Here is a 127,039-nt window from a genome sequence, read left to right as displayed (position 1 = left end):
TATTGCCAAATAAGGTTTTGTAATTGTTCTAATATCCAAATTACCCTGATGAAATAGTTTTTTTTTATTTTTTTATTGCCATGCAATCAACTTGTCAGTCAATTGTTGGAATTCAGTATTTTATGCTCTAGGCAAGGAGTCGGCCATAGACGGCGACCCTGAAATTAGGAGTTCAGTGCCTTGCTCAGGGGCATTTCGACACATGGCCATCCGTGATTCAAACGGCCGCAAGCTGCCGACTTTTGCAATTATTAGACACCGGCTCTACCGGCTGAGCTACGCAGCCGCCCAGAATAGTATTCGTAATAGTATTGTCCCAGAATAATGGACTGTACATAAATGTTTTTAGAATCTCTGGTACCAGTCTACTCAGCAACTCACCTGACTGGTCTAAAGTGTTTTACCTAATGTTGCTAGCATTTTACTGGGTCAAGCAGCTCAGAGAACTGAACTGCATAGGGCACCTATAATGGTTATTACAAGGCAAGGCAAGTTTATTTCTATAGCACACAACAGGGGCAATTCAAAGTGAAATACAGCAAGAGGAGAATAGTAAGAAAATAAAAAAATAGATTTAATAAGATAATAGATCCTGGATAAAAAGACAGAAGTGGTGTTCAATCATAACTACTGTAAAACATGAAGGGCCGGTTTCAGAGACAAGGCTTAAGCCTAGTCCTGGACTAAATCACACTTTCAATGTAAAATCTCCATTGAAGATGTTTTTTAGTCTAGAATTAGGCTTAAGCCTTGTCTGTGAAACCGGCCCGAAGGGTTTTAGCTTTTTTAGTTTAAAATATTTTTAGGGTTTGGGCCTCGCTGCGTTTCGGTGGCTTTGGTCTGGCCCCGAGCTTGTAAAACCTTTGTCCAAAACGTATCTGTCCACTGTATTTTGGAGCTGGCGGCTGTGTTCTCGTTGGTTTTGGAAAGTGTAAATCATATTCCAGGTCCTCCACGCAAGTTAGCTTGCGTGGGTGGAGTCGAGCCTTCTCTAGACCCACCAGCGCAACGATTCTCCAGAGCAATACGTCTTGTGTGTAGGCTGTTCTCCAATAAATCAATTATCTGTGAAAGGTCCACACAGTTCGGACATGTATAGCAACTAGACGATTTTGCAGGATCCATCTGAATCAGCGTCTCCGTGTGGGTCAGGGCAACTGTAGTTAGGTAGGTAAATCTATTTGTTGGGAATAACTGTTTACTATTCAGAGAAACTGCTTTCTATAAAAGCAAACATAAATGTTTACAGTATAATGAGTTGAATTAATCTAAATATATTTCTGTACAGTCCATTATAGGTGCCCTATGCAGTTCAGATAGGGCACTCTGAGCTGGTTGACCCAGTAAAATTCTAGCAACATTAGCTGTATGGCCCCCAAAAACCATCAACATTATGTATGACACTGCTCATGGTTAAACTCACTTGATCCATATTTTTGTTGTTGTTTGTATTGGCGCTTTTCCACTACAGGGCCGACCCGGGTCGGCCTGGTTTGGCCCTGTTCTTTCTTTCTTTTGTTTGTGTTGTTGACAAAGTAGAAAAGTAGAACAAATACACACTCCAGTGTATACAAATGAATGAATGGTCTTTATTGTCATTAATATAGTACAGGTACCATACAACGAAATTTGGGAGGGGGGGCTCCCCTGGTGCTAGGAAAAAAATACTAAAAACAAGAAGGGAAAAGAGCTGGTTTACATAAATAAAGGCTATATACACTATCCACTATACTATACTATACAAATAAAACACTGTGCTGTACTCTATGCTATACTATAAATATCCTAACATTTCCTATCTCTGAACCTTATGTGCACGAGGGTTGTCATATTGCACATAGTGTTATTGCACATTCATTTAATGTGTCGCAGTTTGCAGGTTTGAAATGTTCACAGTTGTGTTTCAGTATTGCACTTGATTACAATCTAGTAGCTGCCATCAAATTGTCTAGATTGTCGGCCTTTGCTGTGTTCAGGGCCTGAATGGCCCTAGGGTAGAAGCTGAGCTTCAGTCTATTTGTCCTTGCGGACATGGTCCTGAACCGCCTGCCCGAGGGCAGCCGAACAAAGTGTTCGTTCCCAGGGTAGGATGGGTCTCTGGAGATCTTGGAGGCCTTCCTGAGGCAGCGTGTGTTGTACAGCTCTTCCAGAGAGGGGAGGGGGGCGCCAATGATCTTCTGGGCCGATCTCACGACTCTCTGTAGCGCTTTCCTCTCTGCAGCTGGAGAACCACACGCAGATGCAGTAGGTGAGGATGCTCTCCACTGTGCAGCGGTAGAAGGTCACAAGCAGCTCCTGTTTGATGTGGTATTTCCTGAGGACTCTCAGGAAGTAGAGCCGCTGTTGTGCTTTCTTGATGATGGCTGCTGTGTTGGTCTTCCAGGACAGGTCATCCTGTATGTGCACCCCCAGGAATCGGAGGGTTGAGACTCTCTCCACGCTCCCTCCATCGACGAGCAGGGGCTGGACCTCCGATTTTTTCCTCCTGAAGTCCACGATGATTTCCTGGGTCTTTGACTGGTTCAGCAGCAGGTTGTTAACCTTGCACAGCTTGCCCAGCTGCTCCACCTCATCCCTGTACGCCGCCTCGTCCCCCCCCCGAGATGCAGCCCACCACGGTGGTGTCGTCTGCAAACTTTATGATGGAGTTGCTGGGGTGGACGGGGGTGAAGTCGTAGGTGTAGAGGTTGTAGAGGATGGGGCTTAGCACGCAGCCCTGGGGGGACCCAGTGCTGAGTCTGAGGGCTGTGGAGGTGTGGGAGCCCACCCGCACCCTCTGGGGGCGGTCAGACAGGAAGTCCTTGATCCATGCACAGATGGAGTGTAATAGACATGTAAAATTACATGTAATTGCACCAATATGGAAATGATACAGATCTAAATCACTATTTCGAAATTGTATATACGTTCTGTTCGGTAATTTGTCTTAATTTCTGAACAAATAAAATACAATATTGTGATCCCATCACTTTCCATTCATCTCCTACCTCGCGCTTTTATTTTGAAGTCGAGAAAACGGCGAAAAAACTAACCGGAAATCTTCATGTTAGAAGATGTTGATTATTGGTGCTCACGAAACATAGCTATCCTTTCACACGTCGACAGAAACCTTGCCAAAATCAATGACGCAAGGGCTTCCGGGATTGTAGTTTTAAAAACAAAAATGGATGGTAGAAGCAGAATGAGCTCACTTAAGTGTTCTCCACTTCCGGATCGTGGAAAGACTGATTCCTAATTGTTCGGAGATCTTTTAAAATCCCTTTCAAGACTCATACACATCTACAGCCTTCTTTCTGAAGGCTTTAGAGAGTTCTTTTGATCTCGCCATGGTGATACCACTCTCTTCAACAATCAAGAGCAAACGAAAAATAAATGCCTCAGGTTTAAATAAACAGGTGGTGCAGTTGATTCTAATTTTAGCCATTTTAAGTAGTAAATGTGTTCTGTGTCCTAACCTTTTACTCAAAAGAAAATAACAATTATATTAATTACATTTTACAAATCATTGCTTCAGTTTTATTTGTTTAGTTATATTACCCCCATCTCTCAATATTGTTAAAATGAAGACCAAATATCCAAAGGTTCAAATGTGTTGGAAAAAGACAAGGGTTTTTATGGGGCGTCCTATTTCTTTCACATGACTGTATATCCCACCTCTTGACAGGTGCCGTTGGAACAAGATAATCAATGTTAGTCACCTCACCTGTTGCCAATTAATTGCATTATTCATAATTAGGGAATAGTCTATAGGTCAGGACATCTCATCCCTTTCACAAGCTCTAAAATGAAGTCAAAACAACAATACATTTGATAAAAGAAACTTTTATATTTACAATATGCTTTTTATCACCATACACAAGTTATCAAATTCCCCACAGAAAGTAAAACAAATAAGAATACCTTTTGTCCCTTATTTAAGCTAAATAGTTAATAGATCTTTATTCTGGAAAGGCCGTACAAAGATAAGACCAGTTTTATTTAAAAATAATAATAATAATAATGATACATGTCTTGACAGTAATAAATTCATTAATGTAAAGTGCATGCAGAATCTAGCTGAAAATATTCAGTGAAATCATAACATTACCCAGAGTAGGTTGGGATGGAATAAAATCCCTATTCAATAGATCTTGCACTGGATGAATCATTTAAGGCACACACCCCCCGAAAAAAACACAGGTTGTGAATCAAACACGTTAGAAAATCAACATTGCATGATCCTCTCCCTCCCACACCCTGAAAGACTGACTGACATACCAACAAACAAAAAGTGACAAACAGAACGGGAAGCGCTAGATAGTAATGTCACAAGCATAGCGTACATGGAGCTACTCCCTCTTGTTATGTCATAGTGCCCTGTGTAAGTACCTGTGTACAGAATGCTGCTTGCTCTCAGCAGTTTCTCTTTTAGAGTGTAGAGCCAAAAGAAGAAAAGCTTCACTGTCCCATTACGTACACAAGGCACTATACCTCTTCTTGGAAAATACCACCCAGTGATAAATACAATTTACAATCGATTAGCACCAGGCAAGACCGGTCCAATCTACCAACCTTGGAATGTGCTCTACACTCACTGATGCTCTCCACTACAAGGCCAAGAAAATCTAGGTCTGCCGGAGATGCATTAAAATCCTATACTTTATTTCAAATAAAAGAGACAAACCAGAATTAGTCAAAGTGACCCTTGGATAGAAGTGCCACAAACAGTACAAACATCGCCTTTGTAATATCATAAAATCAAATCAATAAAAGGCATTGTACTGAATCTGTGACATAAGTCAATCTGATGCATAAAGTCATAATCAAAAAGCTCTTTGAAGAATAATTTTCATATCACCTTATGGACCTTATGGACTGGCGTTTTGTCACAAGGTCTCACCTGTAAAATCCCACCAAACAGACCAATAGGAAGTGGTTCTGGGTTTGAACTTGGTAAAGACTAAATCAAACAGTCAATAACTTCAAATAAATCATTAAAAGTACAATTAATTCAATCAATATGCAACTGGACTATACTGAGAGACAACTCAGATAGTGGTATTGCATTGAAAAAAAGAATTGCCATGTTAAAATGACATGCATAGGTCAAGCTCTGGTTTCCTATGAATAATCTCATACCCACAGTTCTGGTTTCATTTGCTTCCAAACCACAGGAGACATCTTTGAATGTAATTGATTGTGGCGCAAGTCCCATTAGCTAAGCTCTGGTGCACGGGTCAGCGTGCTCTTCATGTCCGGGGGTCCTGTTGGTTTCGGGAGTCGCCTTCGAAGGCCAGGTTGTCGTAATGGGGCTGGATCTCCAACTGAATTGACGCAGGGTCAGGCTGATGAGGAGCTGCAAAACAACCATACTTATCAATCATACATTTTTGGACTTTGAAAATAAATGATATATAGCCATTGATTATTGAAGAATATAACTTATATAAATGCACCATGAGCTTCGAAAGTTGTTTTAGTCCATTGTTGGGGAAAAAGTGCAGTTCTAAACAAACACTACATGGCTTAAAAAAAAAAAAGTTAAAACTATCATTTTGATCTCATGGATGGTCGGCGCATCCGTCTCTGAAATAGAGAGTGGTTACATTTCTCCAGACCCATTACTTATTAGATGGCCACTTTGAGCTACAGCGATAGTCACAGACACTGTCATCATCAGTTTTCATTTAGTTTTATTTTACAGTAAAGAAACAAGCTTTTAGCTTGCATTAACTGCCTAACCGCACAAGTAATTACTCATACGGAGGTCAATGGAAATAGGAAAGTTAAACAGAAAAAAAGAAAGATTGAAAGGACATGCTGCAGCACCTGTTAGTAGTGATAATGGTTATACGAGTAGACCTCAAATCAAGTAACCAAATAAGCCAAGTAAAAAAAAACATCTGAAGAAATGAGTAACAATATCTAGCCACTAGGCCTACATTTCAGACAGGGATGCCTTGTACAGGAGTTGCAGTTAGTACCAAGCATATTATCAAGCAAATGTGAAAGCCAGGATCTTCCCACATACCTGCAAAAGAGGCAGCCAGATTGAGCTGAAGTAGTCTATGTTTATTATGTGAAAGAGCTGTCAGCTGTGAGCGTGTGTTTAAACTGGTAGAATTTTCAACAGGCCCTAAAGGCACCATATTCAGGATTGCACACTCTTTCACTGCAATGGGAATTGCAATGATAATTCAGAACAGAGTCTCCTCTTGCTCAATGCAAACTACTTCTAAAAGTAAAAATGAATAATTGTATAATTTATCTATTTATTTATTTATCATATAACTATGTGGTTGAAATGTAGTTGTTATTTAAGCCCTTCTGCGTCGAATTTACGCGCGGCTACACCGTAGCCTACGCAAGGGCTCTCCCAATTTATACTTCTGCGTCACGTTGATCCGCTCCGTTGGAACGGTGTACTCATAGTGGCATAATCACGATTTTTCTTGTTATGCTTGTTGTAAAGAAAATGTCCATAATGCATTGAAATGACATTAAACTAAGATAATACGATGGTTATCATACAAAATAAAATCTTTATTAATAAGTAATTACAGAAAGGGTAAATGACATTTCTGTCATGGCTTCCGCATTCCTACGAGATACTCGGAATGTGACGCAACTAAGCGGACCAATCATAGTTCTTATAGATAACTTTACATTAAATATGTCTATCATAAATATAATTTAAACCCAACGAACAGCCATGGGGCTCCCTGTAACTAATCATTTATTTCTAAATAAACAGGATTGTACATCTCGTAAATATGAATCGCGCTCCTTATAGGAAGGCTGTGCCTGACGCTTCCATAGGGCGCTCCGTTGGAACGGTGTACTCAAAGCGGCATAATAGCGCTTTTTTTTTTATGCTTGTTGTAAATAAAAGTTCTATGATGCATTGAAATTACATTAAACTAAGATAATACGATGGTTATCATAATTTTTCGAATCTTTATTATTAAGTAATTACAGAAAAAGTAAATGACATTTCTGTCATGGCTTCCGCATTTTGGCCTACGAGAGAGTCGGAGTCATGTGCTACCAAGCGGACCAATCACAGTGCTTACGGTTGCGTAGGCACTGCCGCGTAGTTACATTTTTGGAGAGGTGCGCGTCAACCTACGCCGTAGCCTATGGCGTAGGCTGTGGGCCTACGCAAGCTACGGCGTAGGCTACGCCGTCGATTTTACGCAGAAGTATTGCAGAAACGTGAACCAGACAGCACACACACACACATGAAACAAGTGCTTTACCAACAGGTGGGCATTCACTGTGACAGACAACCCTGTCACCGATACTCCACTAGGCCATTACCAAGCCCCATTATCTCCCTAAACGACCTGCCAGCTCCGCCTTGTGAAGCCGTCTGTCACCAAGGGCGAAGGTACACACGGTTGCATACGCTGCTAAACGCTAAACCCACCTGTAACCAAGTTACAACCAAGGTTGACAAGGTCGTGAAACAGGACATTTACTCTGAAAAATCATCAGAATAAACAAAAAGGTTGGCCCCCAGCACTGACAAATGATTGCTCTGAAAATCTAGCTTCAGGCAGAAGTGCAGTTTGGGGTTTTGGCAGGTGCACACACTGACACAGACTGTCAACGCACAGTTAAGTGTTATTTAGTGACATTTCAAGGGGAAAAAGCGACATATTGTACCTTTAAATATGAAATGACCAAAAATGATGTTTTAAGTGAGAAGTTATGGCTTGTCAAAAGCAGCAAAATACAAGATTTTCCAGCACACATTTGTTTTTAACATGTGCTGTAGTACTGTATGTCGGTCTACTGTACTTCAAACAACATGTTCACCACTGGGCAGGTTTCTTAGGATTCAAAGCTTCTCTCAAACAGCAAAATTCAGTCTTGGGGACGGTTTCACAGACAAGGCATAAGTTTAGCCCTGGACTAAAATCACACTTTCAATGTAAAATCTCCATTGAAGATGCTTTTTAGTCTAGGATTAGGCTTAAGCCTTGTCTGTGAAATAGGCCGTTAGAGTCGTATGTTTTCTTCAAAGACAGTGATTTATATTCTGCATGTCAATAATATATTTTTATTTATACACAAACCCAGATTGGAATTTGTTTACAAGTTCTATCATATACAAAAACATTGTGTATAGTAAACCACCAAACATATAACTGCATCAGTATTTCCCTCAGCTTGTTTTGGTTTGAAGCATTAGTGTGGAAGCCACCAAATCAGCATCCAGGAATGACTTTCAGGACCGACAGGTTTTAGGTGCGGTACAACAGATCTACACCAATGGAACACTGACCTGAATACAAGCCTGGATCTAGGCATAGGCATTCTAGGCACATGCCTAGGGCCTCCTCACCACTAGGGGGCCTAGACAGAGAGGGGTAAAGAACATCAACTGCCTAAATAATGTTAAACATATATATTTAAAATCCCAAGTCAAATCAATGGACATTGGAGAAATGCGTGCAGCGACAGACAACCTAAAGGAAATATACCCACATGATCTTGGAGGACTTTACAGCAGAGTGTTTGCCAATTCATCATGCTGAAAAATGAACAGTCAGTCATGGACATGTATAACACACTCAGAGACCTCGGCCTGACCGTCGGATGCCTTCCCTAACGTGAACATTTGCCTTCGTAGGTATCCGACATTACCGATTGCATATTGTTCAGGAGAAAGGTGGTTTTCTTTGTTGAAACGTGTGAAAACGTACCTGAGATCAACAGTGAGGTACGTAAGGTAAAACAACTGAACGCCTTCGCCCTGTTGGCTATTGAGAATGGATTTACTACCTCCAATGATGATTTACAACCTTACGATGATGTCATGAAGACATCAAGGACTTCAGCTCAGGAGAAGGCATCTGTAAATGTACGTTTTCCATTTAAATATCTCAATCTGAATAACTAAAGACACATTAAAATCTAATGTAAAATGCATATAAATGAAATGTATAATATGGGGCTATACTTTCCACTATAAATACCAACAAAGAACAAACAAATTGCGTATGAATACCGAAATATACATAGATAAGCTCAAATATATATTCCATATATATATTTTGCGTTAACAAGCAGTTGAAAAAGTGTACCTAATGAAGTGGCCGGTCACAAATATCGAATCAGCCAGTCACGTGGATTCAATGCATTTAGGTATGTAGTCATTGTCAAGACGATCTGCTGAAATTCAAACCAAGCATCAGAATGCGGAAGAAAGGTGATTTAAGTGACTTTGAACGTGGCATGGTTGTTGGTGCCAGGTTTGAGTATTTCAGAGAGTGCTGATCTACTGGGATTTCCCGCACAACCATCTCTAAGGTTTACAGAGGATAGTCAGAAAAAGAGAACATATCCAGTGAGTGACAGTTCTCGCCAGTCGGTCACCAGTCAGACCAGACACTTTGGGCCCCTTAGTACCAATTGAGCATCGTTTAAATGCCACAGCCTTCCTGAGTGTTGTTGCTGAGCATGTCCATCCCTTTATGACCACAGTGTACCCGTCTTCTAATGGCTACTTCCAGCAGGATAAAGCACCATGTCACAAAGCTCACATCATCTCAAACTAGTTTCTTGAACATGACAACGCATGTGAATGAGCGTCTTGTCCCACCCTTTTAACCTCCATAGTTGCCTATAAATGGTCAGTGAACCACCCCAAACTAATCCATACTGACTGCATGACCTCAATGACGGCAAAACCCGACAGAAAGGCGTGAAAGAAATATTTCACCCAGTGAAATTCTGTGCAACAGTTTAGCACAACGAACATGTGATTGCATTTTAAATGCACTCATATCTGCCCTACTGAGGCATCGAAAACAGAATCAGTTTAAATATAATTTGACCTACTGTTCACCTTATTATTTATGAGAATACATTTCATAGAATGCAAGTATTGTTTAGTAATTATAGATCTGATTAAACATGATTCCTGATTAAACTATAACAAATATGTATGGGGTTGTTTTGCTAAAACAGATATATCCGTTTGTATTTATTATCCAAACTCATTTTTTTTTAGATTAGATTAGATTGAACTTTGTCATGGCAGAGTACAAGTACTAAGACAACGACATGCAGTTCAGCATCCAACCAGATAATGCATAGTGCAAAAGCCATGAATGTATGGACATTGCATGGTGGGACAGGATATTCTATGGTATTATACAGTCAGTGAGAATAAGAAAATTAAGTCAGTATACGTGCAATGAATATGAATGTAAAAAGTCAATATATTTTATGAATATCAATGATATGTACAGTGTGACATGTACAGGACAAGGGCGGAAAAAGTAAGTGAACCCTTTGGAATTACCTGCATTTATGTATACATTTGTCTTAAGATATGGTCTGATCTTCATCTAAGTTACAATAATGAACAAACACAATCTCTTTTACTAATAACACACACATTATTGTATTGTTCTTGACCCCATTGAATAGGCCTACTACACCATTCAAACATTCAAAGTGTAGGTTGGAAAAAGTATGTGAACCCCTACGCTAAAGACTTAGCCTAAGGAGTTAGCAAACCTGGAGTCCAATCAATGAAACGAGATTGGAGGTGGGGGGTTAGAGATACTTTGACGTGATAAAAAAAACACTCAAACATTTTGAGTTTGCTATTCACAAGGAGCATCGGCTGATGTGAACCATGCCTCGCAAAAAAAAGATCACAGAAGACCTACGATCAAGCATTGTTGATTTGCATGAAGCTGGAAAGGGTTACAAAGCAATCTCAAAGAGTTTAGATATTCACCAGCCCACAGTTAGACACATTGTCTATAAATGGAGACGATTTAGTACTCTCCCTAGAAGTGGGCGCCCAGCCAAGATGACTCCATAGACACAACGCTGAATGCTCAAAGAGGTAAATAAAAAAAGACCCTAGTAACTAGCTAAAGGCTTGAAGGAATCATTGGAACTGGCTAACATATCTGTTCATGAGTCTTTTTGAGTGTCCATATGCAGTAGAATGTGTGGAATCAACTGAGAAACATCCAAATGGAAACAACAAACAAAGAGCTCCTCTTCAAATCATTAAAATCAAGCGGCAATGTTTGTCAACACACTGTAAACATATCCACCATGCTCAACTCTGCCTCCTGGTGGTGGTTTTGACCAGGTGAATGACCTGAGGGAAAAAAACTAAAAACAGCAGCAGCCCGTGGCCTTGACTCTCCACTTTGACCTGCTGTACCTTATCAGAAGGACAGGTGGACCTTGTCACAGTCTCCTCATTACTCCCTGTGTTTACAAAGCACTACTGTAGAAACTCCAGGCTTACCTAACCTTGTTATTAAAATATCAGAACATACATTTGTTCTCAGAGTCAGTTAACTCTTGAGGTTCCTCGGGTTTTCTTAATCGGGTGAATCCGCTTTTTAGTTGTGGTGCAGCTCACTGCAGAAGCGACCTACACAAGACATGACAGTTGGTTGTTCTGGTGCCCCCTGGGCATTGACATGTTTATGTATATATAACATAAAGTTATGGTTTTATAGGATGTATTGATTTTGTACTTTATATTTAATGTGTTGTTTTGAGATTGTGTTTTGTATTTTGGACAGGGTGCACCTGCAAATGAGGCCTTGGTCTCAATGTGTGTCCCCTGTAGAAATAAAGGTTCAATGCAATTCAACAGCAGCCAGCCACAGCACTTGCAGCAGCTTGGAACGTTCATTAGCATTCATCCAAAACATTTAGCCTTTTTAGTATTCACTGATATTGTAAGAATGAGTGCATGAACACAATGCAAGATACTAACGCCATATGGTCAGCGTGTACTTGAAACTCAGAACTACACAGATAAGTTTGTAGAGCGTCTTTGGTTTGTCTAGAAAAGCGCTATACAAGTCTAATGTATTATTATTATTATTATTATTACTTTGTGGAGTGGGAGAGTAGGGAAAGGTATGGGGGGGTCAGGGTCCTGAGCCAGATGTGAGCTGGGACTGGAGGGCTGCTGGTATCATATCTAAGGTGCCCACGATGTGCCCTTGAGCAAGGCACTTGACCCCTAACTGCTCCTGACCCTGTGCCGAGAGCAAAGAAAACATACATTTTGTTGTACTCTGTACAATGACAAAAGGTTGAATCTAATCTAATCTAATGGCCATGGCGCAATACCTCAATGACGGGCCCGGCCACTCAACTGATTGTTTTGGTCTGTATTTATTCACAACAGTTTTAGTGAGACCCAACCCCTTATAAGTGACTCCCGTCGGATGCGAGCTTAATAAAATCTTTACACCCGGACCACAGCCTCCCCCTCCACACATGTTAAATAACTAATCAAATGTATTGCATAAAGACGTGTTTGCAATAAACTAAATTCTGCCCGGCTTTTTAACAGATTATAACAGAATATATTATAATTTAGAATAGGCCACTGTAAGACAATGTTTCACATTTACATTTTTGACATTTAGCAGACACCATTATCCAAAGCAACTTACAACAAATACATTTGTCTATGTTAGGATGTCAATGGAAGGACAGTAACAATGACTTGTCTAATACTCCAGCTGTGTGGTCTGATCCAAGAAGTGAGTTCTCCATCAGCTCTTGTAGTGTGTTTCCCTGTGATCCATCTCCCAGCCTGAAGCAGTTTAGCAAGCATTTACATCTTCCTGTCACACCAACCTGTTGGTTTGATGGTTCTTGTCACACTTAACTTGATCACTAGGTGTGGTGAAAACCAGTTTCAAATGGTGGGCCCATTTCTCAGTCTAAATCATACACCACATTGTTCCCCGTTTAATTCTTGCATTATAATAATAATTAATAATCAAATAATATAAAATATAATAATAATAAAATAATAACAATTTTCATTTAGATTTTTTAGAAACTGCAAATAAAAGGCTACAAAGCATTACCAAAACACTTAAGTACAAATATTTCTGTTTATTTCATTCAATATCTGTGTTTCCATTCTTTGTAGCCTAATTGCTGTGTTTTCCAGACATCTACATGTTGTCTGTTTCAAAAGGAGAAGTCATTCTTTAGACTATATTGGATAACATTGTGGCTTGTTCCTTCTAGTAGCCTATGTACTTTGTGAGTTTTTGCAGTTGAAAATGATAGTAACACTCCTACCACACTGCTCTGGAAAACGTGTTGGTGACTCATACAGAATATGGATGATAAGTACAGAGCCTGGACTCTTTTAAGACAGGCCTGAAAACCTTTTTTATTCAAAAAGGCCTTTGACTGTTTTTAACTTATTATGTTTTTAGGTTGCTTTGTTTTTAACTTGTGTTTTTACAGTTGTTGTTGTTTTTTCTCTCTGTAGCACTCTGAGATTCTTTTGAATGAAAAGTGCAATACAAATAAAATGCATTATTATTATTATTATTATTGATAAATCCACTAGAGTCGATAGGGGTAGGTCTTCTGTATGACTAATAATAGCGTTAATTTATATCGGCATAGATGAATATGGCATAACACAGATCCAATCAAACAATCAATTAGAAAGGGACAGTTGTGGACCTTTCTGCGTTTTAGGTTTAAATATGGTTAGAGCCTTACCTTTCAATGAGGAAAGATTTAGAGATATTAAGATTAATAGAGCTACTGTACATGTCGCCTCTATTGTGTGGTTTGTAACCGGCTCCCCGCTGGTGGAAAGAGCTTCCCACGGCTGTCAGAACTGCAGAGTCACTCCCCATCTTCTGTCAGAGACTGAAGACCCATCTCTTCAGGCTACACCTTAACTACCTTATCTCCAGAGACACCTACTTCCCCCTATACTGTGTCTCCTAAGATCTCTACTTCCCCCTTGTACTGTTTCTCCAGTGTCTATTTAAAAAAATAAAAATAATAATAACAATAACAATAATAATAATAATTCTTTCTTCTTCTATCACGACAACTGCCAATGGCCCCTGGCCTGAGCTGGATTACTCTTCCTGCTACAACTGGTGAATTGATGATTCACTTGCTTAGTCAAATGTATCGATTGTAAGTCGCTTGGGAATAAGGCGTCTGCTAAATGCCAAAAATGTCAAATGTAAATGTAAGGAATACTCAACAACACCATGGAGAAAGGGCCAGTTGGGGGGTTCAGGGGGCTCCATGCTACAGTCATACAGCCCAGCCAGGGTACATCACTAGTACATAGTCAACTTACGGTTCAAACATGGAACCAATTAAAACATTTAGTGGGCTATGAGAAAACCTGCCAAACGCTAGGAATGTGAAGCCATAATGCTCTGGACATTCTAGAAACCCCCAGAATTCCCTCTATGGAATGGGTCTGGAATGGGCAGCGCTCTAGCCTACAACATGGGGGAATGGTGTGTGTGTGTGTGTGGGGGGGGGGGGGGGGGGGGTTGAAAACAGTTGAAGAACCTTCTTTCTTTTTTACCATAAATGTCTGACGCAGTATTTACTTTGAGCTGTGTGGAATATTATCTTACAAGATAAGCGTAGATATAAAGCATATTTGTAGAAGATGTTACAAGGCCACGCAGTCAAAGGGAGGCAACATGTCAACTTTAGCCAAGCATCTTTTCCGATAGGTATCCTGACCTCTTCAAAGCCTAACCTTTATATGAGTTGGTAGTAGTCAATATCATATCATTGATTCTTGATATCATTCATAAATAGGTGTTATGCAAACATTTATTTTCGTTTTTGTGGGGAGGAGTGCCTTGGAAAATCACTGCGCCTGGTTTATAAATGTTTGGTAACCGCTGTATGACTCAATAATACAACACGTTCAGGGATGAAATTAAGTTGAGCATGTCCTCGAATATTCATTCAAGCAAGGGAGTGAGTTTTAGGTCATGTTCTCACATGAAAGTCCCAATCATGAGCCGGAGCAAGTGGATGAGTTCGCAACATTGTTGCATAAATTATTTCTCTGATTTGCGTTCTCATAACGTAACATATGCAATCGAAGCAACAGATGTGGTAATTGATTGGTCAGAAAATTTTAAAATTGCCCGTTCGTCCCGCTCTTATCCAGATCAACACGCATGCGCTGTTGTTTTCCTATGGACAGCCTCGATGCGTCGTTTCTAATCGGAGCAAAACCACCCTTTTCAAGCGGACCATGCGTTGGTTGTTTGCTCCGGGAGCGACTTCGAAGGCGCGTTCTCACAGCTCCAAACGACGCAGAGCAAAGCGAATTTTATCCTAAACTCCGATTCCAAGTTAAGCAAATGTTCTAGTGAGAACACACCCTTAGAGAGTAGAAAATGTAGTGTCTGCTCCTCTCCTGGTGAACTATATGCACCTTTGCCATTGAATGTTCCATCTATTGTCTCTATTCTTCTTCTTGAGTTTGAAATCTCAAGATCATGCGACATTCCAAACATGGATACCTTTGCCTCCACTTAGTGGTGGATTTCGGCAGCCCTTCCGACGTCCTCACGATGACTATCTGCCTCAGCATTGGGGGGGGGGGGGGTAGCCCACCGCTGCCATGACAACATGCATGTTTTGAATAGTGACCCTACGGCCCTATAAAGCAGAAGTAGAGGTCTTACTCTGGTACGTGGGGGTCTCCTCTGCCGGGCTGCTGTGCTCCTCGGTGCCCTGGACGGAGGCGTACCCCGAGGAGGCCGTCTCACTGTGGGAGTCGTCTGGGAGGCTGGGGTACGACCCAAAGTCTGGAGGGATGGGCACCTGGTGGCTAGGCTCCTCTAGGTCAGGCTGCTGATCAGAGGGATACGGGGGTGGGGGGGGTTAGGTAGTTAGAGAGTGTGTGTGTGTGTGTGTGTGTGTGTGTGTGTGTGTGGTTAGGGGCCTTCAGATGGCCCACATCTCCAAGAGAAAGGCTAAACAGTTAGCAAGGTACTGCTCCATATGTGCTATTATCGGTAGCCGCTCAATATGGAGAAGGCGTTGCTTTTTGTACCCTTAGAGTAGATAGTGTTTTACAGTAATGCTGTTGTATCTGTTAACCCACATTTGAAACATCCTCAGTGTTAATATCGTATGTGTACGATGGTTGCTGTACAGTCACAAACGTAAATGAATGTCTCCCAATTAACTGATTGCACTGATAGTGTTTAAGTCCTTAATGCACTTTGTATTTATGTGGACATAAATAAAGCATTTCAAATGTGTGTGTGTGTGTGTGTGACGGCAGGTAAAAGCATTTGTTGAGTGCATTTACGCAAGGTATCTGTACCTCTACTCCCAGGGCTTTAAGGATGTCACATTTACACATGGGACAGGTCCTGTGCTCCAGAAGCCAGGGCTCAATACAGGTTTTGTGGAAGAAATGACTGGAAAGTAAAAAAAAAAAAAAAAACGAGTGTTAAGACACTACTAAATCAAATTAAACTAGAACTATACAAGCTGTGTGTGTGTGGGGGGGGACGACGCACTTGCAGGTGAGAATGGACAACACGTCCCCAGGTTTGTAAGCATCGATACACACTGCACAGGTGTCTGCATCAGGCCCGGTCTCCTGTTTCAAAAAACAAACACTGTTGAGACCCTGGTATATACATGTAGTCAAGCCTCTGGTCCGAAGTACAACAACCAAATCCTTTTAATCTGGGCAATAAATTGATAACAGTAGCTGGCAATACTCTGCTTATTTGAAACCATCCTGATTCCAACTTTCCTTTGTTGTTTTTGGATTTGATCCACAGAGCATTGGTTTCCCCTTCCTACCAATCTCTTTTGCTCTATTAAAAATTCAGGAGGTTGGTTGTTGTTGTAGCCCGGGGGAACCAAATCTCAGTCTGGTGCCAAGCTATGGATTTTATTCACTGACATCATGCACATTTTTAATGTCACGAATCTAAACAAAAGGCCTATGTGGTGGTACAATGACTATTAACACATCCATACATGATGAGGTGAACATTTAGTTTACCTCGTCCCCTTGTTTCACCGTCCGAACCTGCAACTGACGAATGGCTTTCTTGGCCTCTGCTTTCAGCTGTTTCTGTTTGAGGAGAGAGAATGTGTTTATGATTTTCGGGGGCAGAGGAAGTAAACACTGGGAGAGGAAGTTGTTAGCAGGCCGCACACACAAAACTGTACATGGAGTCAGCCCAATAGATTTTCAACGCCATCTTTTCACAGACGAGCGGTGTGCATTCAATTCCCTTTGGTAAAAGCTGTGGCGCAGGAGGTAGAGCCGGCGTCTACCGATCGCAAAGTTGGCAGATCGGCAGTTTGAGATAGGATAGGATCAGTGGTCAAATTGACTGGACACATCCACCGCCCCCCCCCCCCCCCCCCCTCGCATTTAATGTGGCCGTGTCTCGATTGTCAGAAACTCCATTCCTTGCGTCCTCTCCTCCGTCCTCTCACATCCTACTCAAAATGCGTCGGAAGAGAATATTGTAGGTTTTATATCATGGTATACTGAGAAATGTAAGTCTCTCTACAGTTTGGCGAATCTAGCACTCAAGGAAGGCCCATTTCCTTTTAAGGGATGGGCCAAGATCTGTGGCGCAGTGAATAATTCTGACTATGGACAGGGCCCATAACTTGTGTAATCACAGATTTGTATAATATGATTGGTTCCCAAGAATGGTGACCTCATGACCAAGGACAGTTCTATAAATATGAGTCGCAACCATCGTTGGCGGCTGCTTCTTGCTTTGGGCTATTGCTTCTTGCTTATTGGTCTGCTCATTTCTCTCTGCGCTCATGTAACTTGGCTTAATAAAAGGCCTCTTTGGAGACAATTGATCTAAGCTCTTTGTAAGTTCTACTAAATCTATTAAGAATCAATTATATCCACAACAATATCCTGGTGGAGGACGGAGAAGAGGACTTGAGGATATTCAGTTTCTAAACATGGAGAAATACGGAGAAAAGTTTAAGACCTATTCCCTGTGAAGACATCGGTGATCTGGGAGAAGAGACTGTGTTCAGTAGAGCAGCCCTCATGTGTGTAATTAAGCCTCTCCTCTGAGAACATGTGTGGAAACACTACATCACCGTATACAGGATGTCAAAACAGCACATTTGCATTAGGGACTTTGGGGTTGAGCATGATCCTGTGGGACAGTGCTAGCTCTATTCTACAACTACAAGTTAAGATAATAATAAAAAAATAAAAATCATGTTTTGGACATGCACCCAACATTAAATCCTTCTCACACTGGAACATAGAAGATACAACATTTGATGCTGCTCCTCAGAAACTCTCCCATGGCAACATTACAAAATACTATGCACAAAGGCACACAGGAAGACAGATTACACAATAGGATTCAGGATGCACACAGGGAGACAACGTTTGCTATAGGGACTCTCTGCAGAATAGTGTTTTCTGAGAGATACTGAAAGAGTTTAATATATATATATCAAATACTATACTGCATATTGCATAAGTTGTTGGCTACAGACATCTCAACTACAGTTGTTGACTGCCTGACCAGGAGAACAATGAGGTCTTCATGTCCCTGAAAGGGGCAGTTGGGCAGTTGAGGGTGAAAGCTGTTTTGATGCAGATTTGTGGGAGAAAGTGGCTGTCATTCAAATGAACAGGGGGGAGCAGAGAGTGAGTTTTGCATGTGATTACAGCTAGAACAACAGGACCCTGTGCCCCAGGGCAGAAGGTCCTAACTCAGTGGGCGAAGTCAACTCTACTGCTATCACTGCTGCACTGCCCACTCAAAAAACACTTCTCTGTGTCTGTATGCCATGCTTCTAAATGGACTGACTTATATAGCGCCTTATTCCAAAGCGCTTTACAATGATGCTTTTACATTCACCCATTCACACACCGATGGCGGCCAAGCTACCATGCAAGGCGCCGGCCCGCTCGTTGGGAGCAATTTGGGGTTCAGTGTCTTGCCCAAGGAGACGTCACGACATGTGGCCAGCCGGGGCTCGAACCGCCGATCTGCCAACCTTGCGATGATTAGACGCCGACTCTACCTCCTACGCCGCAGACACTTCTCTACAGCAAGCCTTGAAGAACCAGCCACCCGTGACCAGGCCCTTTAACTGACACCACAAAGCTTCACTACTTCAGTAATAATGGAGCTCAGTAGAGGAGGACAACATTGGGTTCATTGTTAATAAGTTAACAGAGCATGCCCATGAGCACTTCTCAGATGATTGCCTGTAGTCAAGGTTTTCCCCATTGTGGTAATAAACAGTGAAAACATACTGTAAACTATCATGGTTAAACCCATGTGGCAAACATCATTCCAGCATAAAGGCTAATAGTTAAGTTTCTTACTCTTAAAAGGAATAAATATACTTTTTTATTTTTTACAGAAAGGGGATAACTTTTTTAACAACGTGTTTGAAAGACAGAATACCATGGCAAAAGTGTGCAATCTGTCTCCATCTGACAGAATTCCATCACAAGTCAGGACTTCTACCGGTAACAACCTAAAACCCCAAAGGGCAACAGCATATGGTACATAGGAAAGCTATGCAACATGCACTGGCTACCTGTTAGTTGTAGAATTGATTTTAAGATTATTTTATTGGTTTACAAAGCACCAAATGGTTTTGTGTCTGACATGGTTTTAAGATATGTACCCACTAGATCCCTTAGGTCCTCTGGTATTTTTTTTTGAAAGGCGCTATATAAATTAAAGTTATTATTATTATTATATTTATTACTGGTCTTTTGTTCCAGGGGTCTAGTCTGAAGGGCTCTGCACACAGCGTGCGATTTCTGTTGCGCGTCAACGTTCCATTTTGAAGTTTGAATGGAAGTCTATGAGAACATCGCATTTACCCACACACGGCCCCGATTTTAATCGCACGGCGAACATTCGATTCCATTCATTTGACAGTGCGACAAAACTCGCACGCCGTGTGCTTTGTCCCATTCAAAATGAATGGAATCGAATGTTCGCCGTGCGATTAAAATCGGGGCCGTGTGTGGGTAAATGCGATGTTCTCATAGACTTCCATTCAAACTTCAAAATGGAACGTTGACGCGCAACAGAAATCGCACGCTGTGTGCAGAGCCCTTAAGACCCATGGTGAAGCCGCTTTTAGCCACTATGGCTATTATGGATTGATTGATTGAATATCAACACTTTGCTGACCAGGGAATCAGGGATGATGTTTGGTTGGCTGTGTCGATAGCCCTATTCGCAGAGGACTAGTAATACCTGGGGACCTCTAGTAATTTGTAATAATTGCGAAGGTCATCTGTGATTTTAATACTGTGCGAAATCTGCCATGTACGTAATTTGTAAAGTAAAAATTCCACTGCATATTACGTACCGTATTTCACCAAAAACAGGTCTTGTGATAATAAGCAAATAGGGCTTATGCCACACCACGGAATAGCATCTCAGAATAATCACTTACGCCTTGATGAGTAGTCACCATCAACACTACGACGGGGAAGGTTTGTTTAGTTTTCATCTGACTACCTCTGTGTAAAACTCACGGAACTTGACACACATCCAAAACACTTTCTTCAGTGTTCCTTAATGTTGCTAATTTGTGAGAACACACATGGAAGGTATGGTTATGTACATGACATTGTGCTCTACTATGGGACAAACCGTATTTGGAGTTTACCAAGTCATTGTTCTACTGACCACAGAACGGCATAGCATTCAGTTCCTGATCAAAAGACACAAGAACTGGTGTCACTGCCAAACAAGTCTTACTAGAATGTCTTGAGACGAAACTGTGTGGTTGTTTTGGTTTACCAGAAATCAAACCAAATTGAGTCATGACAACCATATCTTATCATGAACTGGATTTCCCCCTCACCGCAGCTCTCTCTTTGTTCTTGAACCTCAAGGAAGTTGGCCCTCTACTGAAAACGGCAGAAGAATTCTGCTACAGGAATGCGTGCGACAACTGGTTTGACGAGTACTGCTTTACAGTAGAGACGGTAAACAATTGTCATCTTTGTTCCACAGTGCGGAGGCTGACCTGTTTGCGATTTTGGAGGCGGACGCTGTTGAGGCGACGGGCCGAGTAGAAGATGAAGTAGCCCACTGTCGCGGCTGTGACCACGAAGAAGGAGATGGACACGAAGAAGACAGAGTAGTGGCTCATCCAGGGGCCGTGCTGCTGGCCCACTTCGATGGTCATGGTGACAGAAACACCTTGCTTGATCAGGTGAACTATCTCCATGCCCCGGATGTGACCGATCATGATGGCCACCGTCTCGCCTGTTCCTGTTAACAGCAGGGGGGGAAAGCATGAGGAGAGACACTGAATCACACAAAATGTGTGTACAAGTTAGGCCTTAAATTGTTTACAACTTAGGCCTTAATGACCCTCTCAAAATGACTAAATCAATCAATCAATGTATATATCCAATGGGAGAAGGAGTATTAGGCTGTATCGTGATACTGTTTTCTGGTATAGCAATGCAAAAGGTGTATAGCACATGTACACTAATAGTAAACACTACTCGATTGAAATACTCCATGACACATTGTCTTCTACAGGGTGCAATGCCCTTTCTACTCCCCTTGATATATTCACAACCACTTCCCTTGTGTTTAATCAAACTAGAAATGATTCATTTGCAACGGGAGCCAAATGATTGTGTACTCTGCAGCTCTCTAAAGGGCAACATATGACAGGTTGAGTTGCAGTTAAACACGAAGCTCAATTCAGCAATTTCACTGATGGGTAAATACTGTAGCTACTGCTAGTTTGAGGTAATTGCTATTGATCATCACCATCAAAATAATTATGTAATGTCTGATTTAAATAGGCAAGAGGGGAAGACTAGTAGAACACAGCCTACCTTTGAGATAACTGATACTAATATCCAATATATGGAGATAACTAGAAATATATAATGGTTGTGATGTATGTAGGCTACTACTGGAGATCAAAAACTGTTCGAGCAGTGGCCTAAGAAGATATTAAATATGTCTTACTTTAATGAAAGTCATAGGCTACCATCTGAATAACTGAAATCTACTGATTCAAGTCAGTGTTCCACACAGGATAGTTACATTCAAATAAATTATCTTGACCACCATGAAGCTTCAAGCACAAACGCAACCAACATTACATTCATTGGTTGAAACACACATGATGTTGAGCAAGACGCTATGTTGGCCCATTGCTCTCTGGAGCGGAGAGTTATTTGTAGTTCCAAATACAGTACCTGGGTGAGACATTTGGATGAATCTATTTTCTGTACCGAGATCGTTAAAGATCACGACAGCAACAGCCCCATTGCTGGTCGCAACGTTGATCTTGTCGGAAAAAGTACATCCATGGCCTCGTTGAATCAAGGCGATCCAGCCCGTTGACTCGCTGGGCACGTCATACAAAGTGTCGCTTTCGCAACTATAAAGAGGCTCAGGTAAATGAACTATCCCCTTCACCCGAACTTTAGGCGAGTCTTGTCCATACAATCCGATTTCCTCTTGCCTCCATACAGTTTCGTTGTTGTCGGGATCAACAAACGAGACATTCACGTAAGCGGTGCAGATATACGTCGCTTGCGCAAAATGTAAACTCGATACCTGAACACTTGAGACAACAAACAGCCATGAGAACAAACAGCGCTTCACCAGAGCTGCCATAGTCCCGCTAACGACGCAGCCGGGGGACCTCCGCGTCTGGAAACCGATACGGATATTCGATCGTGAGACTAAACTAATTAAAAAGTTGTAGCCTACTACTATATCAACTTTATAAGGTTGATGTCGCTGACAGGTGAACTAGTTGGGACAGATTCTCTTCTTCAATTAGGTCATGGAGTTAAAGTACCCTCCCACCTCGTCCTTAAAGGAGACGCGCATCATTATGTTCCATGTCAACAAAAGCCCCGACGCAGAGGAATGGTTTGTTTTCGCATAGCCTATGAGGAAATTCAACACCCAAAAGTTTAACAACAAACACGCTTGACAGCCTATATCAAAGCCTCCTTAAAAGGCATATACAATCTCTGCTCATATGCTTACAATCCGTGTCCTGCTTTTGTGTTCAAGTCTACAGGCCAAGAAGCCTATGGCTATGGACTACTAGGACACAGATTGGCATCAGTCGTGCAGACAAAGAATTAGATGATGCAAATCTGCTTTGTCAACAAAAACAAACAGTAGCTCTGTCATGCCAGAATGAGTCCGGGCCCAAAAAGTGTCCGGGTTAGGATATGATGTAATGTTATATTTCGATGCTCGATTACCACAGATGAATGTGTGGATCTTTAATTGGGAAGACAAATGTAATCTCCTTGCACTTGAATAGCATTAAGGTTGATGCAGGCTCACTAGTCAGCTGTAGCTTTTATGTTGGCATGTCCATTTTATATGAAAACACCTGCTAGCATGCTAATTTCACACAGTAGTATAGCTAGCTAGCTTACTTACTTAGCTAGCTTACTTACTTGTCAAATGTACATTTGTGATATAGAGGTATTAAGCAAAGGGTTCACAATAGCCAGCTGCAGGGTTTACTCAGTGCGCACCAGTGGCATTTCCAGTCACTTCCTCGCATCAACTGTGCTTACTCAGGCCTGATCGGTGAATAAAACTGGCTTTTATAGAGGCATTAAGCAAAGTGTTCGCAAAGTGTTTAACAGTAGTGGAAGTGGACCTAAAATCATCCCGCTGTCCGTCCAATACAATTTGGGCAAAAAAACTAAACATTAATAGCTCCAAGCAGAGATGACCCTGGGGGATGTTATGAGATATCTCGTTTTTGTAATAACTAGCGGAGTTGGAGACCGAACAAGTGTGCTCATAGAAACACACCCCTTGTTGACAGCGAAGACAGTACGTTGTTAAGCAGTGTGTGCGAGGAAGAGAGGTACAGCACTTACTGACAAAAGTCAACATGAATACAATTTGTGTTCAAATAGTTGTTGCGTGTTTATTACAATTCATTCACCGCCCTCACGATTATCCTCTGGCGTTTAGACTATGAGCGTCAGGATCATATTTAATCAAACAACAAACACACTGTTCAACAGAGTCCAAACAGAAGCATGATATTCTCATCTGCAGGGGAAGGTGTTCCCTACCATGATTGGTTCTCTTGGGAGTAGCTGGTGGAGACTTGTGTTGGATGCTTTATAGTAGGGGTCACCAATTACATTTGTCCAAGGGCCAGAATTCTTCTAAGCACACTGTGGGGGCCGGACTTTTAAAAATATATAGGCTATAGACTGAACAGAAATACATACGCAACACTTTTGTTTTTGCTCCAATTTTTTCAAAGATCTAAGACTTTTTCTATGTACAGAAAAGGCCTATTTCTCTTCAATGTCAACACACGCATTTCAACCCGTTCACACGCTCACACGCCACACCTTGTCTCATGCCCAATGCGTGAGACTTGAGCCCTGATGTTTAAACAAATTTGTTTAAATCTTTGTTAGCCAGCAGTTCTCCTTTGCCGAGATAATTCATCCACCCAACAGGTGAGGCATATCAAGATGCTGATTAGACAGCATGATTATTGCACAGGTGTGCTTTCAACTCTTATGGTTTCACTTATGGTTTCAGCACTTTGGACTTGAACCCCTAGTAATGAATACCGTTTACCATTCAGAGTTTGAAGTACATAACAGAGAAAAAAACATCTCTCCCATAAGCAGTACATTCCTGACTCAATGAATGACAACAACAACCACAACAACTCTGCCACTCATCCTTAGTGACTTCACTATCCAGGATGCACACATTAGTTGTGATTAGGCTTATTTTGTGAAGAATAACAATAAGGTAAAACCACTCCTAAATAAGAAATTACATTGTGTTACTTCTGCTATAATAAAAAGCAGAATCTGTTCCATTACATTTGGTGCCCGCACGACGCGACTTCAACTTTGCATTCCATGTAAATAAAAACAAAAATTTCACTCAGCTGGCCGGTGTAGTGTTTTCGTAAAGTAGTGTAGTGTAGCAGTATATACTATAGTGTATTGTAGTGTAGTAGTAAAACAATGTTTAATAAAAATAGTTACCATGGTGACCCATGGGAGTCACATCATTGCCTGTGCCAGGAAGGTTGTAAATGACCACACCAGAAGCTCCACTTTCAGCAGCAGCCATGATCTTGTCATAAAAGGTGCAGTTCCCCCTTTGAATAAGGGCTATCCATGGCTTTTCTGAACTGTTAAACCAAGTCTGGGGACCACAGGCCAGGGGATCCACCATCGGAAGAATAACCTCACCTGAGGTCCAGGTGACAGGCGAGTGGAGCCCATATAATCCACAATCACACATCTGCGTAACTGGTCGGTTTTCACTCATGTTCCAGTAACTTGTTTCAACAGTCGCCGTCCAAAATAGCATGTTTGCCCCAGCAGGCTGAGCAATTACCAGGCACAGAAATGTAAGAAAGCCGACGGCATGTGTCCTTATATTTCCCATGTTCCTCTTAAAACTCACTCGTAAAGGTTGTAGTTTGGTACTGCCACCAGTCTTCCTGGTTGAGAGCAGCCTAGAGAGCTCTGCTGCTGGTAGTAAACTGACACCTCCCTTCTCAGTAATCTAAACCAAGTCTACGTCAGGGCAGCCAGTCACTGTTATCTTAGTGGACCTTGCTCACTAGCTCAGAGGATGTTTAACAGGTTTTCCTGAATGAGCCAGCCTTGAAACCGATTAGACACACTATTGTTGATGTTGACATAGTAGGATCAATGATGTTAGAGATATTGATGATGTATCTTTGTCAGCTAAGCCCAGTGCTGTTAAAGGTGCCTTGAGGAACAGTTCTACGAGGAAGTGCCATAAAGGGTACAATATATAATACAGTATTATAGCTCTCGGTAATCGTCAGAAATAATAAAGGTTATATAAGGCGATAAACATTACACTCAAGCAAACATTTGGGACTCTGGGATACAATACACGCCTGTGGAAACAGAAGATATTGTAGTGAACAAGAGCGAATGTGTGTCTACTTGTCTCACTGCCCTCTGTCCTGCCAATCTCATTCAACTCTACAGTGTAATACTTTCCTCCCTTCTCTGAAATTTTGTATTGGACATGCAGAGGAGCAATCCTGCCACATGTAGAGGACCAATTCTGTCACTTTAAATACAGATACTTTTTCAAAAGGAGATGACCTATATGGTGGTTGGGTTGAATAGTTTGATGGAAGCCAGGAGGAAGAAAAGTAGGCTGCACTGTTTAGGCCTAACAGCGAGAAATACACCGCAAGCGCCAACCTCAGCAGCGTGTGTGCGACGTCCACACTGGCTGCGTGTCTTCTGTGGCTCTAACTGCAGAGCTGCTACTGCCACCCCTGTCTTTGTACATTGAGTTTCTGTGTGTCTCACGCAGAACAAATAGGCGAGAGTCCTAATCTCTAGAAGGCGTGCCGCGGCAGCCAGCGTGAGGCACGCTTGAGATCTGCGCCTCACGCACGCTGTACGGCTGCTCTAACCCATTAACATAGGCGCTGAAATGAAACGCGCACACGCTGCTGAGGTTAACGCTTGCGGTGTATTTTTGGCCGCAAGAGAAAATTGTTGGGGAGGCTTTCAAATGATGTGTGCCATCAGCTGAATGCTTTATGCTTAAGAGAATCACTCTTATGTTATGGCCATTCTGGATGATATACTTAAATGCTTCACGTGGTATGGGTGATTAATCTTGTGTCCACCGTTTCCATAATACTGTAACCTGGATTTATGCATTACACTCACTATGAGGGGTAGAAGTTAAAATGTACTTCCAACTGATGACCATGCATGGCAAACAGTACGGTTCAATATAAAACCGAGAACTGTTGCACCCCTAGTAGCATGTAGTATATATACATTAATTTAAATTGCATTTAATGGACAGTACCTTCCATGTCAGTGCTTCACTGTAAGTCCTCTGAGAAAGGCTGAATAAGATGGCTGTGTAATTGGTCTTTTCAAACACACACCCTTTAAACATCAATTAGCTGTTGTGCTTTGGCGTGTGTTCAATTAAATCAATCATGCCCAAGGCCTATAAACTCTATGTTCACTACACCAAAGAGGTGGAACCATGGATTCAAAAGGACCTAATTTCACTGTTGAATAAACCCACGCACTGTTGGAGGGTGTTAGGTGCCATTATGCCACTATAGTAGGAAGTTTTAATTCTGCTAAGGGTGGAGAAGTGACTAACAAAAAGAAAAAAGACATTTGGGTTGAAATCACCATGGGGTCTGGCCGGAAGAGTACCATTTGAGGACATTTGAGGACCAAATTAAGATTGAAGAATCGGATGGCCAAGGCAACAAAGTATAATTTGTATAAGTACTTATAAAGACAATAAAGTTTAATCTAATCTAATCTAATCTAAGGTGGATCACTGGTAGTACCAGAAGTTATTGCCACAGGAGTTCAGATAAGAGACTGGAAGCGTTCTTTTCCAAACAAAGATGATGATGATGGTGACACCCAGGTCAGTTTGTGAATATCTTTGTGTTCAGGGTGGATGATATTCCATCAAGGATTTAGCAACTTTCTTCTGAGAATAATAGCAACACTCCTGATGTTTGTACATTTTGGAATGATAGTAGGATGCTTTAGCAGCTGATGCAGAAGAGGCGTAGTTGGAGAGGAGAGAGTGGTAAAGGTTTAGGTCATCTGGGAGGCCGGTTTTTCATTTCCTCTCAGCTGCCCTGAGTTCTATTCTACAAGCACGTAGGGTTTCAGGGAGCCAGGGAGCACATGGAGAGGATTGTGCTGGCTTCAAGTTTAGTGGACAGAGGGCGTTGAAGGATGAGGTGAGAGCGGACATGCTGAATCAGTGGATAGAACGGAGAAGGATAAGACAGAGGAAGAGAGGGTAGTGGGGGAAAGGGGACGTAGGTTGCGACGAGAGGATACAAGGTGGTTAGAGACTGAAAGGGAAGAGGTGGATTTGAGGGGTAGGGAGAAGGATACAAAGAGGTGATCGGAAACTGGAAGGGGGATAACAGTAAGGTTGGAGGTATGGGAGGATGCCTTATGAGTCGGGCGAGCGGGTCAGGGTAAGGTCGAAGGTCAAGTACTCCAGATGAGAGAAGCTCCTCTGACTGGATGTTGAAGTCACCCAGTAGTACGAGCGGAGTGCCATCATCAGGGAAGGACATCCATCTCTTCTGAGAAGTGACAGGAGCTGACCTGGGGGGCGATAGATAACAACAATGTGAAGTTTGATTGGGGAGGAGACAGAAACAGCATGGAATTCGAAGAAGGATATGGATAGGTGATCCTTCCGGTATGTGACCACTTAGGCGAGATGAGTCCTGTGCCTCCCCCTCGACCAGAGAGCCTAGGGGAATGAAAAAAGGTGTAGGCATCAGAAAGGGCTGCTGGTGTAGGTGTATTTTCAGGTGAGATCCAGGGCTCGGTGAGAGCGAGGAAGTTGAGGGACATGAACAAGCATACACTGAGATAGCCTCAGCTTTCCGGACCGCTGACTGGCAGTTCCAAAGACCTCCCGCGGCAATGAAGTCATGGTCAGTAGAAGAAGGTGGATAAATGATATTGGAAGGGTTGCGAGGGGGGATGTAGTGTCTGTGTCCTCCTGAGGGACAGAAGAACAGGAATAGAGAAAGCACATTGTGATATTAGTCCGTAGAGGGGAAGAGGGTTAATGGACAAACAGAAGTTGGAGTTGTTGAAGTGAAAAATGTTACTTAGTGTCCTGGCCTTCCTTGATGGACTCCCCCGTCTTGTTGTCACAAGTCTTTGTGTCAGGAGGCTGTCGCTCTCTGACCGTCCAGATATAAATGGAGATTTCAGTAGATGCTGAAGACTGGCAGGCTCCTCCCCAATAACGAGCACTAACGACCGGGCAGGTGTACTCACTAGTCACAATGTATGAGCCAAGTGCCCCCTGGTCTAGACTATAACTGGAGACATAAGGCTCCTCCCAGTTGCAAACTAACACCTACTTCCTCAGAAACTAGTGCTTTCACTGGAAAGTACTTTTAAAAAACAAGACAGCTATCACACTATGAGTAACCCAAGATTAAAAACTAGATACTCTTAACTTACACTTTGCTGGAAAGAGGTGAGTTCTCTTGCCACAAATGTAATTTGTTATTTAGAAATAATTGAACTCAACAACTACAGAATGAATATCCAAGCAGTTTCAGAATGTAAACTTGTTTTTATTAATTCCTTTTAAACAATTTCAACAATATGTTAAAGCTTATTTTTGATGGTATATACAGAGAAGAAAAAACAAGCCATACAATATCATTGACTGTGCAACACCAACCTGCTGAACTCCGAAAAAGAAAAGCTTCACCTCCCCCAATAAGACACTTCAATAATCTGTTACAAAATACTTCTGTTTGTTTAACTTTAAAAGCATCATATATATATATATCTATATATATCTATATATATATATATATATATATATATATATATATATATATATCTATATAGATATATATCTATATAGATATATATCATATCTATATAACCATATCATATATATAATCTATTTACCATTTTATAAAATAAACAACTATATAATCTAAAAGTTTTTTTACATTCTATAATACAATATTTTCAATGAGTTTTCTGCAATGCAATGGCAGAAATGGCTGTCATGTACCAGGTGTAGCTTTCGTTCATACTATACTGCAGCAAAGGCTGCACAGTATTCATTGATTGTCCACCCAATATACTGCAAAGACACACACAAACCTTTAAAGATCATAAATGCAGAAATGTCACATGATGCTTTCAAAAAGAAATTACACGATGGACAGTCCATACTCATTAAAATAAAATAAAAAGTGCATCATCTACTGCTGGGGCGACAGATCCAAGAGAGAAACAGTACCATTTGATCTAGCGTAGCAACCACAATTAACAAACACAACACACCAAGAAAGAACAACATTTGTAAAACTGAAGCAATACACAGCAAACACGCAATGGCTCTCCTCATGATCTCAAAATATTTGTCAAAAATATCTGTGGATTAAGGACAATTGAGTTAGCACCTCTGATTTAACGTGGGCGTAGGCTTGTCTGCAATAACATATTTATATATGTGGGGACTAAACCACAGTCAGAGTTTTGATAACATGGATTAAAGTAACTCAATGAGCTTGAGAATTACATTTATACATGTTCCAATGTGCTCAATGCCCAATCACACAACTGTACTACACAATCTAAAATGGCCCCTTTTGTAATGCCAGCCTTTAGAGTGGACGAATCATTCTAACAAAGTCTTTAGGAGATGTACCTCAGTAAAGATACTGCTGATATTTATGGTTGAAGGAATGTTAAAGATATTTCCATACAAAAATATTTCTATTGAATTCACATAGTACATTGGCTTAAACAACTCTCTCTTCTGTACACGAGTACGTATCTGTCTAAAGACATCATTTAAACAGTATAAATTAACATTCTTATTTTTCAAAACTGACATTGCACATAGTAAAGGGTGAAACGGCATATACTGTAAATATCAGAGAACTTCAAAGCATCTCTTCAACCAACATGAACAGCACCAATCTTCATGAGAGACAGATGAAGTAGTTGAGACTTAATGTCCCCTGCAGTACTGTATTGCTGCTGTAGGACGTAAGAAACCGTTTTAATAAACTCTTTACAACTCAAGTTTATAATCACTGCACATATATTGCAACATACATTTCATGTCATTGGGCTCACTTACGTTTTTTTTGTATTAGATTCGGAACGTCTCGTTCCATTTTGTATGGTTAGAGTCTACGAGTCATGGCGTGTATAGGGACATTAGACAAACTAAGGCCTGGTTGTTGGAAACTGACATAATGTGTGTTACACAGTAGCAATTCAAATATATTACAATGGCCAACGGTCTTCAAATGGACGACTTAGGTGACTAAGTTGGAAAAAAAATTCTACTGTAGTTATTTTGGGAAAGCAAGTATAAGAATGGATAGAGGAAAATATGACATACTACTTGAAATGGTCAGTTTGATTGTCATTGACATTACATTTGTCAAGTCATTTGTCTCTGGTTAGTATTTTGTTCATACACAGCATTCCTGAAGTCACTAGAGTGTAAGAGAACAATAACAGACACATGAATGCACTACCCCAGAACAGAACAAGACGTGCTGACCGGCTAGATTAATACCTGCCTACTAAACAACTAAACTGGAACCAGAAAATTATGAACAACATGTTTTTAGTGTAATACTGAGATTGTTGCCACAAATAACCTGAGATTTTTATTTTATTTTATGAATGTATGACAATATATTAGTCTTTAAATTATGTCTTCTTATTCATTGCAGCATCTGTTATACTTGATTTTTAAAAAAGTGTGCCATTAGCAGTTTATGCACTGTTTTGTCTGTAAATGCCTGGATAAAAACATACGTACCCAATACAACATCAAGACAAAACAAATGACCACTACACTTAGTTTGACATATATGGTAAACCAACCACATGCTAATATGGTCCTAAAAAGGTTTGTTCCAAGGACAAGATACATTGTCCTATGAGACACCATTACAGTGTAGGTAACCAACATGTGATTTGTGCAGATTTGTGAAGTTAACCCAATACAATCATTAAAAGTGCTTTGAATAATCAAACGGTCATGTTTCTGCTAATTAATCACCTTCAGGCCTACCTAGAAAGAAGAAGAAAGAAAAAAAGACCTATACAAAAATAATAGTATAGTATGAGAACATGATCCAACTGCTCTGTGACAGGCCTGTCTGTGTAGGAGTAATTATACTGTAGTGTTCAACGGAATGAACTGGCTATGGAGATGACGACACTTTAATTATGTTTGATGACAATAACTTCTGACCCATCTTGGTTTACAGGTTGGTCTATAGGACTACGGTTAGTATGTTTCTATGTTTCAAAAAGGGAATTGTACGGTTTAGTGCAAAATCGAAACCATAATTCAGACATCAGTATTCTCATGTGAAGTTTAAGTGACACGACGACGGCATGACTTCAAGGAAGTCAAAGCACACTGCATTCTTGACTCTCTGGAAACAGGACAGACGGTAAGAATACTTTGCAGTCAGCGACGCGTACAAGGACACTCGCCTGACGAGAATAACCCATTTCTGTTGTTGAAACGCATCTGCATGTAAACACATAAAAGCACTTGCTCTGCTTCGTCGGTTATTCAGATAAGTTCTTGATCCAGCAGTCGTGATGATGTGATGAGTGCGGCCCGGGTGCATTAAGCAGGGGAACTGACGCGAGAACCCAGCAGCACCAGCAGTCCAGCAGCACTTCAGAACACCGACTCCTCTTCCGTTTCTGGGAGGGCTGTCAGCTCGGAGGGCTGCCTCTGCCTTGTGGTTCACTCTTGCATGGAGTACAAAAAAAACCTGTCTGGAAAAAATGGCTCCTTATCAAAAGTAAGGTCTCAGCAGGCATATTCTCATTTCCAACGATTTTTTTCCCTGCTGTGGAGACAAAGCCACTTTGGCTTCTTATACAGCGAAGGATGCAGCTACGACACCCGTGTCAAACACGTCTCTCTGTCTCTGCTGCATCTCTTTTGGAAAAATCGCCACCAGCCACTCTCACTCTCTTTTCTTCTGCAGTCTTCAGAGGCTACCGAGTCAGCATATTTTGGAAGTCTGAAAGGCTGCCAGTCTGATTTTGGGAATGGTGGTGTTGTCGTTGTTGTTGTTGTTGTTGTTGTTGTTGTTGTGGCTGCTGCTGCGTTTGCGGTTGCTGTTGGATATATCCCACGGTGCTCTGATGGGGGACGTTTGTGGTGTGGAAGAAAGCTTGAGTGGGTCCGCTGTGTAACAGTCCTTGGGGCTGCATCTAGGACACAAAGAGAGATTACAGCATGAGTGATACAGAGTGATACAGAGTGAGACAAAAACAAACCCCTGAGCCCAAGGACAAACCATAACAGTCCTTTACCATGACCATGACCATTACTATGACCATGACAGTCCATTACCATGACCATAACCATTACTATGACCATGACCATGCCTGTCCATTACCATGACCATGACCATTACTATGACCATGACCATGCCAGTCCATTACCATGACCATGACCATTACTTTGACCATGACAGTCCATTACCATGACCATTACTATGACCATGACCATGCCAGTCCATGACCATGACCATTACTATGACCATGACCATGCCAGTCCATGACCATGACCATGCTAGTCCATTACTATGACCATGACCATGCCAGTCCATTACCATGACCATTACTATGACCATGACCATGCTAGTCCATTACCATGACCATGCCAGTCCATTACCATGACCATGCCAGTCCATGACCATGACCAGTATTGACCATACTGTGACCATGACCATGCTAGTCCATTACCATGACCATGACCATGCCAGTCCTTTACCATGACCATGACCATGACAGTCCATGACCATGACCATGCCAGTCCATGACCATGACCATGACCCCGCCAGTCCATGACCATGACCATGACCACGCCAGTCAATGACCATGACCATGACCATGACCATGCCAGTCCATGACCATGACCATGACCCCGCCAGTCCATGACCATGACCATGACCACGCCAGTCAATGACCATGACCATGACCATGACCACGCCAGTCAATGACCATGACCATGACCATGACCATGACCATGCCAGTCCATGTCCATGACCATGACCACGCCAGTCCATGACCATGACCACGCCAGTCCATGACCATGACCATGACCACGCCAGTCCATGACCATGACCACGCCAGTCCATGACCATGACCATGACCACGCCAGTCCATGACCATGACCATGACCATGACCATGCCAGTCCATGACCATGACCATGACCACGCCAGTCCATGACCATGACCATGACCACGCCAGTCCATGACCATGACCATGACCACGCCAGTCCATGACCATGACCATGACCACGCCAGTCCATGACCATGACCATGACCACGCCAGTCCATGACCATGACCATGACCACGCCTGCTCTGAGCACCTGAAAGTACCTGAAAGAACTGCTGTGGCTGCTGCAGCTGCAGGGCGTGCTGGGGGGTCTGCTGCTGGGGATGGTAGGCGGGCCCGGCCTGGTGGGTGATGAAGCTGCTGTGGGGGATCATGATGGGGGAGGTGAAGACGGGGGAGGGGACCAGGACGGCGTTGCAGTTGACCTGCTGCATGGGGAAGGAGGGGGTCATCATCTGCTGCGTGTCCAGGGTGTATCTGTGAAAACGTGGACAGAAAACGGAACAGGTCAAGTACGCGGAAACCTTTCCCTTCCCCGCTTCTGGGACAGTGTCCAATATTTGGGACGGGTGTGAAGATGTGATTTGTGACAAAGAGTATGATGTGTGCAAGTCAATAAGTTCACAACAATGATGAACGCAATCCAAGCTGTTCCTGTGTTTCACGTACTATAGAAGGAAATAATAAGTAGAGAAGAAACAGTGTGGGACGACATCAAATGCACAAAATCAGGCACTGACTCACCCACACACACCCACACCCACCCACACACCCACCCACACACACACACACACCCACACACACACACACACACACACACACACACACACACACACACACACACACACACACACACACACCCCCACCCACACACCCACACTCACACTTACTTGGTTTGCTGGATGCCTGTGCTGCATTGGGAGGCCTGTGAGTTCCCACTGCTGTCTGGTACGATGGTGTGCATGGGCTGGTTGAGCAGCATGCTGCCAGAAGAGAGAAGAAGGTCTCTGTCACTCTCAGAGCTACAAACTCACACTTCTAAAAATGGTTTCTGGGCCACAGGCTGAGATTGCAGCTGGTATTTTCCACCAATGACATCGTCCTCTCCATGTCCCAAACACATTGGGATACGATGGACAGGGCAGATTCTTTCAGGACTATGATGTCACCCCTAACCCTTTTTCTACTTAAAATCTTGCTGTCTATGATTTCGTGAGCTTAGAATTATAAGGTTCTATCTCAGTTTAGGGTAGTTCAGAGATATTGAACTACTGTGCCCATGCTGGATGCAGAACGATGCAGATATAACACTAAATTTATGGACAGTGTGTACGCCGATAATATGCAAGGAACATTTCCTGGAAACATGGTGTACAGGTTTTTCGCCCTTGCTTGCTTGCTTTGCGCCGGTGGTCCTTGGGCCTCCCCTTGGGGGCCCCCGGCTGCCCCGTGTGCCTGGTCTGTTCCGCCGCCGGGGCACCTGCTTGGCCGTCCTTGTGCGGGGCCTTTTATGGTCTGTGCTTGCTTGGCTGGGCCGGGTGTGCTGGTGGTGGGGCGGGCTGGGTGTGTGGGGCGGCGGGGGCTCCCCGGGGGGGGGTGTGGGGGTCCACCGCTGGGTGCTGGTAGGCAAACTGGCTAGTAGTCGCTCTATGTGTAGAGGGCTGCAAGGGAATTTTCCTGGCTACATAGTGTACAGGTTTTTACTTTTGCCTGCTTGCGGCTCTGTCAGTATTGATTGATTGATTGATTGATTGATTGACTGAGAATGTTTATTATGTGAAGCGCATTGAGTTGCATCTTGTAAGAAATGCGCTATACAAATAACATTTGATTTGAATTTGATTTGATTGAGCGTCAAAGTTTTTACATTCCATTATGTTTTGTGAGATGGAACCTTTGTATTTTATTAATTACTAACTAAAAAATTTAAACATTTTAAAAATACAGGCATTAATAAACACCTTATGGATCAGATTATGTAAAAAACTCAATTTTGACAAAAATGGAGATAGAACCTTATAATTCTAACTTCACGATTTCCCTCTTTACATTTTTAATGCATTCCCAAATGTATTGCTTCCAATCAGGCAAAACGTACAAAACTTAAAGTTGTATTTGACAGCTCAACATTAAGCACTCAGTATTAAGGTACTGACTGAGGTAAAAGTGTTCTTATCTCATAATGCATATTTATTATACCATTTTGTGCCATTTTAGTACCGGATAAATTCAGCACCGCATTTCGTCTTCTTTTAGCTCTATACTCCAACAGTTTGGATTTGAAATCAAACCATTACTAGTCGAGATTCTCATCTAACCTGATCTTCAGAATGGGTTCATAGAGAAAGTACAACATTCTTAAACATACTCCATTTCCGGGTTATTGTAAATCCTTATTCTCAAAAAACGATTCTGGAACTAAACATGGCCACCGAAGATCAAAGCGAGTGGGTCTCCCCCCGAGGTCTCACCGCAGCTGGCCCTCCTGGTTGAACTCTGCGTCCGAGTGTCTTTGGTTTGCGTCCTGCAGCGGCCGTGCGTTGGTCTGAGAGAACATCATGGGGTTGCTATAGAAGGGCATGGTCAGGCTGGTGTGGGTCTGCACCGGCAGGCTGACCGCCTGCATCTGACCACTCCGGATCAGCCTCTGCTGGACCTGAAGAAACAGGAAACACTATAGATATAACACTATACAAGGTACAGATCAGCCTCTGCTGGACCTGAAGAAACAGGAAACACTATAGATATACTATAACACTATAGATATAACACTATACACAGGAAACACTATAGATATAACAGGTCGCCCATAAACAACAATACTGAGTGTGAACTCCACCGGTCTCCACTGTGTAGTGTTGTGTACCTGAGGGGTGGTGTGTAGTGTTGTGTACCTGAGGGGAGGTGTGTAGTGTTGTGTACCTGAGGGGAGGTGTGTAGTGTTGTGTACCTGAGGGGTGGTGTGTAGTGTTGTGTACCTGAGGGGTGGTGTGTAGTGTTGTGTACCTGAGGGGTGGTGTGTAGTGTTGTGTACCTGAGGGGAGGTGTGTAGTGTTGTGTACCTGAGGTGTGTAGTGTTGTGTACCTGAGGGGTGGTGTGTAGTGTTGTGTACCTGAGGGGTGGTGTGTAGTGTTGTGTACCTGAGAGGTGGTGTGTAGTGTTGTGTACCTGAGGGGAGGTGTGTAGTGTTGTGTACCTGAGGTGTGTAGTGTTGTGTACCTGAGGGGTGGTGTGTAGTGTTGTGTACCTGAGAGGAGGTGTGTAGTGTTGTGTACCTGAGGGGTGGTGTGTAGTGTTGTGTACCTGAGGGGAGGTGTGTAGTGTTGTGTACCTGAGGGGTGGTGTGTAGTGTTGTGTACCTGAGGGGTGGTGTGTAGTGTTGTGTACCTGAGGGGTGGTGTGTAGTGTTGTGTACCTGAGGGGTGGTGTGTAGTGTTGTGTACCTGAGGGGTGGTGTGTAGTGTTGTGTACCTGAGGGGAGGTGTGTAGTGTTGTGTACCTGAGGGGTGGTGTGTAGTGTTGTGTACCTGAGGGGTGGTGTGTAGTGTTGTGTACCTGAGGGGTGGTGTGTAGTGTTGTGTATCTGAGGGGTGGTGTGTAGTGTTGTGTACCTGAGGGGTGGTGTGTAGTGTTGTGTACCTGAGGGGTGGTGTGTAGTGTTGTGTACCTGAGGGGTGGTGTGTAGTGTTGTGTACCTGAGGTGTGTAGTGTTGTGTACCTGAGGGGTGGTGTGTAGTGTTGTGTACCTGAGGGGAGGTGTGTAGTGTTGTGTACCTGAGGGGTGGTGTGTAGTGTTGTGTACCTGAGGTGTGTAGTGTTGTGTACCTGAGGTGTGTAGTGTTGTGTACCTGAGGGGTGGTGTGTAGTGTTGTGTACCTGAGGGGAGGTGTGTAGTGTTGTGTACCTGAGGGGAGGTGTGTAGTGTTGTGTACCTGAGGTGTGTAGTGTTGTGTATCTGAGGGGTGGTGTGTAGTGTTGTGTACCTGAGGGGTGGTGTGTAGTGTTGTGTACCTGAGGTGTGTAGTGTTGTGTACCTGAGGGGAGGTGTGTAGTGTTGTGTACCTGAGGGGAGGTGTGTAGTGTTGTGTACCTGAGGGGTGGTGTGTAGTGTTGTGTACCTGAGGGGTGGTGTGTAGTGGTGTGTACCTGAGGGGTGGTGTGTAGTGTTGTGTACCTGAGGGGAGGTGTGTAGTGTTGTGTACCTGAGGTGTGTAGTGTTGTGTATCTGAGGGGTGGTGTGTAGTGTTGTGTACCTGAGGGGTGGTGTGTAGTGTTGTGTACCTGAGGGGTGGTGTGTAGTGTTGTGTAGTGTTGTGTACCTGAGGGGTGGTGTGTAGTGTTGTGTACCTGAGGGGTGGTGTGTAGTGGTGTGTAGTGTTGTGTACCTGAGGGGTGGTGTGTAGTGTTGTGTACCTGAGGGGTGGTGTGTAGTGTTGTGTACCTGAGGGGTGGTGTGTAGTGTTGTGTACCTGAGGGGAGGTGTGTAGTGTTGTGTACCTGAGGGGAGGTGTGTAGTGTTGTGTACCTGAGGGGTGGTGTGTAGTGTTGTGTAGTGTTGTGTACCTGAGGGGTGGTGTGTAGTGTTGTGTACCTGAGGGGTGGTGTGTAGTGGTGTGTAGTGTTGTGTACCTGAGGGGTGGTGTGTAGTGTTGTGTACCTGAGGGGTGGTGTGTGTGTAGTGTTGTGTACCTGAGGGGAGGAGGTGTGTAGTGTTGTGTACCTGAGGTGTGTAGTGTTGTGTACCTGAGGGGTGGTGTGTAGTGTTGTGTACCTGAGGGGTGGTGTGTAGTGTTGTGTACCTGAGGGGAGGTGTGTAGTGTTGTGTACCTGAGGTGTGTAGTGTTGTGTACCTGAGGGTGGTGTGTAGTGTTGTGTACCTGAGGGGAGGTGTGTAGTGTTGTGTACCTGAGGGGTGGTGTGTAGTGTGTGTACCTGAGGGGTGGTGTGTAGTGTTGTGTACCTGAGGGGTGGTGTGTAGTGTTGTGTACCTGAGGGGTGGTGTGTAGTGTTGTGTACCTGAGGGGAGGTGTGTAGTGTTGTGTACCTGAGGTGTGTAGTGTTGTGTACCTGAGGGGTGGTGTGTAGTGTTGTGTACCTGAGGGGTGGTGTGTAGTGTTGTGTACCTGAGGGGTGGTGTGTAGTGTTGTGTACCTGAGGTGTGTAGTGTTGTGTACCTGAGGGGAGGTGTGTAGTGTTGTGTAGAGGTGTGTAGTGTTGTGTACCTGAGGGGAGGTGTGTAGTGTTGTGTACCTGAGGGGAGGTGTGTAGTGTTGTGTACCTGAGGGGTGGTGTGTAGTGTTGTGTACCTGAGGGGTGGTGTGTAGTGTTGTGTACCTGAGGGGTGGTGTGTAGTGTTGTGTACCTGAGGGGAGGTGTGTAGTGTTGTGTACCTGAGGTGTGTAGTGTTGTGTACCTGAGGGGAGGTGTGTAGTGTTGTGTACCTGAGGGGTGGTGTGTAGTGTTGTGTATCTGAGGGGTGGTGTGTAGTGTTGTGTACCTGAGGGGTGGTGTGTAGTGTTGTGTACCTGAGGGGTGGTGTGTAGTGTTGTGTACCTGAGGGGTGGTGTGTAGTGTTGTGTACCTGAGGGGTGGTGTGTGTAGTGTTGTGTACCTGAGAGGAGGTGTGTAGTGTTGTGTACCTGAGGTGTGTAGTGTTGTGTACCTGAGGGGTGGTGTGTAGTGTTGTGTACCTGAGGTGTGTAGTGTTGTGTACCTGAGGGGTGGTGTGTAGTGTTGAGGCTGTGCTGTGCTGAGAATGCGTTGAGGAGCCGTGGGGCTGTTGTGAGCAGAGGGGCTGCTGCTGTTTGGAGTGAACCACCGAGGTCTGCCTGATCACCCCAGACTGGCCCAGCTGCCCCGGCCTGCCAGGCCCCTGCTGCTGCCCCTGGACCTGGACCTGGACCTGGGGGGGCTGGACCTGCCCAAAATCACTGTGGATGGGCTGCTGTAACAACATCTACACACACACACACACACACACACACACACACACACACACACACACAGAAGTATGAGGCTCTATAACAGGGTATATACAGGAATCTTCATTTCAAGACCTTTCTAAGACCTTGTCAATATTTTTCCAGACCTCACCGCCACTTCGAGCTGTAACCGTTTACATCAGTGACACCTTTAACTTTTTAGTTTGCAATAGACTAGGCCACTATCATACAACAGAATTTCCGGTTCATCTTTTTTATTATTATATAAAACTAATAAATTCACGAACTTTTTACTAAACGTTTTTAGGACTCAAACTCTTTGGACAGAGTCTGATTCTGAAAAATACCTACAAAATTCAAGACCTCATAAAATACGTGATAAGACTTTTTAATACTTATTAAGGGTCTTTGGGATTTCCCCAAAATTGATTGATCAACTTTTAATACTTTTCAAGACACCGCGGATACCCTGTATAAGCTCTGTTCTCGGGGGTCAGGCTCAGGTGTGTGTGTGTGTGTGGGGGGGGGGGGCGTCTTTTCAGGGCGTCTGGTACCTGGAGGTTGGCCAGCTGCAGCTTCTCTTTGATATCGTGCAGCTCCTGCTGCTGCGTCTTGATGTCGGCCTGCAGCATGCGTGTCCTCTCCTCCAGCTGCTCCTTCAGCTGAGTCATCACGCCCAGCTGCGGCTGCGGGATCTGGTACATGGACGGCTGCTGCTGCTGTGGCGGTTGTTGTTGTTGTTGTTGCTGTTGTTGTTGTTGTTGTTGTTGCTGCTGTTGCTGCTAGGAGCACAGGATCCAGAATTATCATTTGAGAGGTAGTTCACATTAACATGGGATTGTGGTCTGGAACAAACCAACACAACACACACACACAACAACACCAACACACAGCCCCGTCCCTCTGGAACGCCCTCACCAACCACATCAGACAGGCCAACACCCTCCCAACATTTAAACAGGCCCTCAAAACCCACCTCTTCAAGCTTGCCTTCACCAGTTAACCCTCTCCCCCTCCCCTTCCCATATGTCCCCAGCACTACCTTAATTAGGCCCCTATACTTTCTTCTATTTACCTTTTGTTTCTTTTTATTATTACTACTCGATCTTTTCAGTTTGTAAAGCGTCTTTGAGTGTCTAGAAAAGCGCAATATAAGTCTAACGTATTATTATTATTATTATTATTATTATTACAACCACACACAATCCCCAGTGCCAAGGATGTGCTCTAGACGTGTTTAATACAAAGGCCAGAGGTCTTCTAGAAATGACGGGTTAGGTACTTGAACAGGTCTGAAGCTGTGAGCAAGACACAGTACAGCAGCACACAATTCATTACAATCATTCGAGCTAGATATCAAGCATATCAAGCTTCTTGTTTCCATGACGAGAAGATGAAGGAGGTACTTTCAGTGGGCCATGTTAGGGGAACCAAAATGATTGAGGTTTGTATATTTGGCTGTAAAACGCATAATAATATAGATAGGCAACGACAGCAATGCATGGATGGATCAAAGTTAAGGATAGGCCTAAAGCCGTTGCCCAAGTGATTCGATCGAGATCCTGGTGTACTTCTTTGTCCAATTTCTTTCAGTAAACTATATGCATCCAAAATAGGATCAACTCCACTTCCACTGCTATGATGTGTGATGTGTCATCGGGTGGGATGGCATTCAAACAGATAAAGGAAGAAGCAATCAGGCGAGAGCAAGCCGTCATGGTAACTGGAGACTAGACAAAACACTGAGAAGGAAGGCCGCAAGGAGAAGAGGGAGAGTAAAACACCCACCATTGCGGAGTGCTGGCTGCAGGTAGGAGAAAGGGGGAGGCTCAGTTGGGGAGGGAGGTCAAAAGACTTTTGCCTCCGTACCAAAGTCTACAAGGAAAAGGGAAAAAACACAACACAAAAACAGATTAGTGATACCATCAAGCTTTGGTGTTTCTAAACATAATGTTTTTTTGTTTTCTTTTAAGTGGCTGGTTCAAAACTGTCATGAGGTGTCAATCACTGACCTTTGAACTACTGGGTTTGAGTCTGGCTGAATTCTTCTCCGTCCCGATGGACGCTGAGTGCCGTGATGGCGTGCAAGCCTCTGAGTACCTAACAGAGGAGTTTGCTGGGGCGGGAGGAAGGGGGGGGGGAAGAGTTGAACGGTTATTCAAAAGTTGGAATCGGATTGATAAAAGTTAGTGTTGAGGTCAGCCCTGCGAGAGTGGGTGGTGGGTTTGTGTTAGGGAGACAATAATATATAACATATGATGTCATTAGAGGGTTAAGGCCTGAGTGTATTAAGCCCCTTTCACACATACGAGCCTTCTCAGTAGATTCCATACAATTTCCAGGGTCGAAGTGAGAATGGGAATGACCAGGGAAATCCGCTCGGGCAATTTCCCTGGTCGAGACCATGTATAATTCCATGCAATTTACAGGGTCGCTGTATGTCTGAATAGACCCTGATTATTGCCTGGTCAGTCTCCTTTCACAGCTGTCCTGCATCGCGCAACCAGCAGGGCAGAGCGCATAAGAACTGCCCCAGACTCCGAATATCGCTACTGCTAAATATAATTCCACAACTGGACACTACTTAATTTCCAATCATAGCGGAGGTATGATATATGGCATATATATACAGTATATATATATATATATATATATATATATATATATATATATATATATATATATATATATATATATATACGTACAGGTGGAAAGGCTTTTTTTTAAGGCATTTTTAACGAACTCAAAACACAAAATTCTGTGCTCACTACCTTTTCCAGTTGAACATAAACGTAACTATTTAAATGCTGCTATTGTTTGCGAAGTTACAAGATTCTTACCTCCCACCATTTTTTTCAAAGGATGCGAAGTTCTAATGTGCTTATGGACTAGTATAGTATGTTTATATCAACGGTAATTAAGTGCTTTAATTGGCGACTGCCACGCTCCACACATCAGCCATATCATACCTCCGTCCCTCATGTATTTATCATCATATTTTCCAATATAAAACAGAGGTATTATATATGGCAGATATATGGCAGTCTCACGCGCCTGAATGCGTAATTTAAGACCCGGGTCGGAGCCATGTGTGAAAGGGAGCAACCAGGTAATTATCGGGCAATTGGCTCTTGTGTGAACGGTGAAAAACCCCTGGCAGACCCGGGTTGGGATTCCATGCGATTTACAGGGAACTATGTGTGAAAGGGCCTTTAGATTGGGTCAATGAGGTGTCTGGGTTAACAGGAGACTCACATGCAGAGTCGGACAGGGCGGTGTGGGAGGACTTCAGGGAGCTGTGGGAGGAGACTGAGTGGGCCCCGCTGATCCGGTCCTGCGGGGGGTCTAGGGTGGGACAGATGTCCAGGTACACCGCCTGGGCCTGGAGGAGAGCAGGAGAGCAGTCAGACCAGGAACGGCACAGTCAGCGGATCAGATCGACTTTTACTACTCAAGAGAACAACACTCAAATGCCTCGACACCGACTGCGAAAACATCAAGGCATCGTCTGCATAGCTCTCATCTCACTGAAGTGAAAATCAAAAGGAGCCGATTCATCCTACATGACTCATCGTTTGGTTGTTACTCCACATTCTAACTCGACCTCCCGGTCTCCTTCTCCTACCTTTATGGAGGACGAGGCCATCTCGTGTGACGTCTCTGCCAAGCCGAACTCTCTCCTCCTCTCTGCTCGCACCTCAGCATAACTACAGGTCAGAGAGACAGAACGAGAAGAGAAAAGAAAGAGAATTGTCAAATGATATCACCGAAAGGTCAACCTTTATTTTATCCATCCTCCATCTACGATATGAACTCACAGAGAGGGGATAATGAACTGACTTGGTGAGCATAATGTGGCAGCACCAAATGTTCAGACTTTTATTCTGAAAAATGTCAATACATTGGAAAATGTAAGGTCTCATATAAGGTTCAACAGAGCCACACTTGACTCGAATGAGCCCCATGAATGTGGAGGGGTGTAAAAGTAAACCCTTCTCACCAGTAGGGGGCGTCAGTATATAACCAAGCGCATTAGAAGAGGCTTACCTGACAACTGTGTGTGTGCAGACAATGAACTCAGGCTTGGAGTTCCACTGGTGGTACGTAATGTAATAGTGTGTCTGCAGCCAGATCCACTGCTGACCCTTGGTGAGGAAGCGGTAGTAGCAGGATTTACCCTTCCCAAACTGCATCACTGTGAAGGAAACACAGGAGGAAAGTGTTCAACAGTGCCCTAGTTCACGTGACATGGCTATGAGATGTTCATGACTTCTTCAAATATCAAGGCAGAGGGGTAACAGGCTTCCTGCAGAGTCCCAGATCAAGGCTTTCTTATGCACGCTGAAGTGGAAATAGAAATGGAACGACTGGATGGTGGGGATGACCTATTTTTCCTGAAATGGCTGCCTGTAGCTTGTGGTAGTAGCAAGAGAGGGGTTGAGAGAGAGAGAGAGAGACAGAGTTCCCACACCTTCTGAAACATCAAATTCAAGCACCTTTCAAGGACTTTCAAGACTCAACACAAAGGACCCAACATGGCATAGATTGAGACAGATCTAGATGAGAATTGATATAATAGGAACTATCTGCTCACAGACAACAATTAAAAAGAGAGGCTTGAATGTGTGAACACTAGATGGTCTCTTGCCTTCTCTACCACAGCACAGCAAAACAATATATTGTGTAATATGTATAAAGTTAAGCAATATAGAGACTTATTTACTCGTTGACGATCTAAGTAAAACATTTTTGAATAGAGAGAGAACGAGAGAGGGGAATTCAAGCACTTTCAATGACCCATGTCTATTTTCAAAAACTTTTAAGACCTTGATTTTTTTTCTTCTCAAATTCACAAACTTTCAAGGATTTCAAGGACCCGGGGGAATCCTGGAGAGAAAGAGCGGAAAGTAGACAGAGTTGCTTACATTGCTTATGACACTGCGCTATAAGCTCCAAGTCATCCACGTGATAGTAATCGTAGCCAGACGTGCCCAGAACCTCGAAGGGCAGGTAGCCTATGATGGGGGACGCCCTGGAGGGGAAGGAACGATCAACACATTAGACAACACTGCTTTAAAGTCAAACACTGCTTCAAATGGGACATACTGAGATTTTCAAAGCCCCATTGAATGTGTGAATGAAAAAATATATAACCATCATTAAATGAACCTGGCCACAAGGCCTCAACCTCACACTGACACGGAGTCTCATACAAGTGCATCTCCAAAAATTGGAATTGGAATTTCCATTAAATTTCATTATTTTTCCGTCATTTAATTCAAAAAGTGAAACTTTCATGTATTCTAGGTTCGTTACACAAAGTGAAATATTTCAAGCCTTTTTTTGTTTGAATGTTGATGATTACAGCTCTTTTTATTTTTTTGTTTTTTTTAATCCAGTATCTCAAAACATTCAAATTACATTAGGCCTACATAACACCAATCCCCCAAAAAATCACATTACTGCATCAATGTGGCGTGGCATGGAGGCAAGCAGCCTGTGGCAAATGTTGCATTTCATTTGGAAATCAAGACCCAGAGTCTGGAGGAAGAGTGGAGAGGCACAGAATCCAAGTTGTTTGAAGTCCAGTGTGAAGTTTCCACAGTCAGTGATGATTTGGGGTGCCATGTCATCTGCTGGTGTTGGTCCACTGTGTTTTATCAAGCCCAGAGTCACCGCAGCCAACCAGGAGATTTTAGAGCACTTCATGCTTCCGTCTGCTGACAAGCTTTATGGAGATGCTGATTTCATTTTCCAGGAGGACTTGGCACCTGCTCACAGTTGGCCGTTATCAAAGCAAGCTGGGCTTCCAGAACACCTCAGCAGTGCTACAGGCTGATTGCCTCCATGCCACGCTGCATTGACGCAGTAATTTGTGCAAAATGAGCCCAGACCAAGTATTGGGTACATAAATGAACATACTTTTCAGAAGGTCGACATTTCTGTATTATAAATAATTGTTTTGATAGGTCTTATGTAATTTTCGAATATTTTGAGATTGTGGGTTTTTGTGAGCAGTAAGCCGTGATCGTCAACATTCAAACAGAAAAGGCTTGAAATGTTTCACTTCGTGTAATGAATCTAGAATATACCGAAGTGTCACTTTTTGAATTAAATGACGGAAAATATTGAACTTTTCCATGACGTTCACATTTTTGGAGATGCACCTGGATGTATCCATACAGACAAACAGACATACGATAGAACATCATCATGAGATGAAACAGCACCTCATTAAATGGAGCGACGCTAAGGCAGAGGAGGTGTTGCTCATGCCTTACAATTGTGAAAACGTGGCTATGAAAGGACCACTTGTATAATTATGATTAGCACATGGATTTGGCTCACTTGATACATGTTCATTCATATGCCCTGTTAAATCCACTGAGCCTAGACCCCTCCATAAGCCCAGGTCAGACCTAGGTCAGACCTAGACCCTCCATAAGCCCAGGTCAGACCTAGGTCAGACCTATGGGGCTTTTCCACTACGGTGCTGACCCGGTGCTGACCCGGGTCAGCCCGCTTCGGTCTGCTTCTTGTCCCCTTTTCCATTAGTCGTCCCAGGTCGGTTCGGTTCGCTTTGGCTCGCTTCTTTAGCTCCACATCGACCCCAGGGTCTACAATTTCATATCCGGGTCTCTTTGCCAGGCTGCGTGTGACGTGTGACGCTGCACACCGTTGATTGGTCAATGGAAATCGTCATCCCATGTCCCATCCCATATATTTCTTCACTAACCGCCATCTTGAAATACCACATTCGCTCTAAAAAAATGTCACTACAGTTTCTGTAATAGCTTATTAATAAAGATTCGAAAAATTATGCTGACCATCGTATTATCTTAGTTTAATGTCATTTCAATGAATCATAGAACTTTTATTTACAACAAGCACAACACAAAAATCGCTATTATGCACCGTGTTTGTCCGTGAATAACACCGGCTGTGGAGGTGGTACAAACACAATACTCCTTTGCTAACTTCACCATCTGTCTACGGTCATTTTGAGCCCTTAACCACCGCGCTGACACCCCGAGAAGTTATGCTTTTAACCGTAAACTCGATGAACCGGGAGTTCACCCGGCCGCTGCTGCTGTGCTGTCCAGCCATTTTCGCCGTTCACTCATGAGTCAAATGCCGGTAGATTCGCGTCTTGTCGGCGTTTCCCGATTATGATACTACAGTTCATAAAGCAGACAAGTGAAGGCAGTGGTTTTAAGGGTTCAAAAAACATGACTTTATTATGTGTACATAGCTTCCTCTCTCTCTTTCTCTTTCTCTCCAAAAAAATCACTGTTGTTGCTGTGTACACCCGGAAGCTTTTTGCCAGGCTGCGTGTGACGCGTAACTCCACCTACTATCGTCTACTCCTCCTACTAGTCCGGGTCGGTTTGTGTATAATGGAAAACCAGAACAGATCAAAAGTGACCCGATCCGATCTGAACCGATCCGAACTGCACTGACCCGGGCTGCTGATGGAAAAGCACCACTAGACCCTCCATAAGCCCAGGTCAGACCTAGGTCAGACCTAGACCCTCCATAAGCCCAGGTCAGACCTAGGTCAGACCTAGACCCCTCCATAAGCCCAGGTCAGACCTAGGTCAGACCTAGACCCCTCCATAAGCCCAATTCAGACCTAGGTCAGACCTAGACCCTCCATAAGCCCAGGTCAGACCTAGGTCAGACCTAGACCCTCCATAAGCCCAGGTCAGACCTAGGTCAGACCTAGACCCTCCATAAGCCCAGGTCAGACCTAGGCCCTCCATAAGCCCAGTTCAGACCTAGGTCAGACCTAGGCTCTCCATAAGCCCAGGTCAGAATGGCTTGCAGGTTACTTTCTGTAGGCAGCCGTTCAGCCCAGTGCAGAGCAGTTTGGCAGGGAGCTGTGAGAGTCCAGTTATAGCTCAGCGGAGGACAGGACTTACAGTGCACTGCGTCAGTAATAGCACAGTGAAGCATGGCTCTATACTCGTTTGGATTTGAAATCAAACAATTACTATGAGGTTAAAGTAGAGATTCTCAGCTTTTATTCCCGGGTATTTGTTTACATGTTGGTTTCACCATTTAGAAATGACACTTTTTTAAACATAGTGCCCCTATTTCAGGGCACAAAAAAGTTATGGGACAATTGGCTTGAGAGGTGTTTGTGATAAGTCAGGGGTGTTGCATCACATCATTAGTGCAGGCATAAGAGTTGGCCTTTGGTCTGCTACTGGTGTCTGTCAACATGAGGACCATAGAGGTCTTAATGAAAGCTAAGGCTGAAAAACCTGAAAATAACTGTTATTTTCCCTAAAGTTAGGAATTTTCATGGGAGATTTAGGTTTAAGGATTTAGGGTTTCAGTGAGATTGTGAATGATTTGTTTTCCTCTCCCATGCCTCTACTTCATTGCTATGACAGAGATGCCTATGTAGTGCATTGCTCATTGTGCGCAAAATGTGCTTTGCAATGTTGAACCCTCCCTTCACCTTCCCCCACCCTGGTAACGATGGGGTGTGAACACTCTAAAGACCGCTGCAGGGTTTCACCACCTAGCCCATCTGGGGGGGGGGGGGGGGGGGGGGGTGAAGCAGGGGAAACTGTCTGACATCCATTACAACTGTTCAAAGATGAGCCCAGGTGGTTTTGCTGAGGTGTAATACCCCCAAGAAAAAGGCAATTAGACTCACTACCACAGTAACCCATGCTCTGCCATCGTTGACAAATTAATATATTGAACACTGACCTACTGTACTGCAATAGCAACTAGGGAGTTTTTCAGTGTCAAAAAGTGGAATATGTTTGACTGGCTATGTCAATCTTCTGATTTAAATCTAACTGAACATGCCTATCATTTCTTTATAAGATTTTAGGCAAAAAGAACAACAACCAAACAACTGAAGATGGCTGCAGTACAGGCCTGGCAGAGCATCACCATGGTTACAGTACAGGCCTGGCAGAGGATCATGGGAGAAGACACCCAGTGTCTGGTGGGGTCAATGGGTTACAGACTTCAGGCAGTTATTGCATGCAAAGGATTGTTGACCAAATACTGAACACGTGTGTTTAATTTGGACATTATATGAATCTGTCCCATTACTTTTGGTGCCTTGAAATAGGGAGACTATGTACCAATTTTCTTCTAAATGGTGAAACCAATGTACACAAATACCATCAAATAAAAGCTGAGAATCTCTACTGAGAACCTCAGAAATTGTTATAATAAATGTATAATAAATAAATTGTTCAAATTAATCGAAAATAAGAAAAACTCCTTCACTCTAGTCCCATTATATACACAGGGCACTGTGTCTAATAGTTGCCTGGTGATTGGGGTTGCCATCTGGCTGATCTGCATATTTGATTGGAGGGTGTTGTTAATCGTAGGGCTAGCATGGTAACCGACGGTTATGGACGACTAAAACATTATTATGAATACATTAATATCATTATTAATAATATCTTAAATAGTTGTATCATTTTTCTGCCATGGAATGGTTATGACGGTCACAGCGGTTATTTTGACGGCAAATAATAGTTTGAGGACAGCCCTAGTTCAACATGAATCACTCCTCAGCCAGCACTGACCTGTGGTCTAAAAACAGGAACTTCCATTCAAGGCTGTGTCTGGATGTGAACTCATCACAAGGATCTTCCACATTACACAAATCCTGGAGAAAAACAAAGACACATTGAAGAAAAGACACCAACATGTTAGAAGTGAAATTAGAAGTGAAACACCCAAACTGAACTAAAGTAACAAAAGGGTCATGTATGGAGTTCATGACCCTGTCTAACACTTTGTTCTGTTATCCGAATACAATGATCCCATCAGAACCTGATGACGGTACATGCGTCCACACCTGGTATTAATCCTTAAAAATGTGTCTCTCAATGGTCTCCCATACCTACATTTAATAGACTGTATGCTTGTTCAGTGGCCGGATTGCGTACGCAATTGCGTTGCGAAAGCTCATACTGCCACTGTTTACTAAAAGTATCTACTATACATACTAACCATGCTACATACTATTTAGAGACAACTGTTAAGTAAAACATATGCAGTAAGCCACAAATTTCAACCTACAACACCTCATTCATACTGAGAAACTGTCCTGTGTAGCTCAACCATGTAAATGGCAATTTCCCAATAATGTGCAATGAATTAATACTACTTACAAAAGCTAATTTAGTATGACCATCTGGCAGTTTACATACCCAATTTCGTAAGAATCTGCATACTGCAAAACGTTCTAGTCTTTATTATTGTTATATTGAAAACGCCTACTACATTCCCAACTCCCCTCCCTCCAAGAACAATGTCACCACTTAGTCCTGCTTTTTCAGGATAATATCCCAAAACATAAAACATCCGCATGATCTGAAATCAGCAAAGGCTTTGGGGATCAAAAGGTGATCTTACCTTAACAAACTGTGGAGTGACTAGTCGTACTGTGGCAACAAGGCAGACCTGCTCTTCCAGCGATGACTGCAGGGTTCTGGGTAATGTCAGCTCAAACCCGTTACAAGAGGATGTAGGCACTGTGAGAGAGAAACAACAGTCACTCCAAAGACGGACAGGAGATGGATGTACGTAATAATAATAATAATAATAATAATAATAATAATAATAATAATACATTAGACTTATATAGCGCTTTTCTAGACACTCAAAGACGCTTTACAAACTGAAAAGATTGAGTAGTAATAATAAAAAGAAACAACAGATATGTAAAAGAAAGTATAGGGGTGTGATATATGGAGATCTTTCTTGGTCAGGTGCCCGGAAATGATATATTGATAACTCAGAGAGAAGGTTGAATCGTAATCAACTGGCTGGTGCCGAGCCAAGTACTGATGTTTGTTACAGCTTATATACCGTTCTCAGAGAGGGAATAGCTTTACCTCATAACTTACAATACTGACATTAGTTCCCATACATGGCTCTATCCTGTGTTCATGCTGTTCTACCCTGTTGACCACTGGGTAAGGCTCCTATGTCCTTAGAGTTAAACTGGTCTCACTGTTACTTGATATGGTATATGCCTGCTCCTAAGAATGTTGTTTACTACTGAGAGTGGGCACACTTAAAGTATGTTTAAGGTTAAACAATGAGTATTGCAATATTTGATAGGCACACAAAATTGGCATATAGTCACACAAAAACGCATCATATCAGGGTGTAATTATTTTTTAGATTACTAATCTAAGTCTAAATGTCTTTGTAGGACAATCTACTCTGTATACTGCAATTTGGTTACACTTAGATTTCGGGCGGAGAAGCGGCGAACAAGCAACGCCAGCGTCCTCTCTCAACCGGCATTTTATTTTCGGAAAAGCTCAAATTTGTATCAAGGTTTTATGAAAGGGGCGCTTCGGGCGTAGTGGGTTAAGCGTTGACCATGTAACCGCAGGGTCCCCGGTTCGATTCCGGCCGGGGACATATCCTGCATGTCATCCCTCCTCTCTCTCACCCATCCTTCCTGTCTAAATCTCTACTGTATCTGTCAATAAAATTAAAAATACGAGTGGGCCCCACTCAGAAAAAAAAGAAAAGAAAAAAAAGAAGAGGATCTGTAAACACTGAGAAACCTGATATTACATATATCAGAACATTACATTACATCTAGGCCATGCAACGATCAATTGAGCCAAGAAATCCCAGTGATGGCTGGAGCGAGTATTGTGCCATGACCCACCAAACCTTTCTGGACTGCGAGCACCCTCAACTCAGTGTCGTTATGGATCCAAAATGTATTTTAACATTTTATTTTTGTCAACCAAAAAATGTTGTGCGCACACATGTTGAGTGAAAGTATTGCATATATATATTAGGGCTGTCGATGTTAACGCTTGCGATTCTGGAAACCTATAACGCGTAAAAAAACAGAATGAATGAAGTTAATACAAGTAAAACGCAAATTAATCATATTGCCAAGTTCTACTGACATGAGTGGCATCAGTCCTGCTACCCCTTGCATGCTAAGTGTGCTCTAGAGTGCAAAATAACAGCATCCGCACACTCAAAGCTTGAGCTATGAGCTTTCGGTCATAGACCTTCTCCAGGCATAAAGCAGACAAGTGAATGCATTTGGTAAGCTAAGTGCGCTCTACCATTTGAGCTAATTCCCCTTCCTCTCACAAGGCTAAAGTGATCTCAAGAACGAATGGTATACTTTAACCTGTGTCCTTCTTAGTTTATGTAGGAGCTTAAGTATACAAATATTCTGTATTCTGTGATAGCAATTTGAGAATGGAAATAAAGGCTTGATCGGCTTGAAGAAAAAAACGGATAAAACTGTCTGAAAGTCTGTTAGACTTCTAGTCTTCGGAGACTACTTCTCCGCTTATATATACACACACACACACACACACACACAATATATACACACACACACACACACACACTCTGTGTATGTATCTATACATACACAGAGTGTAAAAACATAATATCACAACACTGCCATTTTTCCCATATCTATTGGGAGAGGTGGTCATTAAAACATGTATTAAAAGTTTGCTGTCAATGTTTTTATAATAAAACCTATAACGATTCAGTTGAGTTGAGGATGCTAGCAGTCCAAAAAGGTCTAGAACGGTGAGCCATTGCATAATATTAGTATAGCTAACCCTAACCCGAGCATGGCCTAGAGTATATGACATTATATGACCTTTTCTCTAGGGGCATATCAGGGCGAGAGGTACAGGTGCTTACAATCTTCAATCACACTCATTAGATTAGGCAGCAGGGCTGTCTATCTCCAAGTCTATCTCCCCAAGTGCTGCAGTTCCAGAGTCTGCTGTTTTTATCCTTGCCCTTTCATCACAATCTAATTCAGAAAGAAGAATCTGCAGGACTAATAGCCCTCGAGGGCTGGAGTCGTCCACTGCTTAAGTTCAATGGTCACCTTGCTCACCGGCCATCAGAAACTACCATGTCTGGATAGCTGTAATGAGATGAGTGTCAAAGAACCTTACCTAACCTCTACGTCCCAACAGATTCTGGTGACATTATCTTACTGTTATCTTACTATGACGTTATGGTATTCAAATGCCTGGAAGTCCCTGATTTCAAAGGCTACGGAAACATCTGACAGCACAATGTCAGAGGAAAACGGAAAAGGAAACATTTCCTCATGTCTCATTTTTCAGTCAATTAGCCTGATATCTGCAGTAATTTGGAACTCACAATGAGACAGTGGGTAGCCCTTTACATGAAGTTTACATTTCATCAGCTGGAAGTATTGGTAAGTTGTTAACCCATTAATGAATGTTGGTAAGTGATTCGTAAATGATCTACAGTGTTACTTTACATTAAGGTCACATTTATCAATTACTAATGTCGATAACTCATTAATAAACAAGGCACTAACCACACATTGGTAAACACAGAGAGGGGTAAGTAGTGCAGGCATGAAAACAGGTCGGGGTGAAAAAGGTGAGAAGGATACGAGACCCGGATCCTGCTAGGGCAGTCGGAGACTGAGAGCCAAAAAAGATTATTGGGGTACCAGAAAGAGACACATCATACATGCGGGCTCACAAAAGCACTCCCTCTCACTCTCCCTCACTCACACACACACACACACACTCCAATAGGCTACGAGACCAGTGGCGTCATTTCAGCAAAAGCCACGATATGGCATGGTACCGAATTGGGGGGGTAGAGGTGGATTTTTTCTCCAAATCAGTTATGCAATAGTCAATTCTAGTGAGTTGTTTCTGTACAAAAACGAAAATATGAATGTATAATTAAGTGCAAATAAAGTATCTTTACATGTTCACATATGTTGTATAAGAAACTAGACTGACAACTTCTCATGAAATGCGCAACAGCGCAGCTTTAATATAAGCTAGTACAGTGTTTCCCAAACTGTGGGGGGTACTGCAGGGGGGGCGCAAAAAATAAAATGTGTATTTTATTGTATATATATACTGTATATATATATATTTGATGACGCCCTTAGTCTGTGTACTACGGTAGCAGTCGCACTGTTATTCTGTTGCTGAAGAGAATACTGAGTCTGCTTTACTTATTGTTCATATGCGATTCATGTGCACCCAAGCTCAACACATATATACCATATATCTGCCATATATCATACTTCTGTTATATATCGAAAAATATGATGATAAATACATATAAAACGGAGGTATGATATATATGGCAGTCTCAGGGCTGCACATTTAGGGGAATATTCAGAGCTAGAAACCTTCTGTGGGAACTAACAGGAATATATGCAAGTTATTATTAATACCATTTCATGTTTTATATTAAATAAATAATATTATATTAAATGTTTTCTGCATTGGATATATTTACCATATGGAGACCTTTGACCTTATTATAAGTAGACATCATTGCAAATGATCTAATCCTTCCAATAGAGATAGAACTATTTAGTTACAAATGTAACTTGAATTAAATGAGTTGACTCATCACATGGGGGGATTTCACTGAACAACAAAAGAAAGGAAATATTGAATGATCTCCAATGATCCATCACATCTCCCAAAAATGGTTTCAACATACACTCAGACTTCCACGACTTCTACCCTGGACCTCCTCCATGTCCATGAACATCGGACCCTGAGGCCTCATCTAAGACCCATGGCGAGGCCGCTTTTTAGCCACGATGGCCCCAGACTTTGGAACGGCTTGCTGGAGGACTTGAGGGTGGCAGAGTGTGTGGGTATCTTTAAAAGAAAGCTTAAAACACACCTTTTTAGCCAGGCTTCTATCTAGTTTATCTCAACTTGCACTTTTACTCCTATTTCTTGTTTCCTGGTTTTATTGTGTTGTATTTGATCCATTTATTATCTCCTACCTCTTGTTTTATTGTGTTGTATTTGATTTATTATTGTTTTATGTTCAGCACTTGGGAGTTGCATTCAATGTATGACTTGTATGATGCTCTTGTATGATGCCTCACATTTGCCGGGATGGCCACCAATTTTTCAACCCTTGTATGGGTCAGACTGTTGCGTGCTTTGGTGTGTGTTCTTTTTTTTGGGGGGGGGGGGGCTGTCCCACTCATATTTTTCTTTTTTATTGGGATAGAGACAGTAGAGATTGGCAGGAAGGATGGGTGAGAGAGAGAGAAGGGATGACATGCAGGATATGTCCCCGGCCAGAATCGAACATGGTCGGCGCCTTAGTGTGCTACACCACCAAGCACCCCATGGTGTGTGCTCTGAAACAAGGACCAGTTGAGCTCTGAGGTGGGAGCTCTGAGTGGGATTTGGAGGATGATGGAGGCAAAAGGGGAAAGAGCCTCAGATCCACAAAGTCCCTTCCAGGTGGCTGATGAGATATGTTGGCATGACTGCCATATTCTGATCTCCATCCCAAGCCCTTGCTTACGCCGGCAGACTGCCAAGAACCTTCTCCTCCTCCAGACTGGGGTGGTGAGACATGGTAGTGATGACGCCAGAGGCCTTGTTGCTCTCTGCACAGACAGGATGCTCTTGCCAGCAGACTTGGGGTCCAACATGGACGCTGTGGCGTGTACGGGCTTCAGCCAGAAGTCTTTGCGCTTTTTGAGATATTTCAGAACTGCAGTTTCTTTCAATTGATAGTTTAGACCTAGAATTGCCTTGTGTGTATCCCACAAAATAGATTCACTGTTATATGGACATTTTTGGAGATGAATTTAAGCAAAATTCACAAAGTTCCTGGGCATTCATTTAATAAAAATTTCCCATGGAAGATTTCTGGAAAATTACTGGAAAGTTTCCCACCCTTTGCAACCCTAATTTCAAGGGCCATGGTTAGAAAAATTGTGACAGCGGTTCTGTACTTTTTCTGAGAACTGTAAAGACGCGTTGAATCGGTTTGGTGCCAACTGAATATCAACTGCAACCATAGCAAATAATTGTGCATGATTTCACATCAGGGTTATAGGGTTATATATATACAGTATATATATATTATATATATATATATTAGTTTTTAAAGCATTTATAGAGCATTAATAACTGTCTCCTGATTGCAAGCTTCATATTTGGAAAGCACCAAATGAATATCGAACAATCTAAAACTAATGAGTTCTAACAGTTTGTAATGGTTTATAATTGAGTAATAAATTGGTTATAAGTGATTTATGAACTAATTATAAACCATTCATAAAAAAAGACCATGAAGCGTTACCTGAAACAGGTTCTAAAACAGGAACACCCTGTTTGATTCTGTCCCTTCAAAATCATATCTTTTCAAACATACCATGTGTTTATGGCGAGACTGGCAGCCTCAATAGACACTGATAATCAAATAACATGTTATGTTAGTCCAGGTGGTTGAATATGTATTCTCTGCCGTTCATATAGGGTTATAGGCTAACCCTAACCCTAAATACAGTATGTCAAGGAAATGTGACATTTGAGAACTAAAACTCTGTATGGTTGTCTAACATTTGCCGTAACAGAATAGTGAGTTCGGGGAAGAAAAATCAAAACACTTACCATTGTTATGAAACTTGAAATCCCCGACGAATTTGACATATTCATATGTAGGGGGTTCCTTTGGGTCGATGTTCCCTCTGGCTAAATGACAGCAGAACTCAACGTGCGTCTCACCTGAAAAAGCAACAGGTGAGTGTAAGTTGGCTTTTCCTCAACAAAACAGAAACATATTTTCACGAGGAGAAGTTGATAACCCATTCACCGTGTGTATTCACACAAGGCTCTACTGGCTCCTCCTTCTAATAGATAGAATCTTGAAGTCTTCATGGTGCACCATGATAAACTCCCACACGTTGACCTTTTAACCTTTGGGTGAAACTCTGACAGAGACAGTAAATCTTAACAAAACAAAAGACTGTCTCCCCCAAACCAACCACACACTACAAAAATAATATATATTATAGAATTACTTGAACACTACCTGATTACTTGAACACTACCTGACTACTACTAGAACACTACCTGACAATTGAACACTACCTGATTACTTGAACACTACCTGACTACTACTAGAACACTACCTGACTACTTGAACACTACCTGATTACTTAAACACTACCTGACTACTACTAGAACACTACCTGACTACTAGAACACTAACTGACTACTTGAACACTAACTGACTACTTGAACACTACCTGACTACTTGAACACTACCTGACTACTTGAACACTACCTGACTACTTGTACTGCATCATATTGCATTTCATCTTATTGTAACTCACAAACTGCACACTGATGTACTCAACACAGGGGCCCCGAGTCACAGTCCCATACGGAACTAGAAACTAGAAAGTCATTGGAGTGTTACGTCTGTTGCATTTCTACACAAAATTCGGCTGTTGTTTTTTATTTGAAACAGCAGGTGCCTCAAACAGAAACACAAAAGGCCTCCACAGAGTGTCACGGCGAGGGACTGTGGTCATGTTTTCCTTTAAGCTTCCAAACTAAATGTGTCGCTCCTCCGTTAGACTGAAAATAGACTGTCGTGGCATTGTCAGGAAGGCTTTGAATATCTCAGTGGCCCCGTGCCATTCAGACTAATGAGAACATAGGAGCCATTTATAGGAGGGGACACACAAAGGAAAAAAGCACTTCCTCATCAACCCCACTGTTTAACTCTATTCGCACTATCCGACCGCACCTGAAATCCTGGGGAACACTCTATTCTTTCAGTTTCCCTTTGGGTGACGCACCTGATCTTCTGTACCCTCCTTAAGTTACTCTAATGAACACTCAACCTGTAGCGACGTTACGATCACACTATCCATGAAGGAACAGCACAACATCTGTGTGTGTTGAGAGTGTTGTAAAATTGTTGCGTCCACATGTGTTTGTGTTTCCCTTGTGTTCTCCTCTATGTCATTCTACATCCAGGTGTTCTCTCTCTCTCTATCATTCTACATCCAGGTGTTCTCTCTATCATTCTACATCCAGGTGTTCTCTCTCTCTATCATTCTACATCCAGGTGTTCTCTCTATCATTCTACATCCAGGTGTTCTCTCTCTCTCTATCATTCTACATCCAGGTGTTCTCTCTATCATTCTACATCCAGGTGTTCTCTCTCTCTATCATTCTACATCCAGGTGTTCTCCTCTCTATCATTCTACATCCAGGTGTTCTCTCTCTATCATTCTACATCCAGGTGTTCTCTCTCTCTATCATTCTACATCCAGGTGTTCTCTCTATCATTCTACATCCAGGTGTTCTCTCTCTCTATCATTCTACATCCAGGTGTTCTCTCTCTCTATCATTCTACATCCAGGTGTTCTCCTCTCTATCATTCTACATCCAGGTGTTCTCTCTCTCTATCATTCTACATCCAGGTGTTCTCTCTCTCTATCATTCTACATCCAGGTGTTCTCTCTCTATCATTCTACATCCAGGTGTCCGTCAATTGTCCAATCACTCTCGTTAATCATCATTCCCATCCCATCCAATCAGAGGGACGCCCATCTACCAATCGGAGGGCTTTCCGTCTGTTGAAATGTTCCTCATTGTCAGTCGACTGGTTTTGTGTTTGGTTGTGTTTGGTTTGTTTGTCGACTTAGGGTAGTCTTAGGGTCTTTGTGTTATCTAGTACGTACAATTATTTGAGTCGTTTCTCTTGTTATTGTTAAACTTGGTTTGTCTGGTTTATTTGTTTTACATTGTTCATAGTTTACTTTGAGTTTGTTTTTGTCACACACTAGTCAGAGGAAACAGGTGTGTAGGTGAGAGACCCTTGGGTATACACTTCATCACGTAGACTCACCTCTGTTATATACATCAGGCAAAGGAGCGGATGTCGTAGGTATTAGGATTGTAAAATAGACACTTAGGGTTTTCACTTTCTTTTGGATTCCTCTGGGTTGGCACCGCTCAGTATCCCTGTTGTCCTGTGGCTTGTGTATTGTCACCATCACCACCGTCTTCGATAATAAATCGTTGCACTTTAGTTCTATTTGTTGTGGTTCATTATTAGTTTCCCCCCACAGTAAGCTGGGGTACATCCACCTTTTTGTTCGGCTCCCCCTCCAACCCCTAGACGTAGCGCCACAACAACTGGGAGTCGTAACAGAAATAAGAAGGAAGATTAAAATATAGGTGCAGAAATGGCCTGTTGCCTGTTGCCTGTGCCTGTGCAGATAAGATAGGATCATTATTCCAGATACAGCTTTGGACAGTAGTAACAGTAATTCTCTGGATTTGGATTTGTGGTTCTAAAACATAGAGTATGATGCTAGCGAATCCCACATCAGTCTCTTGGTCAGAAGAGCACCAGTGTCGCATAGGATTAAGGTCAGTGTCTCGAGCTCTAGATAGGGCAGTGTCGGGGATTACTAAAGCTACCATAATAGTGATTAAAACTCCTAATCACGCTGGGAGGGGAGATAGCTATTATTAGCTAAAGGACTAATCATAAGACCACACTCTATTTCAGGTCCCAGAACTATAGAAGTAGTGAGAGGCACACTATGAGCTCTGTCAGGTCCCAGAACTATAGAAGTAGTGAGAGGCACACTATGAGCTCTGTCAACACTGTGGTGAAAGCTGTGGAAATGTGAATACTCCATTATGGTACTTTGCACATTCCATATTTTTGCACATTTGTACATACCTCTTTTTGATATAGCCCCTAATGTATACATCTGTACACCATGCTGTACATAGCTATCTTAACTGTACATAGCTTACTACTATCCTGTATATACCTCTAACTACCGTACTTGCCATACTGTACCTATCAATTATCACTATCATGTTTTATATCACTTCTGGTTAGATGCTAAACTGCATTTTGTTGTCTGGTACTTGTACTCTGCAATGACAATACAGTTGAATCTAATCTAATCTAATCTGATCTAATCTGAATGCAATGGAATAGAATTTGAACACAGAGTCAGACTCTACTGTGTCCTGTTTTCCCTACTGGTGAAATAAAATGTCTGCCTGGGTTTGAGACTGCGGTGCGCTACTGGGCCATCGCATGGTTTGATGTATAATTCATGGGGATATCGCTCATAAAAGAAGTGAACTAGCCAACATCAAAAAGAAAGAAAGGTCACTGCAGCCTTGCATTGAATAAAGTCAAACTAAGCAATGTTACGTAAGGAGAAAAAAAACGACAATGACTTGTACAGCAACAACAAAAGCACTGTTAATAAAAAGGACTATTCGTTTTCCTTGAGCTTGACCATAGATCTACAGTATAGATAATACAGTACAGTCAAGACAATATATCTACAGTACAGACAAGCATCTAGTTTAGAGTGTCAAGTATTTTTCACATTTCTCCCACGCTGTATAAAATCAAATCAAAACTATTTAACAAGGGGTTACTCTGGTTTAACAAGGGATACTCTGGTCTAACAAGGGATACTCTGGTTTAACAAGGGATACTCTGGTTTAACAAGGGACACTCTGGTTTAACAAGGGACACTCTGGTTTAACAAGGGACACTCTGGTTTAACAAGGGACACTCTGGTTTAACAAGGGACACTCTGGTTTAACAAGGGACACTCTGGTTTAACAAGGGACACTCTGGTCTAACAAGGGACACTCTGGTTTAACAAGGGACACTCTGGTTTAACAAGGGATACTCTGGTTTAACAAGGAATACTCTGGTTTAACAAGGGATACTCTGGTCTAACAAGGGATACTCTGGTCTAACAAGGGACACTCTGGTTTAACAAGGGATACTCTGGTTTAACAAGGGATACTCTGGTTTAACAAGGGATACTCTGGTTTAACAAGGGTTACTCTGGTTTAACAAGGGACACTCTGGTTTAACAAGGGACACTCTGGTTTAACAAGGGACACTCTGGTTTAACAAGGGATACTCTGGTTTAACAAGGGATACTCTGGTTTAACAAGGGACACTCTGGTTTAACAAGGGTTACTCTGGTTTAACAAGGGATACTCTGGTCTAACAAGGGATACTCTGGTTTAACAAGGGATACTCTGGTCTAACAAGGGACACTCTGGTTTAACAAGGGATACTCTGGTCTAACAAGGGATACTCTGGTTTAACAAGGGATACTCTGGTTTAACAAGGGATACTCTGGTTTAACAAGGGATACTCTGGTTTAACAAGGGACACTCTGGTTTAACAAGGGACACTCTGGTTTAACAAGGGTTACTCTGGTTTAACAAGGGACACTCTGGTTTAACAAGGGACACTCTGGTTTAACAAGGGATACTCTGGTTTAACAAGGGACACTCTGGTCTAACAAGGGACACTCTGGTCTAACAAGGGATACTCTGGTTTAACAAGGGATACTCTGGTTTAACAAGGGATACTCTGGTTTAACAAGGGATACTCTGGTCTAACAAGGGATACTCTGGTCTAACAAGGGATACTCTGGTTTAACAAGGGACACTCTGGTTTAACAAGGGACACTCTGGTTTAACAAGGGTTACTCTGGTTTAACAAGGGACACTCTGGTTTAACAAGGGACACTCTGGTTTAACAAGGGACACTCTGGTCTAACAAGGGATACTCTGGTTTAACAAGGGATACTCTGGTTTAACAAGGGATACTCTGGTTTAACAAGGGATACTCTGGTTTAACAAGGGATACTCTGGTTTAACAAGGGATACTCTGGTCTAACAAGGGATACTCTGGTTTAACAAGGGACACTCTGGTTTAACAAGGGATACTCTGGTTTAACAAGGGATACTCTGGTTTAACAAGGGATACTCTGGTTTAACAAGGGATACTCTGGTCTAACAAGGGATACTCTGGTTTAACAAGGGATACTCTGGTCTAACAAGGGATACTCTGGTTTAACAAGGGATACTCTGGTCTAACAAGGGACACTCTGGTTTAACAAGGGATACTCTGGTTTAACAAGGGATACTCTGGTTTAACAAGGGACACTCTGGTTTAACAAGGGATACTCTGGTCTAACAAGGGACACTCTGGTTTAACAAGGGATACTCTGGTTTAACAAGGGACACTCTGGTTTAACAAGGGATAGGGTTGGACGGTTTCATGGTTAAACCGAAAACCGCAGTTTCTAAAAATAGCAAGGGTTTTTACCAAAATCGTCATAAAATAACAAATTATTATTATTAACATTTAATCACAACGTCATAAATTGCTATACATAATAAACGCCATAAAAGTGTGTGGTTGAAGATGCTATGAAAGAATGAGAATTAGGGAACAGTGTTGCCTAATTGGGAGGTGGGTGTACGTGGAATGGAATGAGGAACAGTACGACAATGAGCTTTGTCCTCTGACGTCCTCCTCCACCAGCCTCCTCTGGCACTGGGGACGGAGCCTTCATCGTGGCCGCACCTACTCTCTGGAACTCCCTCCCCATAGTGATCCGCAACGCCCCCACCCTGGACTCCTTCAAATTAGCCCTCAAAACACATCTGTTCTCCAAGGCCTTTGGCCCCTAGTCATTGTTTCAGTTTTGCTTTGTTTGTTTTCTGTTTTGTCTGTCCGATCATTCCCTTGTAAAGCGTCCTTGGGTTTTTTGAAAGGCGCTATATAAATTAAAGTTATTATTATTATTATCTGGCACAGTCTGGAGGGAGTGAAGAGGATACTCACCATCCAGGAAGTCAGCAGCGATGGAGTCGGTCATCAGCATGTGTGATGATAGCAGCTTATAGACCTCCCCGTGCTCACGCTCAGGGAGGAAATTCAAGATATTTTGGTCCACCATATCTGACTGTAAAAGAAAACACAATTTTGTGACTGTCATATCATGTTCAATTCGATGTTCGTTTCAAATTATATATAATGGGTCACTAAATGGTACGGTCAATGCCAAAATGATAATGAAGCACAAATCATAGAAGTCCCCGTCGAGTTGAAAAGTGTACACAGTTAGTATACTGAAACCATAATCTGACCCGTACAGAGTTAGAACTGTAGAATAATGTCATTGAAAGAATGAGTGGAAGCTTAAATTAATTAATTATTAAAATTACATTCCAATCCAATTGGGGGGCGGGCCACAGAAAATGTCCTGTATGCTTTATGAATAGTAAAACATGCATGTTTGTGTAGCTGTCACGTCTTGTCTGTTTTCTGGCGGATGATAACATGAATGCTAACGTCATCCTCGGGCTGTCACTTACCGGTAAATGGCCAATGAGTGAAGACACGCTGTCGGACACATATATGATGTTTCCATCTGTAGTCAACGCTATGAGGAAACCATCTAGAGCCTGGGAAGGAGAACAGCGTTATTAACACACTGGCTACTGTCATTGTTTCGAATATCATTCGTTTAAGGAGTGCTCCATGAGTGCACTGCTGGCATAATATTCTCTTACGGAGACGAACGTCACAGGACATAACAATACATATTAGACAAGAATCTTCCTTTCATTAAAAGCATTCTCTTATTCCGTGTCAACCGCCCAGGACCAGAGTTAGTAACATCCATTAGTTAATAAAGGATGTGTTTGGTTGGTTTGGGAGGAGGTCAAAGTAGCCCTGAGCCTTACCTCCAGCATCAGCTGGGTGAACTCCTCGTTACTGAGGAAGGAAGGCTTCCAGTCCTGTCGGATCTCACATGAGTCGGTCTGTGCTGTGATCTCTGAAAGCAGACGAGAAGGGAAGGTTCAGGTCAATCAAGGGGACTGGTGCCAAACAGGCATCAGAAGGACCACTGACTCATATCTCAGATCGGGCTGCAATGGTCAAGATGTCTCAGAGTGAAAACACACAGACTATAGCATAGAAAGGAGAAGGGGTTTAAGTCATGTCATGTGGCAAACGTCCACAGCTGTGAGTGATTCTGACAGGAGACAAGCTCGGTAGAGAACAACGCTCCTCCAGCCTCCTAGTTCCTTCCTTCAACCCTCCTCCACCCTCCTAGTTCCTTCCTTCTACACTCCTCCACCCTCCTAGTTCCTTCCTTCTACACTCCTCCACCCTCCTAGTTCCTTCCTTCTACACTCCTCCAGCCTCCTAGTTCCTTCCTTCTACACTCCTCCACCCTCCTAGTTCCTTCCTTCTACACTCCTCCACCCTCCTAGTTCCTTCCTTCAACCCTCCTCCACCCTCCTAGTTCCTTCCTTCTACACTCCTCCACCCTCCTAGTTCCTTCCTTCAACCCTCCTCCACCCTCCTAGTTCCTTCCTTCTACACTCCTCCACCCTCCTAGTTCCTTCCTTCAACCCTCCTCCACCCTCCTAGTTCCTTCCTTCTACACTCCTCCACCCTCCTAGCTCCTTCCTTCTACCCTCCTCCACCCTCCTAGTTCCTTCCTTCAACCCTCCTCCACCCTCCTAGTTCCTTCCTTCTACACTCCTCCACCCTCCTAGTTCCTTCCTTCTACACTCCTCCACCCTCCTAGCTCCTTCCTTCAACCCTCCTCCACCCTCCTAGTTCCTTCCTTCAACCCTCCTCCACCCTCCTAGTTCCTTCCTTTAACCCTCCTCCACCCTCCTAGTCCCTTCCTTCTACACTCCTCCACCCTCCTAGTTCCTTCCTTTAACCCTCCTCCACCCTCCTAGTCCCTTCCTTCTACACTCCTCCACCCTCCTAGTTCCTTCCTTCTATTCCCACACTTTCTTTACGCAGTGATGTTCTGCACGCACACACGCCCCAGGTGACCAGCGTCCACACCACCTACCTTTTTGCTTCTGCAGGAAGTCGATGGTTCTCTGTAGGATGGTGGACTTGTCCATCTTGCGCGGATGGCCTTGGCCCTGCAGCATGGTGCAGAGCTCCTTGATGAGCACATTGAACTGGTCTCTTCTTTTCTTTTCCGACTTATTACGAGAAGCCCTTTAATCGAAAAGCAAGAAATATTTTGTGATATTATGTTTGCAAAGTTAACCATATACTGTGTTGGTACAGACACAGATTTATCAAGCAGTGCTGCTTGCTCAACAATATTAGCTCTTGCTTCATATGAATGAATCACAACCATGGTAATGAGTGACAGCTGGGAAGACAGTCCCTAGCCCCCTCCAAAAATAACAACTGACTAACAAAACAATGGACATTGTGTAATAAAAGAAAAATGCTGAAAAGCTTTGTCATTTATCTCATTGACAGTTTGTTTGTTTGTTTATTCTCCTCACACAAACCTTCAATAAAACGGCCACATCACTTCAGAAATGGCTGAATTTAGCAATGTAACGTTAGCTCTTTGGACTGCAGGAAATTAGCACAGTTGCTAACTAAAATGACGTGACTGAACGAAATTCGGCATACAGAGTCACACAGTAAGATGTTGTTTACGAATAATTAATTTCACCAGTTAACACAGCTAGCTGTATCCACAAATTTCAGAGTCAGATGCTCTAGCTAACCTTTGTCACAAGCAGCCTGCACTATGTGATTTGTATACTCTTGTGAAGAGAGCAGAATTGACCACTTTTATCAAGTTTGTCTTGGGAAGGGGGAGAGTTGGGATAAACCTTTTTATCCAAAAATATATGTAGACAGAAAGACCTCAACACAAAACAATAACTGAAGATGGCTGTAGTACTGGCCTGACAGAGCAACACCAGAGCAGATACAGAGCGTCTGGTGGGGTCATGGGTCACAGACGTCCAGCAGTTATCAAGGACAATCAAGGATTGTTGACCAAATACTAAACATGAGAGCGTGATTCAGACATTAGATGAATCTGTCACATTACTTCTGGGGCCCTGAAATAGGCTGACTAGGTATAACAAGTGTTGTCATTTCTAAATGGTGAAACCAATATATGTATATATGTGCACAAATACCATCTCTACTTCAACCACCCCAGCCCCACACACACACACACACACACACACACACACACACACACACACACACACACACACACACACACACACACACACACACACACACACACACACACACACACACACACACATACACATACACATACATACACACACACACACACACACACACACACAAATACCTTTTCGCCCTGTCTTTCTCATCTTCATCCATCAAATCGTCCACACAGCTGCTGGTGCTAGAGGGAGAGGGAGATGGGGGGGGGGTTAAGAGAAGTTGGAATGTAGTTTCTCTGAATATTCACCAATGTCATCAACAGACAGACACAGACCAGATGGATTCTAATCCTCCCTCTGCCCTACATCATTATGAACTGATATCATCATGACTTATAAATGACTTAGATATCTACTAAACTAGGGTCTCAAACTAGGAACCTAAAGAGGCAAACTTTTGTTATGCTGACATTTAATCATTTGAATTCGAAAGAAAACAAAAGTTCAGATAATTAGTAAGCTACTCTAGTGAATCTCTCTTGGACCAGCGTCAAGACACTTGCAATGGGTGGTTACACAACCAACTAGAGCTGTGCAGCATACTGGTTTTAGTTACACCAGTATGATCCACGCTGTGATATGGAATTTGATTATAGCGTCAAAGGCGTTGTTTTGCTCCTCTCGTCACGATACACATCAGATCATATGCTGCAACCAGTACTCAAGTTGTAAACAAAAATTAGGGGGGATGGTGGATTTTAACATATGGGGACAATTTTTGCATCCCCACAGTGTCAGTGACTCCAGTGTGACATAGCGTCAGTGACTTGGTAAAAATGTCATTGCATGTGTGCGCGCCCACCTCGCCCACAGTATTTTACTCAATATGTCAAAATGTTGAAATAGCAGTAATACCACGTTCATTGATAAAATAACATAAGGGATGGAAAGGGGGGATGGCAGTTTTAGAAGGGGGTTGATTTTGACCGTTTTTATTTCAGGGGGGGATGCCATCCCCCCTCATCCCCCCTCAACTCGAGTGCTGGCTGCAACCATTTCATTTATTATTTCACATAAATATAAGACGTTGTGCACTGGCACTATTGAAACTTTCTCATACATGCAACAGCAGAGACCAGCAGAATATCAGAGAACAGAGACTAGCACAACAAACTAGCAGATAATAGGCGTAAGACAAACTAGTGGAGAATTGACCTGAGGTTGACACTATATAATAATGACATTATAATTCATTTCCATGGAGACAGGACTCGATTCTAGGTTACAGGGGGATTGAGACTGGAGAGGAGAATAGTCTACTGTGTACAGGACTGAAAAAGTCTCTGAATGGTTAACAGACTTCATTGCTATGGTGACAGACAGACTTCTTGCCTACTCCTTATCAGATTATCTGCCTGTATTTTTTGTCTGCCAACGTGTGTATAGAACCCTGCATTTTGGGGGAATTAAAGACTATTCTTTTGGAATTAAAGACTATGTTTTTTGTCCCAGAGTCTTGCCTGCCTACATTACATCTACAACACACAAAGTATCGCCCTAGATAGCCTACATTGTATGAATGTCAGTATTACTTCTGTATACACACTCTATATGTAATAAGGAGAAGCAAACTGATATTAAAATACATTTTCAAAAAAGAGTAAAAAGGTGATGGTGTTGAAACTCACTCCCATTCTCTCCGGCTGGACGGACAAAGGCTGCCGAAGTCGGAAAGGTTGTCCATAATCACTCCCTCTCCCATCTAGGCCCTCTGTGAAGTCTGATGTATCCCATCAGCGCTAGCGCCACTGAAACCCCAGGGGAAATGCTACGGTACTGTTCATCTGCTGCCCACCTCCTCCTGAAGTCTGCCACAAAGATACAACAATCTGTAAAGGACAACAAGAAAGTGTTGATGTAAATACATGTTAGTAAGCTACTCTAGTGCAGCATGCTTTCCTGAGGCATATCCGTTACTCCCACATCTGATAATTACCAGGGCTGCCAAGTTTCACCAAAAGTTTGGAGTGAGATTTTTTGGCGGTGGAGCGACCCAAAACTGTGCACGTTTTGGCAGCGGCGGCCCCTCTCTCCCACCCAAATATTTGTGCTAGTTTCCTGCAATTTTACATGTTGTTCATAATAAACCAGCACAAGAAATGAAAATAATTAACATTTTATAAAACAAGAAAAAAATTCAGACAATATATCATATTTATGAAATCTTAATAAACAAATACAGTAGCCTACAGACTCTAAAAGAAAAATTGGCCCCATCAACAGGACTCAGCCCCTTGGTCAGCAGCAGAAAGACCCGTGGTCATCATCTTATATACAGTATATATATATATATATATATATCTTATATACAGCTCATAGATGGTTATCATGTTATACAGTACATACCAGGGTTTTTCCTGGGTCAGAATGAGGGCTTGGTGGGTGATTTTACATTTTTTTTGAGGGACCCCCAATTGTTGTATTTGTATTGTAAATTGTAATTATTAATAATAATTATTATTATTAATGTACCTGGTTATGTTACAGTAGAGAAACCAAAAACTGTTACCAAAACTGAGTATTTACTAGCTAAGATTGGCAAAAGATTTGCGTGGTGCAACCGAAATTAGTAAACAACTACAGTAGTTTGAAACTAGCTAGTAACAACTAGGGGTTTAGTAACGACTAAATGCCTGCATTTAGTAATGACTTACGCCATATTGGTGCAACCCAGTCCAGTAGGCTACCAGATACGATGTTGTAATGTATGCACATATTTTGCTACCACGGTTGCCAGACGGAATTGACAATGTCCAGCCCAACCGGTCTAAAAGCTGCCGAATCCACCCGTCCAGTACCAAAAGTAGCCCAATCTGGCAACACTGCTTGCTACGTTCTTGCAGCTCGCGTGAAAACAGGTTCTTCCATCAGCGCTCGCCTGCCGCTTCGATTGCAGACTCAAGTTAATGCGCGTGCAGAAAGATGCCACGAAACTCATGTCCGGTAGGTTTCTTTCAAGGAATTTCAAAAATAAAAGTCCCGTAAAACAATTTTTATTTCTCGCCGTGAGAGCGTGAGAACTGGTTGAAATGCGTGAGTCTCACGGCGATTGCGTGAGACTTGGCAGCTCTGTAATTACACTAGCCTAGCATAGCCTAGCATAGCATAGCCTAGCATAGACTGCATAAAACTGCAGTATCAAGTGTTGATAATTTGTTACCGTATGCAAAGATGGCTAGTGTAAAACATTATGGGTGCTGGTTACTTTTACAGCCGTAACACCCCAATTCATACTTAAACGGTCTCAAAGCTACATGAAAGTAAGAACTGTACAAAAACTGTGCAATTCTATCATACAAATATACTGTCTGTATTGGTGATAATATAGGCTACAGTGGGGGAAATAAGTATTCAACACAACAACACGTTTTTTATTCAACATATTTCCATTGCAGCTATTCACATGAACATTAGACCAGATATTGGTAATAAATCAATACAATTACACAGCTAAAGAAGTTGTAACATTCCCCCCCCCCAAAAAGCCAAGTGCAATAAAGTGGAATGACACAGGAAAAAGGTATTGAACACAGTAAGAAAAACACTAAACCAGCTTACGCCCCTTACGAATTCTCCTACCTGTGCTAATAAGAATCAGCTGGGTTAGTGCATGTGGGTGGGTAAGTACTTCCACTCTTTGAAAAAGGGTTTCTCACCTCAGAATGCAGTAAACAAATCATTTGTCACCAAGCTTTCCTACAAGAAACATCTCATGATGGGTAGAGGCAAAGAGCTCTCCCAGGACCTTTGCAACAAGATTGTTGAGCAGCATAGCAATGGCACTGCTTACCAACTGATTTCTCAACTCCTAAATGTCCCTATCAGCACCATTGGGGCCATTATCAGCAAGTGGAAGGAACATCACTCGACCATCAATCGGCTACGTACAGGAGCTCCTCGCAATTCTGACCATGTGTAGTTTTATTGAGTTAATACCAATGTCTGGTCTGTGTGAGTGACAATTTGAAAGAGCGTCATGTCTTTGGTCTGATATCAATGGACGTGACAGAAGAAAGGGAAGAGTGTTAACATCAACATATAGGCCTTGGTCTACCATCTGGGCACAGCAATTCAACACCAAGGAAGCATTATGTGCGGGAGGAGCTCCTCTGACCTAGAAAAATCCCAGAGGCAGAGACACCTCTTTTGATAATCTTCAATAACAAAGACAGTGAAAGAGCCAACTCATTCACCTCCTCAACATAACATAAAGGAAGCTTCACCACGCAGAGCAAAAAACCTCTGGGAGCTCAAACAACCTTTATCCGTTTGCGAATGTAGCCCTGACAGAAAAGTTATCCTACTTGGGCTACAGTGCTTAACAACCAGGTGTCAGCCCGCTAACCATTAGCCTACATGGATGATAAAACAAGAAGAACCATTAGGCTAATTGGTTCATGTGTAGGAACAGGCTGGTCGGGCGTGGACCCTGAGGTCTCCATGAACGCTAATCACCGTTTCATTGAAACTCTGTCTGGAATGTTTGCCCCATCAAAGCCTCCAAATCTCAGACACCCTCCGTCGTTTTGTCAGATGTGTGTTTACCACAAACTACACAGTAAGTCCATCTATTAACATTCAGATTCAGGTTCAGATTCAATTTAATTGTCATTGACAGAGTACATGTACAAAGACAACAAAATGCAGTTCGGCATCTGTCCAGTGCAATAGTGCATAGTGCAAAAGCCATAAAGGTATGGACAGATATGTAGGCTATGTATGTAAAGGTATGGAGAGATAGTACAGTGTGATACGTACAGACAAGGGAGAAGATATGTACAGTTAAGATATGTGTAGTATGATATGAACAGAACAAGGGCAATTTATATTAATTAATACAGTATAGGGTTAGAGTATGTAGCCTACAGTGGGCAAAACAGCAGTGGTGCAAAAGCGAAGTTAACATTCTTCTGGATCCAAATAAAAACTTGTATTCCAAACTACTACTCCACGCTGACATGTTTCCAATAACCTAGCATGGGGGACAGACACATCATTTTTTCCTTCCTTTTGTGGGCTGGAAATATTTCAGAAAAATGTATCTATCAATTATTGTAATTATAATCGGTGGACATTTTTCCGTTCATTACTGTTCTCGTCTGAGAATGGTGACTCTGTGCCTGTTTCCACTGGGCTGAAACCCAGTTTCTATTCCATATGTCCATTCAGTGACATACAGGAGTGGCCAGCTTGGATATTACTACATCTTAAAGAACTCTAACTCATCTAAATGAAACCCATGTGCTCAAGCGAGGAAGAGTAAAATAAATAGTTGTAAACTGATGCGCCGTAAAAATATTACATTTCCCTCTACAAACAAAACATTGACCATCATACAAAATGTCAGCACTAGACAGATAGGTCTAAACTAGGCCTACAGTAAATCCCTTTATGGTATTCTTTACATTTTCAGATTTATATTTATGTAGGCTATTAATTTATGTAATCAAATGTAATGTAGGCTATTCATGCAGTTTTCATCCACATGAAAATCGTGATCCTTGATCCTTGATCCTGAGCCTGCAATAATTCTTGAGCATGATAGCTCCCTTCATTACTGTTAGTGTTCATTTAACTCAAAGATTACACGTTTAGACATAATTGATACCTGCTACTTGATACTGTCTTTGACACAGGCATGCTATAGTATAATTGGGTTGGCTTTCAGTCACTATGTTTTAGCAGCTGTTGAGGTAAAGTCGATAATTGATTTGAAAACCCATCATACAAATAAGAAATAGGACCATGGGTAGAATGATAAAAGGTCATGGCAGAAGATAAAAGCTGAAGTAGAGAAAGACTTTATGCAGAATAGAACAAGGTTCTGAGATACCAAAGCAACAGCTTCAAATTAATCTCAACAGAGTAATGTTCGGCCTAGGTCTTGGGTGACATAGGATACCTCCCCACAGCATTTTACTAACCAGCAAATATCCATTACGTTATGTTAACACACGAACACAACAACAGTGGTTGGCTTGAAAAAACAGCACAAGATAGTTAGTTTGAGAAATCTGACGCTTGGTTAAATTTGACCTGACCTGCACCAAGTCAATCTAGACCACAGACACTTAATGTACCCTTCACAAAGGGACAGAGTGGTTACAGAGGGACAGAGGGTTCTATAAACCCGCAAGAACACATTTTCAAGCCTAATGACAGCATGTTCCTTTCAGAGCTATGAATTTGGTGAGAGGGCGTCTTTCTATTTGACAGATGTAGCCCCCATACAAAGACCATAGAAACTGATTCAGTGAAAAAAGGAAGTTGACTTCCATTTTTGGGATGTTTTGGATTCCTCATGTCTTAATCATTATCAGGTAGGACATTGGTCCAAAGCAGACTTGAGTTAGAATTTTATTGAAAATCAGGCTATACAAATTCCACAAAATGAAAATCGCCATTTTAGGTACAATCAATTTGCTTATTTCTCAGGGATGAAACTGAACTACAAAGATTATGCAATGAATAGCCTACATAGGCCTATCTTATCTGTTTCTTACTACACAAACCATTTTCAATCTGAGATGGTGAGTGGCTTGAACATATTCAAGTTCAAGTTCATGACCAATGTTGCACATATACACCACAAGGACAATGAAGAGGAATCTTCTCATTAGAATCATACCGCCACCCATCTGAGTATCTCCACCCCCGGCTTTTTTTTCCACCACCAACTATGTTCAAGGTTATCAATACCACTTACTATGTTCAAGGTTATCAATACCACTTACTTCGTTGTGAAGTCTTGTGAAATGCAAAGTCAGGTGCACAAAAAGGAAAAGAGAAACGAAAGATTTAACATGAAAATAATTAGTTAATGGGCAGATTTCTAAAGAGATACGATGATGTAGTGGTTGAAGCAGCAGCAGCAATATTTGAATATCATTTCACAACTTAACATGCTTCGCAACAGTGAACTTATCAGTGACTTTGCTTTTGTTTCCTTTGTTCTGCTCTTACAAAGGCAATACGGCAATACGAGTAAACTGGGTTAGCTAGCTAGGTACCGTTAGCTCAGCTGTCTCGTCCAGCCAGTATCTATCTCATCTCAAGTTGTGCAAAGAAAGAGGCGTTCCCCTGGCCTCTCTTCTTCAGCACTACGGGATGTTAGCTAACTAACCTCAGGAGTGGGGTGTGGGGAGAAGAAGCTCATTTGGCTTTAAAGCGACAGACACAAAAACAGTCTGTCGATAAAAGGACTGGAACAGAGGGGTATAGAGGCATGCTAGAATGCCTTTAGATTCAAATCTGAGCTGGCCACATGTCGAAGTGTCCTTGGGCAAGACACTGAACCCCAAAATTGCTCCCAGCGAGCGGGCCAGGGCCTTGCATGGTAGCTTGCCGCAGTTGGTGTGTGAATGTGTGTGTGAATGGGTGAATGAGAGGGTGTTGTAAAGCGCTTTGGAGCAGCTTTGGAGCAGCTTTGGAGCAGCAAAAAAGGCGCTATATAAGTGCAGTCCATTTACCATGACAAATAATGAGCACAATCCACTCCTCCCCTAGAAAGTTCTTCATTTAACGAATTCCATTAGTTCACAGAAGATTGACATGCAAACATTAAAAACCTATAGAGGACAGCAGAAGATGACATCAGTCTATATTTGCTGACATATACAGTATATGTCATACATATCCCCCACTATATTGTAATTTACTGCCCGTCATCACCATTTATTGCAGAAGAGACGTCCGTCATGTTTCTGTGACCTGTCTAATGTTAGCCTACGTATGTTGCCATGTTACGTTGCAGTTGTCATAGAGAGCATAAGAATTTACAAGTCTCTCTTTCTTAACTCACTCACTTAATATACTGATAGCAACGTGTGCTCTGGTAGTCTAGATATCCCACTGTGTAGTAGACTTCACTTTGTGTAGTGGTGCATGTTGGTATAGGCTCCTGCTAGATTGCATTACAGGTTTGGCTTATAAGAAGTAAAATCTCATTTCACACCTGTCTGCAGCAGCAGCATTGAGGTATACCCCACTGTGATGTCGGTGTGCTCCTACTAAACACAGCCCTACTGTATCTTCTTTCTGTCAAAAAACCTGTTCTTTTGCCAGAGGTGTAGAAACCTCTGCTTTGTTGATCTGTAAGATGTTTGAACTGTCGCTTTGTGGTTTTGTTATTGTGGAATTAGAAACTGTTTGTTAAACTAGGCTACATTGCAATGTAGTAATACGTTAATACTAGGGGTGCAACGGTTCTCAGTTTTATATTGAACCGTACGGTTCGCCATCCACGGTGTCGGTTTTTCGGTTTATGCTGCGTTCCATTGAAAGTCGGAGGTTGAGTTTGTCTGGAACGCAGTTGCTTCTTGTTCAAATGTTTGTTCATGGCAAGCGGAGTTGAGAACATGGCAACAGTTTGAGGAAGCCCCGGATTGCTACAAATCTGCGTTGTGGGGTCATTCATTTCGGTTTTGGCATTGAATACAACAATGAGAGAACGGAAACAGTGAACAGAATTGTTACTGCGAGCATTGCTTCACACGTATCGTATATGGGCTACCAGCTGTTATGGCTAAAGTGCACTTTAAAGTGGTCCTCTGTGGCTCAGTTGGTAGAGCATGGTGCTAACAACACTTAGGTTGTGGGTTCGATTCCCGCTGGACCATATATACTGAAATGTATGCACTCACTGCAATGTAAGTCGCTTTGGATAAAAGCGTCAGCTAAATGGCATATATTATTATATTACTTTTACTTGTATTTCTTCCTCTCCTATACCAGTAGTCAAGGCTACACTCAACCGCTTGGGTGGCCATGTTTAACGTGTAGACAAAACATTATAATACATTATAGTGTGATATTATGTGGTTCTAGCCCAGCCTCTCTCACTGCAACATCCATATTCCTCGCATTGTTACATCCCTAGTTAATACAATGTTATTCGTGTTTACAGCATACTTTACACAGGTATATAGCAACTTGGTTAAGCCTGGCCCCAAGATTGTAATGTGAATCTTTTCATTTGTTGAAATGAGTTGAAAATATAGGCTTCCAATAACTGCCTTTAAAAGGCCCAATATGTCACATTCAAGCTTTCTAAAGGCTTCCTATTGGTTGTAATGGTAAATGGACTGCACTTATATAGTGCCTTTTTTGCTGCTCCAAAGCGCTTTACAACGGCCTCTCATTCACCCATTCACACATACATTCACACACCAATGGCGGCAAGCTGCCATGCAAGGCGCTGGTCCGCTCACTGGGAGCAATTTTGGGGTTCAATGTCTTGCCCAAGGACACTTTGACATGTGGCCAGCCGGGTCTCGAACCGCTGATCTGCCAACCTTGTGATCATTAGACGGCGACTCTACCTCCTGCGCCACAGCCGCCCCTAGTAATTACTATGCTTAGGCTAATTGGTAGCGATCAGGGAATTAGCTATAATTAATTAATATATTAATTAATAATATTTCAAACACTATTTTGGTCCGGAAAAAGTGCCAAACACAACAGCTAATGTCTGACAGTGCAAGTCCATTTCCAGGGGGGGGGATTATATTATTATTAGGGAGGATGTTGTTGTTTCTAACTGAACATCACCGCAAAAGCCGGTGGTGGCAACCCGCAAAACGCCCTGCTCCTTTAAGCAGCTTCCAGTGGGCTGTGCATCCACCAGTAACGTCATGTCCCTCCATTCACTGGGGCCTCACCATCATAAAAGGTGTGAGTCAGTAAACAGGAATTGTGAATGAGTAGCTGACTTTAAAAACCAAGCATAAAATAAGGGAAGTGGACTGGAGGTTGAGAGAGAGGCACTCTTTAAAATGTCCATTTTGGACAATTTCTATTATTATTATTATTCGGGAGGATGCTGTTGTTTGGACATTTCGCCACAGTGGCAGATTTCCAGCAAACTTACGCCCTTGCACATTTAAAGACATACTGGTAATTGTTTGCTTAGACACTTTTCCATATGTTTGACCAGAAGTCAAAGCCGTTGCTTATCTTAATCTTATGATGGAAGATAGTTGAGAAATGGATTTCTGATTTCATTTCCCATACTCATTTTTGCTTTCATTTGGCCCCCAATTTTACATGCTCTGATGAATTTCACATCTGGATCCTCCTGGGTCCTTTTACATGGAACTGCCTTTAGGTCTCTGTGACATCATAGGAACAGTGAATGGCCGGGTGTTCTTCTTTTCTTACTGTAGAGTTCAGCTGAACATGTTTAGATCCAGTTATAAGCCAAACATGCTAACCAAAAGTTTATCAAAGTGGGGATGCTGGCTGGGTGGCGTAGCTCACTAAGGTCCATGTTTCGTAATCACAGGGTCCCTGGTTAGATTCTGGCCATCAACCTATCCTGCATGTCATGCCTCCTCACTCTCTCATCCATCCATCCTGTGAATCTCTACTGTCTTGATGCCCAATAAAGCGGAAATGCCCTTAAAAATAAAATAAATAAAATAAATAAACTGAACCCATGTTAAAGACTTTAGAGGCAGCACAGTGTCATCATCCTCCAACTTTGGAATGTTTTATGGAAAGCGGTTAACAAATAAAATGTATTATTATTAACCTATTAGCCTATTATTATCATATGTATTCTATATTATGATTTTTTTCTTACCTGCACAGGAGCAAAAGCATGGTAAATCTGACCCTTTAGGTTGATATTTGCTTATTTGACTAGTTGTTCACAGGACAACAATACAGCATACCTTAAACAACAAAGACCTACATGGCAGAGTTGCCAGAAAGAAGTCTTTCCTATTACCTCAACACAAAATTAAGCGTCTGAAGTATGTAAAAGAAAACCTTGAGAAACCTGAAGCCTATTGGAAGAATGTGCTTTGGACTGACAAAACCAAAATTTAACTTTTTGTCCACAACCAAAGAAGGTATGTTTGGAGAAAAAAGGGTGAAGCATTTGTAGAGAAGAACACCTTGCCACGGTGCCGAGGTTGGGTATTCCAGCAACACAATGACCCGAAGCATACCTAACACAATCAACCATGAAGTACCTCCAGGAAAGATGGATGAAGGTTTTGGAATGGCTATCACAGTCCCCAGACTTGAATATTATTGGAAATCTGTGGAAAGATCTCAAACATGCCATGCATGCAAGAAGGCCGAAGAATATTTCTGAGCTAGAGGTGTTCTGCCAGGAAGAATGGGGAAAAATTCCCAAAACAAGAATTCAAAGACTCTGAGCTGGCTACAGGAAGCAAGTTTGCAAGTGTTACAAAGTACCAGCTGACAGGGTTCCCAAACTTTTGCACAAGGCCTTTTTCCTTGTTTTATCATTTTGAAACTGTACAAAGTAAACAATTAAATAAATAATAATCTTGCTATAAAATGTGATGAAATGTGTCATGTTTAACTTTGTACCATTTAGGCTAAGCCTAGAGGTTAGGTTTGCTTCTTTCACATATTCATTGTAAAAGGAATTTTGACTAGGGGTGCCCACATTTTTGCACCCCACTGTATGCAGTGTAGAGGTATCAAATTATTTATTTCTAATGAAAATAACAAAAACATAATTTGATTAGGGTTTCTATTGGTTCACACATCCAAGGTTACAAACCAAAAACAAGGATCAAAGACAGCAAAGGAGTAATAATTGATTTGACAGAATCAATGTGCCTCTCCATGATTACACTAGCCAACTAGCCACTGTAAAGGAAACACCAACCTACACCGCCATTGGTTCCTTGAGCAAAACAATGGGAGAGAAATTAACACTCAATAACCTCCTTCAACCAAGATCCACTGAGGTGAAGAATGGTTGCATCACACCTCATTCTCCTGAAAAAATCTGTGCATCCCTTACTTAAAAAAAAAAAAAAAAATCACAACCAAATATTTGATTCATAGTATTTCATAAACTACATGGATAACAATCAAAGCAACATTGACAGTGTAGCAAGGTGATGTTCCATAAGTGCTGTGTAGCAGTAGCATGTACATTGCTTCTCAAGATGTAGATCTAAATAGTCAACTAGACCAGAGCTTGCTGAAAGCCTTATTGTCATTTTCATATTCTCCGATTCAAAGAATTGAAAAAATCATCCCATGATATTGTGAAAAATTGTTAGGCTATTTAATAACCTGACATTACTGCAAATTCTAAAAGCACCAAGCTGTTCTGGTGATGAGACCTTGCTGTGACAGATACTGCACTGGCGTGGACTTCAAGAGAATGATTAACTACGTTGAGCAAATATGGCACGCATTCGTCCTTTTAATTTAAATACTTTGACAGCTCAATCAATCAATCCAAAATGGAAGTAGGCTATATTGTCAAACCTACAACCTTACAAGCGTTCTAAATGATCATTTAAGTGACATTAGAAAAATGACATAAAGACGTTACATACCATAAGAATCGGACTTGACTTGTGTTGACTTCCAAGATCCTTATGTCACTTTTTCCCGTATTCATTTTCCGATCTACATACTGTGTGCAACTCACGCAGAGCCCAAACCGCAAAAGGGACATTTCATTGACTTACAAATGCTGCCTATGGTTAAAAAAAAAAAAAAAACTCGATTAATAACTTCAGTAACACTCCCTAATCCTATCGGTATATATAGACCAAAAAAATCAAAGAGTACTCGTTTTCGGGTTAAGGTTCGGTCTGTTTTCCCCTTCCACACTCAACATCCTCCGTTGGCCGTCCCCGGTAAACAGCGCGAGCCGCTGTGAACAGGGAAAGTAGGTCAGTCGGTAGCTCAATACTTAGCTAACGACATCATTAGCAACCGGCTGTGCTACACCACACGGACTTGTGTACATTATGTACATACAATGATGGAAACATAAAAGACAACTAAAGCTCGTGCAATACAAACACTGGCATGCCATAGCCTTATTTCGAAGAGGCGTTTGGATTAATGTGACTGATGAAACGCATAGATAACAGGGAGTTGAGCGAGGGGGCGTGTTATATCTATAGGGTCGAAAGGTTGCTCTGAAATCTCTGTACACATGTCAATGACATGTTTTAATCAAGGCAATCTGATCAGCTCTATTACCTGTAACCAACGCATTGGGATACCAAGGCGAATGTTTGTTTATGAACAACAGGATGACTGCAAAAGCTATTGACACCAGGTCATGTTTGATTCTTAGGGGAAAAAGGAGTTCTACCTCCCAAAAAGTGTTCTTCACTGTGAGAGAACCCATTTTTTGGGTTCCATCAGAGAGTTCTACATGGAAGCCACACAACAGTAACTCCAGAGAAACCCATTTGGGAATCCCTTTTTCCAAGAATGAGGGCTTTGGCTCCAAAGTTTCAAGACCAACAGGATGACTGACATTGCAAAAGCCATGTCCACTGAGGCCACGTTGGGCCAATCCCCAGAAAATCAGTAGCCATTGCCTCACTATGCTTAGTCCTGAGGGTTTTTGATTGATTGAACAATCGTTTCCGAAATGTTTAGTACATTCATGTTTTTTTTCATCATCTCCATTTAGGCCTTAAATACTCTGAATCGTGTGCCCCACTCAATTAACATGCCATTAATTCTCAAAGCACATCACATAAGTGACAACTTTACATGTCATTAGAATGACATGAAAGATGCAATGCTAAGTCACACACATTCCTATAACACTTATTCAAATATGTCCCGCAATGGGCTACCAAGGCGAACTTAAACAATTGTTTTTTCATGACCGTACACATTACAAATAATGCATTGCAATGCTTAGTCATGCATAAGCGTATGTATTTGATAATATATTTCTTAAATGTACGGTTTGCATTCGTTTCAGGGTTACACAGAAAGGCTAGCCTACAGCACAACAGATTAAAGCCACCAACTCACAAACATTTGAATGAAGAAGCCTCCCAAAGCCATTAGAGCCAAACATATTAACTGGCAGCAATACAGTGTTATTACTCTGTTTATCTGAAATAATGAACTGAAATTACAAATGACTGATTACACATATCTTGAGCACGTTTCGATTTCAAACTAGTATGTTAATGAATAACTAGTTAGAGACATGACTTTCTTCCCTGCATGTGGGGCTTTCTATTCCAGTACCATTTCCATATCTTGTTGTCTCAGGGACCTGGACACATCTCACCTGTTCCTATCGTATATATGAGCTTCCTCTCTGTTGAATGAAATGAAAAACACACATATGTATGTGACTCATACAACTAATAATAACAGCACAAGGAAGAGGATGACTGTTAATGGGAAGAGAACACAATACTTATCAGAGATAATAGATTCTAAATCTGTTCCATCGAAATCGATTTGTCACAAATTCTAATAGCTCAGTCTGATTCAAATGTTTTTAAAATGAGACAAGACGAGACAAATCGTTGTGGTGTTGAAGACCATATTGGATAAGACTACAGTCATAGGAACATTTTTTTTTTTTTTTTCAAAACACATGCAAAAACAACTTCTTTTGTCATACAAATACATTTGCCATATATTGTGTATATTTTCTGATTTAATGTTGCTGCTGGTCCAACTTCATCATCAGACTAATGTTCTTTGATAAAGCAGGTGAAAGCTGTCAGCTACAGCGTACTGTAGAGGGTAAATACATTGGGTTTGATTGAATATGAGGAGAGTGAATATGAGGAAAGTCACCAATTAATTAAACAATGTGGGAGCCTATTAAGGTGACCTATTTTTAATTGAAATCTTTGACTTTCTTTTTATCAAACATGCATAAATAATAACTCAATTAAATCAGAGGCTTGGAGGCAGTGAATAGCCTTTGTATTTTACAGCTATAATTTCTCCGTATAATCTGCATGTAGTGACAAAATGGGGACATTTGGGTCATTTACCACTGCTTTAACATGTCTATACATGTCTGCTCAAGGATATAATTACGTCATATTATTATAATATTATTAATAAAACTATTTGCAGTGATACATACCTAATTAATATCAAGGGAACATAATGAATTGCAATTATGTTTCTGTTTTTACTGTTAATTAATTAAGTTAATTACTGTACATTTTAGAGGTGAATGTTCCTTCATTATTCCTGAGAATTGTCTACCAAAAATATGACTGTTTTGCATTGTTATCTTTGTGTACACTGTTACCCTCCAAAAAAGCATCAGTAAATCAACTCATAAGTTACCACAAGATTCTATGGCGACGTGATGTTTGTACACATTCTGTATGTTCTAGATATTCCCGCCACAAGAATATACCTGATAGCTTGAGCCCTTTCACTTAACTAGCCCTGGTAGCAGTAGTACGTTTGGGAAGTAAATACTGTCTTTGACATTAAGATAGACTGCAGCAGTGGCAACTAGGAAGTGTTTGGTTCACCGCTGAATTTTCATGTTGTAATATTTGATTTAGCCTTTGGCTTTATCATAACACAGAAGGATATCATTGTTGTGCTCTATACCTCAACACACCTCTACACTCTCTCCTGACAAAGAAAAGACTGAGTCAGAATCTCGTGACACACCTGTACTTCTAGGGGACCCCACCCTAGATGTGCAACTTGACTGGGATCATTGAAGTCAATGAAACAGGATAGGTTTTTCTTTTTACTTTATTATCTTACCTGACCCCCCTACCCTTATTGTTTTGCAGGCAATGACGCAAATGCTAATCTGGGGGCCAGTAAACTAAGCCATACTGTATGTTTGGTTGCTGCCTCGAAGAATTTATAGATGACTTGTTAGGCATCCAAAGATTGAGACAAATGTTTCAGTACCCAGTTGAAGTTTTATCTTTACAAATAAGAATTTTCATGACCAACATCACAGGGTGTGTTTTCAACATGACATAGGGGTAAACGCACAACACACAGCATCAGTACAATTGAACTGAAGAGCCTATTTTTGATTGAAATAATGTTACAAGCTCCCATTGACTCTTACAGTGTGCTTGCTTGAAACAACAAGGCACTCACGGTCATCAGAACACGAGTGGAGGATGGTCACAGAGTACAGAATTCCATGACGATGCTGCTGCTGTATCACTAAGAAAAAATCTTGTTCCGACGCCAGCGGCCAACAAGTCTGAGGCATATATGATTCATAAAGATCTCCCACATTTTACTGCATTATTCACTATCCGCCTACGTACAGATTAGTTACTCTCTCTTATCTAGGTCAGGAGATTGGATAATGGGATGACACTCCGTTTTCATAAACGGTGTAATAAATGGACAGACTGTGACGTGTTTCTCTCTCCTCTACGTAAGCCCAGCTGTTGGCTTTAGCTCTTCTTTTTTTTCTTTTTTTTTTACATTGCTATCAATGAGATGTTGAGCCCCATTGCCTCTAGCAGGCATCTGTGATGTCGATGTCGGTGATGTCATCACAGCCCTCCTCTGAAGCACTGGCTGTCATTAATCAGGCTGTGGTACTGCCGTTCTCTCCGTGTTCCCATGGAAACATTGTGTGGTGGAAATGCATGTGGTCCTCTTTTTCCATCAGCAAACGCAGTCCTGTCCCTCAACCCACTGACTCCAAGCAGAGTACTATAGGTCCAAACCCCACCGACTCCAAGCAGTGTATCACAGTTCCAAACACCATTGGAAGGTAAATCTCTGAATGGTTTGAAGACCGACACGACTAGGGATTCACTTTCTAGTGCTTTATGCAATCCAACTTGTAATCTGAACCTTGCTATACTGTTGAAGTTCAGTAAAAAACATGCTCACGGTTTATACAGTATATTGCCAATCAAAGTTGATCAAATATTTAGGTTTCATTTTGAATTGAACAAAATCATCAGTAAAAGGTTCTGAATGTTCTCCACATTTCTTAAGGGATAACTTTAAATATTTGACGGTACAGCACATCCATATGCCAGTCAGAGATGTAGGTATTGTTATCTTCAGACACCGTTGACCATTCTGAGAATAGCCAGCATGCTAGTTGAGAACAGATGACAAGTCTAAAAATCACAAATCAAAATGTGACATTGGGAATGGGAACATTTTTAGAATTCACTTCATACTCACATTCCAAGTCCAGATAAGGATAATGATTGTGATAGTATAGTAGTTTTACTTACATCAGACGAATGCACTAAGTCGCTCTGGATAACAGCATCTGCTAAATGACTTAAACGTAAATATCATGCTGGTGTCATATGCAGCTTCTGTAAATATAATAGATTGGAGTGCTTTATTGTGACCTGACATGCATGCATGCCTTACTGAATGCCACTACTGCTGGTTGTACACACGCCTGGTCAATATGAACACTCAATTCCCCTTTGCACTACTGCTGGTTACAAATACTACCTTTGCACATACCAGATTTATGCACATTGCACTCTTTGATAAAGCCTCTATTTATACATCTGTACATACCATACTGTACATAGCTACCTTAACTGTACATAGCTACCTTAACTGTACATAGCTACCTTAACTGTACATAGCTCATAACTGTATATACCTCTAAACTACCGTACTTGCCATACTGTACCTATCACTATCATTGTGATGTTTTATATAATGTTTTATATCACTATTTGCACTTCTGGTTAGATGCTAAACTGCATTCCGTTGTCTGGTGCTGGTACTCTGTAATGACAATAAAATTGAATCTAATCTCATCTCATCTAATGTCAACTGAATAGATACAGAGGTCATGCACTGCTTAAAAATAAGTCAATTTGTTTTCTTTCTGCAAAATCATGAGTGATACTGTAAGCTGTAAGAATAGCAGTTGACAAAGAAATAGGCCATCATTAGGTGACAAAAGATCCATGTCTAAAGGTGAGTCTGCAAACAGTAAGAGCAAAACCATAGACAATTTAGCAGGCTCGTTTAGAATGTCAGTTTATGATTGTATTCAATATTGCAGCCCACACCCTTTGGAACAATCTCCCAAACCTCATCAAAGAATCCAGCAAACACGGTCCCTCAAAACCCATCTTTTCAAACTTGCTTTTGATATTTAGCCTAACTATTCTCTCCATGGAATGTAGTGTCTTTGTGTACTGAGAATAGTGCTATACAAAATGAATGCATTATTATTATTGCTATTTTGATATGATAATTTCATGGGATAGAAACTAAACTTTTTATTTGTTATTAAATAGTTAAATGTAATTCTTAATGTGAAAAAAACGGTCAAATGGCACTATACATGGTATCTTTGGCTACTTTATTCCAACCCAAGTGAATTCTCTTATAATAATAATAATAATAATAATAATAATTCATTAAATTTATATAGCGCTTTTCCGAGGCTCAAAGACGCTGACAATATAGGAGATACGGAGAACACAAAAACAACAAGTAACATGGAACACAGAGTCAGCGAACGGGGAGGGGGGGGGGGGGGTGGTAGGGACAGGGGAGGTGGTATGGGGTAGGGGAGGCTGTATGGATATCAGGGGGGTGGCAGGGTTAGGGGAGATGGGTAGGGGTAGGGGAGGTTGTATGCGTGTCCAGGGGGGGGGGGCGGGGGGGGCCGGGATGGGGGAGATGGCTAGGGGTAGGGGAGGCTGTAGGCATGGGAGAACAGGTAGGTTTTGAGGTGGGATTTAAAAGTGAGGAGTGAGGGTGAGTCTCTGAGTGGTTGAGGGAGAGAGTTCCAGAGGCGGGGTGCAGCTCGTGAAAAGGCACGGTGACCGAAGCCTTTGAGTTTTGAGGGTGGGACAGTGAGGGGAACAATGGATGAGGATCGGAGGGTACGGGTAGGGCGGTGGGGGAGAAGGAGGTCAGTCAGGTAAGGGGGGGCCAGGCTATGGAGGGCTTTGTATGTGAGGATGAGGACTTTGAAATGGATACGTTCTTTGATGGGGAGCCAGTGGAGAGAGTGGAGGACAGGAGTGATGTGGTCACGGGAGCGGGTGTTTGAGAGGAGGCGTGCAGCAGAGTTTTGGACCATCTGGAGTCTATGGAGGGAGCGGGAGGTGATGCCGGTGAGTAGGGAGTTGCAGTAGTCAAGGCGGGAGGAGATGAAGGCGTGGATGAGGGATTCAGCAGCGGGCGGGGAGAGGCAGTGTCTGATTTTTGCGATGTTTCGGAGGTGGAAGTAGGATGTCTTGACAATAGAGCTGACGTGGGGATCGAATGAGAGGGTGGGGTCCAGAATGAAGCAGAGGTTGCGAGCCAGGGGGGAGGGGGTGATGGTAGTGTCGTCAATGGTGAGTGTGATGGGTCCGGTTTTATTGAGGGTGGATTTGGTGCCGATGAGGATGACTTCGGTCTTTTCACTGTTGAGTTTGAGGAAGTTGTGTGTGAGCCAGGTTTTTATTGCTGAAATGCAGTTTTCGATGTGACTGAGGGGTGGGTTCTGGGTGGAGTTTGTGGTGATGTAAATCTGGGTGTCATCGGCGTAGCAGTGGAAGTCCAGGTTGAATTAGCGGATGATGTGACCGAGGGGGAGTGTGTAGCAGAGGAAGAGCAGGGGGCCGAGGACTGAGCCTTGTGGGACCCCCTGTGTGACAGAGGAGGAGGAGGAGGAGGTGTGACCGGAGAGGGAGATGAACTGTTGTCTGTTGGTGAGGTAGGAGATGAGCCAGTCCAGGGCGGTGCCCTCAACACCCAGTTGGCGCAGCCTTTGAAGGAGGATGGAGTGGGACACTTATGTATTCCTTGAAATGTATTGTCTGTTTAATTGCACTAAAGAGTTGTTCAATCATCTATTATGGCAATTACCTAAAGCAATGTATGAGAAGATATGTGGATCACAATTCTTGGGCACTCATTCCCTCTGCACACACACTCTGAGAGTAGGCTGCACTTTTAATTTAATTATTGGCTGCAGAAAGGTTGTTACACTGCCCTGAAGAGGGAATTTTGGCTGATGAAATATCATCATCATTGTCATGATCATTATAAACCATATAGGTCAAAATAACAAACCTACTGTGAGAATAAAGCCAACCATTCCCTCTGATACAGTTGGATGTGAACTATATTGGAATAACTTTGAGGAGAGGGAGAACAAACTATCCATGGAAAATATGATCGTATGTCTCATTCCCTGTCAATTGCTACCTCTTTTTCCTTATTGTGTAAGTTCAACACGGCTCCCTGTCCTCCCGCCAGTCTGTGGAATCCACTGCTCTACAGCAGAAACTTGACGCTGTACTCTGAGATATACAGTGGCCTGTGATTTGAAATATCAAATCTACTTGTGTACATATTGGTTTCACCTTTTAGAAATGACAACACTTTTTACAGTATGCATAGTATGCATTTGCGCTGCTCTGTCTAGAACACACTGGTTCTCTGGTCTGAGTCTGAGGTGAACGCACTGGTTCTCTGGTCTGAGGTGAACAGGCGTGGTTCTCTAGTCTGAGGTGAACACACTGGTTCTCTAGTTTGAGGTGAACAGGCGTGGTTCTCTAGTCTGAGGTGAACACACTGGTTCTCTAGTCTGAGGTGAACACACTGGTTCTCTAGTCTGAGGTGAACAGGTGTGGTTCTCTAGTTTGAGGTGAACAGGTCTGGTTCTCTAGTCTGAGGTGAACACACTGGTTCTCTAGTCTGAGGTGAACACACTGGTTCTCTAGTTTGAGGTGAACAGGTGTGGTTCTCTAGTCTGAGGTGAACAGGTGTGGTTCTCTAGTTTGAGGTGAACAGGTCTGGTTCTCTAGTCTGAGGTGAACAGGTGTGGTTCTCTAGTCTGAGGTGAACACACTGGTTCTCTAGTCTGAGGTGAACACACTGGTTCTCTAGTTTGAGGTGAACAGGTGTAGTTCTCTAGTCTGAGGTGAACAGGTGTGGTTCTCTAGTCTGAGGTGAACAGGTCTGGTTCTCTAGTCTGAGGTGAACAGGTGTGGTTCTCTAGTCTGAGGTGAACGGGTCTGGTTCTCTAGTCTGAGGTGAACAGGTGTGGTTCTCTAGTCTGAGGTGAACGGGCGTGGTCTGTTAGGCTACAGGTCCAGTTGACAGACGACAGTACAAATCCAGTTGGTTAGAATACTGTGATCTGACGCCGCCGGATCATTAAGGCAGAGGTTGTACATTGTTTCCCTTTTTAAAATTTATTTTATTGTATTTTATCTTTACCTTTTCTTTTTACTGTTTTCCCCTGCTTTTATATTCATTCTACAGTATGCTTGTATATGTTTTTATATGTGTTTTTATATTCACTTTATGTTCTTATTCCTGTTGTAAAGCACTTTGAGCTGCATTTCTTGTATGAAAGGTGCTATATAAATAAAGCTTTACTTACTTACATACTTACTTACCGTACTTACTTACTTACATAGTCCCCCTATTTCAATGGGACAATTAACAGCTTAGAAAGTCTGGAAACATTTAAGTGAGACCTCAAAACCTACTTATTCAATCTCGCCTTTTAAATCTCCATATTAGTTGTTGCTTTATCTTCTTGGCTCTTTGTGAAGCGCATTGGGTCACATTTTGTGAGAAATGTGGGGGCCCCAGTTAGCCTAGAGGTTAGAGAGGCAGGCTAGCAGTCAGAAGGTCGCTGGTTTGATCCCCAGAGGGTTGCTGGCATCATATCTAAGGTGCCTACACACTGCCATGGTGCCCTTGAGCAAGGCACTTAACCCCTAACAGGGATGCTGACTATGGCTGTGCCTAAATACAATTTGTGGCACTCTGTGCAACGACAAAAAGGTTGAGTCTAATCTAATCGCAGTTTCCCTTTTTTGTATTTTTTTATTTAAGTAAATGCATTTCTCCCACTCTGAGGCTCGTATTTCAGAGTTTCCGAAATGTCATGAATGCAGCATTAGTGTTTGTGAATATAGAGAACCCCTCCTCCTATCTCCAGGGGTTACTGGTTAGTCTGGTGTGTTCCGTCACATCATTTTTGCAGGCATAAGAGAGCTGAATGTCTAGTATTGATTCTAGGTTTGTAATTGCCTTTGGAGTCTGCTATTGATGTCTGTCAACATGAGCACCAAAGTGGTGTCAACAAGTGTCATGGAAGCCATTATTAGGTTGAAAATCATCCGGGAAAAAAAGCTTAGGCTTGTCACAATCAACAGTTGACAGTTTACTACTAAGCTGAGCAATCGCAAACGGACTGGTAGGCCAAGGAAGACTTCTATAGTAGATGACCGAAGAATCCTCACTATAATTAAGAAAAACCCCAAACCAACTGTCCCACAGATCAGGATCACTCTCCAGGAGGTAAGCGTGAATGTGACAGAAACACTTCACTGCAAGGTGCCAACCACCTCTGAAGTTCTCCTCATAAAGGATGGTCAGGTTACAGTTTGCTAAAAAGTACCTAAAGCTTGCAGACATCTTGAAATAGGTCTTGTGGACAACTAAGATAAATATATCCTGTACCAGAGTGATTGCAAGGTCACAGTCTGATCACTGATCAGGTCACTTCTGATGGCAGCAGCAGAATGTATTCTGAAGTATGAATGAATGAATGAATGAATGAATGAATGAATGAATGGTCTTTATTGTCATTGATATAGTACAGGTACCAAACAACGAAATTTGGGAGGGGGGGCTCCCCTGGTGCTAGGAAAAAAAGAAAAACTAAAAACAAGAAGGGAAAAGAGCTGGTTTACATAAATAAAGGGTATGTACACTATCCACTATACTATACTATACAAATAAAACACTGTGCTGTACTCTATGCTATGCTATACCTATTCTAACATTTCCTATTCTCTGAAGCTTATGTACCCTAGGGTTGTCATATTGCACATAGTGTTATTGCACATTCATTTAAAGTGTCGCAGTTTGCAGGTTTGAAATGTACACAGTTGTGTTTCAGTATTACACTTGATTTCAATCTAGTAGCTGCCATCAATTTGTCTAGATTGTCCAGGGCCTAGAACCTAGGTCTTTGCTGTGTTCAGGGCCTGAATGGCCCTGGGGTAGAAGCTGAGCTTCAGTCTGTTTGTCCTTGCGAACATGGTCCTGAACCGCCTGTTCGAGGGCAGCCGAGCAAAGTGTTCGTACCCAGGGTGGGATGGGTCTCTGGAGATCTTGGAGGCCTTCCTGAGGCAGCGTGTGTTGTACAGCTCTTCCAGAGAGGGGAGGGGGGCGCCGGTGATCTTCTGGGCCGATCTCACGACTCTCTCAAAGTATAGACTTCAATAGACTTCAGGCAGTTATTGCATGCGAAGGATTGTCAACCAAATACTAAACATAAGTGCTTAATTTGAACATTTTATGAATCTGTCCCATTACTTTTGGTGCCCTGAAATAGAGGGACTATATAAAAAAAAATTTAAGTGTAATTTCATGAAAGGTTGTACAACAATACCCTTAAATAAAAGCTGAGAATCTATACTTCATAGTAACGTAACGTCATAGTAATTGTTTGATTTAATTCACTGTAACTCCCTCTTGACAGTGTATGTAGAGATCATGTCTGTGCTGAAGAAAGACTCTATTTAGAGAAAGCTACCATAAATAGGCTTCATTCCAGAGGACACACACAGTAGAATTAGATGGGTTAACAACACAATCCACTTACAGTATGCAGTATAACAACAGCATTTGTTTTGTATGTGGTTATGGGGATTGGACTATAATATCAAAAACCCCAAAGTTTTGTATTTATTTAACGTGCCTAATGATGCAATGCGACTGTCTCTCCAATTCTCTTTAACAACTTTGGTATGTCAGATCTCAAATATGCTGACATGGTTAACACATCTAAAATGACCAAAACAACTTGAGAACCAACAAACATTGACCGAAATTATTGTGTTACATAATTCTCACAGCATTGCACAACTCACATGAAGATAAAATGTAATCTAGTCCAGTTAAGTCATTATTGACACAGAGATGATAAAGACCTGTCTTCTAGTTCACGGAGGAGTTGTTAGATTTCGACGCTATACTCTACAGTGACTTAGAATCACACATTCTTGCACAATTGAACACGTTCAATGAGAGCTTCAGAGGAACCACTGGCTGTGTGCATCCTGTAGTATTCCACAACATAAACAAATGATGGCGTCAGTAATAGACACATGGCCAACACCCTTAGCGCAAAGATCTGAATCACATCTAGGTCATTCACAAAAAGGGCTGGGCCCCTCTCAGATTGTGAAACCGAATGTTCTTCCTCTGAGACGACTTGTGTGACCACACCCAATCCTTGACAGTGACCTTTTGCCGTGGGAGACTTAGGTCGAGTCTGAGCCGTTCGGGATTATCAACCAGCCATAAGAATAGACACGTCCAGAAATAAAGAGGGCAAGAATAGCCCAGATATACAGAAGGCATCCCTGTCTGTCACACGGTTAGGGATTTAAATAGCCCAGATTGAAGTACATATTCACCTCACCACTTAACTGGACTCATTTAGGTGGGTGGACTCCTCCTTCAGATGAAGCAGCTGTACGAAACACAGCCACTCTACCCCTAACCCTCACTAAGATGGCAATGCTGGTGTGTGTGTGTGTGTGTGTGTGTGTGTGTGTGTGTGTGTGTGTGTGTGTGTGTGTGTGTATGTGTGTGGTGCAGGAACATATTTTTAAAAAATGCTTAAAAACCAATATGCTTTAAGCATGTGCCTTTGGAAACATCGGGCCATTTCGCAAAACAAAATAATTTCAACCGGATCCTTCTATGAAGTGAGTCCATGAGTCTCATTTGAAACACCGGAAGAAGGAAACATAAAAGGAAAAAAAAAGCAATTAAGTGTCTTAATCATGCCCTAGTAGGTCTGCGCCCGTGGCTATTGAGTACAAAGACAGTGTGCTGTGGACCAAGAGAAGAGCGACATCAGCAGAGACGCCAATGACGTCTGTACCGGCGGTTATATAACCAGAGCTGAACATTTTGTCTGTCACAGTTAGAAGGTTAAAGAGGGTGACATGAATACCAGACATACTCTCAAGAGTCATGTGCAACATGACGTTCCTCTGGGGCGAACGAAGCCATTGCCGAGCACACCAAGGAATGTTACAGTACCAGTACAGAACAGCACAGAGATCATGAGGATGATCTTCCACTTCATGACGGAACTGTAAACGGAACTGACATAACATATTAAGGTCATCATGTCGGGCATTTCGATCTACATTTTTGAGGGCTAGATTTACCCAGAAATGTAATGCTAGAGGTATGTTAGTTTGTAGCAACAAAAAGATCTCTCTTTTTTCTTTATTTTATTTTCCTGGTAAACATGGGATAGTGTGGTGTCAAGCCTGTAGTTTGGCCTGTCATGACTTGGCAGAAAATGTTGTTAGCCCACCACTGAAATAAGCCGAGGTGCCATAACCACATCTCAAATAAAGCTTAGGTGGTTATGACATTCAATGCTATGTCATTGCATTGGGATATAGGCCTAGTCTAATTCAACAAGCTGTCAAGTCACTTCAATTCACCTCAAGGAATCGACAAAGAATGACTGAGGACATTAAATGAGAATATATTGTAAATAGAGGCAGATTTCACAGGAGGTCTCAAGTGAAACCAAGACACGAAAACACACTCATCACTGACCCATGAAGCTTGAGCCTGTTGACTGAGAACATGAGGAGGGAGTGATTATAAATCAATTATTATTGAACATGATTTGGCATTCGGAATCCTTATGAATACAATTTGGGCTAGTCATATAATCCTGTTTGCAGATTAGGTTTACACTGGAATATCAATTCAGAAGGGTTCATTCATAACATGTAAATGTTCATTACTGCTCTTTTTTTACATCTATTCTACTATTTTTTTTGATAATTGTAGCTTCAGTAGGGCATAGCTAACCCTCTTCAATAATGAATGAAACAAACACGCTTTTTAAACCAACTTAGAACTAAGCCCCCAGTGTTGATTTTCATTCATTCTAACATTGTATTGTCCTTGCCTGTGGACATAAGAGGCACAAAACTAACAATCAAATGCATGATAATGATATTAGTAATGGGAGGCCTGGGTGTGTTTAATGTGGAGCAGGGGGGTGAATGAATGCCGATAAAGGAAAATCCAAACTTATTTTGATAATGGCCAATAGATAGTTAGATAGATAAATAGATGGGTAGGTAGGTAGGTAGGTAGGTAGGTAGGTAGGTAGGTATAGATAGTTAGATAGATAAATAGATGGGTAGGTAGGTAGGTATAGATAGTTAGATAGATAGATAAATAGATGGGTAGGTAGGTAGGTATAGATAGTTAGATAGATAAATAGATGGGTAGGTAGGTATAGATAGTTAGATAGATAAATAGATGGGTAGGTAGGTAGGTAGGTATAGATAGTTAGATAGATAGATACATAGATGGGTAGGTAGGTAGGTATAGATAGTTAGATAGATAAATAGATGGGTAGGTAGGTAGGTATAGATAGTTAGATAGATAAATAGATGGGTAGGTAGGTAGGTATAGATAGTTAGATACTGTAGATAAATAGATGGGTAGGTAGGTAGGTATAGTTAGATAGATAGATAAATAGATGGGTAGGTAGGTAGGTAATAGGTATAGATAGTTAGATAGATAAATAGATGGGTAGGTAGGTAGGTATAGATAGTTAGATAAATAAATAGATGGGTAGGTAGGTAGGTATAGATAGCTAGATAGATAAATAGATGGGTAGGTAGGTAGGTAGGTGCATCAGCTTGCATCATTGACAGCAGAGCATGTGTGACAGCAGTGTGTCTGGTGCAGAGGTTAAAGGTTAAAGCAGCTGGCTGGTAACCAGGAGGTTGCTGGTTCAATTCTTGCCTCAGGCGAGAGTGGCCGACTGGAATTGAATGTCTATTTTTTGGCCGTTTAACAGAAGCCTTCATCCAAATCGATTTACAACAAATACATTTGTCTAAGCAAATCATCTATCCATCAGTATTCATAAGAAATAGTAATCCATGCCAAATCCAGGGGCCATTGGCAGTTACAATGCTACCAAGCTAGAAGAACTACATTACAAAATTCAAAATGCTGCTGCTCGTGTCCTTACTAGGACCAAACGAAGAGCGCACATCACACCTGTCTTGAGATCACTACACTGGCTCCCTGTCAGTCATAGAATAGACTTTAAGATCCTTTTACTAGTCTACAAATCACTCCACTGTGATGCACCCAATTACATGGTGGACATGCTCATAAGATACACACCAGCTAGACCCCTACGGTCTAGTGGCACAGAACTTTTAATAGTGCCAGAGGCTAGGACTAAGAGATTTGGAGGATCAGCTTTTAGCATATATGCTCCTAGATTGTGGAACACCCTACCTGAGGGCCTGAGGTTGTCTAAAACTCAGGACATTTTTAAGCGTGACCTCAAAACCTACTTATTCAATGTCGCCTTTTGATACTAAGGGAGACATTGGACATTATAGAACTAGGATCACTAGGCCATTACACCATACTCGTGTTTTGAGATTTGTGTTGACAGGAAAATGGACCCGGGTGCTGATGAGGCACAGTAGCACCTAGAGCAGTATTGGAACCGGTACAAGGGTGTACCAGGACCACCATCAGGTTGTATTGCTGTCATCTTTATTGTCTTTATTGTGTTGTTGCATCATAACTGTGCTTAAGATTCTCTTTTTGCAGGACCTGTGACCATGCTGGATGCAGAACGATGCAGATATAACACTAAATGTATGGACAGTGTGTACGCCGATAATATGCAAGGAATTTTTCCTGGATACATGGTGTACAGGTTTTTGCCCTTGCTTGCTTGCTTTGTACTGGTGGTCCTTGGCCTCCCCTTGGGGCCCCCCGGCTTCCCCGTGTGCCTGGTCTGTTCCGCCGCCGGGCACCTGCTTGGCCGTCCTTGTGCGGGGCCTCTTGGGTCTGTGCTTGCTTGGCTGGGCCGGGTGTGCTGGTGGTGGGGCGGGCTGGGTGCGTGGGGCGGCGGGGGCTCCCTGGGGGGGGGTGTGGGGGCCCACCACTGGGTACTAGTAGGCAAACTGGCTAGTAGTCGCTCTATGTGTAGAGGGCTGCAAGGGAATTTTTCCTGGCTACATAGTGTACAGGTTTTTACTTTTGCCTGCTCAATCAATACTGACAATACTCTGTCAGTATTGATTGATTGATTGACTGATTGACTGAACATTTTCATTGTGTGAAGCGCATTGAGTTGCATCTTGTAAGAAATGCGCTATACAAATAAAATTTGATTTGATTTGATTACAATTACTACACCATTGTGGTTATGTCAGTTCTCGTAAATTAGCCTACACCATCATTTTTAATTGAATTCTGAGAGGGGCAGTCCCACTCATACCCCCCCCCAGCTCAGCTCATGTGACATGTGACACCCATGTGACATGCCATCACACGTGTCCTAAAAAGTCATGCCTCCACCAGGTGACACATCTGAAAAGGACCTGCTACTTGCAACTGTTTCTAAATGTTGATATCTTTCTAGTGGACTATAGTTTAGCCTGTCAATTTATTATGTCAATTTAGCATGCAGGTTTGTGACATTCAGGTTGTGATAACATTGTAATAATAGTTAAATATCTGTTAAGACTCTGATTCCAACAATATTCTCTCTCTCAACTGGATGATAGAAATCAATGTATTACATATACCTTTACTCTACATGGCATAGTCTGATAAGTATTCTGAATTATCCAGAACTCTGTGGCCAAAAGCAGTCTCACAAACGTCCTGTTTCTCAGGACTACTGATAACGTCCGTTCTGCACCCCAATATCAAACCATTTACCCAGAGTAGCTCCCAGAACCTGGATGAAAAACAGATGTTTTCAATCCAAATAACTTTGGGTTTAGTGAACATCATATAACTTATCATATTACCTAAAATCAGGACCACGCTATTTTTTGTCACACCAATTTACTGCAGTGCCGATTTGGTCGTATTCTGTCTTGAGTTGCTGCTAGGCCAAATGCACTGCTTAATAAGAACCTCTGATGTAGGTCACTTTCAGATGGCTAGACATCTGGTAGACATCCGCTGAACTCCAAGTAGAGAACTTGTGACCCCTAAACTGAGAGGGCAGAGGGTTAGAGGCTGACTTAATGAAGTTTGAATGAGTTTTGTTGGGTGAATCATATTTTGGAAGATAGAGAGACACTGAGATAGGAGGAGAGAGGGAGAGAGGGGGTGGCGGGTTCTCTATATTCAAAAACACTAATGCTGCATTCATGACATGTCGGAAACTTGGAAATACGAGCCTCAGAGTGGGAAGAATCTATTTAAACGGCCCTCCTCCAACTTGTAATTATAAGTGGGGAAACTCAAGGCTATCATCTCTGTGCTCCGAGGTTCCGACTTGTAGTTCTCTGACGTCATGCCAACAAGAAAGTAACCGCATCCATGGCAACTGCATCCATGGCAGGAGTTTCAGACACATCGCCTACGCTAATGGAAAGCAGAAATATAACAACAATGTTTTTTGTTCAGACAAAGTCTGTTTTCATGCGGGATGAGATGCGTTTGAGAAAGTAATATTTGTTATGACTGGCCGATGTTAGCCATCACATGCGGGCATCCGTGTTGTTTGGAGTTTCTGACCTTACGTCACTTGAATGCGCCGAACTTGGAGGTCTGATGTCACAGGTGGGATAGTAGCTACACGTTTCTGAGTTGGCACCCTAAATCCTCACTGATATCCAAGAATTTACCTTAGTAGAGGACTTCCCATGGATGTCACAATGTGTAGTGGTCATGATGAACAAAATGCAAAATTTTCTGGGATGTGAAAGCAATTGGAATACACATTAATAATAGCAATACAACAAAAAGAACAGTAAGACATTCCTTTTATCCTTTAAACGTTAGGAGAACATACCACTGGGCCAGTAACACAGGGAAAATAATCTATATGACCTTTATTGCTCAAGGCTAGATCTGAGAATTCACTGCTTATCTCCAGATTTCATTAACCTGTTGTCATGTTTAACCCATTCCTTGTGTGGTTGAACATTCACCAAAGCTCGATGGAGAGACACTCTCTTTCTTAAAGGGGCAGAGTACAGAAAACATGCGTCTCCCATTGGACGGACCTGCTCCATTTCTGCATGCCTAGTCACACTAAGCAGCTCCGGTGATATTCTGACTGTGTTCAGTTTAAGCTTGCAGGACATGGCCCAGTAACCTACTTTCCCTCCACCAGGCTCCGTAACATCAGAGACTAGGCTGTGTCATCAGTTACCTAACGTTCACACAGCATCTTTTCAGGCAAAGAGAAGTGAAAAACCATTCCACACTAAGGAAGGGGACAGATATCCCCATTTCCTCTGTGAATGCACAGCTGATGAGTGTCCATGAGATATAATAATAATAATAATAATAATAATAATAATAATAATAATAATAATAATAATAATAATAATAATAATATAGAATAACAGGAGATGCAGATATAACCTAAGATAATGCATTTGGAAAAAGGCAACAAAATTAGGTTATTGGAATCAAGCAAGGAAACCAGAGAGTAACTCGTTAAATGCCTCGTCAAAGAGGTTTACGTCATCTCCCGTCTGGTTTTTGGCGGTTTTTACCTCACCTCATCATTACTTCACCTCACTTTGGCTCAGCCATACCAAACAAACCAGCCTCCTTGGAACTTTAACAGGACCATTGAGAGCCGCAAGCCAACACATTACTTGCACGAATTGCATCATACACGTCAATAACATACTGTAGCGAATGGGAATCTTCTAGTGTAACTCGCCCCATGCGGGAGTCAAACCCCGACCTCCCACATAACCGACGGCCACGCTAACCATTAGACCAAGAGAACTCTCTTGGTCTAATGGTTAGCGCGACCAAGAGAACTCACTTGGTCTAATGGTTAGCGCGGCCGTCGGTTATGTAGGAGGTCGGGGTTCGACTCCCGCATGGGGCGAGTTACACCAGAAGATTCCCGTTCGCTACACTGGTGTCAGAAGTGGGATGGAAGGAAGGCCATCGGAGAGGCGTGTCCACGTGAGGGACTTGACATAGTGAAGCGTGAGGGCACGCTCTCCCGAACGGTGAGGATAGTGTAACGATCCTGTATGAGGCCCCGTTAACAGCTCCTCCAAGGGAGTTAACTCTCTTGGTCTAATGGTTAGCGCGGCCGTCGGTTATGTGGGAGGTCGGGGTTCGACTCCCGCATGGGGCGAGTTACACTAGAAGATTCCCGTTCGCTACAATACATACAAACAAGCGTTGATGATTTCTGTGTTATCGTGTGCTGCTGCACTAAAGAAATTACCACAAAGGTTTTCCCATCATATACAAAATGGGGTTACATTTTCAAAGGGGACCCAGAAATGTTGCTCTAGTGACGAGAGCAAACCCTAAATGTGTTTAGGACCCCTGACATGTCTGCTGTGTGAAGCGACGGGGCCCTCAGCCTACAGGTTACAGGTAGCCTACTACTGTGTCTGCCTGCGTCGCCAGAAAACCCAGATCAGCTGGAGCTAGTCTCCTCTTCCTGTTTTAGTCTACTATAAGCCTACATGTTCATACTCCTATCTCTATTTCGGATGCATGTTCTGTGGATGTTTGCTTCAGTAACTTGTGTATTCGTCTGTGCTACTTATTGCCTCTCTGGGGGGATGACATGGTGTTATGTTTTCTATCCTTATCTACATTAGTCTACTGTATTTGATTTCCTAAACCTGCATGACAAATGTGGGACCAAGGTGCCATCCTCCCTGGGAATGGACTGCCTGTCTAGCTGGTGTTACTGAGGGAACATTCTGGTTGCTTTTGTTGGCCTGGTCATACTACTCACCATGAGTTGGCCTGGGTGGGTTTCTTGCCATTGTTACAGAGAGAAGTTAACAGCAGGTTTAAAAGCACCTGCTCTATCCGGCTATGGTTGCTATGTCATGATTCTCTGACATGTTTTCTATGACCTACCAGGTTTTTCAATGACTTACCAGGGTATTTAATTAACTTGTTCTTTTGAAATGTAATTAGGCTAAACTTCCCTGTTATGATTAAGGTAATCTAACAATTACCTTGAATGCCTCAAACATATGCTGATTTATTCACAAGCCAACTAACAGTCAGTCATAGCATAGGCTGCAGTAGGCTTCTCACAATTATCAGCTTTCATTGCGCCACAGTGATGGTTATGCCCGACCCAGCAGCGCAGCAGCGAGAGTTGGATAGTTGTGTCTTGTTATTGATAAATCCAAGTCGTGACATCACTGCAGCCGGCTCATGATGACTGTTCTGGAGTCATGTGTTACATAACACTGTATTTTCACAATGAGCTTACCGGTACTTTAATTTTCGTTACTCTCCCTCTCCATGACTGTCTGAAACTGGGACTAAAACAATGATCCATTAAAACATGTGAACAGAACACCTGGTATTGAATCACAGCCCTGTTTCTACAGATTGTCTGTTTGTCAATCTGTTTCTACAGATTGCTACAACTGCGACATGTTTTAATTAATAGCCTATTTCGACTGAGGGCTGCATGAGAAGCATAATGCATCAATCACTGCGTTACCTGGCCGTCCCACTTCCCAAACAAATGCATGATGAAACAAATTCTGAAGACCTCAAGACCGAAGCTTTTCCTCATGAAACAATAATTTGCTAGACTTTAATATATAACGGAGTGACACCGGCGTTTCACAGGACAACCTTCGATCAAGTAGCAGATCTCACTTCCACTACCACAACTCAATGTAGTAGCCTATAATAAAAACTTACAGCAAGTCAAGTAAAACTAATGCATAAACTTACCTAATGTCATGCAACAACGAGAAGACGATTCCAATATGAAGGGCCCATCAGAAATACAAAAAGGCTTTGCACTCCTCTTCTTACCACGAAATAGGGTTATATAACTGGCACCGTTTTTGTGAGCAATGAGTGACTTAGAAGTATTTTCTTTGCTGATGTTCATTTTCCAACCCACACACCTCACCATTTACATCATCAGCCGTCGTCGCACCGTAAAAGGAGTGACAGGGAGTGGCCAAAGCAGTGACCGACCCAAGCGCGTCGTATCCGGGTTGGGGAGGGGGGACACCGCCGGTGAATGATTGCGCATATCCTCACAGCGGAGGGTGAAAATGTAGGCTAATTGCTGAAAATCAACGACAACCTATCACAAGCAATTATGTATTGATCGAGACCATTTTCTTCAACGGTGTCATTTCGTCTCTTTTTCATTCAAGGACTGCGTTTGTCAGGCTCATAGCCTGGCTATCCATTTTGCAATGGTCCAAGTTGCATGACTTTTTTTTTTTTTTACACAAAAGCTATTGTTTCATTAATTTACAATACTAGCGTTTTTCTTTTCATTGGGCATACACACTACAGAATCACCTCATGTCTTGTTCAAGAAACAGCAATATCCGCTCAACCGGCTGTGTTGTTATGTATTCATATATATATGTATATATATATATGTATATATATATATATATTCGGATATATATATATATATATATATATATATATATATATATATATATATATATATATATATATATATATATATATATATATCCGTAAAAACAGGTGGGCTAAACTGGGTCATACAGGAGGCTACAGTATCGCCATCTGGTGACGGCCATGGTCATTGGCAAAACATTACTTTTAAGTCATCAGACAATTGCGCTGATTAAAAATAGTATGAATTCCGTGTTTGGATAATCATACTACAGTATTGCCTGCGAATTGTATACATTTTATAATTGTAATATATATATATTCTATGTCATATATTCTAATATATCTCGTAAAATCAGTTTCATATTTTAAACGTTCCATCATTAGTGTTGCAGACAGCAACGGAATGCGTTTAAGTATACAGTAGTTGCTGAATTTGGTAATCAGGTTAAGACTTAAGTGTTGTAACCTGTTGGGCAAATTTTTTCTCCACGCAACATACAGCCATACAATATCAAATGAAATTATTAGTGTAAGACATCATTCAAATACTTAATTTATTCGAGTAAACGATCAAATAATGAATACAATGTCTGCACTTGACATATAGGTTGTCATAGTGATGACAAGGATACATGGAGCAAGGTCTAGTAAAGGAAATTACCTAATTTTACAAATCTTGCTACTTTTGATCCATGAGATTAAGACCCAAGCTCTTTTGATGAGGTTACTTTCAAAGCATTCAGTATTATTGTGTGAATTAACAATGTCTGCTTCTGTTTGTGAACAAAGACATGATACAGCACTCCACATGTTTTTGTCTACCTGAAAATACTCATTTTTAACTAGTTCAGCAAAGTACTGTACCCACGGGTGTCCCAGGAGGGCTTTTTAAATGGGAGTGAAATATCATAAATACCACAGTAGCAGAACAAATCTGATGACAAGGGATACTATTGCAGGTAATTGCTACACTGTATAATTCAACACCATCAGGATGTGCCTCTCAGTGAATTTAGTCCATATCAGTGTGAAAATATACAAACTTAGAGGCTGCTTAGCAAGAATAAAGTTCAGAATGGTAAAGTGCAATTCACTGGTGGATCTTTCTTCATGTGTCAAGTAAAAACAATAATTAAGCATTTAATGAATAAAGAGAGCAGAAGAAGCCTGAATGCTGCATGAACGATAGAGACAAAACGCCATGGGGACTTCATTTATCATTCTGAATGTATCAAATCAACTGAAAACATAACGGGACCACAGGACAGATGGATGTCAATCATTTACAGATCACATTCAAAATAAACAAAAGCATTTCATATTAGAATAAAAAAGCTCTACAATTTATCATGAACATAACTGAGAATAATTCAAATAGATTTGTGTTGTTATCATTATCAGGCATTATCCTATTCAAAAAAAAAGAAATTTATTTTCCATCTTTCAGAAACAATCTAACACCCTACAGTATGATGCAATACAACAGCTGGTGATATCAGGTTGATATAAACCAATGACCACTGAATGATGATGACTGATCAATGAACATAAAAAGACCCATACCTAAATAAACACGGCAAATAAACTTGGTCTGACATTTTCCGATCCAGTTATCCATTTTGATTGAATAGAGCATCCTGCATTTCAATCACTGTTGACGCTAATTTTCATAACAAGTCAAACTGGACAAACTCTAAGATTGAGGAAGGCATTGCACTTCATTCCTACCACACCGACCACCACATTATGCATAACCACTGACACCTCCATGCCTACCAATGCATAATCCCTGGTTATTGTGGGCACAGGGCTCAATGCTCTAGTATAGCCTCACTTGCTTCTCTGTGTGTGGTGATGTGGATATGGTCTTCCCTTCCTAGTCCCCACACACACAGCCGGGTCCTCCTAGTCTTGCTTGCCCTCCCTGGTCTGATGTGAGCCCTCATTCCACGCAACGTACACGAAGAGGCCCAAGATCACATGGACAGCCACCACTGCCACAATGGCAGCGTAGAAATAACTGTCATTGCTGGAATACCCCAGAGAAGCTAGGAACATAAAGAAAGAAAAACTTAGTCACATAACATGTCATCAATAGAACTGACCTATGCTCATGATGGCATACATCATATTTAGAGAATTACAGCAGTGTGTATAATACACCATGACAAGACTCTTACCCTATTATTCAAGGGAGTTGTAAAACTAGATGTTAAGCAATTGGTTACACCTTTACAGTTACGGTAGTAATCAACCTTACCTTGAAATAAATACGTTTTAGACGTAAAATATAACCCTATTGGCAGGGTTATCATCATAATTGTGAAAAACAGCAATGTCTTCAGTACAGACAGTAATGATCCATCATTCCTGTAAGGGAACAACCCAGAAAAGACATGCATTAAACATCCATGACAAAAAAAGATGTTCCTTAGAGAATCTAGCTCCAAAACTCCTGGGGAGACCCCTGCTGTCTGTAGACGTCAACAACATCCAAATGTAAACAGTAGTACATCTCGTTCCAAATTGGGGCTAGGTAGCAACTAACCTCATTATAAGGTTATTACGCACAGCATATAACCCTGGAATAACCACGACTCAAACCTGGCCTTCGCGGGAGTTATTTACTGAGTCAAATATCTGTGTTATTATTTAATTTCAGAAAATCACATGACTCGGAGCTACGCCTCACAAGGAGGGCAGGGTAGCATTAGCAACCAATTCCATGCCGAGGTGCGATCAAAAACAGTATGTCATGACCACTGTGCTGAATAATAGACCCTTATACCTGCTGAGGTACGCTAACTCATTCCAGCTAGTAGGTAAACAAAACGCCTTGAACCCACTTTCTCTGTCATTGCATTGCCCTGCAGTGAGTCCTAGGCTAACTAGCATATTCGTGCATATTCGATTTACCCTCTGAAATCTGGAACGGGACCAGGAATTGAGTTCAAAGACTGCTTATCATAGTGTTCCATGTTGGTTTACTTTACAAGACGATCTATAGTGAAACGATTACAACGCAAATGTACTTTGTTCTCCGCCCATCTACTTCCGGTCAATGAAGATGACTTCAAAATAAGAGCGGAAATAAGAACCACAAACAACATGATAATCATCTTAACAAATGTATCATAAACGTTTTTTATAATAATATTACATAATATTTTGGTATAGTATTAGAATGGTTTGTAGTTGTTCTTATATCCTAATTACCCTGATGCAATTGTATTTCCCTATAATAATGGTCTGTACAGAACTATTTCTCAAATCATCTCTGGTACCACTCTCCATCACTAGGTACAGGGAGAATAAAAGGCTTGTGGAGAGACACGCAGAACGGGTCAGTGGGCCAGCCAACTACAACTCCCAGGTTGTTGTGTGTTGGGTTTATGTATTTGTTATATAGACTGTAGTGACGGGGGGAAAGCTGTCAGATGCATTGACACATGGATGAATGGGTACATAAAAGAGAGGATGGATAGATGAGAGTGAGGAGGTATAGAAAGATCAAAACAATTAATTAATTGAAATGTAAATGTAAGAGGTTAATCAGTATGGGTTATACTGAGTGGAGGAGTAGTGACTGGTGAAAGGAAGAAAGGATAATGCTAGGTAGTTAGATGTAGTACAATGGGGCTCTCAGCATGTTGGCCTAAATCAACATAATGTATCCTATTAAGTTTTTAAATACGTTTTAAAAGGAATTGCGGTAAGGAATAGCAGTGTTTTGTAATGTGGCCCCAGCAGACTTACAGTACAGAACACTGTAATAACATGTATGCAGATTATGGATACTATTTAAACTTTTTAAACATTTACTATTATCTATCTATCCATCCATCTATATTCCAATTTCCAAACCATGTTCATCAATTCCAAACTAAAATAAGACTAAACCCACAAGCCCTCTCTCTCTCTCTCTCTCTCTCTCTCTCTCTCTCTCTCTCTCTCTCTCTCTCTCTCTCTCTCTCTCTCTCTCTCTCTCTCTCTCTCTCTCTCTCTCTCTCTCTCTCTCTCTCTCTCTCTCTCTGTGGCTCCCCTGGTGTTAGGAAAGGGAAAAAAAAAAACTTTTAGAAAAAGAAAAAAAAACGCAAGAATGTATGTAATGTAACATTCATCAGACAATTATAGTAATGAGTTAGGATGGGGGAGCAAATGGGATAAGTTTTGTAGCCTAGAATCTACTTTAAAATGGAAGTCAAACAAACATGCTTTACAAATGTTTTCCAAAAGTTATATTGGCTATTCAGGGGACCACATCTCCCAGCTTTGCAGGCTGAAGGTTTCTTTTAGGTACATATATATATATACACATATATTATATGATGAATGAATGAATGAATGAATGAATGAATGGACTTTATTGTCATTGCTACAGTACAGGTACCAAACAACGACATTTAGGAGGGGTGGCTCCCCTGGTGTTAGGAAAGAAAAAAAAAAAAACTTTTAGAAAAAAGGTAAGGTAAGGAGCTGGTTTACATAAATAAAGGCTATGTACACAATCCACTGTAAGAAATGCGCTATACAAATAACATTTGATTTGAATTTTTTATTTTTTATTTTTTTTCTCCTCTCTTTTCTGAGTCTTTTTCTTTCTTTTTTCAAACACGGTGTAAATGTGCTAACCCAAAACACTTAAAGTAGGGAACTTTGGATTTCTTCTTTTTCGAGTCTTTTTCCATTTTTTTCAAGCACGGAATAAACCCAAACCCAAGCCTAACCCAAACCCTAACCCCAAACCTAACCCTAACCACTTAAAGTAGGGAACTAGGGATTTCTTCTTCTCCTCTTCCTTTTCTGACTTTTCCCTCATGACCTCCAACTGCAGCTTCAGCTCCGTGCTCTGGACCTCCTCCTGCTGCAGCTTGGTCTGGGAGAGGGAGAGCTGCTGACGACAGGTGACCAGGTTGATGGTGACCATCTTCTGCGCCTCCACCTCCGCCCTGCTCCTCTCCTCAGCCTCAGCGGTGCGCTGCTCCATCTGCACCTGATGGGAGTTTAAAGCTCTCTCCTTCTCCTCCAGCTTCTTGGCGTCAGCTAGGGCCTGCAGATGGGTGGCTGTGAGGGAGGCCTTCTCCTTCCCCCACTGGTCTTTGTCCTCCTGGAGCTTGGTGCGGGCCTCCTCCAGGACCCTGATCTTGTCCTTTGCCTCCTTCACCTTCTCCAGGTCGGAGTTGTTGCGGAGGAGGCTCTTCTTCTCCTTCTCCATATTGTGGAGCTTTTTTTGGAGGGCGCTCTCCCTAAGTTGGCTCTCCATCACCTCCTCCCTGCAACGCCCCAGAGCCTCCTCAGCTGCTGCCTTGGCCACCAGGGCCTCACTCTCCAGGACTCTGTTGTACCACCACCACCACCACGACCTGTCCTCTGTATATATATTATATAAAAAAATATATCAAATTATTTATCAAAATAACCTGTTTATATATCTGATCTGACGTTTTTTTCCCCACTTCTGTGGGAAACTTCGCTAGCAACACGAGTAGAGCTTACTGTCGTTACCTCAGCGGAGATAAAGTAAGGTATCTTAGCAACGTAATGTTGCTTGCGAAGTTTCCCACAGAATTGGGGGAAAAAACGTCAGATCAGATATATAAACGGGTTATTTTGATAAACCGGATACATTTTGTGAATATATATGGTTACTTTCTCGCCTGAAAACAAAACTTCATAAAATGACATATTAACACTTGTAGAGCCAAATTACAGCTTTTAGCCAATGGCGGCCAAAATTTAGGATTTAAAAACGGAGGGTTTTGCTTTGCTCGCTGATTGGCTAATGTCTTCTTAGTAACAGCTAAGTTATAACTTACACCACTAGGGGTATGTATACATATTTAGTAGTTACTAAGCTCTACGTCATAACTAGTGTGCTTGGTGCAACCCATTCAAGTTTAGTAGTGACTAAATCTTGATTTAGTAAATACGCTATAACTAGGGTTATTTTGTACTTAGTAAGAGGTGGTGCAACCCTAGCCAGGCTTTGAGCATTGCACTTTCACAGCTCATTACCCCTGCCACTGACCTGGAAAAGGTGATTCAATGATGGAAATTCTCCCGATTGACAAACATTTCACCATGTCTGTAATTACCTTATAAATATCTCCTCTACATTCACAGAATACTTAAGATACATCCTTGAAAAAACACTGTTTTAACCAGAGTGTGTGAGGCAGTCAAGCATTTCCAGAGCACCATTTCTCTGCATTAATAAAATGATGAGGTGAGCCTCCTCTGTGTTCACTTAGAAAAAGAGCAGGGAGAGAGACTTCGACAGTACACCTGGAGTTACTTACCAAGCGTCACATAGTCGTAGGGCACATAGCCCGTGATGTTGGCGGCATTGCGCACCTTCCACCAGGCCATGTTGGAGTCGTCCAGGAGAACGAGACGCTCGTCTTTCCGGATGTCAAGTTCATGGTCCTTCTGTGCCGTGTAATCCCACTGGGCTATAACAATCACCTCCTCTGTCATTTTTCATGGAGTCCCCCTTGGTGGTTCCTTCAGTTAAATCTGATAAAGGAAAATAAAATGCTAATGTTCTACTCTTCAATATCTAGTTTCGTAGACAGCTCGAACCTAAATGTTTTTTCGCAGGCCTTGTGGCGTCATTCTAGTGACGTCACAGTCGCCACCTGGTCCTGAACGTTCGAACGATTAGCAAGAGCGTTCTAAACGATTAGGCCTGCCAGGTTTGGGCATGACAGCTCCGCTTTTCTCCCCATTAGGGGTTGTAGGATGGTAGGGCAATACCGCTACCTGATTGGTTGGCGAAGCACTCGTGAAGAGCCCCCTCATTGGCTGGCGAGTCTACCGTCTATAAACAGAAGAGTCACGTGGGTCTGAGGGAGATGTATGTAAAAAGACGGTGAAAAATTAAATAAAATCAATACACTTTTTAAAAAGCGTGAGAAAAGCGCAGCTGCCGCCGCCTTTTTCAGTTGATTTTATTTAACTTTTCACCGTCTTTTTACATACATCTCCCTCAGACCCACGTGACTCTTCTGTTTATAGACGGTAGACTCACCAGCCAATGAGGGGGCTCTTCACGAGTGCTTCGCCAACCAATCAATCAATTTTTCCTTTTCCCATAGGGTTGTATGTAAAAAGGCGCTTCCCCCCCCCCCCCCCAAAAAAAAGACGTCAAGTGTGAACACCCCCTTAATCACCATTTAAAAAATACATTTTTGGAAGATTTTGTCTTACATGTGTCAACATACATGTCCCATATGTATTATAGTAAATGTTTGTGTTGCTGCACTCTGTGTAGAGCGGGTTATAGGTGATACAACCATCCAACCTATATTGTAGGCTAGTCTGCAAAGTTTTGTTACGTTTCTGTGCGTACTATGAAATCTAATCCTGCCGGCGCCACCACACACAATGGTAACTAGCTAACTTCGGCTAACTCAAGTAGCGAACACAGGCGCTTACCTTGCTTGTGTCCCGTGTTGCTACTTCTGATGCAGCAGGTCAACTGGCCTGAGAAACTGCCGCGGGGGTTTTTATAGACGACATTTGATTGTGACGTCAAATTTCCTCTCTTTATGACGTCATCCTGCATGTTTTCTGAACATTCTGATCTCAGGAGCTCATGAAGTTTTTTTTACATTTCTTTTTTTTTTTAAACAATGATAATAATACAAATAATAATATTAAAAAGCCCCATATCTATTCATCTCTCATTCTGATCATTAAAGCATTAAAGCCCTCGAAAATAATCATCAAAATATCATCATGATCAAAATGCAGGGTTCCCACGGGTCCTTGAAAGTTTGTGAATTTGAGAAAAAATAAATATATGTTTTTTGTTTTAGAGAGGGAGAGAGAGAGGGGAATACAATCTAAACTTGTTAACGTAATGTTAGTAAATATGCTCCGTTGCGCTGTCTGCATGTCTCTCCCGCTATCTGAGTCGCACCACGCACGCGCCTCAAGGACATCCCGGTGCAGGTTAAGCGGCAGCAAGCAGCTGTAGCTCTGCCTGGCAAATGTACATGTCAGGATGTGTGGCTCACTAAAGACATTTACAAGCAATGGATTTTCGGGTGCGCCGTCACCGTAATGTAGGGGTGTCCAGTGAAGTATTAAAGAGCCATGAGAGTAGATGAGAAGAGGCAAGGCAAGGCAAGGCAAGTTTATTTGTATAGCACATTTCATACAACAGGGGCAATTCAAAGTGCTTTACATGCATTATTAAAAAATACAGCAAGAGGAGCATAGGAAAATAAAAATTACAATGAATAAAAGCAAATATAAGAAGTAAATAGATAAAACATTTAAAAAGACAATAGTTAATGGAAAAAAGACATTGATAGAAGTGTTTGTGTTTAATCATAACTGGTGCAAAACATGAAGGTTTTTAGCTTAGATTTAAATATTTTAAGGGTTTGGGCCTTGATCACAAGATGATCACATGGTCAAAACACAGGTGTGTCCACATGGATGGCTTGATTAGAGCACAGAGGACCACAGAGAGCAGGGGGTCATTCCACTAAAGGTGGATCAGTATAGCGGCGCTATAAATAAATGCGGCGCTCAGGGAACTCGAGATTGGATTTCAAGCCTCAGGTGATTCCTCGAATGAGGATCAGCCTTGTGTCATCAGTGTTCACAGAAGACAGGCTTACAAATCTTCGATATGGGCGCGTGCACGCAGACATACGCAGCCCAGAAGAGTCGATCTGTCGAAATGAAGATACTCCACTCTGCAGGGGTACTACATTTGCGCAGCATTCCGAATTATTGATTTTTTATGAAGACGGAAAAATAAGATGTAAAATAGTGCAATACTGCCGCAATTAACAAGGCGAGGGAAATGGTTTGGCAAGAAATTGCTGACCGATTAAATGCGTAGGTCATACTAGCCCCAGTTATTGTTATATGTTCATATTTTAATAAATGAATATTTACTACTGTGGTGATATCAGCAGCAGGCTACAAACCGTCATATCGCCACAATGGCCTAGTGGTATCGACCGCTGCCATAGGATTTATTCGTCATTTTATATCGGTGGTTCAAATCCCTCTTCAGGCGCACTTTTTACTGCATTTCGTTGTCTGAATCTAATCTAAAATCTCATCTAAAAAAGTATTGTAGGCTATAAAATTATGGTGCAGGCTAATTTACAAGAACTGACACGATTACAATGGTGTTTGAAACCTTTGCATGAAATCTTCGGTTAAATGTAAAAAAAAAAAAAAAGAATGACTTAGTCAAGTCTCGAACTCGCAACCTTTGGAACTCGAGTCCGCAGCCTTAACCACTACGCCAGCTAGACTGCTGTCATGACGGCAATGCAAGTTGAGACAATTACTTCTTTTTTTTTTACACTCTTCTTTATCTATCTATCACACTTTCAAAATATCAAGTTATCTATCACACAATCAAACTATCTATCGATCGATCACACTTTCAAAATATCAAATTATCTATCTATCACACAGTCAAACTATCTAATCCAGCGGTTCCCAAACTTTTTCAATCAGGCCCCCCTTGGGTAATTGGAAATATTTTCGAGCCCCCCCTAACCCGGTCCCCACCTAGATTGATATAATTAATTGTATAAAGTTGTACAAACATTACATTTTCTCTTCTAATAATAACAAGACACATATATCCAACTATAGTTTTATATTTTATTATGGGTTGAAAAGGAACATAAGTGCTTGGCAAATGATCCTGTGCCACTGAAATATTCAACATATCAACATTAACTAATTTCTACTGCATCACTATTCTTACTCTACACATTCCTATCACAATTACGATCAATGACTTGTGTGTGCTTGCTTTGCCTTGCAAATCTTCTCAAAGCGGGGTTGTTGTTTTGAGACTGCCACTCTCAGTTCATTCTCAATGTTCAACTTCGACCTGTATTTGCTTTTGATAGCAGCAACAGCAGAAAAGCCTATCTCACACAGGTACGATGTTGCAAAAGGCAGCAGTATTCCCACAGTTTTTATTTATTTTTATTTATTATTATTATTATTATTTCTGCGCCCCCCCTGCAGTACCCCCGCGCCCCACTAGGGGGGCGCGCCCCACAGTTTGGGAAACGCTGATCTAATCTATCTATCTCATGTGAAGTGGGAACTAATATTTCCTAAAAGACACATGAGGAACTTTCGTTCAGGGTTTAGTTTCCGCCTGTGAGCCTTTTTTGACGCACGGATGACTATAGCCTGTGTTTTAGCCTGGTCGGGACCAGGCTAATTATATCTGACTCAGAAGGAGCTCAACCAAGCAGCGAATTATTTGAGCCACATTGATGGCACCGAACGCAAGCTAACATTTTCGAGGCTTAGAACTTTATCGAGGCTTAGAACTTTATCGAGCTTTGTGGAATAGGGCCCAGAAGACTTTGGTCCAAGTTCTTGGCTTGTGGCCAAAACAAAGAAAACCTACAACAGTTTCTTTTTGAGACATGGTCCAAGTCCAGGAAAAACCAAATTCAAGACATCACTTTGATTGTTGGACATGGGTCTGAGTGTCATGTGATCAGAGTCAACAGCAGTGGCACAGAACTTGAGGTTTTACCACTGCTCACACTGTTCTCAATACAGGAGGAGGCAGACACCCTGCTGTTGCTTCACTGTGAACATGCCTCACAGTATAGCTTACATGTTGTGATCAGCAGTCCTGACACAGATGTGTTTGTACTGGCTATCGCTTTCTGTAAGGAAATAGGAGCAAACCTGTACTTCCACACAGGGAAAGGGACAAACAAACACCATACACGTACAGAGAATACACAGCCATCTTGGTGATGAAGTCTCTGATGCGCTCATTGGATTTCACTGTTTCACCGGCTGTGATACAGTGAGTGCACTGCACGGCAATGGAAAAGTGAAGGCCGTAAAAACACTCCTGTCCAACAAAGAGCATTGTGCTACTTTCCAAAAGTTGGGAACAGCTTTTCAACTGCCAACAGAGCTTTATGAGGAAATTGAGGCATTTACATGCGACCTCTACGACCACAAAGGCTGTAGGGATGTACATTTAGCTAGGTGTCAAATGTTCAAGAGTGGGAAGTGCAATGACCGAAGTCTACCACTAAATAAGGATGCCTTGCACAAACATAGTCAGCGGGCAAACTACCAGGCAGCCATATACAGGAGGTCCCTTAAGAGCCAGCCAGACATCCCTCCGCCAATGAGCCATGGCTGGAAGATAGAGGGAGATTTCTTTGAGATTGACTGGATGTCCCTTCCCCCAGCCCCAGTCGCAGTTTTAGAGCTTGTATACTGCTCCTGCAAAAAAACAAAATGTGTGAAAGGGAATGCACATGCAAATCTAACAACCTACCATGTACAGACATGTGTCTGTGTTTGCACTGCGAAAACACACTAGTGTTATAAATGTTCTCTAACACTTGAATCTTTGTCTAGTCTCGTCAATTATAGGCAAGGCAAGTGAAGATACACTTAGGGCCGGTTTCACAGACAAGGCTTAAGGCCTAGTCCTGGACTAAATCACACTTTCAATGTAAAATCTCCATTGAAGATGCTTTTTAGTCCAGGATTAGGCTTAAGCCTTGTCTGTGAAACTGGCCCTATGTCTTGGGTTTTGTCTTACCAGCTCACCTCGTAAAAGTGAGACGATTGACAATATCAAAAACATGCTTGCACACACATATAACATACTCACACACAAGTTAATGTTACTGGTCCCAATTTGGCACAATTATTATTGACATAATTGAGAATAGACATAATTGACATTGGTAACTTAGCTATTGTACCCTTTAAAGTTAGATAACTAGCGTGTTAATTAATTAGCTTCACAATCGCGGGTGACGATAGGTCGGATTTTTCACTAAAATAGCATATTAGAACATGTTTGTATTGACACAACATGACATGGACTTGTTCATTAATATGTGATATAAATTAGTATGACATGCACATCTTACCTGAAACATTACTTGACAGTAAAGTTATCCGAAACAACTCAGTCTTCTCGTCTTTCCAGATAATACTTTGTTTACGTCTAGTTCCGTATTTTGAAGGAATATCATTGGCAGACGTCAAGTCAGGTGACGCTTTAACGGGTTTTGATTGGTTAGCGGCATAGTAGCCCCAAGCATTCTCCTTATTAACTTATGGATCGTAAGTTTACTTTTCATAAAACGTCGATCGAAAATCGGCTGCCAACAGACGGAAACATGTTCCAAATAAAACTATTTAGCTTATATTAAAAAATCAACTAGTCTGTAGTTGTAGATCGATCATTTCACAAACGAAAGCAGATAGACAGCTTCGGCCCACCGCCTACTCTTCCTTAAGGACCCGGATTATGGCCAGAGATATGTGCCACTAGAATCTGAATCTGAATTACTAACTTTGAATTTGAATTGCTCAATTTGAATTTAAAAAATGACGTTGAATAAAAAAAAAGGACTTTGAATCACAATTTTAATTTGTATTGTTTAACTTGAATAACTGAATTGAAAAACTAAATCAAGTTAAACAATACAAATTCAAATTATGTGATTCAAAGTAAAAATATATATTCATTTACATTTACATTTACATTTTTGGCATTTAGCAGACGCCTTATTCCAAAGCGACTTACAATCAATACATTTGAATACCAAGCATGTGAATCAGCAATCCACCATTCGTTGCAGGAAGAGTAATCCAGCTCGGGCCCGGGGCCACTGTACTGATAGAAGGAAAAACCTTCTCCCTATCGCCTTCAAATAATTTTTTATTATTTTTTTTTTATTTTTTTTACTGGAGAAACTGAGAAACAGTACAAGGGGGGCAATAGAAGTTCTTAGGGACACAGTAGAGGGGAAAGCGGGTGTCTTTAGGAGACGTAGTGGTGAGGGTCAGAAGATGTCTCAGGAGGAGCAGTTAAGATGTAACCTGAAGAGATGGGTCTTCAGTCTACGACGGTAGTGACTCTGCCGTTCTGACAGCCGTGGGGAGCTCATTCCACCAGCGGGGAGCCAGTTTTGTGAAGAGACGTGATCGGGCAGCCCGACTGCTGTGTAGAGGAGGTGGGGCCAGTCGGCCAGCCAAGGTGGAGGAGCGGAGTGAGCGGGCAGGGGTTTGGGGGGTTACCATTTCCTTCAGGTAGGCAGGGGCTGTCCCTTTAGCTGCCTGGTATGCAAGCACCAGGGTCTTGAATCTGATGCGAGCTGCTATCGGGAGCCAGTGCAGGGTGCGAAGGAGAGGGGTGACATGCGAGTATTTGGGGAGGTTGAATACCAGCCGGGCGGCAGCATTCTGGATGAGCTGCAGAGGTCTAATGGCTGAAGCGGGGAGCCCAGCCAGGAGTACATTGCAGTAATCCAGGCGGGAGATGACCAGTGCCTGGGTCAAGAGTTGCGCTGCCTCTCTGGTAAGGAATGGTCGTATCCTTCTGATGTTGTAGAGGAAGAATCTGCAGGAGCGAGCCGTTGCTGCAATGTTCTCCGCACAGGATAGTCGGTTATCCAGGATCACTCCAAGGTTCTTGGCTGTCAGGGAGGGGGTTACAGTAGAGTTCTCCACTGTGATGGAGAAGTCTTGGAGAGGGCAGGCTTTCCCGGGGATGAAGAGGAGCTCGGTCTTGTTAAGATTGAGCTTGAGATGGTGGTCAGCCATCCAAGTTGAAATGTCAGCGAGACATGCTGAGATACGGGTTGCCACGTGTACATCAGACGGGGGGAAGGACAGGAAGAGTTGAGTGTCGTCTGCGTAGCTGTGGTAGGAGAGCCCATGTGAAGAGATTACCGAGCCAAGAGACTTGGTGTAGAGGGAGAAAAGTAGGGGCCCTAGGACAGAACCCTGGGGTACTCCAGTGGAGAGGGTTCGTGGAGAAGATAGCCATTCTCTCCAGGTCACCTGGTAGGAGCGGCCCGCCAGGTAGGAAGAAAACCAGGAGTGTGCGGTGCAGAGATGCCCAGGTCTGAGAGGATGGAGAGAAGGATCTGGTGATTGACTGTGTCGAAGGCAGCCGACAGGTCAAGGAGAATGAGAACAGAGGAGAGGGAGGAAGCTTGGGCAGAGTGGAGGGCTTCCGTGACAGCAAGGAGCGCAGTCTCAGTGGAACGTCATTTTTTAAATTCAAATTGAGCAATTCCAATTCAAAGTCAGTAATTCAGATTCAGATTCTAGTGGCACAGATCTCTGCCCATATCTCTCCCCCCCCCCCCCCCCTCTCTCTCTCTCTCTCTCTCTCTCTCTATCTCTCTCTCTCTCTCTCTCTCTCTCTCTCATTTCACAGCACATTTCCACTAGAGGGCAGTAGAGTAGCTGGTATGCCATAGCAGAGGACTGGTGATGTCATGAGGGAACCAACAGGACTGTGGGACCTTTTTCTGTATTTTAGCGCCTCATATCCCCAATGATCTTGTTGGTTCTGGAGTGTCATTTATCTTACCAGTATGTCATGAGAACTATGGTTTACCAGTGTCTCTCAGTTTAATGTAACTCAAACATAAAATAACCTTTAAGGAACTATCCCAGTTTCTGCCTTTTAATGGCCAATGTTGTATTAATTACATGCTTTGGGATCATTTTTGTCATGTAATATGTTTATTGTGTCGATAAATTGCTCGTCATTTTCTGTATTAAACCTCTTAAAGGGTTGGTTCAGGATTTTTCTACTTAAAGTCAGATGGTTCCTTACCTTGTAGGTAGTGTATGTAATAGGCCAGGAGCTAACATTAGCCACCGTTAACAATGAAACAATGGGAGTGATAGGGGCACCAAAAGCAAGTTCAACATTTGTAGCCACAATCACCTTAATGTACTCCCTGACTTGGTTGGATGTTACTTTGAAGTAAAACATCCCCAAATCTTATCCAGGGGATGAGGGAAGGAACAATAGAATAGAACCAGGGGACAGGAAACAGCAGAAGGGAGAATATAAATAATCCAAGATTTATGGTATAGCTTGCAAAATAAACAGGTTTCTGTGAAACAAAAAACTACTTTCTATAAATGAGGAGAAATTGAATGATTGGTTAACTAACAAAGTAACAGGTAAGTTAGATAATAGATCACAATGCAGTAAGCAAAGTAAAGCAAAGGCCAAACACAAGATTAACAAACACACTCCCTCTAGAAAAGGAGATGTAAAAAGTTACCGACACCGGTACACACTACAACCTTAACCACACACACAACTCAGGAGCTGTAGCAGACTGGTCCACTGGCACCATCTGAATGTCTCTCCCAATCTTTTATACTCCCCTCTAATTGTGCTCACTCAGGTCGTCACCATGGCGATAGGCAGGGAGGAAGGGCAATCACCTGGGGAGAAACACAGGAAGTAAACAAAACACACACAAACACACTTACGAGCTTATCGAAACTGTGGTTTGGCTTCTTCCTGCAAGTGTTTACTTGACAGAGGTGGCAATGAAAATTATGTTTAGCTCAGAGGTACATAAACATGCATACATTCATCCATGCAAACATGCACACCACCTTTCCTAGGGTGTCTATGGTGGTAGGGAATGGTTTGGTTGTTTCTCCTTTGTAACAATCTTCCCTAAAGGAAGGTCCTCTGGCTCTCCTACTATCAAACTCCAAACTCTGTATGTGTATGTGTGTGTGTGTGTGTGTGTATATGTGTGTGTGTGTGTGTGTGTGTGTGTGTGTGTGTATGTGTGTGTGTGTGTGTGTGCGTGCGTGCGTGTGTGCGTGCGTAAGAACGCTCTGCAAGACTGTAGCAGTATCTCTGTTTGATACTGTCACTTCTTCTAGCCATGTGTTGAGTCCTGCCCTCTCTTCAGTCAGAACATACATGGTTCTGGTGATGTAAGGAGACCCACGGGCGGGGCAGAGAAAGGGCAGTAATCCTTTCCTTCGCAGAGAAAGGGAGCGGTACCCAACTAAAGGATCTTGACTTAGAAAGAGTAGACAAAACAGGAAACAAAAAACACAGACTCAAATGGTTGAAAACAAAGGGGAGATCACAGTCTCAAAATAGTACTCGTGTACTTGTATACTATACAACTCATGCTCACGAAGCGATCACAGACAGACAGACAGACAGACAGACAGATCTGCAAGCTGACTAATAATGAATCTGATGTCATTCATTAATAATCCAGTCATGTTTCAAATATCAGTTAATCCTACACTACTGTTAGCGTATTGTATTGTTTCGATACGAGAATCAAAAACATGACCTCAACGCAAAATACATTCAAACCCAATGTACTACAATGACCTCCTGTTGGAAGTGTGTTTTGTCATTTCATGAGTTATATGGGGTGCTAGTGTGCCTGCCTAATGTGCACTGTCAGCCTGTGCAGCCACAGCCCAACTATTTCGGTCATTGTGCAGCGAGGGAAGGGCTGGCACAGAATGTGGAGCAGGGTCACCATGCCCCCTTACCCCCTTCAGCTGAAGCAGCACAGGCTGCAGGCCAGGACACATGGCACCAACATGAGGACGGGAGACAAGGAGAGGGACAGACCCCTACATGATGTGAGACTGGCATTGTGGAGGGTCAGCAGCTTAATGGCATGACTTGGCAGAGAGCGTTGGCCCTACCCTTTGGAAAAGGTCAGACCAAAGGAACATGGCTGGAGAGGTTTGGGGAATAAAATAGTCACCCCTACCCCTCTCCCTGAGGTCCTAAACATGTTTGCTATCCTGCAGCCTATCCCCTAAGCCTGTCATTGCTGTGGGAATCCCTCCCAACTTTCTCTGTTACTGTAACAACTCACACCAAAGTGAACGCACTCTTCTGCGTGTCGTGTCAATAGAATAGTCAGACAGTTGTGTGCTGGGATGTACATAACAGCTTTGCTCTGGCTGCTGAGACTTGAAACCTGATCCCAGATATTTTCAAAGTCATGCGTCACCACTCGCAGTCAACAGACTTGAACAAAACATCTGAACAAAAAGCTTTTTGGGGGGTTTGGGGAATCAAACCTCTACTTTGCATTACAGTCTTACTAAAGTGCAATACATAAAATCATATCAGCAGTTAGATACAGCCACAGCACAGACAACAAACACTGCGACAATTAAAGACATACTACATGATGTTTGTCAGTTATTATTTGCATAGAATCTTGGCATAGTTTTTCAAATGTATTGATTGTAAGTCGCTTTAGAATAAGGTGTCTGCTAAATGCCAAAAATGTAAATGTAAATGTGTTGACTTTACGGTTTATGATATAATATGTAGCGATTTCTTATCTCAAAATGTTTTGCTCATTGGAGTGGGGAGGTGTGCAACCAGGGACCAGGTACACACAGATGTGCCGTCAGAAAAAAAACTCTTTCACACACACAGACACACACACAGACTTAATAAACACATAAAAAACACTCACTCACACACACACACACCTTTCTGTTAGCTCAGTGTGCTCTCCTAACCTCATCGGGATGTTCTGACTGATGTATTTATAGTGTTTGTGGGTACAGGGGAAGGGGTGCGCTGCGGTGGGGGTGGTGGGGGTGAGGGAGCTTCTGGGGTCTGTGTGTGACTGCCATACCGGTATACAGTTTCAGTGGGAGAGGGGGAATGGGAGGGGGACGGGGGTGGGGGGATGGGGTGGAGGCTCGAGGAGCTGCTTGTTTACCGGGGAGGGTTCTGTGCTCTAAGGTCACACACAGGATCTGTCGAGAAAACCGGTCTCAGCCGGAGTGGAGACAAGCAGGTGCTGTCAGCAGCTTCCTCTCTCTATGGAACGTGTGTACACGTTGTACCCGACCGCGTGCCTGGGATACCTGAGGCAGAGCCTTGCGGGCCTCTTTCAAGTGCAGCGGTCGCGGTTGACGGCTCTGTGCTTGTTCACCAGTGGCTGCCTCCTCCCCAGCCACACAGAGGTCTAGCCCACTTGCAACTTTCGAATTCAGATTCAGATAACGTTTATTGCCATTATGCATACACATATAGGAATTTGCTTCGGCGTTACAGTAAGTGCGTTTATAGTTTTTTTACGTGTAGGCCTATACATGAATACAAAAACAAATACAAAAACAGGACAACACAGGACAGACAACAGTGCATGGGATAGTGCTACATATAAAGTGCAAAAAGTGCTACATATAAAGTGCAACGTTTTTCAGTAAGTCCAGTGCGTATTCAGTCCTGGGCAGTATTCTTTCTTTCTTTCCTTCGCTCTCTCTCTCTCTCTCTCTCTCTCTCTCTCTCTCTCTCTCTCTCTCACACACACACACACACACACACACACACACACACACACACACACACACACACACACATACACGAATGCATGCACACACACGCAGCAGAGAGTTGTTACACTTAGGAAATGATTATATGGGATTTTTTTTGATTCAGCGGTAGTCCATAGAGACACAACATATTTTATTTTGTATAGTGTGATCAGAAAATGGCGTCGCCTTATGTAATGTTCTTTTGTACTATTTAATGTTGGAGAGGCGAATGTTGTTTTGTTCTCTAGAAGAAAATGTTAGGAATCCATTGTGTGAGCAGTCTCTCTGTCTGGGGTTGAGGTCACTCACCTTTACTAAATTGAGATATAATTTCCTTTGCAATCTTTAAATGTTCTGTACGTTTAGGTATGTTCTTTTCATACCTCTGAAGAGGAACTCACATTACTAGTTCTTAACTTATCTTAAGCATTCGTCAGATTGTTTTGTTATGGAGGTTGACAACTGCTCTGTTGAAGAGCTAAATGTGCCCCTAGGGAGTGGTTATGTGGCATTTTTTTTTCTGTTCTTCCAGGAACTACTTGCATGTTAGAAGTAGTTATAGCATGTAGCTATGACTGGGTTGGGGCACTGTAATACTCAGAGAAGGGAGTAGCTGTAATGAAGGGGATAGGGTTAGGGTAAACATCATCAGGTGAAGTTTGGCGGGGTAACACAGTCGACAGAGTGTAGTTACAACCCGGGCCCATCCGGAAGCATATGATGTAACACTCAAGACGTCAGAACTGGTCTTGAGATTGTCCCACACCTGTTGAATACAACTACTGGTAAATACCACCACCACCCTTCCCAACCCCAAATCCTTCTGTGACGAGGTCCTTTTGCCAGATGCCTGCTCTGACTGATTGTACACAGATGCCCCTGCCCCTCCGCCCACCTCAGCCCTACGTATGGATTGGCTGAGATGTATATACGTTTCACACGAGTAACTGGGGTGGGGGTGGGGTGGGAATGTCGGGACATACTGTTCTTTTTCTAAGAATATATATTAAGGGGTAACCAGGCCCCAGGTAAAGGAAGGCACAGTAGGTCCTGGATATTAAGGGGTAACCAGGCCCCGGTTGAAATATCCTGCGAACCGAGTGAGAAGGGGAGGACATTGCGGGTGGGGTAGCGTGCACGGCAGGACTGCGAACCCAGGTCAGGGGGAGTCCGGTGCAGGTCCCACGTTAGCGTGCCTCCACTCACAAGGGGCGCTAAAAGAATGGTGTTACGAAATATTGTATGAAAATAATAGTGTCAGAAAAGGGATAGTTGAGTAAAGCGCCCCGGAGCAATTGGTCTAGGCCGAGTACTCCTTGGCTTGGTATCACTCAAATATGAAATATCACTTGCAAACTTTGTAATTTTTATTTTCTTACTATGCTCCTCTTGCTGTATTTTTAAATAATGTATGTAAAGCACTTTGAATTGCCCCTTTTGTATGAAATGTGCTATACAAATAAACATGCCTTGCCTTGCCTTGCCTAAGAATCGCTAAAAAACCATCGTTTTGCAAACCTTGTTTGGAGGGAGAATATGCATAATGTCCAGACCAGGGGCGGATTTAGGATCGCAAGAGATGCGGGGCTTAGCCCAGAGGGAGAATATAATGCGCGCGGAGCGCGCCAGAAAATGTTGCCTTCAATCTTCAACTTACCACCACCTTAAAGCGGACAAAAGGCACTGGAGAACACATATACATTCACACCCTTTAATGAAGCAAACTAATTGTGGTGGTTCTGGGCACAGAGGGAGGTCAGCACACGTAGCTCCCCCTGTCAGTCACCATCATTTATATTTGTATAGAATTACATAATTGATGGGCTGAGGCTAGTTATGTTACAGTATGTATATCAGGGCAGACTCTGTGCTCACCACTTATATTGTATTGATTGTCTTGTCCTGTGTTATATGACGATATATTACATGTATTGTTGGCCTGTGTATAGTACTGTGAAATCAAATCCCCCCTGGGACATTAAACAAACTTAGTTAGTTAGCGTTACATCTTAGGATAGATTTGAGTCATGTTCTGTATACATACATACTACCATAAGGGCATACTTAATGTGGTTACTCCATGTTTACTAGCTGTAACATTAACGTTACATCATTCTTTTTCACTCAGTCAACCAGAGTGCAGATATCAAATACTATCAGCCTGTTATTCACTTTATTTGTATAAGTAGTATCCTTTGTTTGATTTCTTACCATGTACCGTAACAGTACCTTGCTATGTTTCATTTTCATTATAACATAACGTTATGTTATGATAGCCAGCTAGCATTAGCAAACCGGAAAAGTAGTGTCAGTGAGTCAGTCACCTTTCTAATAAGATTCACAAACCTCGTGCCCCGCGGTGGCGTAGCGGTCTAAGCACTAGCCACTAGTGCAAGCTGCCCACGGGGACTGGGATCGAATCCCGGTCTCGCCAGATCCGGATATGGCCGAGGCACACAGGGAGCGGCATATTGAGCGGCCGCTCCAGAGGGCGGTATAGGACTATTTCCGGACAAGGATCCGTCGCGCAACAGCGCCCCCGGGGTGCCGGAATAACGGTGCTGGGCTCGAGGAGCCAGTCAGCTAGTCTGCCTGGCGATCTCCTCTGGGGCTGCCGGCCACGGGGTCGTGCGGCGGATCCTATGCAATAGGCAGGGGATAATTGGATGCTAGGTTGGGTTCAATTGGATACCAAATTGGGTGAAAAAGGGATCAAATCTGAAAAACAAATTTATAAAAAAAAAAAAAAAAAGATTCACAAACCTGAAACATCATCTATGTCATCACTGCTGGTGATGTTATTGTTGTCAGCTGCTGATACTGCTGCTGCAACAGTTCTTGGCGCTTGTTTTGTTGAAAACAACTTTGGGATATCCATCCTTACAATTTTGCAAGTCAGGCACTGAATGAGATCACTTCTTCTTCAGGGCAGGGCAGGCTACGCAGTACGCAGGCTAATGTCGCGCAGCTGCTGCCTCTCTGTTGGACTCCGGTACTGCACGTTACTCACGAGAGTTTGTAAGTTTTTTTTCATTTTTTTTTATTTTTTTTGAAAGTAAAACATTCGGGGCTTTTCAGAAAACATCCGGGGCTTGAGCCCAAGTAGCCACCCCCTAGCGCCGCCCCTGGTCCAGACGTGAGGAGTGAATACGGAGACGGAGACCAGTCTACGGTGTCAGGATGGGACAGAATTTGGACAACATTTCTGGAACATTTTGCGCATTACGTGCGATTAATGCACAGTTACAATACTTTTCTTGCTAAATACTTTACATCACCGGGAACTTCTTCCCACTCCTTTTAGAATATGTGAAGAAGAAAAAGATGAAACTAAGTTAAATGTGCAATGATTGTTGCTGTATCTTGTTTTGCGCATATTTGAAATAACATCTCAATCAATCAAAGAAAACTCTACTTATGTAATGGGAAAGGGTCCTCTATGCCATTGCCTTATCGTGTGTGGTCGCTCTGACACCCAAGAAACATATTGAAAAGCAATTTTCGGAATCCAGACAAACCCCTCCTCCTGATTGGCCATATAGACTGACCAATAAGAATCGACTTCGTATAAGACGACAGATTGGTGTGCATGTTAGGTAATATGTAAATGTTCTCCGTTTTGAGAAAGTGATATAAATTAATCATAGATATTATACACGTATGTATTATCTATGGACATAATAATGATAGTGACCATTATTTCACGTGACATGAATCTAACACCCGTTTATTTATCGGAGGATAAATACTGAGCTCCATTTAAAAAACGTCCATTAATTGAATGGCCATTTAATCAGCCATTAAACAATTCCGCTCGCGATGATTATTGCAATGAAATTGAACTTGCTTGTTTACAGTTCAGTGCAGATCAACAACTCCCCAAGTACGAACTGAACTGTGTCCCTCCGTAAACACGAGATAAACATAGCATCATGCCTACGCAACTTGACCCAGTGTGACATACTGCCTGGTGCTCAAGATGCGTCTATAAATTGAGCGCAACAGCAGTAGTCATACACTACACGGGGCAAAGCACACCTTATTAACTCACTCTGGATTACGGATCTTTCCTTTTTATTTTTATTTGTATTATATTGGATATTCTTCTCCATCAAAATACAATCAGGTAAATATATAGACAAACTGTTTTTCCTTAGATGACAGACAACATATCATTTGTGCAGGCTGACAACTGTCTTGCAGAGATATAATATTGTGACGATTCATTTTAAACCAGGCTTTGATGTCCATTTGAAATGTAACAAACAGTGGTTCTATGTGATGGCAACATCATAAATGGTAACTCATGGTGTGGTAACTAATTAATTAATAATGATAATACATAGCATTTGAATAATAAATGCAGTACTCCTTGTAGAGTGAAAGTAAAGAAGGTTGATTAACCACCACCACCATTGCTAAGATTAAAATCATGTTTTGTGGGTTTTCACAGGTAGTACAATGCTGCTTTGCTTTGTCCAGGCAGGTTATATGGCACAAGGCATCTTAACAGCAAAACATCTTCAAACAAGAAGTTTACTTGTCGAAGAGACATACATCTCTTCTGTCTTCAAGGATAGGTACTACAGTCCATTGAGAGTTCATGGATGTGTTGAAAGTATTTTTGAAAGCATGTCTCAGTCACACAGTCCATGAATGGAATATATCATAATATGTGTGGGATTGACAATGACTGCATCATTTACATTATGGATCAATAATTACTTTTTATAATTTTAATTTTTTTATTACACAAGTCAGCAGTGAGATTCAATGTAACAAAATGTTTGATCGTCTTGGCTGTCTCCTATCCTTGCTTGATGAGCTCTTAAATCATTCTGTCTGTGTCCTGTCCCCTCAGGGAACCGGCTGGGTAGGTTGCTGCTGCTGTTGTTGTTGTTCTACATCAAATTCGACTTTAAGCACAACCATGGTTGGAATAAAACCCACAGACCTGGCACCGACAGCTACCATCAAATTCTTTGGCGCCGGCACTGCAGGGTGCATCGCTGACCTCGTCACCTTTCCTCTAGATACGGCCAAGGTCCGCCTACAGGTGAGGGGTGAGAGTGGATCGGTGGCTTTGTTGAAATACCTCATTATGTTCCATCTGCCCTAACCAGTTGAATGTAGGTTGAAAGCCCCTGACGTTCAGGAACGCCATTCAGGTGACAGCTAACATGTTGCTTTCCGTTTGCAGATCCAAGGAGAGGTGTCGTCGGCGCAGGGGTCCCAGGTGGTGAGGTACCGGGGCGTGTTTGGCACCATCACCACCATGGTGCGTACGGAGGGGGCTCGCAGCCTCTACAACGGCCTGGTGGCGGGGCTGCAGAGGCAGATGAGCTTCGCCTCCGTCCGCATCGGCCTCTACGACTCCATGAAGGCATTCTACTCCCGTGACTCTGAGAGTGAGCTTTCTTGTTTTGACTACTACTTGTTTTGACTACTACTTATGCAGTGATTCATAACTAGGCAAGGCAAGGCAAGGCAAGTTTATTTGTATAGTACATTACACACAGGTATTTGCACACAATTGCACATCATACAAGAGTGGCAATTCAAAGTGCTACTACTACTACTACTACTACTACTACTACTACTACAACTACTACTACTACTACTACTACTACTACTACTACTACTACTACTACAACTACTACTACTACTACTACTACTACTACTACTACTACTACTACTACTACACTACTACTACTACTACTACTACTACTACTACTGCTGCTACTACTACTACTACTACTGCTACTACTACTACTACTACTACTACTACTACTACTACTACTACTACTACTACTGCTACTACTACTACTACTACTACTACTACTACTACTACTACTGCTACTACTACTACCACTACCACTACTACTACCACTACCACTACCACTACCACTACCACTGCCACTGCCACTGCCACTGCCACTGCTACTACTACTACTACTACTACTACTACTACTACTACTACTACTACTACTACTACTACTACTACTACTACTATTACTACTACTTATCCACTGATTCATAACTACTACTTATCGACTGATTCATAACAGGGTAGAAACAGAGTGCTACATGCTACAGTTGGCAGAGCTGTTTCTTCACTAGCACTCCAGTCCTTTCAGGTAGAATGGCTGACTGTGCACGTCTCTCTCCAGACGCTAGCATCTTTATCAGGCTCATGGCAGGCTGTACCACCGGAGCGATGGCTGTGGTGTTCGCTCAGCCCACAGACGTGGTGAAGGTGCGTTTCCAGGCCCAAGTACGTCTGGCTGACGGGGGGAAGAGGTACAGTGGCACCATGGATGCCTACCGGACCATAGCACGAGATGAAGGGGTGCGGGGGCTTTGGAAAGGTAAGTTACTGCATGAGCCTCACAGTTCATTTCAGAGCTAGGAAAAAATGCTGGCCCTAAAATAATCAGGGAAACTGAAGACAAAACACATTTTCATTAAGTCCTCCCCATCTGTTGAGTCTGATGATTAAGTATCAGATTAGAGCAAGAGCCTATTGTCACTGTGGCTTTCCAAGGCCATGCTCTGTTTGTTTGATGTTTCTGCTATTCTAGTGTCGCTGATTTTTGATTATGACTACTTCCCTGTGCCTTTGTTTCAGGCTGCCTCCCCAATATAGCACGGAACTCCATTGTAAACTGTTCAGAGCTTGTAACCTACGACATCATCAAGGAACTCATACTGAAGTATGACCTAATGACAGGTGAGGTTCATGTCGGCGAGAGTTTAACATAACAAAACGTAACAAATAGATGACTCCAGACTGCAATAACAACTCAAAATGGACAATTATCACATTGTGTGTTATGACTAGTAGTAAAGATGAATAATAAAGAGGTCTGTGTGTGTGAATTAAGATAAACAACATAAGACCGCAGTGTACAATCAATAAGTGGCGTATGACATTTCATGAACACCAGATTCATGTTGAGGACGTATTTTCTCTTCCAGACAACCTCCCGTGTCACTTCACAGCTGCGTTCGGCGCAGGTTTCTGCACGACAATTGTGGCTTCCCCTGTAGATGTGGTGAAAACCCGGTTCATGAACTCAGCGTCAGGCCAGTACGGCGGCGCTATGAACTGTACCATCACTATGCTGACTAAGGAGGGGCCTACAGCCTTCTATAAGGGGTAAGGACATGTCTATGGTTTGGCCTACATGAAATAATGGAATACACCTCTCTGTCGCACAACTTGCATTGCTACAACTGTCCTCTTACACTCTTCTCTCCTCCCCATCAGATTTGTGCCCTCTTTCCTGCGTCTTGGCTCGTGGAACATCGTGATGTTTGTGTCCTATGAGCAGATCAAGCGGGCGATGACACTAGCACAGCAGAACTGGGAGCCACCGTCCTGATCTGTCTGTGGTGTCAGCCTGTGTTGGTCTGGACAGAGCCGGGCTCTCTGCAGGGCTCCACCTCAGGGATATCAGTGGATATCACGCCTGGTGATCCCCGAGGTTCCATGGAATGGAGTCCTTGTGCCGGATTCTAGAATACAATGGTGCTTCTTTCTTTGGCTGATAGACAGAATGGATCATCCACCCCAAATGTGACACGTTCTAATGCTTAGGTCTTCATGCCGGGATCTAATGTAATGATCCGACTTTTGTTATTTTGTTATTTTTTATTTTTTTTAAAGAATTTGAATACTTTGTATATATTGTTGAAAATCAACAACACGTCGCTAGTCAACTAGCAGAGCTTGTTTTGTAAGTCTGCTAACAATGTAAATTAGTGTTGCCTTGCAGTATTTTGGCTTGACTAGCGAGTTTGTGTTGTGATGTTCAACGACGTTGAAACGTAGTTCCGTGTTTCAAACGAAAAGTCGGAACATTTGATTGTTGACATTTTGACCAAATGATCAGACTGTATCACAAAATAGTTCAGGTGGAGGCCCCAAAAGGAAGAAGAAGAATGTTTTATTTGCCACGCAATCAACTTGTTAGTCAATCGTTTGGAATTTGGTATTTTTTGCTCTAGGCACAAGGTCAGCCAAAGTCGGCGCCCCTGGAGCAATTAGGGGTTAAGTGCCTTGCTCAAGGGCACATGCATCTCCCTCCTGAAGCGGGGATCAAGCCAGTGACCTTCTGATTGCTAGCCGGCCTCTCTGACTTATAAACTACCGCAGCGCAGGATAAGATTCCACCCACTTCAGGGACTGAGACCATACTAGCCTGGGCTGAAGTGGGAGCACAGGGGCCAGAGGAGGGACAAATCCAGAATATGTCTGGCGGGAAGTGACCTGTTATTCAATGGCTACCTTTAGAAAGCAGAGCCACAAATTATTCATGTTCCTCCTCATTCTTTTTCTTTGACTGTGTAAAGAAATGTTTACAGTAGTTGCAGCACAAAATGCAGTACTCTATCTTTTTACGTTACTTTGTTTCTATGTGGTTTATTCATTCATATGTGAAAGCTTGGTGAATCGCTGGTTGATCACTCATCACCAGGCAACTAATCTGTGTATTACAATGCAACGGGCCAAGATTGTCATGCCCTCCACTTCCACCTAGCCTGTGCCACTCTCTCTCCTGTCTGTGTGTGTGTGTGTGTGTGTGTGTGTGTGTGTGTGTGTGTTGTGGTGACCACCACGTTTGGACCAGATAAATATACACACCACCCAGGTAGGAAACGACACACAGACTGGAATGCAGTTCAGGCCAGCGGCTGTATTTAATTAGAAGGTTTAAATGAAGGAAACATCCCACGGTACTTTGTGGGGGTCACCACAGTGTGTGTGTGTGTGTGTGTGTGTGTGTGTGTGTGTGTGTGTGTGTGTGTGTGTGTGTGGCTCCAGCTATCCAGTTCACGTCAGCCACTCCACCTGCTCTGTCTACACACCTGCACTCCCTCATCTCCACCTGCTGTCTACACACCTGCGCCTCCGCATCTCCACCTGCTGTACACACACCTGCACTCCCTCATCTCCACCTGCTCTGTCTACACACCTGCACTTCCTCATCTAACACCTGCTGTCTACACACCTGCACTTCCTCATCTCCACCTGCTGTCTACACACCTGCACATCCTCATCTCCACCTGCTGTCTACACACCTGCACTTCCTCATCTCCACCTGCTGTCTACACACCTGCACTTCCTCATCTCCACCTGCTGTCTACAGACCTGCACTCCCTCATCTCCACCTGCTGTCTACACACCTGCACTTTAGCATCTCGATCAAAGCCAGATCGTTTGTTGTTTCTACACTGCCACTTCCCTGTTCTGCCTGCCTGCCTGCCTGCCTGCCACCCTGCCTGCCTGCCTGCCTGCCTGCCACCCTGCCTGCCTGCCCTGCCACGCTGCCTGCCCTGCCACCCTGCCCCGTTTGTCATTCTGCCCTGCCATTCTGTTTCCCTTATCCCTTCATTAAAACCTGGTTCCTTTTATATACGTGTCCTGACTGTGTCCTGTGCTGGTTTCCTCTACGTCTGACTGTAACATAGACTGTAGTGTCTTCCCAAAATGTACTGTTGGTATCAATAAAGCTGCATATATGGTTGTCTGATTCTGTCTAAACTAAATTCAAATGATAGGAACTGGTAGACGTAATAACAAGGGTGAGTGATTTTCATTCATTTAATACTGCTTTAAGAAGTTCTATGAAAGACTGGAAGCTTGCAATACAATAACACATTGATTTTTGCACAGATTTGAGTGTGCGGATGCTGCTTTTGTTCACTCAACTTGTTCTGATTCGTAAAATGAATTAGTTTTTATAGATACATCTTGTCCATCTTCCGAAGCAGAAGAAGTTACATAACATGTTTTTGCTACAACCAAAACCTCTTGCCTTCTAACCCCCCCCCCGACCTTAAGTCATTTGAGTATACAGTACAATCCCTTCACCTCTCAATTAACATAGAACACATTCTTTCACAAAACAAGTAGCGATACATCTTTGAGCTGTTTGCAGGAAACCTTAGGTTCCTATAACCTAAAGGTTATTATTCCTATAACCTAAAGGTTATTATTATTATTATTATTATTATTATTAAGAAGGGATCTTCAGAAGAGGGAGGCATGAAATGAAAAATGTATATTTGCGGTTGAGTCTGGCGTACACAGCCTTAGAGCTCTAACCACACTACTTGGAGGTTTGGAGGTTTCACATATGGAGGTTTCACATATGGATATCATTATCCTAAAGTGGTGTATAGGGCCTGCTGGATTCTCATCATGACTCAGCAAGATAAGCAAACTTAAACATGTCTATGTACACACTATGGGCCAGTGATGTTGTCTTAATTCTGCCTCCCCTTAAACAAAACAAAAAAACAGACACTATTTAAACCAAATAAAGATTGAGAGAAGCATTGGAGAAGTTCAATGTTATTAATGTCTCTTTACCACCAAATAGATCAAGGGTGCACACACAAAGGCTTTAACTAGATGTTGTTGTATGTGTTTATAAGTGGGTTTGATGAGTTGACTCTTTGTAGGACAGGGGGTATTCCATCAACGTCGCTAAGGCTTATTTTGATTAATCCCGCAAGATTTATAATTATATATATTTTCTAAATAAGACTGGATTTTCCTTTAGGGACGTTGATGGAAT

The 127,039-nt window shown here is 42.4% G+C and overlaps 4 protein-coding genes across 7 annotated transcripts; 1 reads left to right on the top strand and 3 right to left on the bottom strand.

Annotated features, from left to right (window-relative positions):
• Nucleotides 1-3,812: 3,812 nt before the first annotated feature.
• On the bottom strand, nucleotides 3,813-25,314 carry rnf128a (ring finger protein 128a). 4 transcript variants are annotated; one of them, XM_080528421.1, is made up of 8 exons: nucleotides 22,025-22,591; nucleotides 20,827-21,074; nucleotides 16,823-16,894; nucleotides 16,326-16,408; nucleotides 16,127-16,223; nucleotides 15,480-15,648; nucleotides 8,270-8,340; nucleotides 5,198-5,335 (listed from the first exon to the last, which is right to left on the bottom strand). In XM_080528421.1, exons 1-7 carry the CDS (start codon nucleotides 22,446-22,448, stop codon nucleotides 8,315-8,317), a joined length of 1,119 nt encoding a protein of 372 aa, XP_080384547.1. In that variant the 5' UTR covers nucleotides 22,449-22,591; the 3' UTR covers nucleotides 5,198-5,335; nucleotides 8,270-8,314. The 4 variants fall into 4 exon arrangements, with proteins under 4 accessions (XP_080384546.1, XP_080384544.1, XP_080384545.1 ...); XM_080528420.1 differs by lacking the exons at nucleotides 8,270-8,340; nucleotides 22,025-22,591 and adding an exon at nucleotides 24,836-25,314 and having other exon boundaries at nucleotides 3,813-5,335; XM_080528418.1 differs by lacking the exon at nucleotides 8,270-8,340 and having other exon boundaries at nucleotides 3,813-5,335.
• Nucleotides 25,315-32,343: 7,029 nt separating this feature from the next.
• npas2 (neuronal PAS domain protein 2) lies at nucleotides 32,344-65,331 on the bottom strand. The gene is made up of 20 exons (XM_080527952.1): nucleotides 65,285-65,331; nucleotides 63,992-64,146; nucleotides 62,859-62,950; nucleotides 62,487-62,576; nucleotides 61,954-62,074; nucleotides 55,908-56,021; nucleotides 49,870-49,988; nucleotides 49,035-49,117; nucleotides 44,394-44,500; nucleotides 43,516-43,663; nucleotides 43,094-43,175; nucleotides 42,724-42,850; nucleotides 41,481-41,584; nucleotides 41,257-41,343; nucleotides 40,023-40,241; nucleotides 39,240-39,482; nucleotides 35,997-36,181; nucleotides 34,416-34,508; nucleotides 33,789-34,002; nucleotides 32,344-32,611 (listed from the first exon to the last, which is right to left on the bottom strand). Exons 1-20 carry the CDS (start codon nucleotides 65,314-65,316, stop codon nucleotides 32,393-32,395), a joined length of 2,634 nt encoding a protein of 877 aa, XP_080384078.1. The 5' UTR covers nucleotides 65,317-65,331; the 3' UTR covers nucleotides 32,344-32,392.
• A 33,684-nt stretch (nucleotides 65,332-99,015) lies between these two features.
• On the bottom strand, nucleotides 99,016-101,356 carry LOC308156439 (vacuolar ATPase assembly integral membrane protein vma21-like). Its single transcript, XM_080529777.1, has 3 exons — nucleotides 101,223-101,356; nucleotides 100,567-100,676; nucleotides 99,016-100,354 (listed from the first exon to the last, which is right to left on the bottom strand). Exons 1-3 carry the CDS (start codon nucleotides 101,282-101,284, stop codon nucleotides 100,212-100,214), a joined length of 315 nt encoding a protein of 104 aa, XP_080385903.1. The 5' UTR covers nucleotides 101,285-101,356; the 3' UTR covers nucleotides 99,016-100,211.
• Nucleotides 101,357-121,383: 20,027 nt separating this feature from the next.
• LOC308155444 (dicarboxylate carrier UCP2-like) lies at nucleotides 121,384-123,838 on the top strand (the record flags this gene model as incomplete). The annotated part of the gene is made up of 6 exons (XM_080528765.1): nucleotides 121,384-121,509; nucleotides 121,654-121,861; nucleotides 122,624-122,821; nucleotides 123,082-123,183; nucleotides 123,432-123,612; nucleotides 123,724-123,838. 6 exons carry the CDS (start codon nucleotides 121,384-121,386, stop codon nucleotides 123,836-123,838), a joined length of 930 nt encoding a protein of 309 aa, XP_080384891.1.
• Between the last annotated feature and the right edge of the window lie 3,201 nt (nucleotides 123,839-127,039).

This window comes from Nansenia antarctica, assembly GCF_963989245.1.
Source record: "Nansenia antarctica genome assembly, chromosome: 4".
Classification (NCBI taxonomy): domain Eukaryota; kingdom Metazoa; phylum Chordata; class Actinopteri; order Argentiniformes; family Microstomatidae; genus Nansenia; species Nansenia antarctica.
This window is presented reverse-complemented; position numbering and strand designations above follow the sequence as displayed.

Excerpts from the sequence above, each read along its gene's own strand:
- rnf128a (XM_080528418.1), bottom strand. The coding sequence starts at position 22,448 with ATGGCAGCTCTGGTGAAGCGCTGTTTGTTCTCATGGCTGTTTGTTGTC. Across the intron at positions 16,895-20,826 it reads GCCTCCAAAATCGCAAACAG|AAACAGCTGAAAGCAGAGGC; the intron begins GTCAGCCTCCGC and ends CTCCTCAAACAG. Across the intron at positions 16,224-16,325 it reads TTGTCCATTCTCACCTGCAA|TCATTTCTTCCACAAAACCT; the intron begins GTGCGTCGTCCC and ends TTTACTTTCCAG.
- npas2 (XM_080527952.1), bottom strand. The coding sequence starts at position 65,316 with ATGGATGAAGATGAGAAAGACAGGGCGAAAAG. Across the intron at positions 62,075-62,486 it reads CACTCATTGGCCATTTACCG|TCAGATATGGTGGACCAAAA; the intron begins GTAAGTGACAGC and ends TTTCTTTTACAG. Across the intron at positions 49,118-49,869 it reads TCACTCCACAGTTTGTTAAG|GATTTGTGTAATGTGGAAGA; the intron begins GTAAGATCACCT and ends GTTTTTCTCCAG.
- LOC308156439 (XM_080529777.1), bottom strand. The coding sequence starts at position 101,284 with ATGGAACACTATGATAAGCAGTCTTTGAACTCAATTCCTGGTCCCGTT. Across the intron at positions 100,677-101,222 it reads CCCGTTCCAGATTTCAGAGG|GAATGATGGATCATTACTGT; the intron begins GTAAATCGAATA and ends GTTCCCTTACAG. Across the intron at positions 100,355-100,566 it reads TAAAACGTATTTATTTCAAG|CTTCTCTGGGGTATTCCAGC; the intron begins GTAAGGTTGATT and ends TTATGTTCCTAG.